The 139604-nt window shown below is 37.8% G+C and overlaps 8 protein-coding genes and 1 long non-coding RNA gene across 39 annotated transcripts; 4 read left to right on the top strand and 5 right to left on the bottom strand.

Moving 5' to 3' along the window:
- Positions 1–15772: 15772 nt before the first annotated feature.
- On the top strand, positions 15773–21823 carry LOC103711750 (probable serine/threonine-protein kinase At1g01540). Of its 5 annotated transcripts, none has more exons than XM_039132786.1 (10): positions 15774–16328; positions 16426–16475; positions 16559–16753; positions 16861–17057; positions 17168–17403; positions 18050–18176; positions 18254–18325; positions 18435–18618; positions 18884–19016; positions 21118–21823. In XM_039132786.1, the coding sequence occupies exons 4-10, from the start codon at positions 16904–16906 to the stop codon at positions 21367–21369; spliced, it is 1158 nt and encodes a 385-aa protein (XP_038988714.1). In that variant the 5' UTR covers positions 15774–16328; positions 16426–16475; positions 16559–16753; positions 16861–16903; the 3' UTR covers positions 21370–21823. The 5 variants fall into 5 exon arrangements, with proteins under 5 accessions (XP_017699436.1, XP_038988714.1, XP_038988715.1 ...); XM_039132787.1 differs by having other exon boundaries at positions 16426–16479; XM_039132785.1 differs by having other exon boundaries at positions 15774–16475.
- A 575-nt stretch (positions 21824–22398) lies between these two features.
- On the top strand, positions 22399–27155 carry LOC103711738. The gene is made up of 3 exons (XM_008798004.4): positions 22399–22549; positions 26389–26480; positions 26768–27155. Exons 2-3 carry the CDS (start codon positions 26413–26415, stop codon positions 26970–26972), a joined length of 273 nt encoding a protein of 90 aa, XP_008796226.1. The 5' UTR covers positions 22399–22549; positions 26389–26412; the 3' UTR covers positions 26973–27155.
- Positions 27156–27980: 825 nt separating this feature from the next.
- On the bottom strand, positions 27981–34930 carry LOC103711739 (xylose isomerase). 5 transcript variants are annotated; one of them, XM_008798005.4, is made up of 21 exons: positions 34789–34930; positions 34010–34092; positions 33813–33923; positions 33559–33633; positions 33346–33475; positions 33175–33266; positions 32729–32779; positions 32478–32557; positions 32345–32399; positions 32169–32270; positions 31966–32017; positions 31406–31451; positions 31267–31322; positions 29472–29523; positions 29296–29375; positions 29111–29181; positions 28968–29008; positions 28687–28786; positions 28546–28617; positions 28386–28463; positions 27981–28291 (listed from the first exon to the last, which is right to left on the bottom strand). In XM_008798005.4, exons 1-21 carry the CDS (start codon positions 34913–34915, stop codon positions 28256–28258), a joined length of 1590 nt encoding a protein of 529 aa, XP_008796227.1. In that variant the 5' UTR covers positions 34916–34930; the 3' UTR covers positions 27981–28255. The 5 variants fall into 5 exon arrangements, with proteins under 5 accessions (XP_008796227.1, XP_008796228.1, XP_008796229.1 ...); XM_008798006.4 differs by having other exon boundaries at positions 34716–34852; XM_008798007.4 differs by having other exon boundaries at positions 34713–34834.
- Positions 34931–43671: 8741 nt separating this feature from the next.
- On the bottom strand, positions 43672–45104 carry LOC103711751 (ethylene-responsive transcription factor FZP). Its single transcript, XM_008798021.2, has one exon. It carries the CDS (start codon positions 44978–44980, stop codon positions 43892–43894), a length of 1089 nt encoding a protein of 362 aa, XP_008796243.1. The 5' UTR covers positions 44981–45104; the 3' UTR covers positions 43672–43891.
- Positions 45105–54841: 9737 nt separating this feature from the next.
- On the top strand, positions 54842–65057 carry LOC103711740 (zinc finger CCCH domain-containing protein 6-like). Its single transcript, XM_008798009.3, has 7 exons — positions 54842–55217; positions 55402–55547; positions 55812–55877; positions 56027–56146; positions 56280–56567; positions 56675–56995; positions 64035–65057. Exons 1-7 carry the CDS (start codon positions 55151–55153, stop codon positions 64419–64421), a joined length of 1395 nt encoding a protein of 464 aa, XP_008796231.1. The 5' UTR covers positions 54842–55150; the 3' UTR covers positions 64422–65057.
- Positions 65058–68383: 3326 nt separating this feature from the next.
- On the top strand, positions 68384–79129 carry LOC103707300 (spermatogenesis-associated protein 20). The gene is made up of 15 exons (XM_008791736.4): positions 68384–68651; positions 69026–69098; positions 69286–69307; positions 69679–69757; positions 69991–70023; positions 70281–70429; positions 70518–70674; positions 70816–71056; positions 71583–71824; positions 74770–75033; positions 75135–75245; positions 77018–77242; positions 77349–77552; positions 78247–78423; positions 78641–79129. The coding sequence occupies exons 1-15, from the start codon at positions 68421–68423 to the stop codon at positions 78848–78850; spliced, it is 2418 nt and encodes an 805-aa protein (XP_008789958.1). The 5' UTR covers positions 68384–68420; the 3' UTR covers positions 78851–79129.
- An 877-nt stretch (positions 79130–80006) lies between these two features.
- On the bottom strand, positions 80007–85767 carry LOC103707299. 3 transcript variants are annotated; one of them, XM_008791735.3, is made up of 6 exons: positions 85590–85767; positions 83790–83950; positions 80792–80853; positions 80643–80720; positions 80504–80571; positions 80007–80443 (listed from the first exon to the last, which is right to left on the bottom strand). In XM_008791735.3, exons 1-6 carry the CDS (start codon positions 85724–85726, stop codon positions 80410–80412), a joined length of 540 nt encoding a protein of 179 aa, XP_008789957.1. In that variant the 5' UTR covers positions 85727–85767; the 3' UTR covers positions 80007–80409. The 3 variants fall into 3 exon arrangements, with proteins under 3 accessions (XP_008789957.1, XP_026660551.1, XP_038988709.1); XM_039132781.1 differs by having other exon boundaries at positions 80048–80443; positions 80643–80707; XM_026804750.2 differs by lacking the exon at positions 80643–80720.
- Positions 85768–88280: 2513 nt separating this feature from the next.
- Positions 88281–112503, bottom strand: LOC103707298. Of its 16 annotated transcripts, XR_003385767.2 has the most exons (6): positions 112007–112503; positions 111878–111919; positions 111677–111769; positions 98931–111598; positions 91453–98840; positions 88281–90698 (listed from the first exon to the last, which is right to left on the bottom strand). It is a non-coding gene; the product is annotated as an uncharacterized LOC103707298 (long non-coding RNA). The 16 variants fall into 16 exon arrangements; XR_003385758.2 differs by having other exon boundaries at positions 98931–111769; XR_003385760.2 differs by having other exon boundaries at positions 88281–89240; positions 89338–89383; positions 98931–112503.
- Positions 112504–115707: 3204 nt separating this feature from the next.
- On the bottom strand, positions 115708–138335 carry LOC103707296 (sucrose nonfermenting 4-like protein). 6 transcript variants are annotated; one of them, XM_039132780.1, is made up of 14 exons: positions 138197–138335; positions 137358–137996; positions 136658–136745; positions 135974–136159; positions 129722–129856; positions 129544–129603; positions 128667–128798; positions 125722–125856; positions 125360–125504; positions 125055–125225; positions 118188–118251; positions 118032–118101; positions 116694–116811; positions 115708–116615 (listed from the first exon to the last, which is right to left on the bottom strand). In XM_039132780.1, the coding sequence occupies exons 2-14, from the start codon at positions 137480–137482 to the stop codon at positions 116497–116499; spliced, it is 1548 nt and encodes a 515-aa protein (XP_038988708.1). In that variant the 5' UTR covers positions 137483–137996; positions 138197–138335; the 3' UTR covers positions 115708–116496. The 6 variants fall into 6 exon arrangements, 5 of the variants coding, with proteins under 5 accessions (XP_038988708.1, XP_008789954.1, XP_026660539.1 ...); XM_008791732.3 differs by having other exon boundaries at positions 128667–128756; XM_026804738.2 differs by having other exon boundaries at positions 138160–138332.
- Positions 138336–139604: the final 1269 nt, after the last annotated feature.

Below are 139604 nucleotides of genomic sequence, written 5' to 3'. Positions count from 1 at the left end.
ATCCTATTTTGACTAGGATTGGACTCATAAAATGAACCCAAACCATCTTGCCACTTAATTTGATTAAATGGCTAATAAAATGAGATATGAGGGAGGGGCCCACGCCCCTCCCCTTGGGAAGTGCGTGGAAGAAAAAGGAGGGGCGTAAGCCCCTCCTTGCTGCCGAATTGGGGAGATAAGGGTGAGCTCCTAAAAATAAGGAGCTCATCCTTATCTCATGGAGAAATAAAAGGAGGAGGGGTTCGGCCCCTCCTCTAATCCTTCTTTTGGTGTTCACGGCAGCAAATAGGACCCCCTTCCTCCTCCTTTCATCTGCAAGCAAGAGAAGAGGAAGAAGAATCCTTGGTGGCTCTCCTCCTTCTTCATTCTTGGTGCCAACAAAAGAAAAGGAAAAAAGGCTGAAAGTGTTTTGTTCTTGTTCCCTTTGATCCGTCTTTCTTCCTCCTCCTCCCTAAGCATTCAAGAGTTGATTGAAAGGGAGGACTTCAGCCATCAAAAGGCATCTCTGCAAGGGAGCTAGCACCCCGGGGAGATACGTAGGCTTCGATCGAATCATTACCTCGTGTGGATACCCGTAGAGGCCGGACACGTGTGCGGCTTCCATCGAACCTTCTACAAATCCACGTAAATCAGATTTGCGGAGACCATCTACCCGCACAAGGTGAAGATCTGATCTTCTTAATGATTTTAAAATGGTTTAAAATAATTTAATTATAATCTATCTACAAACGAATGGTTTTAAAATACGTTCATGCGATGAACGGATCCCGCATATTTTTTCCGCTGCAATCTGAAAATTATTTGAAATTTTCATGGCATATGTGGGATGCTAACAGTGGTATCAGAGCCATGGTTATGTAGATTAAGATTAGAATTAAATTTTTCAAGGCATTTTAGATCTGAAATTTAAGGGATTATGCTTGCTGAAAATTAAGTATGCAGAATTTTCAGCTTGCTGTTTTTTCTGCATACTAATTAATGGATGCTTAGATTAATGATTCTAATGCATTAATAATGTAATTACAAATGTTTAGAATCAAATCATGCATGATCAGCAAGTCATGAGATGATATAATCAGTTAAATTACAGATCTGAAAATAATTTTTTATGCATGTGATGCGTATGGTGATGATCATGGATAGACCCTTTGAATGTGCTGAAATGTTCTGCGATGTTCTGTGATGTTCTGTGATGCATGTAATTTTAATTTTCAGATGCCTGCGTGCATCTTAAATTCATGTATTAGAGACCTGCGTGTCTCAATGAAAAGGGTTGTAATTTTATTTTTATTTTTATTTAATTTTTAAAGCAATCTGGGATGTAAACTGTGATGTGTGTTGCACGTCGATGGTTGATCGATATGTACATCAACAAGCTCAACATGCGCGGATCAAGATCAAGGGTTGATTGAAGATGGATCAAGGAGTTGATCATAATTGGACCTAGAGGATCAAGATCGAGTCAAGAGTTGAAGACGATCAAACCAATTGACGTGCATGTGCTTGTAAAATGACCCCATCTTGGATCCATGATCATCACCATTTAATTTTATTTTTGATAAATGCCTGGATGTTTAATGCTTATGTCTATGCGGATAGACTTATATTTGCATGAGATGTGAATACGCGATCGAGTGAGACCTAAATCGAAACCTCCCTAATCAGTCAAGGGTGAACCAACATGAGTTAGTCATATTAGATTAATTGATCTAATTGGTGTCTAGGCAAGCCTATAAGGTGGTTACTTAATTAGGACCTTACTCTCTGAGTAAGGGGAGCCTCCCACCTGCTTACCTGGCCAATTGTTCGATTACCTCTTATGAAGAACTCAAGTTGCAAATACTAAGACTTGATTATGCAATATTAAGTCCATAGGTCTTCCACCGTAGTAGAGCTGCTAAGGTCTTTTCGGTGTTGATTTGTCTCGGCTGGACACAGTGGGCAAGTTGCATCGGGGGACTGGACCTCTCTATTAGACATGAGATGTTGTGGGGTAAAGGTGGGGTTGGGCACCAATAACTGTTAGGTGAGGACCCAATGACGACTTTATTTCTGCGGTTATATGGTGGGTCTGACTTAACTAAGTAATGGGGCCAATAACTGTTAGGTGAGGTCTTCATGACTTAGAGACCAAATACCACTGCAATTTGCTTGAGAAGCATTGTACAAGAGTTGTACACTCATCCATTTATATGTCACCAATAACTGTTAGGTGAGGCGGCATGTAAATCGGTGAGACCGCAGTACCCACTAGAAATCCTAGTCGCGTAGGGTTTTCGTTTCTCCATCAGGGGAGTATGAGGGATTCGAGAAAATAGTGGAAGCATATTTGTTTTAAAAGTCCCTAGAACAAATTAAGTTCAAGTACAAAGTCTAACTAGAATCTTTACTCTCTACAGATCACAATGTCAGCTTCAAACCCTTTGACCCGAATCCTTGAGACCAACAGACTGACCGGAACCAACTATAAAGACTGGCTTAGGAACCTGAAAATTGTTCTGAATTGTGAGAAAATAGGGTATGTGCTCGAGAATGATATCCCTAGGCTACCAGCATGTCCTACTGATGATCAGCGTGAGACGCATCAGAAGTGGACTGATGACGACATTAGGGTCAAGTGCTATATCATAGCATCCATGACTAACGAACTTCAATGCCAGCATGAGAACATAAAGACTGCTAGGGAAATACTGGCTCATCTGTAAGAGTTATATGGTGAGCAGAGCCGCACTGCACGCTTTGAAGTGTCCAAGAGGCTCTTCAAGGCAAAGATGCGTGAGGGGCAGTCTGTCCACGATCACTGTTTGACTATGATCAAGGACCTCGAGGAGCTTAAGAAGCTCGGTATGTCCATGCATAAGGAACTGCAGATAGATCTAATCCTGCAATCCCTTCCTAATTCATTTGGTCAGTTTATAGTAAACTACCATATGAATAAAATTGAATGCACAAAGACCGAATTGTTGAATATGTTGGTAACTGCTGAAGGGGCCTTGAAAGGTTCAAGGGGCTCTGTTCTGGCTGCTGAGCTGACTTCTGGTTCCAAGAGAAAGTCTACTTGGAAGAAAAAGAAGCCTGCAAAGAAGCACAAGAAAGACAAAAAGCCTAAGAAGGAAGTTCATAAGAAAAGGGCTGATGACAAAGGAAAATGTTTCCACTGCAACGTCAACGGCCACTGGAAAAGGAACTGCCCTTCATACCTCGAGAGCCTGAAGAACCAAAAAGACACACCTTCTGAAGGTATGTTAGACTTGCTCGTGATTGAAACTAACCTTACGGTTTCTTCTACTTCTAGTTGGGTTATAGATTCTGGTTCTAGTGCTCATTTGTGCACTACTATGCAGGGTCTAAAGGAAAGTAGGAGGCTGGCGGAAGGTGCAGTGACCCTTCGGGTTGGCAACGGGGCAAGAGTTGTTGCTGTAGCTGTGGGCACCTACCCTCTGCGATTACCGTCTGGATTTAGTTTATTGCTTAGAGACTGTTATTATGTCCCTGCTGCTAGCAGGAATTTGATTTCTATTTCGTGTTTAGCACAGGATGGTCATGTTTTAACTTTTGACAAAAACTGCTGTTCTATTTATTTCAGAAATAAATTAGTTGCACGTAGTTTCATGATTGACAGTCTCTATCACTTGCATATTGATGTGTCTGTAAATGTGTCTGAGCAAGTAGTGGATGCCATAGGATCTAAAAGATCGAGAGATGAGATAAACCAGAAGTATTTGTGGCACCTCAGGCTTGGCCATATTGGAGAGGACAGAATGAACAAATTGGAGAAAGATGGGCTTCTCGGCCCATTGACTTCTGAGTCATATCCAGTTTGTGAGTCCTGTCTTCAAGGAAAAATGGCTAGATTACCCTTTGTAGGACATGGAGAGAGGACCACTGAAATACTTACCCTGGTACACACTGATGTGTGTGGCACATTCGATGTGCTAGCCAAGGGTCGTTATTCATACTTCATTACCTTTACCGATGACTATTCACGATATGGGTATGTGTATCTTATGAGATACAAATCTGAGTCTTTTGAAAAGTTCAAAGAGTTCAGAAATGAAGTAGAAAAACAGACTGAAAAAATCCTTAAGGTTCTTCGATCAGATCGAGGAGGAGAATACCTTAGTGGGAAATTTCGGGATTATCTCAAGGAAAATGGCATAGTCTCACAATGGACACCTCCGGGTACACCTCAACTCAACGGGGTGTCAGAAAGGAGGAATCGGACTCTATTGGATATGGTCCGATCCATGATGAGCTTCACTGATCTACCTATGTTTCTTTGGGGAGATGCCTTATTATCCGCAATTTATTTATTGAATAGAGTTCCCTCTAAATCCGTTCCTACCACACCGTATGAGATATGGCATGGTAAGAAGCCGAGTCTTGGTCATCTCAAGATTTGGGGATGTCCGGCCCACGTCAAGCGACTACAGACGGACAAGTTAGAGCCTAGGACCATAAGTGCTCATTTCATTGGATATCCTAAAGAGTCATTAGGATACAATTTTTACATCTCAGAGGATCACAATGTGTTTGTGAGCCGACATGCCGTCTTTCTGAAAAAACAGTTTATCCTTGATAGAGGCAGTGGGAGAAAAATTGAGCTTGAAGAGAGAGTCTCTGAAAAGCAACGAGTCATGGATCCTATAGAACCTATTCATATAGAGCCAGTACACGTAGTACCTCCTCCACCTCGTAGATCTAGTAGGGTCTCCCATCCTCCCGATAGATACTTAGGTATACTAGTAGAGGATACCGAGGAAATGTTCCTCATGGGAGATAGGGAACATGTACAGGATCCCAATACCTACGACGAGGCGATATCTGATATCGATTCCGAGAAATGGCTGGAAGCCATGAAGTCAGAGATAGACTCCATGTATTCCAACCAAGTCTGGACCTTAGTAGATCCACCAGAAGGTATAGTACCTATTGGATGTAAATGGATCTATAAAAGGAAGATAGGTTCGGATGGAAAGGTAGAGACCTATAAGGCAAGGCTAGTAGCGAAAGGGTATAGTCAGCGCGAAGGCATTGACTATCAGGAGACCTTTTCATCTGTAGCCATGCTGAAATCCATTCGAACATTGCTTGCCATTGCAGCATTTAATGATTATGAAATATGGCAGATGGATGTGAAAACTGCTTTCCTGAATGGATATCTTGATGAAGATATCTATATGGAGCAGCCTTTGGGTTTCACTTCCAGTGATGGTGATCACAAGGTCTGCAAGCTGCAAAGGTCCATCTATGGACTAAAGCAAGCATCTCGGAGTTGGAACACTCGTTTTAATGATGTGATCAAATCGTTTGAGTTCATCAAGAACGAAGAGGAACCGTGTGTTTACAAGAAGGTTAGTGGGAGTGCTGTCGTGTTCCTCGTACTGTACGTGGATGATATCCTCCTGATAGGAAATGATATTCCTATGCTAACCTCGGTCAAGGTCTGGTTATCAAAAGAGTTCACCATGAAAGACCTTGGGGAAGCATCCTACATTTTGGGGATAAAGGTCTATAGGGATAGATCTAAAAGGATGCTTGGCCTATCACAGAAGATGTACATAGAGGAGGTACTGAAGAGGTTCAGTATGGAAAACTCCAAGAGGGGTCTATTACCCCTTAGGCATGGGATTCATCTCTCCAAAAAGATGTGCCCCAACACATCTGAAGAGATTCAACGCATGAGCAGGATTTCTTATGCTTCTACAATAGGGAGCCTCATGTATGCCATGCTATGTACACGACCTGATATAGCCCTTGCTGTGAGTGTCATTAGCAGATATCAGTCGAATCCAGGCGAAGAGCACTGGACAGCTGTGAAGAACATTCTTAAGTACTTAAGAAGAACTAAAGATTTGTTCTTAGTCTTTGGAGGAGCATCGGAGTTAAAGGTAGAAGGATACACAGATTCAGACTTTATGACTGATATTGATGATAGAAAGTCTACATCCGGATATGTGTTCTTGTGCAATGGTGGTACGGTAAATTGGAAGAGTTCCAAACAACCGATCATTGCTGATTCTACCATGGAAGCTGAGTATATCGCCGCCTCTGAAGCTGCAAAGGAAGCCTTCTGGTTCAAGAAATTCATTGCAGAGCTAGATGTAATGCCATCAGATGCCATCACACTCTATTACGATAATAATGGCGCCATAGCTCTCGCTAAGGAGCCAAGGTCTCATTAGAAGTCCAAGCACATAGAGCGGCGTTTCCACCTCATACGCGACTATCTCGAGAAAAAATATGTCGAGGTACAGAGAGTAGACTCCGCGGACAACGTGGCAGACCCACTCACTAAACAGCTAAGTCAGCAGAAGACTGAAGCCCATCTTGAGAAGATGGGACTTAGATATATGGCTGATTGGCTTTAGTGCAAGTGGGAGATTGTTAGATGTATGCCCTAGAAGCCAATCTGGCGGACACATTATTAATTCTAGGACATAAATTTGTACTTGACTTTATTATTATTGAATAATAAATGGGCATCTTTTTCATTCATATTGTTTATGTGTCTATGAATCGTCCAAGGAATTAATAAGATGATGATACATATTCTCAAGAGTTGAGAATTTGAGCCATGTATCATTGGTGATTAATTTCTAAATGCTCCTGATCAATGGATCATCACGAGGACGGTGATCGATCCGATCAGTGCACAGAGCACTTTTCTTCTGGATGGACGAGACTCGAGTCCACAGTGTAGGGACACTGAAGTGATAGTGCAGGTGCTTGTTAGAGAACAAGGGTACTAAGCGTGACCAAGACAAGAAGTCACTTGGATGTCTATCCACTCGTCAGTGACTTGCTTGATGTTGCAGTAGTATGACTGGTCCTTTGACCTGCGGTGCTTCGGCTACTCACAGTGAGGTTATTGTAGTTTGACTACACGTATACATGGTCTCTAGCCATATGGGTCCTTGTAGTGTAGATTGGCTGCAGTAAGTTCACTATAGGAGTAGGGTATGCACTTACATGGAATCTATCGACCTTGATAGAAGAGGAGTGATCCTATGTGATTTGTTAGACTGAGTTCTAAGACCTTGGCCAGGGCAGAAATATAAAGTGGAGAAAGAGTTTTTCACTATCGAACTCAAGTCAAATAAATCTAGACATATGACAGACGACGGGGTTTGACGAGTTCTCCATGACCTCCGATCTGTAGGGATCCATGATAGAAGGACTGTATCATACGATAACTGCACCTAGAGGTTCATCATTCTATTCTGCTGGGTGGCCACTACATACTGCTAGGTGTCACTGGTGGATGGTGAGACTCACAGGGATCATCTTGATGGTCGATAAATCCTAATGAGTTGAGTTGAAATTGTTTCAACCCATTGAAAGGAGTTTTCAATGATATTGTGATAGAGATCGCAATATATCTCACTACCAGTCAGAATAGAACCTATAGGGTCACACACATTAGAGGTATTGACCGATCCGATGGTTGAATGTGATTAGGAATCACAAATAATCAATTAGATTGATAAATGGATAACCCGCTAAGAGTTAGTGGTTGGAAGAAGGAACAATTGCAATCGAATTGCAATTTAGTTTAATTAATTAAATTTAATTAATTGGACTTGATCACGAGTCCTACTTGGAGTAGGATCCTTGGAGTCCTAATTGGATTAGGATTTCAAATTAAATTAGAATCCTATTTGGAATAGGATTTTTAAAGTCCTAATTGTCTTAGGGCTGAAATTTAATAAGTCCTAATTAGATTAGGATTATTTTAAGTCCTAATTAATTTTAAATTTAATTTAATTAATTTTATGACTCCTAATTAGATTAGAATTGAAGAGTTCAATAAAGTCATGGCTCAATTAAATTCTAATTGGATTAGGAATTGGAGGAAATTGAAATGGGTTCATAAAAATCCTATTTTGACTAGGATTGGACTCATAAAATGAATCCAAACCATCTTGCCACTTAATTTGATTAAATGGCTAATAAAATGAGATATGAGGGAGGGGCCCACGCCCCTCCCCTTGGGAAGTGCGTGGAAGAAAAAGGAGGGGCGTAAGCCCCTCCTTGCTGCCGAATTGGGGAGATAAGGGTGAGCTCCTAAAAATAAGGAGCTCATCCTTATCTCATGGAGAAATAAAAGGAGGAGGGGTTCGGCCCCTCCTCTAATCCTTCTTTTGGTGTTCACGGCAGCAAATAGGACCCCCTTCCTCCTCCTTTCATCTGCAAGCAAGAGAAGAGGAGGAAGAATCCTTGGTGGCTCTCCTCCTTCTTCATTCTTGGTGCCAACAAAAGAAAAGGGAAAAAGGCTGAAAGTGTTTTGTTCTTGTTCCCTTTGATCCGTCTTTCTTCCTCCTCCTCCCTAAGCATTCAAGAGTTGATTGAAAGGGAGGACTTCAGCCATCAAAAGCCATCTCTGCAAGGGAGCTAGCACCCCGGGGAGATACGTAGGCTTCGATCGAATCATTACCTCGTGTGGATACCCGTAGAGGCCGGACGCGTGTGCGGCTTCCATCGAACCTTCTACAAATCCACGTAAATCAGATTTGCGGAGACCATCTACCCGCACAAGGTGAAGATCTGATCTTCTTAATGATTTTAAAATGGTTTAAAATAATTTAATTATAATCTATCTACAAACAAATGGTTTTAAAATACGTTCATGCGATGAACGGATCCCGCATATTTTTTCCGCTGCAATCTAAAAATTATTCGAAATTTTCATGGCATATGTGGGATGCTAACAGAATACATAACCAATATCGAATTTGATGGACATGACCCAAATCTTGATCATGAACAACTTTTGTTTGAATATGAGTCAACCATCTTCACATTTATAAGACTTAGTTCTAATGCCTTGCTTTCCAATCTTTGTCTTATTTGTTATGCAATGGTAAGGGCAGAAGATTTGTCTAGATGCTGAAAGATCTTTTCTTTGCGGAAAGCCTCAATGATGGGGGTTTCTATTTTATAAAATAAAAGTGCCAGAAGAGACTAGTTAGAAAGGACTAGGGTAAAACTTGGTTTCCAAATCCCCATGTTTATAGGGTAAGATAATTATCGCAATTCCTAGAGAATAGAGGTTGAAGAAATAAAGTAAATCATAGTAATTTCTAAAAAAAAAGGATTTTGGAACATAAACAAGCCACTTGATTTGACACATCAGTCCCTTTTTTCTTATCCAATAATCCTAAAATAATCATCTTCTCTTCTAGATAAAGCATGTACCATGTAATCTTTGAAATTAATCCCTATTATTTAACCAACAGCTTTGTAAGGTTAATCACCATCCTTTAACAGTGATTATAGCCATTACTTTTCTATTACTAAAAAACAAACTCTTTAAAGTAGAAAAAGAGAGTGAAGAGTAAATTGTTGGTCTAAGTACTTTGTGTTATAATAATAGAAAAATCAAAATATGATTGTTGTTAAGCAGATGTGATTCAACAAATTAGTCATTACTTAAACAATAGCAGCTTCTATGCCCTAATTATCCAAAGTCATGTGCTACATGCTTTTCCAGAAGGGAAGACAATCATTTCAAGATTATATCAAAAAAAGAGGACTAACCTATCAAATTCTCTTTTTAATACCATATTTCTATAACAATCATCGAGTAAAGCATGCGATATTTGTATGACAACTAGCTACCATATATTGGTGTTATACATTGTGTCACAAATTTTCCATAATACCTGGAGGTGACGCAAGTAAATGTTGAAATGTTTGAAAGAAACACAAAGGAATTTGTTTGGCTTGCCACCATTTGCTTAAAAATACAAATATATTTAAGATCTCACTCAGAAAAGCTAGTCGGAAAATATTATTTAGATTCTTTGGTCCGATATAATTACCAAGGATCTATCTAGATGTGGGACTAGCCACACGCCCAAATGGATCCTCACGCATACACATAAAGATAGAAATATGCAAGAACTCTGAGTCTTAGAGGAAGATGTATTTTAAGTACTCACTTGAGAGACAAGTAATGATTGGATACTACATGTCTGTAAGAAAATATAAAATATATAAATAAATCTACCTTATCTTATCAGCTTAAGCTTTTGGAACAAGTGGTGATTTCAACCTGGCATCAGAAGAGTATAAGAAAATATAAAATATATAAATAATTCTACCTCATCCCATCAGCTTAAGCTTTTGGAACAAGTAGTGATTTTATGGCATCTTTGATCTTAGTAACACGCGTTTGGCCTATTTAGATGCTCGTGAACTTAAGATTTTTAGGACTTTTTTTGAAAATTAGCATTTTAGATGAGGTGTGGGGTACCTTCAAAACAATATATGGGATACGCTTGCCCTAATTCATGCCCATTTTTCTCTTCACATATCCTTTTTAATTAAAGGCCACCCAAAATTTATCATTAACACAACAAAGCAAATATCAATCCCACCCAACTGGATCTCTCTCTCTCTCCCCTCCTAGTTGGATGTCAATAATTCAAATCCGGCAGCAACATAGAAATTTATCGGCAAAATAGGAAATCTAGTAAAATAGCGCATCTAGTGCTCGATATGGTAATTAAGGATTGGTGCAAGGTGCAGGATGTAGGTAATGTAACATGAGGATTGATCCATTGACTACATACAGTACTTGAGTGGTTAATTATTTTGTTTCGAATCAAGCTATACCTTTCCTTCTTTTAGGGTAACACCTAGCTAATTCACCATTTGTATGAGCAATACTTGAATCGCTGTTTTACTTTAGTCATAGATAATAGATGCACAAATCTTACTATGTATGACAACATCTGGATAAAGATGAATACAAAGTCGGACCGCAGCATCTCATATTTAACTGACAAGCTGCTTAAAGATCTACACAAATGGATCGTATTCTTCTTTTTCTCCATGGCTTTTAAAGATACCCAAGAATGTCAACATTCAACAGGAAAACAGGCAGCAAAGAAAACAGTAGAGAGAAAAAGGGAAAGAGAGAGCAATATATATAGAACTAGGGTGCTTTCTCTTATTTGAGTTGGACAAGAGATATATGGAATGTGGCACACGTGTGAAAGGGTCGTGAAGGACGGCTTCTCCAACTTCTTTTCCTTTTCTATTGTTTTCTAGGTTGATTCTAGGATGATAAAATTGAAAATAATATAATCATATTCTTTGAGACTTGGGGGAATCTATGTTCTACCTGCCCCATTTTAGGGGATTCTCAAGCCTAAAATTCTCCAAATCGGAGGAGATTCCCAGTTGGAAACTTGAGGGATATAGTTTTTTATTATCGAATATTATATATGGAAAATTCTTTTGTTATCCTTTACTTGTGGATTCCCTGAGAGCAACAAGCGCATATATCTAGGTGTTTGCCTCATGTTAATTTCCCCCTTATTAATGTACCTTCACACAATCATCATATCATGAAAGATTATATATTTATATTATATCATGATTATTCATTGCCAGACTAGAGCTCCCATCTACTACTTTGTGGAGAATGAGAAAAGAGAGAATACCGCTGGAGCTAACAACATACAGTTTCAAGAGACACCATTTTCATGTAGTGGTACTTCTGATTTCCATATCCCTTTTTTGGAGGTTAACAGTGGGGCATGCGAATGAGATCGTCAATACAATAGCACTGGTTGGTGTACCCCATAGTGTCCTTGGAATGAGTGCCAAACTTGTTTCTATGCCATACATGGGGTAGGTGGTTTATGAAGGGCTTTATTATCAATTTTACATCTTACAATTTGTAAATAAAAGGAAACAGGATTGATCAAGGGTATGTTAAGGGGTACACAATGTAACAACTCAGGATCTCACCTAAAATATCTAGCCAAAAAGTATTATTTGGATTTTTTGATCCTGTATAAGTACCCAATATCTATCCAGCGAATAACCGATATGAGACTAAATACACACCCGCACGGATCCTCACATACTCCTTCCGTTTAAACCCTGACATCCTCGTTAGGCTAAGAGTTCAAATCTATTCAGATCTAATCACAAACACTGATCGGCCCGTGATCAGCCCCAATGAATCCGTGCTACAATGTCCTTTAGTCCACATAAGTTATGGGTTGGGTCTGCTCTAATACCATTTATAACAATCCAGGATCTTATCCAAAATGACTAGCTAGAAAGTATTATTTGGATTCTTTGATCCTGTATAAATACCCAATATTTACCTAGCGAATAATCGATATGGGACTAAATACATGCCCGCACGGATCCTCAAACACATAGCATTTCTTATATGTACCTGTGTGTTTACCCTGCGTAACCTCTTCATACGTATTTTTAGGCCATGCTGTAGATAATTGGCGGTCTAAAGCATTTTTCTATCAAAAAAACTGCCATTGCAAAGTAAGAATTCTAAGACATGTATAGTTTAGGTGCTTGATAGTGTTCTTCCTTTTGCAATAGTACAAATTAGGATGTAAATGAGATTGTCTAATAGTCTAATAGTTAATCAGAGCCCAACGATCCTTTTTGCTTGCTAGTCTATGTGTCGTCTCTTGTTTCGGGTTCTATCTCTCGGGCTCTATATGTAAGAGCGAGTACTGAGGAATAATAGTCCTACGTCAGATAGGTGAGGAACTCTTGTGGTGCTTGCATACTTTTGGGTCCATCCATTTAAAAGCTCGGGTTTTTAGATCAGATCTTAACGGGGTACATCATTAGCCATTTTGGGCAATTGATGCCATAGTTATCTGTGATGAAAAGATGGTCGAAAGGCTAAGCTATATGGCCAGAAACAAATGCTACTCTTGGAGATACACTAGTCAATATACTTTTTTTGAAATATGAGTTCTGCTAAACAAAACATAGACGAAGGAGAAAGTGTTCTGGAGGGAATTTCAAAGATGTCCGGCACTTGTGCTTGCAGTCGCCGGAGTTAAGGGAGGTCCAAAGTGTAGTCACTGGTCGAAGATATAGAAAGAATGTGCGAGCAATTTTTGTTATTAGATAACATTTTGGAGACAAGATCATTAGCACCCTGAATTAGTCACGCAATCTCTTTGAGCAGATTAACATCCTTGATTGTGCTGTGAAGGCTTTGAAGACCTTATTCGGCTGTGATTGGGAAAATATCGAAATTGGAGAGAGATGCAACATTTGACTGCTGTAACTCCTGTTTAATTTTGGTGTGCTCAATTGTGATGTCAGGATTGTTGCACTCTAGAATATATACCAATAGACTATTTGAGTTGAAAAACATAATTTGAACACCATATTTGACATGACAAAAAAAAAAAAAACTATTATCATGGATTCTTAAGTATCAAACTCCAACCATAACCATCAAGCCTTGCTCAGCCTATGTATCTGTTGTTGCCATTTTTCCAATACTATGCATTCATTGCATATGTTCAGATTCAAAATTCTCTGTATCACTACAGTCTTTTAGTCTGCAGTGCAGTCTATGAGCATCTAATAAAGGCGAGATTTTGCCCACTTATTGATCTGTTGGTCCCAGTAAGAATGCATGAACCTTGGTGTACTTTCCTGTATGATGTGGAAGAGCTAGCAACCATATTCAACATCACAGATATGCTAACATTGTAGTGGTACTAACTGGATCTTGGAAAGTGGTGTGAAGTGCTCTTCTCTTGCGTGCTTAGTCTCTACAAGAGGTAAGAGTCCAGAAGAAATTACCAGCTCTCCTCGCATATGTAGCAGAAGCAGGGTGCTATTCATGTTGCAAGCCTGAGTAGTTCTCATTTGTGAATTACTTTTCTAATGAGATATGTAATTCAGATATGCATTTGTTTGTCAGATAAATGTATCTTTCTAACAATATGTTGAGAAATATATTAAAAGAAACAGGTTTATTTGTTCAGGAAAAAATAGCATTTCCGAATCCAATGTTGCTCTCTCCCCAGATTGGAAGTTGATCTACAGGTTTTGCAGGGTTCGCAGAAACTGGAGCATCTATCCGAGATCTGATATCCCTCTAGGAGCAATCTAGAGGGCAGCAGGTGAAGGGAACATGACAATGGTCCACCATGTGGGGTGGCTCTGATTTAAACTGCAAACTTTCTTGGTAGCAGGCTCACTCCAGCTCATCCCACTTGTTTCTTCTGCCTGCTCAAATGGTGACTGCTTTGATGCAATTGGATATATTTATGCACCTGCCCTTTGGTTTCCATATAATAATCCTAGTCTGAGATTTGTAAGCTGGAGAACCATAGCAGTTTATTGCATCCCATAGTAGTATAGAGTAACAGATGGTTTTCAGCCTTGTTTTACATGGTTATAAAAGAGGATTCAAGGAGTAAGTTCTGAAGCTAATTGGTTAGGCTGGCAGTGGGCCTTTTCTTATGTTTGTGCTTGGAATGGCAGTCATTGGATTCTCTCCTGGCCATCCTTCATGTGTTCTCCCTGCTTGTTTTCAGACACTTGCGCATGGTCAATTCGACATGTCATTGGGCTGGTGTGGTCAACTCATCCCACGTGCTATTGGACTGCCAGCCAGCAAAAGCATCCTAGATTGATCACGGATTGCTGTTTTTTTTTTTTTGCTTCATGAAATAGAGTTATTCGCTATAGTTTGGTTGTGTCTCCAGCTTGGCTGTTCAATCATTAGGATGAATCTTTCAGGAGTTCAAGGTTGCTTCTTCTGAAGATTTGTCCCTCCATCAATAGATTTTCTTGGTTTCAGACTGGCTCTAAAGTTAAAACTGCAAATGAATCTGCTCCAATTCCGTACAAATGTGGAGCAATGCTTGAAGATCTTGGACTTGAATTGGAATGCCGGACCCAAAATAAAAGTGGATTGGACATAATGCGGGGCCTCGGTGTTTCTGATCCATCATATGGCGTTCTAGCTTTACAAATCCACAAAAGATATTCATTTGATTGACTTCTTTGATGTATCTACCCCTGTAATCTATGTACAGTAACAATTCTTTTTTTTTTTTTGTTAATTTAGTAACAGTTCTTTTAAATCTGAAATATATATGCGTCTAGTAGATCCTTGAATTGGAAAATTACTGGCAACCGGATACGTATAACATGCAAGTTTGAGAATAGAAATAAATACAAAATTCTAAGTTATATTTATATGAATTGTAAAGAAAATAATGGGATCTCTCTTCTATTTTTTTCTTGTGCTGTCATCCTTGAAAAGCTGATAGAATCTAATTATTCTTTTCCTTTCATTTTTAGAAGCTAAATTTTTATTAAATGATTAATTCTATTTAGATAGGAATTAGTTGTGTATTATAAGAGAGATAGAAAGGCATTTCAGAAGGAATAATAATAAAGAAAAAGAACAAATCGAATCAGAATAGAATATTTTTCAAATTCAAAACTGTTGTTTATACAGTATAGATATCGTAGTTTCTGCATTTTCCTTAATACATGGTTCAAGATCCTTTGTAATTCCAAATTTGAAATCTGTGACCTGATTAGTTTAATTATCCTAACAACAGCAAGTCACTTCTTCTGCCAAACTGAAACAAGAAGCAGCTTTTGGTGTTTTCTTGAAACAAATATTATCTTTGTAACGGCCCTCTGCACTCAGTTCACAATTCATGTTCCTTTACCGTTGAAAATATCCAGCAGCTCCTTATCTTTCCTGTTCAAAGTTTCTGCCTTGGCTTTTCCTCCAATGAATCAAATGACTCCGACACAAGTTTAGTACTGATTATTATTTCTCGACGACACAAAGAAGCCAACTTTGTCATGTAATGCTCCAAAAGAAAGCCCAGTTTCTTACTCTCTGTCATTGTCCATGGAAAGGACACCACATCCGCTATCAGAATTCAGAACATGGGGTGAGGGCACTAGCACTAGAAAAGGAGACCCCTCCTCCTTCTCCCCTCGATTCCAGGGGAGTTGTCTCGAGAGAAACCATTGAAAGATTTGGGCACCACCTTTCCCCAATCCCCCATCTATGCCACTGTTCCAATTAAAAACCACTGCTCTCATCCTGTCCACTTGCTGGTAAAACCTCCACATTTACAGTAGGTGACCACAGGCTCACGCACCCCATTTCTCCTCCAACACCAGCTTATATATATATATTACTCCTCACCATTACTCATTCTGGATGGAGACATTCTCCACCGGCTGGTATATCCTTTATATCAAGACTTGGGCTCACAACCTATACACACACAACAAATATTACCTTTGTTAAAAGATTGCAGGGGATCAGTTGGCCATGTGGGGCAGCAGGGCAAAGCTCCCCATCTGTGTATTTGAACTCACTTTTGAGTGATTCTTCTTGCTGTCTGCTTTAAGTCCCATCCCTGATAACACTACAGTGATCTTCAACTTTTACTATTCGATCGATTTAATAAAAGGCCTCAGTCATCGACTATGACCAGTTGTTGACAATGTAGGACGGTATCTGTCACCTCGAGATTTATTTCTTTTTGGTATGTGTTTATAGGTTTGAGATTCTCTTTTGGGGGTATGGTTTTGAGCTATGTAATATGTTGCTGAAGCAAATGATACTGAGGTTTTGCATGTTAGATGGGTTGCAGGTCACTGATCACAGCAGTAGGATGCCTGAGGCTGGCAATGTAGGTTGTCTCTGGCTTCCTTTCTGTTCAAGTTTGACAAACAATTGCGTATTAGATCTTTTCATAGCAGCAAGATTTTTCAGGTCATGACAAGCAGTATTCGCATTGCTGTTGAGCAAGTCATGAGCAAGTTTGGCAGTATATAAGGCTGCCCTCTCTACAGTTATTACTCAGGACAGAGTGACACTGGATTCACTGTCCTCATCTGAGGTTGGAGAAGTATCGGGTGATTTGTATGCTTGCAGTTCAATTGGCAGTTAATAGCAGCAGAACATAGTGTGAGTAGTGTGAGAATGTTATTAATGGACCATGCTTGGTAACTAGTATTTGTTACACCTGAGCTTTTGATGCTGTAGTATTGTATTTATTCCTATCATTGCTTCAGGTTCGATGTTTTGGTTTTCTGGAGCAAGGCAAGTTCATACCAAATGCCAACATTGCTTGCAGCCATAGTTGGAGGACTCATTGGAGCTATTGCATCATTGGTGATTGTTGTTTGGTTTCTTTGGTTTTGTATACTGCACCGTAGATTCCCCTCGAATAGAAATTCTGAGACTGGTTCGTCGGACCCTCCAACTATAGGTACAAGTTCTGCCAAGTTCTGTGGAGATTCAACAACTGTGAAAGTTTTTAGAATTTTGGTTTCGATCTTTTTTTCTTTTTGTTGATCTTTTTCTATTTTGGAATGACAGTAGAATGGAGTAGGAGAGGTCGGATCTCCTTTGCTGGTGGCGGCCATGCAACTGAACATCAGGGAGCTAGGCAATTTACGCTTGAAGAATTGAGCCAGGCTACAAAGAGTTTTGATGAGTGCAATCTTGTCGGCAGTGGCAGCTTTGGCTTGGTGTACAAGGGTTTGCTTCTTGATGGTACTATTGTAGCAATTAAAATGCGTCGAGGTTCTCCACAGCCAGAATTTGTGGAAGAGGTAATAACTGCCTTTTATCTGTGGCACCAAATCGACCTTCTTCTTGTTCCTTGACTCTCATTTTCTTCATCGTTCTTTATTTCATTTGAGAAAGATCATGGACCTCATGGTTACTTCCTAATTATTGAATAAGATCGATATCGACGTCCACTTTTATTGGTAATGCTCGCATAAAATGCAAGCAAAAGTTTTTAATACCATTCGATGCGATGTTAGGGTCTTGCAGTTATAACAGGCTACAGATAACTTTTTTTTCTCTTTTACAAAGATAAGTTAGCATGAAGTAAAAATGAAAACTTTTGTCGTAAATATATGAGCAAAACATGGTCACCTGTTGGAAACTGAAATTGTCTGACTTGCGGTACTTCAATTTATGGTAAACTGTAAAGTTGGCATGTCGTACATCAAATTCTTTATAGCGAAAAATTTGGCTCGTGCCCTTAAGCTTTTACAACAGTTTCTAGCTTACTGTTTTCTATGATAAGAGTTCCTCTGTTCATTGTTTTCTAATATTAATATAATCGAACAGTTCTTTTACAGTACTTTATCCTGATTTTTGCTTGAGCAAATTCAATTAATGAACATAATCTGCATCCCAGTCAATCGGCATCGAATGCAAAATAACATTTTTCCATTGGCTGAGCAGGTTAAAAAACTATCGGAGATCTGCCATCGTAATCTTGTTACTCTTATTGGTTATTGCCAGGAAGGTGGTCTCCAAATGCTAGTTTTCGAATATTTGCCTAATGGAAGCATCAGCCATCATCTATATGGTAATGGCTAATTCTGTTTGAACAAAACAACTTTTACAAGGGTTTCTTAGATATAACATATATTTGTTGTTTTGCAGATACTGGGCGAGATATAGCGATGAGACTAGAATTTAAACAGAGGCTCTCTGTAGCTATAGGAACTGCTAAAGGTAATCAAGTTATTTAATTCTTCCTGGCTACATTATTGGAAATGCTTTCCAATCTTCGAATGGCATTTGCCACTTACAAGGTAAAAATTGACACCTTAATAAACAACAGGCTTAAACCATCTGCATAGTCTTGTACCTCAAGTAGTACACAAAGACTTCAAATCGAGCAATGTCTTGGTTGATGAAAACTTCATTGCAAAGGTAGCAGATGCAGGTATAGCTAAATTACTTCAAAGACTCGACAATGCTGGCCCATCTCGGTCATCTGATGGCAATGTCTTCCAGGATCCAGAGTATGTTCATTTTCTACAATTTGCTTCAGAAATTTTATGAACCAAAATATCTTTAAATTTGTTATAGTGTCTGTTGTATTGCCAAATTACTGCTTATATGTAATAAGCCATGGATTCTGTTATAGCATCTAGAGTTATTCTTATGTGAGCTGGAGTGAAGCAAACTTACTAATGTTACTAACTTTGTTAATTTATTCTACTTTCTTACAAATGTGAGGAATATCATTTTAACTGGTGATTGTAAGACCATGTGTTATCTGCCTAGGGTTGAAGAATTTGGTGCTCTTTCTGAAGCCAGTGATGTGTACAGTTTCGGCGTGTTTCTTCTGGAACTCATAACTGGTCGAGAAGCTGCACATCTTCTCTCTCCAGAATCAGAAGAAAGCTTGGTCCAGTGGGTAATGTAGCATGCTTAAGCAATTGCTGTGACAGTTTCACACAACACCATTTTTCTTGTATTACAGTGTGAATTTAAAATTTTGCCTCTGAAAAGCATGGTATGGATGGTAGTTTTGGATGACAGATCATAAACCTAGATGACAACTGTACCTGAGGGGGGATTGAAAATGAATTTTTGATTAGTTTACATTACATCGGTTTAAAATTTAATTCGAAACCTAAAAATTTCTATGTAGTTTGTTATCTACACCATGATATGCTTGGGAATTACATTAGCACCAAATCTTATTATAACAACCTAAGACCTCACCTAAAAAGGTTGGCCAACAGGTGTTATTTAGGTTCTTTATCCTTGTATATATACCCAAGATCTACCTAGTGCATAGCATAGGTGCTCACAATAAATAATAACTAAAGCTTATTTGAAGGACAAAATTAACATTTTCGTTACATAGCTTTTAGTAGGCAGATCATGTAGAGAGACTAGAACCTACTCATTTTGGGCAATCTTCGGAGAATATTCTTTTAGTAGAAAAGGAGGGCTTTTATCTGTATTTCAGCCTTTTCCATTTCTCAATTCATGAGGACTGAAAGTTTCAGCAACCCTTATTTGGGATTGGCATACAAGATAGATGACAAAATTAGGGTCTCTGCTCTTGTCGGTGGTAAAGCAAGATGGCAAACTTTCTATCATTGCATACTTTGCAGTTGACTGGTGTTGTTGGGTTGGAGAGTACTCCAGTAAGTTTGAAAATGAAATTTAGTTCTTAGAATAGTTACAACTCACAAGTGATGCAAAAAATCTGTAAACTAATCAAGTTGTGGGGAGTTGAAAATGCTTAAATGGATGATATTGTGATTGATCAATTGATGATTGAAGAATTGTTTTCATTTGTTAGAACAAAATCTACTGCTAATTAAGTTAGCCTTGTCAACATTTTGCCTGACTTAGAAGTAATTAATATTAACATGGAATTGTAGATGTAAAGAACGGAATCGCCGTTCTTCCACAAAGGAAAGAAACTGAAAACAAGGAGAAAAACTAGAGGTTTTCTAGATATAGTGCAAGTTTTCTTTCATTGAACTAAATAATGCAGCGAAGGGCCCATTCTGAAAAGATTGTAAGCAGGCAATATGAACTATTCTGTTTTGTGTGGGATTGGGATCCCTAATGATGAAATGGACTGGATGTGAGATATTGTCTCAAAGGATCAATCGGGTGAACTGGACTCGACACCGATCACTTGGAGCACCTAAACTCTTCAGAACTAAAATACAGGACTCAAAAGTGGAGCAATGATCTTCCAATGGACGTATCTGAATTAAAGAGCCCTTAGGCAGATGTAAAAGTTCCCAACAGAATTTCGGAAAAAGGTTAAAGTGATAGATTGATAAACTTAGAAACTCTGAATAACACATACTCCAAAATCAGCACAGTCAAGATACATAGAGGATGCGCCTCTCTCCAATAAAAGCATCAATACAAATCCAGATTCAAAAGAATGAACTATCATATCCTTCCATGATCTAGGATGAAAGGCAACCTAGAGTACAGACACCCAAGTTGAATCAAGTCAGATCATGTGTTAGTAGAACAGCTAGTGAAAAACATAGTACTGAAATAGATCAGAATGATTACTTGTGAGGTCACATAGAAATAATGCGTAGGGTTAACAAGACATAAATGGGTGTTTTCTCAGTTGATACGAATAAGGCGAGTTTGGGCAATTAGGTCCTTAGCGTGCACGCGTGTTTGTGTGCATGTAAAAGATGAAGTTCCTTCATTCTTAATTGTGGTTTTCAATCTGTGAAAATTGCCTTAATGGTCTATACATGATTGAGTAGCCATATCCAGTTGGCCCTCATTTACATCTCAGGTACATTGGAAGATATCTTCCAATGTACACATGAAATGAGAAATTTTCTTTTGAAGGCAACTAAAAGGCCATAAATTTCAAGCTATGTCCAACATTTTTCCTACATGAAACTAATGACTGAGTTATACAAATTTCTTGTTAGATGTAAGTTCCTGTAATCTCCTTTCTTATGTAAGCTTTTGCTGTGAAATAATGATGCTGATAATTATGTATATATAACAAGGTGGAAGGTCATCTAGTTTCAAATGATCTCATCGATCGACGATTGGGTAGCAGTTTCACTTCTGAAGGGATGAAAGACTTAATTGGGCTAACTCTTCGATGCTTGAATCCATCCGGGAGGGGGCGACCGAAGATGAGTTCTGTTGCCACAGAGCTCGATCGGATTCTGGAGACGGAGATGACGCTGACGACGGTCATGGGTGATGGTACTGCCATAGTGACCCTTGGGAGCCAGCTGTTTAATTCTTCATGAAGAACAAAAGACCCATTAGGACTTGGACTGTGCAGTATGCCTGCTTTCCAGCCCTAAGTAGCAGTTTCTGGCTGCACATTATTATCAATTTTTTTTCTTATAATGTGCAGCCACAGCGTTCCATATTAAAGATTAATTGTTACAGCTGCATGGTGTTGAGCTCAGGTTTTCTATATGGTATACCTTGTTAAACTTCAAGCTCTGTGTGTTGGTTAACTCAAATCTGTTGCTGGGGTTCTGGTAGTCTGCAAGTCACTTGTAGTTTTGGAGAAGAGGAGTCCCAAGCAAGGTATTGGCGTTTGTAGTTGTTTGTGACCTGATGCTTCTTCCTTTGTTAACTTCTAACTTCAAGAATGTCATTATATATGCTTCCTTCTCCCAGAGGGAAGAAAAACAGAGCACTATCAAGTTCAGTTGTTTTTAAGCATCAAAGCTGCAGGGTAACAGATTGAAGCTAAATTGAAAGGCATTGATTCCATCCAGGAGGGTGCATTAACTTGTTCATAACTTTTGCATTATTATTACAGAATAATATTAGTTTAGATACTAATCTTATGTTTGGAATTCCAACTTTGGCCTTATTCCGACATTTGGTATGACAATAAAGAATGGAACTATAATTCCTTTGAAAGCATAATTTCTTCGTTCAAAGGAACGATGATTCTAGTCGTACCTAGGAGGAACGATCATTCCTAAAAAAATAAAAATGGCTAATATTTTAGATAATGAACTAATTAACAATATTTAAGATAGAGAGCAGTAATAAATGATATATATTCATATGAATCAATTATGAATAACAAAAAAAATATATTATTCAAAATTTCAAATATTATTTTACCAAAAAAGTTGAAAAATTAAGTAGCATGCATTATAATATTATCCTCAGAAATCAAAGCGTATGAAAATTTAGAACTTTTTTGTTTTTTTCAATAAAAAAATAAATAAATAAGGTGGCAGTGGCTTGGATCTGGAAATTGAAAGTAAGGTGGGTCATTTTGTAAAATCCCCAATAGGAAGAAAAGGTTTCTTCTGAAGGGCGAACGGAAATAAAAGTTTTAGACGGGAATCTGGACGCCGCCCTCCTCCGCCCCCTCCCCCCCGTTCTCCCTCTCGCGCGCGCGTCCCTAACCCCTCTCCCCTTCAACTCCAAACGAGGCTGAGGCGACTCAGACTTGAGGTAGAGCTATCTCTCTCTTCTCTCTCGCTCTCGTGTGTAAGAGTGCTCTGTTTAATCCCTAACAGCAACAGGAGACGACCTTTATTACTTTATGTGAATATGTTTTTTGGTCTATGAGAATTGAGCTGCTGCGAAAGAAATTTCGAGGCCTAGAGAAGATTCGAATAGGCATGTGATGTACCAAGCCTAATTTGAAAGTGATTGTCATATCTACTTCGTGATCAAGAGATAATGAGAGGATATCGAATTAGGAATCGTGGGTTAAGGGAATTTTTCCAATCCTCAATGCCATTTAATTTGGTGATCGTAATATGGCTTTGGGGTTATGAGTTTGCCATGGTTGCTCTTTCATTTTGGTTATGTCTGATTATTTGATAACTCTTTATTTGGATATAAGATTATTTAAACTTTTTTTGATAATATATGCTTTTTGCTCTCTTTTTTTTTGTAACCGAGGGCCGTAGACAGTTCTGGTGGTTGTACATTTGTCTGTGTATTTGTGTTGATACATGAACTTATCCTTTTCTATGCATAGACTATGGTGTAAAGTAGTAAATGATAGAAATGCTGATATGCTTGTTAAAGAAAAAAAAAAGGATAAGTCAACTAAGCTTAGATATTATATGTATTTAGTGATATCAAATATGAATAAAAAAAGTTTTTTTTTCCTTTTCAAAGTCTGTTAGTCATTTTAGAATTTAAATCATTAAATTATGAGAAAAATTAATATTCTGGGCACTGCAATAGATCTAAATAACAATGATCCCTCTCCTGTATAAAACTCCTGGCTCTTCCTGTCACTTGGGGCTCGTTTGGTTCGCGGGAAGCATTTTCCTTCCTAGGAATATGATTCCTGGGAAACAAATTCCTAGGAAGAGGATGCCTAGGAAAGTACTTTTGGCATGTTTGGTTGACCATGGGAAAGTGACAAATTTCCAAGGTGCTTATGTTTGGTTGGCCATCTACTTTCCTAGGAAAGTTATATATAATTCCTATTATGCCCTTAATAAAAATTAAGTTTTTAATGCCTCTTTAATGCTTCTTTAATGCTGAAGGGACTTTTTGGGAAAAAGTAAAAATGGAGTGATTCCCGCCTCATGGGAAAGTAACTTTCCCATGTTTCTCATGGGAAACACTTTCCCATGAAATGTGGGAATCACATTCCCATGGGAATACTACTTTCCCTTCTCTCTCCTTTGAAAACTCCAACCAAACAAGAGGCATCTCATTACTTTCCCGTTGACCACACTTTCCCCCCTTCTTTTCCCGCGAACCAAACGAGCCCTTGGTGAATGCGAGAAGGTAAGGCAGCCAAATTAGGAACCGGTATGGGGTAGACAAAATCTGAATATTCATCTTTGACTTCTATCTTCATTGTCCTGTTTCTTTGCTGGCATATTCTTAATGGTGAAAATCTAGCTGTTGGCAGATTTTATTACTAGCATTAGGATCAGCTTAGAAGTCTTGTTTAATGGCAAAAGTGAGATGTTGAATTGGCTATCATGGTTTTTGAAAATAAAGATTTAACTACTGAATATCGTTGTCATATGATTGTTACAATTCAGTAAACTTTTACTATTACACACATAAAATGTGATTTGAATAAATTAGGTAAAAAAGGGTAGAAAGATGGGTAAAGCCAGGATCATATCTATATTGAAACAAATGGCCTCAACAAGGATGTAGATGAGAGAGATTCAATTTCAAGTTTAACAATGAGTTTTTTGGCTTTGGTAGCTTAGGTTTAAATCAATTGCCTTTTTTTGGACTACTCAGCTGGACTAGGAATTCTTGAGTGTTGATAATGAACTTATAAAATGAAAGTTGATCCAAGTAAACTTTTGCTCATCCATACAGACAGAAAACAGTGAACTATGATGCTGGTTTGGATCTAAAGTATTTATATCATGCATCTTTGTGTATCAATGTTGCCTCTTGAACTCTTGAACCGGTTATATGAAATCACATGAGTGCCTTAGGTACAGATAGGTATATCATGTAAGTGCCATAGGTACACAAGGTAGCAATGAATATTATCTAAGTTGAACAAGACATGTTTCTTTGAAAGAACTAAGCTCATTTTCCATGGATTTAGCAAGTAAACACAATATGAACACATTAGGTGATGACTAAAACGTAATGCAAACAGATCCTTCAGGGACACAAACTTGGTGATTGGCATAGGTTGGTGCCATTAAAATTGAGATCGGACATTGTATCTCATTTCAGCACTTGTCAAGGTATGAAGTATGAATACATTAGAATCTGTGGCTAAAGTTATGCCGGAAGGCAAAGTCACAAGTTCAGCTATGGATTAATTTAGTCAGTGACAATATTTTTCCTTGCTTTATGTCATATGTTCATCTGTTTCTACGAACTGCCATGATTTTTTTAGCATTTTGATTTTAGTACTTCATTATATCTGTATATAAACATTATAAAATATTCTTTTTTGCATGTAGTTTTTAATATCATTTTAAGTTGTAGAATTTGTTTCCTTATATGTCTTCTTCTTGATTTGCAAGTTGATTGTAGAATCCTACACTTGTCAATATAAAGGCTTCTTGTCAATTATCAATAACACTTTAGCCATCTTTTCTACTTTGTACATGTACTTGCATAAGCTGTGATGATAGGAGGCTGACATATTTTAGTCATCTTGCAAACTTTGTTTGCAAACATTAATTATCCAGTCTCACTATATCATGTAATCTTCTAGTACTTGCTTTAGATCTCTGATCGGGAACACTTTAGAATGCATTTCAGATATGAAAAAGTAGGGAGAAAAAATATTGGGCTTGATGTGGCATCACCTTGTCAAAAGACTCCATGAGGACTTGGGTACCTTCAGCCATCCTAAGAACTTGTTTGGAAGAAGACTAAGGAAGAGATGATGATTAACAATTCACTTATTTTCTTATTTTCTTCTTAAAAGCCAAAAACTTCTGCGCTCTTAAAGTACGAAATTCGGGTTAATATTCAGTTCACATAATTAAGACTTAAGCTACAATAATTCTCCTTATCAGAAGATAAATACCTTGACTATATACTTTTTCCTTAATATTGTAGTGGAAGTGTATGAAAAATGATGATATGTTGGGCTGTCACTTAACTGACCTAATGGGAACTATTATTTTGTGATAGTTGGCGACAACGTGGACCCATGCAAAGACAGACTTCTGGAATAGAACCCACAAAATCTCAATCCTTTTTTTTTATGCTTTGAAATATTGAGCTTTGTAAACTATCACCTTTAATAAATCCTAACATATAAAATGAGTTAATACATGAAGAATAACTTATTTGTGGAAAAGTTTATCTTATTCAAGTAAATTACATGAGTCAGTCCTTGTGATTGTGTTTACAAACTGGAATGAGTAGGTTGTGTTTCGAATGAATATAGGCAGCTGGAGTGGAAAAGACCAGATTCATTTGGGTGAGCATTAAGTAATTTTTGTCTTAGCTCCATTATGGACCAGCTAGAATTTAACTAGGCGTATGTGATTATTGTCAAGGATTCTATTTCTATGTCACTGGATCAAGAAAATGATCATTGAGATGAAATAATGAACGACTGGTCATGTTAGGGAAAACACAACTGAGCTGCATATAAATGATAGTAATTCTGATTATGTTCCCAAATATGTATTCACCTTCCTATTTTGGTGAATGTAAAGAAACCTCCATTTATTTTCCTTCTCTGCTTGCAAGGATAAATTTCTAAGGTCCATGCTTTGCTTCAATTATTGCTGCTTCTGATGATAATCATCTTTTCCATATATATATATATATTTTAGTCGCTTTTTGCAGTATCTCATCTCCATCCTTTTCTCTACCAGGTTCTTTTCCACCAAGAATAAGGAATGAGGATACAGATGCCTTTTTCCTTTCTAAGGCTCCCCACCCGCATGCAGTTACCTCAGCTTCTCAGGTATGGGTTATTGAACAATCTTATCATTGTTATATAAATACACCATGTATGCTTTTTTCTCTTATTTATATTGGTCAGTACTCCAAGCAAATCGAGACCAGACTACTGCTATGAGATGGCATGTCATTACTCAGGCAGTTGTTCTGAAAAATTGACAAGCACTTTTTGCCGTGAAAGAAATGTGACTTGCTTCCCTGTTTCTTATCATGCTCGATATCATTTGGGTTTTAGAGGAAGCTTGACCTCCTTTATGGAGTTTATAATATTTGGTATGCTTGGATTTACAGAGAGCTGGAGCAAGACATGGAAACTGTAATCAATGTACTGAAACCTGGGCCATTAGGAATCATCGAACACAAGTTCTCTGCTGCTGAGGTACAGGAGGCAAAGGCCACGGTCAGGAGAGCAGTTGAGAACTGGCAAAGGAATTATGCCCTGGAAAGAGACGGCCGTTCTCTGAAGCATTCAGAAAATAAAATGACGCAGCCATGAGATATCCTCTTGTTTGCGAATGATCAAATAAATGGGTTAATTTTCACAAAATTCCATGACATCAATGTTACCAGTGTCTAGGAGTCCATCTTGCTCTCACTAGATGATGATGTAACCGGAATTGCTCTGATGAATAGCTCTTTTTTTCCATCATAAAAAGGATTTGGTGCTTTTAAAATGGCATTCGTAGCTCTTCACAGAATAATATATATACGCATCCTTGTAAAATTGGATCATTTACATGATGCGAAAACCACTGCGCCCCTGGTTCTTTTGTGTAGCGCCAGATTTAGTAATAGTTGCCTATGCACAGTAAGGGACACACATATAGCGTACGATGAAAATTCTTCAGTAATGCATGTAGATTTAGTTCTTGTATTCCACAAGCCTGGAACTTTTTGGGTGTAGTGGGTCTCATACTACAGGATGCAGCAGATGTTTCAATGAACATTTGGATTCAGAAGAGAATATTTATCTCTCATTCAAGAGCTGTCTCTATTACCATAACTATTCAAAGGAAGAGCCAAGTATCCTTAAAACCACAGCTTTTCAAACCAAGTGAGCAGATCACCTGAAGCAGTAGTCCCTGGTCAGAGAGCACTCCTAAAGGTAGAGACCACATTGTTCATATACCTTGTATCTAGCCGAGCTTTTTAAGCTCTCTGGGGCCGAGTTGCTTCGGCACTGGATACCGCCCTACACAAAAGGAATACCACCATTAGGGTTCTAGCCCTAGACATCTCGTAAGTGAAGAGGGATGCCAACCAGCTTAAGCCAATGCTAGTTAGCCTCCAGGTGCATTGCTGCTTAGCTCTATCCACCCCCAAGAACACAGCAGTGATGATAAGATTGGCTTGATCAATATATAATCCATCATAAAATGAAACTCCAGGTTGATGGCAAGCAAAGAGACCCACCCATCAGCTCCAAACTATTTAGCTACTCCCATGTAAATAAAGATCTGATAACAAACATCATACGTGCACATTAAGCCACAGCAACAGCATCAAAGGGAGGAAAATAAACTGATTATTTTCAGAGGAGTTGGTCATTTTGGTGGGGTCCAAATGCATTTTTCATTTACATGTTGATTTGTACAAAGGTCTTCCGTGGTAATGCAAAGTGATTCACTAAAAGCTGTCTATTTATCTCAATAACAAAAGCTAGCAGCTATCCGCCACCGTGGTGATCTACTCCTTCCTGAAACTGGCGATGAACCCTGCCTAAATCTAAATACCATGGAGTATGGACCACTTTATTTGCTGCTGGTTCCTTTTTCTCATCTACAGTGCTGACTGGAATATCATCTCAGCAAGTTCCTGCATTAAAAGAGTAATATTCCATTTTAGGTTCCTTCGAAGAAAAGCCACATCACTGATTATATAAAGGAATCTTGAAAATTTTTCAATTTACCTGCTTCCCAGAGGGAACAGATGGTTCTCCCCATTCCATGGCCTTCTTTTCAAGTGTCTCGAAATCAGCCTTCCCAGCCTGTTAAAAAGCCAAATTGATCACAAGATCATCCACTTTTCTCGTGGCAATCATTTCGTTGCTAGGAGATTTCTTTATTTACCTCAACAAGGGCCCCAATTTCTGTGTCAAAACTTGAGTAGCGCTTCCGCACAAGCTCATCCAGAGAACCATCCTGTCATCAAGAAGGAACCTGCCTCAAGAATCTGAGGGTAATATATAGGAGTAAATCTACTGAAATTACCTCAATCAGCTTCGCAACGTTATGGAGTCCACGAGCCAGTGTGTCCATTCCAGATATGTGAGCAATGAACATATCCTCAACATCAGTACTTTCTCTCCTCCTGCGCCCCACCATTCAAAATAAGTAATAGCAAGGTCAGGTTTCTAATATGTTGCAACAGAAACATTCCATAAGCCTTGAACCAACAGTGAAACATAATGGCCAATAAGAGAGACTATTCATTTAAGCAAAAGTTGGCTACAAAAAACCAAAACAAAAAGGCATGGAGTAAAAGCACGGACAATTTTGCATCAAAATTGAATCCACCAGGGGCAAGTCCTCCCTGTGAACAGAAAAACAACAATAGAACGATTAAATCAGTTACTCCAAGTAATAAATTTTAGTAAAATTGTAGCTTAACAGAAGAGTTCTAGGGTTAACATACATTTCTGACCACACTTAGCATAACTAAAGTTGCTTCTGCAATGTCTGTAAGGAACTGATCCGTGTCCCAACCTGTACCACAAAATTGCAGCATTGAACTCGTGCCACTACTGTATGTCTGACAATAAAAGAATGAAATATAGTTCTGTAGCTTCCTGTGCATTCTGGGGAGGATAAGACACATACCAATCTGGGGATCACCAGTGTTAGCATCAACATTTCCAAGTAATCCATTTATTCTTGCAGTTTCAAGCTCATGATGGCAGCTGCAAAATTCAGCTATTGTCATTTGCAAGAAAGAGCAGAATTCAGACATGCCCACACTAAATTAAGTCAACATTAATGCCCAAACAAGGACTTACCTGTGACCAGATAGCGTAGCATGGTTGCACTCGATATTCAGCTTGAATTCTCCTGGAAAATGGAGTAGACATGTTAAAGAACTATCAACAGTGAAACAAAGACGGACTAAGATTAAATAAATCTATTTTAACTCAACCTCAAAAAAATAACACCCTAGAAAACCAATACTGCTATAAGGCATATGAAAAGCTGGTAAAAATTATCTCATACATCAACAGATGATGATCCATGAATGTCTTCTCTACTGGAGGAAAGGGATAAAGTTGTGATTGAAGAAATGTAAAGGATATACTGACGAAAGTTGTAATTCTTCATAGTGAAGAATGGAAGAGGATTCCTGGAACTAGCCTCAAATAGATAACTTGAAGGGCTCGTTTGGTTCGCGGGAAGCATTTTCCTTCCTAGGAATATGATTCCTGGAAAACAAATTCCTAGGAAGAGGATGCCTAGAAAAGTACTTTTGGCATGTTTGGTTGACCATGGGAAAGTGACAAATTTCCAAGGTGCTTATGTTTGGTTGACCATCCACTTTCCTAGGAAAGTTATATATAATTCCTATTATGCCCTTAATAAAAATTAGGTTTTTAATGCCTCTTTAATGCTTCTTTAATGCTGAAGGGATTTTTTGGGAAAAAGTAAAAATGGAGTGATTCCCACCTCATGGGAAAGTAACTTTCCCATGTTTCTCATGGGAAAGACTTTCCCATGAAATGTGGGAATCACATTCCCATGGGAATACAACTTTCCCTTCTCTCTCCTTTGAAAACTCCAACCAAACAAGAGGCATCTCATTACTTTCCCGTTGACCACACTTTCCCCCCTTCTTTTCCCGCGAACCAAACGAGCCCGAAGCTTTTTTGCAATGGCTAGGTCTAATCCACATCATTGTGGGGGCACATACTGCAAATAATTTAAGATGTGACTACTCCATTAAAACACATTACTAGGATATTACTTATGGATCATAAAACAAAAGCCTGACAAAAAGGTCAAGGTTGGTGAGACATGTTTTGCAATATATTTCCTTAAACCAAGACAAATCTGTTGTTACACTTAGCCACCCCATGCCTACATGCTACAATATTTTTAGTTCTTCATTTCCTGGCACATCCTGTGATTTAAGTCACAAGATGAGACCTGAGACAACATATAATAAAAGACCACAAGTGACTTCACTTCCATTACTAAACTCAAGGCCATTGATGAAATCGGCCAACAATGAAACAAAACTAGCAAAATAGTGAATCAGTGAGAACAAGGTGGCATACAAGGCAAGGACTTGATATAACATTGGCCCAAGCTAGCTTAGCAGAACATTCAGGCCATCTATTGTGGCATAATCGTAATAATGTGTAGGTTACTGTCAGGTTCATCTGGTCTAATACCGCATCTAAGCTATATATTCAAGATCTTTGAGTTCTATAATAAAAATATTGTCCTACTGCTCTTTATAATGGCCCTAAGGCAACTAAAGGAAAAGGAAGCTACATGATAAACAGGGATTCAGTAATCTGGATTAAGCCCGTGGTTGCAATCAGAAAAAATCTTCTTGAAATATTATGTCTTTCATAGTTCTACTATACGTATTCATATCTTCAAGTTGTTTGATTATGTAGGTTACATTAAAGCAAGAAGGTCCCCAGCAAAATCTATTTTTGATGGAATAAGTAAATAACTTCAATTATTATGCAAAAAGATACATATAAAATCTGGTTAACAATATTTTTGTATATTATAAGTTGTATCACCAATCCAACTAAAAATACAAAATGAGGGCAAGCAGAAAAACATTACCTAAAAGGCCATACTTCTGTAGAAAAGCAAATGCAGTTGCAGCATCCCAATCGTACCTGATATAAATAAACTCAGAACCAAAGAAATACAAAAATGCAGGCAAATAACCATTTATTATAATTTTAGCTTTAGTACATACTGATGTTTTGTAGGTTCTTGAGGCTTAGGCTCTATTAGTAGAGTTCCTGGAAGGAAAAGATAATTTGTCATCTGACTACATCTTGAAAAGATAAAAGACATTCTAGCAAGAATGTTGATAATTGCATCGGATCAAAAACCACAGCGAAGGTATATCACAAACATCACTTACTCTAATAACCTAGAAATTTATCTCTTCTCTTCACTATAAAGGCAGGCGACGAAACTTGTAATTTTTTCATCCACTTATTAATGCTCACAACAAAAAAAAGACAGCCCAATGCACGAGGCTCTGCAGAGGGTCGGATGCATACGACCTTACCTCCATGTGCAAAAAGACTTTCCATGTTTTGAACTTTTGACCTCCAGGTCAAAATGGAGCAATCTTACCATTGTGCCAAGGCTCACCCTCTATTAATGCTTACAACAAGCAGATGAAAATAAAAATTGTACTGATGCAAAGAATCTCATGATTCCTTAAAAGATGATGCCTTCAATATACGATATGTGCATATAATGGAGATGCATATTGGCTAGTACAACTTAAAACATAAAGAGTACCATTGAACCCAATCTTCTTCTTGTAGTTGACTGCAGCTTGTAGAAATCTTGCCTGCAAAACAGAAGGATTCCCTATTTAATGGTATAAACCAAGTATGATGACCAATAAACATATAACATTTTTCAAATCAATACAAACTTTGTCAAAATCAGATAAACTACAAGAATTCGTGAAACTGGCTACGATAAATATTTTTTCACACCAGATGATCAAGCTCCCTTTGCATGTCAGTGTTCAGGAGAGTTTGGTATCCTTCTCGCCCACCCCAGAAAACATAATTTTCTCCTCCCAGATAGTGTGTGACCTATGAAAAAGTAAAGCATGGTATAAGCAAATAGGTGAGACAAAAGGCAACATTAAAAACTCAGAACACCTCACCTCCATGGCTTTCTTGACTTGAGCTGCAGCATACGCATATACTCCAACCTCTGAGCTGCAAGAACAGAAAAAGTTTCGCTAAGCGGATGGGACAGGTCTGGAAACTCTAAACTGTTAAACAAATAAGGAATACCTAGTAGCAGCTCCATGCATGTATCGTGAATGCAAGAACAGCTGAGCTGTACCCCACAATGGTTTAATTTTACTCCCCTCCTGTACAAGTATGATACTTATTTAACGAAGGGAGAGTAGGACTACAAGATTTCTCTACTTCTATACTTTAAGTTTGTGGTGAAAAAGAGTACATTTAATCTATTGCATGGATAAAATATTCAGTAATTAAATGGCATGATACTATGATTTAAAGTGATGCAATAGTCTTACCTGAAGATTCTTAGCAAGGGCAACAACTTCATCCAAGTTTGCATTGGCTTCCTGAGATAAACAGAATGCACTATGATATATAGATAAATATGTAAGAAAAATTCATAAATGTTTTGCATTTGATGCAAAGTACGTGATCTCCCTAATGATTTCTAATGTATATATCAAACTCTAGACATTCCACCAAACAGGCTGAAATAATAGAAAATATCAACATCTGATGTTCCAATCTGTTGGCAAATAAGAGGTGGAAGAAGTAAGCATTATTAGACTTTGGGTGAGGGAAGGTTTTGATTTTACAGATTAACTTTAAAGGCTGTCATACTTCAGATGAAAATGCAACTTTAGTCTTACTATAGATGTCCAATTGTTCGAAGCCACAGCAATAACATCTAGTCCTGAAGCAGATAAATAGAAAAGAATGACCTTAAACATCTCTGGCATACCGCTAGTGTTTTACCATCAGGGGCAATATCTCTGTCATGAAAGCACCACCATTCAACTCCTAGCTTGTTCATGAACTCAAAATGGGCCCTCACTGTTCCATTGACAAAAATTATAGACACATCAATGCATCATTCGAACCCACTAGTTAGAATCAGTGTTCATCATCTTACTTCTTCTTTTGGCCATAGCCAGTGAATTTGTGCCATCCTCCCATGGCCATGACTTTGTCGGGGCACCAAAAGGATCAGCTCCGGTACCACGAAATGTATGCCAGAAGGCAACACTAAATCTAAACCAGTCCTGCACCATCAAGTGAAAAACTATGAGTGTCAGAGTACTTCAAATGACAACAAATTGACATCCGTTGCATACAAGCAACAAACCTTCATTTTCTTTCCAAGAATCTCTTCCTCAGCATTATACCACTTGTAAGAAAGTGGGTTTTTACTGGTAGGACCCTGCAATATATAAGTAGACGACTAAAAGTTTCTAAAACCATTCAATTTTCAGCATTATGAGACAAGAAAAAGAGAAGGCCAAATATGTAAACATGGAATTTTCAATGTGAGTACAAAGTAATTGCGAAATAACTGTTTTCATTCGCAAAGATCAATCATATAGGTCACAGACTTCTTACCTCGTACTTGATCTTGGGAATGCCGGGAAAGAATTCACCTTCCCAATCATCTGAAGAAGCGTCATTACATTTCGCCTCGAGGTTCGCTGGGCATGTTTGTGGCGCCGCAATCTGCATGCACATCAATTTAACCATTTGAATAGAAACCACAAAATGAAAAAAAATTAAAGAGCATAAAGAGATACAAGATTACATACAACAGCTGATAAGGCTGAACCCAAGCATAGTAGCAAGAGCAAGACCCCGTTAACCTTCATCCTACCTTTCATGCAACAATCTTCTGCAACCAAAAAGATAAAACAATCAAAACATAAATAACAATTATGAATGAAATATTTCAAAAATTTATATAGTAGCTGAAGGCTCAAAATTTATAAGCGAACTATCAAAGGAGAATCTTCTTTGACCAAAAAAAAAACCCTCATAGTATCAAAGGGGAGCAAATGAAGAAAGGAGACAGCTTTCTTCCTCTTGGCAGTTATCTTCCTATAAACTCACGAACATGACCAGTTTCAGACCGTTTTTACAGCTGAAACCAGCAAGAGAAAAGGATTGCAAAGAATCAAAGCCAAAACATAGTTCAAAAAACATCTTTTTTTTTCCCACTGATCTTCTCCTCCCTCAACAGGAATTAGTTATTATAAGAGAAAGGAAAAAGTTGGCTTCTTCTTAGCAGTTTCAATCCCGTGTCAGGCCAAAATAGCTTCTTCCAACCATAAAAAAATCAAATCTTTTGGAGTGTTCTACTTTCCCTCGACTTGAGATCATGATTACAAGAAAACGCAATAGAAATCAAAGAAAAAGCCACCATCAAATCCAAGATAGACAAAGATCCAGTTGTAAAAATCGATGAAAAAACGGGAAAATCGAAACAGAGAACAGAGAAAAAGATGGATCGACCACCACTTGAATGGAGACGCGCAGTCACGAGTTCCCGAAGGGAGGGATGAGGGACGGAGAGAATCGGCGTCGTTACCGTAATTATAAAGAAGAGATCGAGAGAGATCTCTACCCCTAGGGGAACGGAGTCTCCGTCCCAATTCACGGGGATTCAGCAACCGAGCCGTCGCAGCTAAATCTGCAAGGCGACACGTGTCGCGCATCTAAGTAAGTGGTTCCTCGTGGCATCATCCTATGCCTGCGGCGATAGCTGAACAATGCGTTCCAATGCGCAGATGTTCGCGCCTGGGCCTTCCGGATTTGGTTCTGCTATCGAGACACATTAGTGCACACAGACGTTCCCCCACTTCCACGAGGCATAAAGTGATTGGCCTGAAGAAATTTGTGTGAAGGAGAGGGGCCCCGTAGTTTTGTTTGTTTCCACAATATATCTTTTTTAATGGAGGCGTATCGGTGCAAATCTCTTCCTAATAGTAGCAAAAAAGAAAATTGTCAAATGATTTGATAAGAATGCCACGTTGGCAAAATTCCTGTTGCCTGTTGTATAGGAAGTAGCTAATCCCCAAATTCATAAGTTTACGGGATGCACTTTAGAATGAAATTGATAACGTTGGATGAGTACTTCCATCTCAACAACGATTTGGCAGGGATTTGAGTGTATCGCTTCCATATGTTTATAGGTTATATTAAAATTACGCCATTATTGCACTAGGAAAAAGCTACGAGCTCACCAAAACGTGTACTTACAAGCTGGTTTCAGGTATATGATTCAGGCTCTTTTCCCATGTATTCACATAATGAGCTCGATCGGATTTGAGTCAAGCATATGTTTAACAGGTTCAAATTTAATTTTGAATTGATTTTTGTTGGCTCCGATCGAGTAGGTTTAATTTCATCAAATTCATACCAAATTTTGGTCTCGGTTCATGGTCGAAGCGGGAACCACCTCCTCGATCATCAATATTGATGAGTTATTTGTCTCTCGTTATAGGTCTTCTAGGAATCCAATGTAAAACTCACTGCGATCAGCCTATACAAATCAAAGTTTATAACTTTGTATGTGATCATATATTTTTCATATGTAATCCCTTATTACCCACTAGGTTGGTGCTGAGGCTGATCACCAATGATACTACCAATATAATTTTTATGAAAAGAAACTAGTTATTCTAAGCTGGGATAGCTTGGTGAGGGCAGGTGGCTCTTAGAGCTCGTTTGGTTCGCGGGAAACATCTTTCCTCCTAGGAATATGATTCCTGAGAAACAAATTCTTAGAAAGAGGATGCCCAGAAAAGTACTTTTGGCATGTTTGGTTGACCATGGGAAAGTGATAAATTTACAAAGTGCTTATGTTTGGTTGGCCATCCACTTTCTTGGAAAAGTTATGTATAATTTCTATTATGCCCTTAATAAAAATTAGGTGTTTAATGCCTCTTTAATGCTTCTTTAATGCTGAAGGGCCTTTTTGGGAAAAGATAAAAATAAAATGATTCCCACCTCATGGGAAAGTTACTTTTTCATGAAATGTGGGAATCATATTTCCATGAAAATATGATTTTTCCATCTCTCCCTTCCGAAAACATTTGAACTTTCTATTTAAAATAGTGGTGAGGACATCGGACTCTGAATCCGATAGCCCGAGTTCAAATCTCGGTGGAACCTTTTTTTTTTTTGTTTTTAAAAAAACAAAGTTTATAATAACCTTTTTTTTCCTCCTATTTTCCATACAATCCAAAGCAGACACTTGTCTACTCCCAGTTCCGCCTCTCCGATCAAATTATCCTAATCTTTCCCGATTCCCCTAACCTCTATCCAATCTTCCGCAAGTTAGGGCGCCTTTCAAAATCCAACAACTTGGTTTTGGCCACCAACAGCTCATCTCTTAGTGGAAACTTAGCTTATATAGCTTCGGTGATTTGGTTGGTTTTTTCCTTTTTCCTGGTAACTTTTTTTTTTTTTATTGAATTTTTCCTTGCAATTTATCAAGGATGAATCAGTACACTGCTAATTCCAGCTGACAGGTGGGTTTAAATATGGTGTTATTGTAAGAAACTATCTCAACCAATAATAATAATATGTAGCAATGATGTTTATGAGATGTACCTCCAACGATAATTGTTCAAGTATTTAATTAAAATTTATCCATAAGAGATTTGGAGTAGAAGGATTCTTCTAATTCACAAGAGACTTGAAGAAGAAGGAGTCTTCTAACCTATGTCTCTGTAAAAACTGATGGATATCACAGGCTTAAAATAGGCTAGGCTAGGGACCTTTATCAAACAACCAAAATCTTGTCAGCTTTCTTCCAACAAAAAAACTACCTTTGGCATAACTATATTTAGTGGATAGTTACCAACCATCCAAAGTCATCCAACAACAAACCATGTAAGCTACATAGAAACGTGCCTAATATTCTCCCACTTGGCCCACATGATGTAGTCAGATAATCCCCAAAAGTGACAGTTATTACAATAATATGGCCATAATCACTATTTGTCACTCACCAAAATATGTCACAACATGTAATTATGTATGGTATACATGTGAGAGAAAAAAATATTTAGTTTGTGTTGTTTGTATATTTTCCGGCTGGTCGGAGCCTTGGCGATACGTTTTTCTTTCGAAGCGTTTTGCCAATAGAGCGAGGGCGTCCTTCTAGGCTGGGGCAGAAAAAAGCATCCAGCATAAAAAAAAAAGAGAAGAAATTTAGTAAGTAGCAATAAAAAATTGTATATTTTATTATTCTTATGTATGAAAATCTTTTTGAGCGTATGCTATAGATAATTCAGAATAGGGTGGTGTGTGGGCAAATTTCCCTTAGGGGAGCCTACTATCCTTCATTACGATGGACCAAAACGAAGCATGACGATAGTTGTAGCCTTATAATTTGTTGGCATTTATTATTACTTGGCGCTAATATGCAACTATGTCCTCGTTGAATTTGGAATTGAACGTCGCGCTAGCAAATGACACATTGAATATAGAGACTGCCGATTGCCTATGTCTGCAAATGGGTAGGGTCGAGATTGGACTGCACCGAGCTTGCCTACCTTTTGGGTCATGATTTTGGACACGGGCTTAACTCGTTGGCTGACTGGATTGGGTGGGCTTTGGTCCGGCCAATGAAAACTATTTAAACCAAAAGCTCAGCCGATTGAGCTAGAATTAAACACGGTATTGACCCAAACCAAAATGTCCAGGTCCGACTTGAAACTATGCCGGATGAATCTTGCAACTTGATTAACAATTCTTTTATATATACAGATAGTCAGATATGAATTCATTAAATGTTTTTATCTTGTTCCTGGTGAAATAGTTATTCCACAAGTGAGTGCCATTTTTTTTGAAATTGTTTTAAATTTAATATATATTATCTTGCAGAGAAAATAGCAATAGAAGCATGCATGGAGGGTATATTTTATATATACCTGGCTATGATTTATGTCTTTCTTAATTAGACAAACCGCCTCATCGAATGGATATAATTTCTAATTCCATTTTCCTCGTGGGGCTTGGAAGTAAGGGTACGGAGAAAATTCCCAAGAAAAAAAAAAGTGGTCGTCCGCCATTGGGAGCGCCCGCGAGCCATAGAGGGTACATGGGGCGGCGGCCCGTTGTCCTTCCACCGTTGAGAGCGAGAGGTGTTCGCTGCTCTGTGAAACCAGCCTCACGCGGTTCCCTCCGCCTCAAGAGATGCGCGACCCAAGCTTTCGCTCAAGGCGCACATCCCGCTACCCCACTTGGAACGGGCGAGCCAACCTTACGCTCCATTTGCACCCAGACTCACGAGCGTGACCCAGCGTCCTATAAACCACTTTAATACCCCCAATTGGCTCGAGTAATAAGCTCCCGCTACGAAGCTCGGTGATCGGGTGCGCGAGACTTGCGTCACCTAAACCAACATATTATTTTGTAGGCAGGCGATGTGGGACTAAATTGACCGGCTTCCTCATGGCAGCCGTCGCATTCCCTCCATGTCGTAGGCCAGGGCAGCCTCCTGGGCAATGTCGAAGGTCCCAAGCCCATGCCTCTCTTTGGTCGGGGGGTCCCTTATCTCAGCAGCATAGCTCCCCCAAGGCCGCCGCCTCACATCAAGGAACCTCCCTGGCTCTGCGGGCTTCCTCCTCCCTCTCCTCTCAGGACGGGAGCTGGCTGTGGGGTTGCTGGCGATGATGATGACGATGAGGATGGCTTAGCCTGACAGAATCCCACTGAGGGTGGGTTGTGGCCTTGAGCTTTTGGTGCTGCGGTGTCTAAGGTTTTTGAGGAGGACATTGATTGGAAACGTGAGTAGAAGAAGAGATAGGGAGCTGGAGAAAGGCAGAGGTGGCTACGAGTGAGGTCGTTTGGGTTTGGAGGGGGGTGGGGAGGTGAAAAGAGGTCCAGGGGATTTAAATTGGGTGCTGCTGGATGTGGTAGGAGGGAAGAGGACATTGTAGATGGGATAGAAGATGCAATGGATTCATGACCAGCTTCGCCAATTAATAATACTTTTACATTGTGAACAAGCTCCTGTTTCATTGACGCATGATCTTTTTCTAACTCAGTCAGCCTCATCCTTGTTCTTGCGACCTCAAGCTTCAGTTCCTTGTTCTCTCTCTTCACTGATGCAAAACTGTCCATTGGGGAGATGGTACCACTCCCCACCCCACTGCCCGTTCTTTGACGGTGTCGACCATTTACCGAACCAAAGAACTGATCATGGCTTCTGTTCATGGCATCTCGAAGCCTGATCTCCTCCTTTTGCGCAGGGAAGCTTTCATTTTGAGCTTGCATAGGCCGTGGTGTTTTGATTCCTTCATGTTGGGATGAACCTGAAAGTTGGGTCATAATCAAATAAATTCGTCAATGTGGTCAGCTGGTTATTAGAGCATAACGACCAGCCTTTTTTCATTTCTTTGGGCAAGATCTTATCCTGAGTTGCATCCTTCGCTAATGCAAATTAGTTTTTTTTCTTTCTAATGGTTAATCTGGATGGAAGTTTCCAACCTGCAAGCCTTATCCCACCGATACTGCATCGAAACTTTTCATGAAATTTAAGTGGTAAAAGGTTTGCATGAAAGCACATGGAATATTTGCAACAAGTCATTAAGAATTCTAGCTGTCGGAATAGAGGAGATTAGCCCTATTATCAAATCAAGGATTTCTAGGAAGCTCAAAACTTTGTGAGGTTTGTGGTTTGTAGAATTAGAACATCAGAGATTAGGAACATAAGTTTTGTTGTGTCCACCTGTAGATAGATCCAGTTCTGATATATTCTGATGAAATTTAGTAACAGCTGAACAAAACAATAAAAACACTGAAACTAAGCTCATATTCTTGTGGGTAACAAGAAGACCTCGAGTGTGATTAAGCTCGTTCTGAAGGACTTTCAGAACTGTTATCATAGGAATAAGATGTCTGATTGGCAGACTATGATTGTGGTGCCCTAGAATTAGTTCTGATATGGAGCAGGAATTGTACAATTAGACCCTTAAGCTACACTGGTTAAATAGCATCAATCAATGCTATGTAGCTAACATAACATGATGGAAGACATCCGATGGTTAATCAGAGGACTGTGATGGGTTGGTGGGAGGTAGTGGCTTTGGTCTTTGACAGGTGAGACAGGAGCAGGAAATGGTCACCATTGTTGCAATTGGTGTGACCAACTGAAGTTGATGTTGCAGGAGGGAGCGGGCACAGAGTGCAGAATAGGGGGGTGGGTGGGTGGGTGTGCTGATTTCCCTCGGGACAAGGTGCGAAGGAGGTGCTCGGAATCACTGGGATAGGAAAGCCTGCTATCCTTCATCATGGTGGACCAAAAAGAAGCATCACGATGGTTGTAGCCTCATAATTTGTTGACATTTATGTATTACTTGATGACGATAATATGCAACTATGTTTTTGTTGAATTGGAAATTGGACGTCATGCTAGCAAATGACACATTAAATATACAGACTGTTGATTGCCCACGTCTGCAAATAAGTAGGGCTGAAACTAGGCCGGACCCAGACGGCTTATCTTTTGGGTCATGATTTTGGACCCACGCTTAACTCATTGGCTGACTAGATTGGGCGAGCTTTGGTCCGGCCAATGAAAACTGTTTAATCCAAAGGCTCATCCGACCGTGCCAGAATTAAGCACGGCATTGACCCAAACCAAAATGTCTTAAGTCTGGCTTGAAACTATCCTAAATGAATCTTGCAACTCGGTAAGCAAATTTTTTATACCTAAGGATATAATAATTGATAGTCAAATATGAAATTCACTAAATGTTAGAATAGAAAATTTTTTTGTTTTTGGTGAAATAGTTATCCCACGAGTGGCTGCCATTTTTTGCTTGGCTATATTTTTTGAAATTATTTTAAATTTAATATATATTATCTTGCAGAGAAAATAGAAATAGCAGCATGAAGGGTATATTTTATATATACCTGACCATGATTTATATCTTCTTTAATTAAACAGACCGTCTCGTCAAATGCATATTATTTTTGAGGTATATGAAGCCTAATTATTTTTTTTTCTCCTTTCCGAGGGCTTAGAAGTAAAAGGCACGTAAAAAGCAAAAAGAAAAAAAAAATCAAAAAAAAGTGGTTGTTCGCTATTGGTGCGGGCCGTAGAGGGTACGTGGGGCGGTGGCCCGTTGTCCTTCCACCGTTAAGAGCGGGAGGTGTTCGCTGCTCTGTGAAACCAGCCTCACGCGGTTTCCTCCGCTTCAAGAGATGCGCGACCCAAGCTTTCGCTCAAGGCGCACCATCCCGCTACCCCACTTGGAACGGGCGAGCCAACCAAACGCTCTACTTGCACCCAGACTCACAAGCGTGACCCAGCGTTCCTAAACCACTTTAATACCCCCGACTGGCTCGAGTCACAAGCTCCCGCAACGAAGCTCGGTGGCCAGGTGGGCGAGACTTCCGTCTCTTAAAGCAACATATTATTTTGTAGGCAGGCGATGTGGGACTAAATTGACCAGCTTCCCTGTTTACATTCCTAACCGAGGCTATGGAGTTAGAGAGGCTGTTGGCATGGGTACACTGCTTCATGTTGAAGCGCCGAGTTGGTTTAATTCTCAGCGAAAGCACTAATCCTAATCTAGATTAGATATGATAAATCCTCATTTCTGATAGTAAAATTAATAAATATAGAATCACAACTTGGAAATACCAAGACTATGTGAAACACCTGGTAGCTTACAATTACAACATAAATTTAGATACTATTATGGAATCTATTTTACTGTAAGAAAAATTGTTGCTAGTAACATCTACATTGAAGATGACCCCCTTGCATTGTTTACAGCCTCTTTTTCTTCTATATTAAAAGAAAAAAGAGAGTAATTGAACAAAATCAAATCAAACAAGATTACAAAAATATGCATCCACTACTGTTAGCTTTGCATTGATCTCGTAGTTTCTCTAGAAATTTATGAGACTAAAATTGCGTAGCAACTAGCAACCTTATGACATTTTCCCTCCTTATATGAAGGACAAGAATATTTGTACCCTAATAATATTCGTCCCTAATATGTGTTCCATTGTTTATAATATATTCCTTAAAATTAGCAAAAAAGTTTTCCCTTCATGGAGCTGAGTGCATTCATTCTTTCTTCCTTGCTCTCCTTCTTTCCATTTCTTTTGTTTTTAGTTAACAGCATTGACATGCTACCTGTAGGAATGATTTTATATTTTTTAACTAGCACTCAACCAAGGCCGATACAAAATTTTGAGGATGCTCAAGTTAAACCTCATCCTTTTCCTCCCCTAATTCTTAGAATTCAGGATTCATGTATAGGCACGTGTTTCCTCCTTTTGCTGCCCATATTTGTTCCACATTATCGATCACCTCATCACAGGCTCTAAAAGCCAACTACAAGAAAATTAAGAGGCAACCATGGAAAGCAAGAGAAAAATTGAGAGCACTAGCAATTTATATATCAAGAGCATTGTCTAAGAAGAATAATTCTTTGTTTTTTTAATATTATTTCTTCATTCTCTTTCGACTCGTTGCATGAGACTCAACTTATATATCATTTAATTAGAGATACAATCACAATGAAAAGAGCATGGCAGGTATAGAGGAATGGTAGATCTGCACATTTATGCAGAAACACTTCGCACTTGATGCAATTGCCGCATGTCAACTGCACCTAATGGGTCATGTAACTTGCTTGTCATTGGTGTAAGCATAACCAAAGATTTGGGATATCCTTATTACTTACATTCTAGCCGTGGGAGCACATAAATATATAATGTTGCTCCTAGAGGTTAAGTCTCATTAATCCCAGAAAAATAACTGATCAGCAGAACCATGCATGCAATGCAAGGCATCTAGAGAAACTATGCAGAACAGCAGGATATTATGCTCTAGCTTTGGAGAGAGATAGAGAGAGAGAAGAATGCTACAGTTCTAATTGTTATGCCTGCACCAAGTGCTAGCTTGTCATGCGTCTAATCGTACTATATAGAGCTCCTCAACAAAGTATACATGTTTCTCGCACGTACCATGTAGATATTTTAAATTAAATGATCATGTACAGGCACTCGACATTTTACCAGTTTAATCACTTCCATCAACTCCAATATGTTTCCACATGAACTATAGTTGAAGATATTTCCTCAAAAAACAAGAACGAAGAAAGGAAAAAAGATAGTTAAAAGATTAGAATATTGAATTCCAAACCTCAGTACTGTTTAGTTTTGGTAGCGAGGTAAACTGCTACCTATACCAGGAAAAAATCGATCTTAAAAGTATTATTCAAACTAGAGGAACTTTAATTTCAAGCTGTGTTTAAGAAAGAATGAAAATCTCATGCATCTCAAATGTGCAAGCTAGATATTAATTGTATGATATGATCGTTTTTTTTTTTTGTAGATTATGATGGGCGATCCTTTGTTTCCTCGTAATGAAGCCTTTCGTTCATAACCAAGAACGAAATATATCAAGATACCAAGGTACTCATAGTCTTTACAAGGCCACTCAGTTCAAAGGGAAAAGAAGTTACTAAAGGCAAAACAGGCGACACATACTAGGATCCTGAACAGATAAGCCTTTCTCAGGGCTCATGATTTGCATGGAAGCAGAAAGGATCAAAATAAAAGGAGAACAAAACACGGCCCAGAGATGTCCAATGCTGGTAGAGCCCTGAGGTTTTTAAGCCACAAAGCAAGCATCTCCCAAGGCATTGACTACCTAATTAGTGCTCGAAAGAGTAACCTAAGTCAAAAACATCAGTTAGTGAGGAAGTTGATGGAGAGTACGAGTCTGAAACCTGAGGCAATGACCCACAAGCTGGACCTTGCATCGAAGAAGTGCCAAGATCCCCCATGCTGGTGGCGGTGCTGGTAGGGAACTCACATGCATTAAGTTCCCACAATGGCTCATCCACCCAGAAACCACTGTTCATTTCAGTGAAGCAAGGGAAGTCCTCTGAGCTCATTGCACCCACTCCACCACTATGGGCATCAAAAAGAGCCCCATTTGTTGCAGAATAAGAAGAGGAGGCACTAGTGGATCCATGACTCTGAACTTGGTTACGAGGGGAAAGGATTGGAGCATTCAACTCACACGAGATGATGTTATCCTGGCCTGGGGGAGAGTGTTTTGGAGAGGACCTGAGGCAGCTCTCAGGGATTATACTGCTCAAGTAACCAGACCTGCTGTCGTCGGAGAATAGGAAGTTGTTGCCGATGCCGGTCTCCACCGATGAACCAAAGGCAGGGGAGGTGCTATTGTCGCCACTCGATTGGAAGGCGAAGTGGCTCATTTGGCTCTGGCTTGGAATATTCTGATTGGTGGTTTGCATGGATGCAGTGCCAATGAGGTGGTGTGGTTGGGTTGGAGGTGGTGGCATTGGTGGTGGAGTGAAGTTCTGTGAGTGGTAAGGAGTGAGGAGGGAATGAAAAGTGGAGATGGGGGTGTCGGTATAGATGAAGTTGGTCCTGGCTTGGGTACCTTTCATGGAGAGGGCAGCCCTGTCGTAGGCCAGGGCAGCCTCCTGGGCAGTGTCGAAGGTCCCAAGCCAATGCCTCTCCTTGGTCGTGGGGTCCCTTATCTCAGCAGCATACCTCCCCCATGGCCGCCTTCTCACACCAAGGAACCTCCCTGGCTCTGCGGGCTTTCTCCTCCCTCTCCTCTCAGGAGGGGAGCTGGCTGTGGTTGGTGGCGATGACGATGACGATGAGGATGGCGAGTGTGATGGCTTAGCCTGACAGAAGCCCACCGAGGGTGGGTTGTGGCCTTGAGCTTTCGGTGCTGCGGTGTCTAAGGATTTTGAGGAGGACATTGGTTGGAAAGGTGAGGAGAAGAAGAGAGAGGGAGCTGGAGAAAGGCAGAGGTGGTTATGAGTGAGGTCGTTTGGGTTTGGAGAGGGGTGGGCAGGTGAAGAGAGGTGCAGGGGATTTAAATTGGGTGCTGCTGGATGTGGTAGGAGGGAAAAGGACATTGCAGATGGGATAGAAGATGCAATGGATTCATGACCAGCTTCACCAATTAAAATAATACTTTTACATTGTGTTCTTCTTGGTTTTTATTTTCTCTTTCATCTCTCTTTCTTCTTCTAGTCGTCAGGAATTCATAATTAAAGGGAAAAAATAGTCTTATGATCTCCAAATTTGCTGGATTTTGTCAGCTAATACTCTTCAGTTCCTCTCTTCGGAGTTCTTAAATTAATCAATCTACTGCACACGGGCATATTATGCTTTGTGAGTGGAAAAGATAACATAGGATTTTCGTGGGTTCTATATATCATTGGATACCCTTGCAGTACCTCATTTTCTTGTGCAGCAATCAGATTGAGGTTAGATTGACCTGGGATTATCTTTCTCTGAGAGGCTTAATCTATAACTAAGATTTCTATGCATATAATTGCTTCCTTATAATGTATGATCAATGTGATGAGAATAAAATTGTCATCAAGCCAAGTAGAGAAGGTGGAGATTGATGTGTTAATAACAAGATTTTCAGCCTTATGGCCATGTGGCAACTCTCAACATTTGAATTTAAAATGTGGTCAGACCAAGTCTTCTTTTCCGACGTGAGATTTGGCATAAGCTTCCGCATTTTAAGCAAGATAAAAATGGTTCGAATTGCTGAGGAGCATCTTCTCTGCTCCAAAATTTTGAATTGGAGCAGTTAGGGTGGTCTAAAAACTAATATGGAAAATTTTCAACCAATCAAGACATTCTTTGAAGTAGTACTGTCTTGCTAAGTGGGGGCAATCCATAGCTTAAGTGAGTGTCACATGAGGGGGATCCTTAAGTCGGCCCCATGGGTCTCCTCCCTTTGACTCACCTTCTTTTTGTCTGCTTCATGTGCTTGTAAAATTATCATTGTCCCTCCAAGCCTATAAGATTATGAACTTAGATTTTAAGCAAATGGTTGTAGATTAGAGCAGTAGTCGCATGCTCGTTTGAGTCCTAACTATAACAGTTCAAGAGACAATCATATCAAAATTAGCTAAAGAAAGAGAACTATAGATTTCATGTCTCTTTCAAAAGTAATTTGGAAAGGCAATGAGAACATTGAGGGGTCAAAAAGAAAGAAAAGGATCAGCACATATTTGCTTAATCCAACAACAGAGACTATTTAGTGGGTCCCATATGAATTTGATTAGTAGAATAATAACAAGTGGAAACAGGGGAGCTGCCATTGCATCCTTTCTGCTTGGCCTCATCAAACCTTAGCCAAATTTAATCCAACGGCCGTACTGCATCTTTTTCTTGTTTTTGGCAATCCATAGCCAAAGCAACCTAATGCCCCACCAGTCACTACCATAGTCCAAGTCTCATTACAGAAGCACACCATACTAATATATTACGTTAGAAAAGGAAGAAGAAACATGAAGAGGGTGACTGCGCTAAGAATTATAAGTTCATTAGATTTTAAATCATCTGTGACACGACATGGTCGGTCTTGGAATCTCTGACCCTTGACTTCTCCACTCAAGTGTTTTATTTACTTTGATGCATATGATGAGCTCCTTTTTATCCTCTTCAGTGTTGGAAAAAAGGAGCAGGCTCCACTATAGCAGATGTTTATGAGAAGTTACCCTTCTTCTGTGCCTAGTTTACTAAAGCAGCATTTCAAGCACTGCTCCAACCTTAGCCTTGTCTGCCTACTCCTTAGTAATAGAACAAAAGGGTCCTCCACAAGCCATCAGGCTCTAACAATGCATGCATAACGAACTGCAAGAAGGTTAATCTTTTCCTTGGGTGCATATAAGCTTGCATAAAAGTTAGATCATATTCACTTCTATGAGATTGGTAATATAAATGGGTAAATGTAGAAAATAATAGCTGTAGCAGGAGAATCATGCCCATCTAAAAAGATGTGAGGAAAGGTGGTCAATGTGGGGATATAACGTGATTAAATAAGAGAAGAAAATAATGAGGGTGGAGGGACTCATTGAAGGGGTGTGAGATAATAAAATTTAAGTGGGGAGTGAGTTTTCCTTTACCAAATTGTAGTAGAAATGGAACTGGCACAACACCCAAAACCATGCTTTTGTCCACACCATAGGTCGCCCGGGATTTGGGGGATGTCTTTATCCTACTTTGACTTTAGGTTATAATAGTGGGGAAGAAGTGCGGAGAGAGAGAGAGAGATACATGGTTGGTGATTGCCCACCTTAATCTCCGTAATTAATTAACACGATGAAACAAATACTATAAATTACAATGGGAGAAAGAAGTGAGAAGAGAGAGATGGTTGGTGACTTGCCCACCTTAATCTACTTAATCCATTAACATGATGATGCAAATACTATAGAAACAAAAGGTAACGAGGGATATTATTGTTGCATGTTCATGGCTTCACGCATCTCAAAGTCTCAAAGGGCATGGGTTGCCTTCTCTTGAAAACAGAGTGGTTGTGTGAAAGAAAAGCTTAAGACAAGCTAACAGTTGAATATGAGCTGGCCAGGTTGAGCTGTATACCTGGCCTAACTTGAATCTAGGTTATGCTTAATAAGCAATGACTCTCTCTCTCTCTCACACACACACATACACAAAATTAAACTTGGCCATGTAAGAAAATATAAAATATATAAATAAATCTACCTCATTCTATTAGCTTAAGTTTTTGGAACAAGTAGTGATTTAACCTAGTATCAGAGCAGAAGTCCTGAGTTTGAATCATGTCTCCGCACTCTTTAACCCCATTATTAAAAATTTCATATGCTGGGCTCACTCATTAAAGAAAATCTATCTTATCCTATCAGTTTAAGCTTATAGGACAAGTGGTAGATTTATTTATATATTTTATATTTTTTTACAAGCCAGGCCAAATTGATTCAGGCCAAGCTATGCTTTCAGGATCAGACCAGTTGAGCTGAAGGAGGAAAGAATTATCTAGGACTTAGGGTGAACTATGTCAAGCCTAGCATTATTGTACTGATAGGTTCAGGAAACACTCATGGCTCAGTCAAAATGTAGTACATGATAAAAGGAACACAAAAGTTGTTTGGATTTCAGTATTTGTCAGATATCATGTGTTACAAAGTAACTGACCTTCAACACTTCAGTGATTTTGCCGTTGAATAACTGGCCTTGGGAATGGTAGATTTATTTATACATGCATATATTATCGTATTACCTAGATTTATTTTGAGCAAAAGGTCTTATCAATATGTGAGAATGGCATGAGTAAAATTAAATTATTTTCAACTAAGAAGTTTAAAATCTTGGGAAATTTATGGATACGGAGAATTTGTTTGATCCATTAAGATTTTTTTTTTTTATGTGAATTTTAAAAACTGTAGAACTGGCTTCGAAGAAAAAAATTCTCTAACTCATACAGCCGTTATTTTAATGTGTATTAAGTGTCGAATTATTCACAATGCTATTAAGGGGTGGTTTCTGTTGTACCTTCTGTTAATTGAGAGCTTTCAGACAGGAAATATGATCAAAATAAAGATAGGTAAACGTGTACTTAGAAGTCATAATATCAACATCTTGATTAGCATTTGGCTGTCGATGCCATTTTAAGAATTCATATAACCGATGCATGAAACATGTCCATCTTGTGAGATGGCAACCAGCTGATGCATTAACTATCATTAAAAAAAAAAAGAGAAAAGGAAAAATAATTTATAAGCCTAATAAATGATGCTTAAAATAAGCTTAAGTTTAATAAAGTTTCTATCCTATATGGTGCTAATCCTGCAGTTTCTTCGAAGTTGTTGAAACAACTCAGGACCTCACCCAAAATAGCTAGCTAAAAGGTATTATTTGGGTTTCTTGATCCTATATAAGTACCCAAGGTTTACCCGACAAATAACCGATATGGAACTAAACACACGCCCACACGGATCCTCATAGTTGTTTCTTAATGTTCTAGTTGCATAACATTTGTCACAAATTAACCACATGCCATGCATATGGTGCATAGATAGTTCAAATGATGCATGATGTTGGATTAACAACATGAAACTACTAACATTGTCATGCTGCAAACTCTCTTTATAACAACAGCTAAGATTCATGATATGAACGTTCATGAAACGACTGCTCAGTAACCATCCTCAATTATTTCCACAAACTCCTCATTGTTCTCATTACAACTGCAACTCTCCCTCTGTCTCACACGCACGCACGCACACAGGCGTTGGCTTACTGGAAGACGTGCGAGGCCATCATCCAAAGGAAGTGCATGCTGATGAGATTGAAAGAATGAAACAATGGAGGAATGGAAACAGTGTAGAGGAGGAGATGAGAGATGACTACAGTGCCCTACTAGATCGTACATAGGTACGTGGAATGTGCGATCCGGCCAGCGTACGTTTCATTTCGATCTCCATGCACCGAGGTAGGGGAGGATTTTCGATAGCCTGTGCTACAGGGAGAAACGGCGACCGAGCTCTGATATTATATATAGAGTAGAGATAGCTCACAGAGAGGAGTATGCGTGTGTTTCTGTCTGTGTTTGAGAGAGAGAGAGAGAGAGAGAAAGAGACCAGGAGATCTTTGTGATCGGGTCTCCAGGATTTGGCGTACGTGTCCCGTTGATGGCAGGAGGAATGGTTGCAGTCTGAGTAGAATATGTTCTCTTCTCTACCCGTATGAATTTGAATGAAAGAAAGGTGTCACTGTTCCGGTTCTACTCCCCAGTTTTCCAAGACTGGGGGTTGGACCGCAGGACTTGTGTTACTTTGTACCATGGGCTTTGCATGAAGAATATATAGAATTTGACCCTTCTCTCTCTCTCTCTCTCTCTGTGTTATCTTTCAAATATCACTTAGTTAATGTACCTTATATATCTAGCCCACTTTTTGAATTAGCTAGGTTAATTGTTCCTCGCTCGATTAAACATGGTCCTTCACCTTCATCATGGATGAGGTATTGGAATGATATATGTCAAATATGTTTAGAGATTTTCGCCATTGGTCAAGATTTCTAATATTTCTCATATTTATTGTCAATGCAGTAATTAATCTTGCTCCTGCGACTTCAACTGATATTTTTATATCTTGATCACTGCATCATATTTGATTGAAATATGGGAGTATCTTGATTCTAGTCCTCCAGCTCAACCAAGACAAATAAATATCTTGTTCTTCAAGTTAGCTGTGATGTTGGCCTTTGAAAACCTTGGGCAAGCACAATCTACGTAATGTTCTCTAACTTGCACTTAGGCTAGCTTTAGCCCGATTTAGATAATTGACTGACAAGCATGGCCTCATTAATAAAGAGAAAGAAAACACTTAAATGTACCAAACATTAGATGATGTTGCCCTTGTAGTTATGGATTATCTGTTAGATGAAAGCAAGGGATAAAAGATCATGTCGATGATCAGATGAATTAATTCATGACCATATAAATGGTTGTGACAATGTGCGAGGGTGCATTGATGGCTCTATGAGTGTTATCTTAGATTTGATAATTGCACTCTTGATTTAGCCGTCGAACTCTTGTCTCTCTCCTATAAGCGGATCTTGAACCGAATACACCGTCGTTAAAGAAGGCACGTGTGGAGTGCCTCAAGGACTGCTAGTGGAAGATGGAAACTCTCAAGGACCATACCGGTACGGATGGCGTACCAATACTCAGTATGTCAAAAAATCTCTATACCGTACTATACCGGTACTGTGCTAGTGTGACACTGGTACAGAGTCCGATATCAAGATGGCAAACCTTGGGCAGAATGACCTTGCTTTTGCTAGAGAAAAGTTAAGAAGTCTCTAGTCTAGATTAGTTATTATATTAACATCATGCCTACTTTGTGCAACTCCGCCTACTGCATTTTGAGCATAACTTTTTTTAATATTTTTCTTAAATTTTGCACTAGATTAGTTATTATATTACCACCTACTCCATCTCTGGACTAAAGGTCAGTTCATGTTAAGCTCTTTGATGCACTCAAGTCATTGATCATTTGATTATAGGATGGTAACTAAAAGTCTTGTCTACAAAGTGAACCTTATCACTTCCAACCGGTGCTACTACTTCACCGAGTGATGCACAAATGATGGGCTGCATAACTCGTTTCATTGGGCTTGTAGTTAGATGCACTAGCATTAATTCCCTTATGAGCTTCAGATGCCACATATCTGGTAGATATTTCACTCTTTCAAGTTTATTAGTCTATGTTTCAAAGTTTAAAAGCTAATATGTTTGGATCATATTATTTGCAATATCCATTCCGTGCTGCACCTGTAGATTTTAAAATTAAACAAGTCTGTTCAACAGCGTAATGCATATTTTTTCAAAACAGAGAATCCAATAGGACTGGCAATATATCATATCTATTAGGTCAGGAGAGCACCTGTTGCATCAAATGGACAGGCATGAATAGAAATTTTTCATATTTTTCTAATCTAATCATGATTACAGTGATTAAAGTAGCTATATATTTGGTAAGCACCACTTGCATTTTTAGCTCCAATGGTACTTTGCAGTATAAGTTGCCATGAAAGATCAAGAATTTAGGAGCAAGGAGGAATATATATATATATATATATATATATATATATATATATGTAATCACAACAAATTGTGTTATAAATACTTCTACTTTTATATGCAACCTCCATACAAATTAGCACCTATCTTGATGAACTTGTAGTGGCAATAATGATAAAAATGCAAACATGGCCACTAGTGTGAAACACGATGGGCAAAGCCTTGATCTTAATAGCGCACTTTGAATATGATCCAATTGGACCATGTTTATCTTCAGCTGTTTAGTTGCTTTGCCGAATTTTTTTAATTATATTCTACTAGCAAAGTAGGTTAAGTATGCTCAAATCTATATTTTATACTCATATCTATAGTTAAAAACAGTAAACTATTTTTAATAGTTTGCAATACTTAGCCCTAGTTGGACCGAACTTACACAACTAAATATTAGGTAAAACATTGCATGCTTGCAAGGACGAGTCCAGCACTTGAATTTAGTAGACTGACCCAGGTTTTAGCAAAGTCCAATATCCTTGGATTATTTATTTCATAAGAAACTACTAATTCCCATTATTTACTTCATAGGTCACAGTTGCCGAAATGAACATTTTATACTCCTTATACGTAGCGCCCGGCGTTCTATCATTGATGTTAGACCAAGGATTTACAGATGCCTTGGCCATCTTTACAAGACAACGATGCCCATTGCCGAGCTTTGTGAAAGCATGGGCTGGTATCTCCCATGCTGAGCTCACGTTGCATAACTCTTGGACATGGCTAACAAAAGATAATTCCACTACTTCAATGGTGGATATACAAGTTCCCTAGAAGCTTCTCACACCTGCAGGCTGCAGAAGGGAATGCGGCTGCTGATTAGGTTGCCAACTTTGTTGCACCATGATATCGATACCATGAGAATGGATTATTTTCTCTCGGTATTACAATCTTATGCTTTGCTAATACCATTGGACGTATTTGTACTAAAATCATAATTAAGTAGCGGTAAATCATTTGATTAATCTAGCAAAACGGGAAAAAACTTATCCTCAATTTTTATTAACCCAAGGCTCTTTATTCTTTGTTATTTATTTTTTAATATTTTATTTATATTTTATGTGAGTGTTGATTATATTTGTATTAATGCTTTGTCATCCTGTCTTTTATGACGTGATTCATAGATCATGCATATTGGAATTGAACTTGCATCGTTAACTTGGAAGGCTAGGGGTTATAGTCGATGCTGGTTGATCATTTTTAAGGTCTCTAGAATATGAAATTAGATCCATAACATCTATATTATCTATTTTTGTATGAATACATCTAAAGCTTAAATAGTTTTGTCTTCTCCATATTACCATATCTTTAGAGTTAATAATTTTCTATGAGAAACTGCTAAACTCAGTCACTTGCTGCCATTTAAATCTCTTTCTTTGATAAGAATTGATATGATCTCTACATGGTTCTCTTTCTTAATGAAATACAATAGAGTCCATAGAGACCATATTCCAATATTAATCAAATCAAACCTTTCAAATATGTGTGTTGCCCAATGTTATTTGAGTTGAGTCAAATTTATATACACTTTTCACAAGAAAGTTGCCTCTCTGTCTTCAAGTCTTTAGAAAAACTTATGTATCCATCATCTCATTGGGTAACCAAGTTCAAGAAGAATGAAAATTTTAACTCAACTGAGTTAAAAGGAACTAAGGCTTTCTAAGGTCTCGATATAGTATAAAAATTTATAAAAATTTAGAAACTCGAGTGTATCATATGGTATATTTATATTTTATTAATAAGTATTTTGGTATATTGAAGAGACACTAGAGACTAAAATCTACTATGTAAAATATATTGACGATGATATCTATGCAAATCAAGTTGTGGACAAAGATCCCAAACCTCACAAAAATCATGCTCATTTTTGTGTTCGTTTTTGGAGCAATTGGGCATAACAATTGTGCAATGTGCCCAAAGTAGATTTCTTCCATCTATAGACAATCAAGCAACTATCATGTTATATATGCTCCCATTAGGGTTGCATCTTTTTGTGCGAAAGAAAAAAATCACCTTCCTTTGCAAATATATTATTGGATCACCCACTAATTGCTTTGAGAGAGATTTCACAGAGTTTGAGGAAGAATGCCGGCGTTAGATCCTTTTGACATTTGTTTGGTCGGTGATTCAACGGTGGATTCGCCCCGAAGGAAGGTGAGCCCCTCTTTTCGCGCGGAAGATACAACCGTGTCTCTCCCAGAATCCACTGATCCTGCGATCCAGAAACCAGCCAGCTACCGCAACCGATCACTCACCACTGCTTCATGGTCACAGCAAAGTCTAACGTCATTCTGAATATCCAATCAGCTCCTAACACGTAAAACTCTATGGTGGGTCCCACGTGCGCCGTTCCCGCTGCCACCCATCGATCTTTGTCAGAGGCCGAGGCCGGATGGGAACCCGTGGCTTCCCCGGTCCAAGTCAAAAACCAAGTCTTCCGTCGCTCACCGGCTGCTCCCGGTAAAGAGGGCCCCACTTTTATCCCTCCTCAACCCCCTTCCCCGTCCACCGGTGTTTCCCGGTTGCACTCTTGACTCCCGGCGACCCCGGTCCCGTACCCACCTACTCGTCACCTCCAAGCCATCAATGCCCAGCGAGACTCGATCCCAACCGTCCATGATCTCCTTCTGAGCCGGCCGGTCCATCTCCAGACCGGTCTATCGGGCCCCATCTCGCCCTCAGATGTCCACGCCTCATATGGTCAATAGCCCATACCCGGGCCCGTATCCGTCCGGCCTCCCCGTCTCTCTCCGACACACCAAATGATCAAAATATCCCTCCACCACCGCTCCCCATTACTTCGCCACCGAAGCTGCAAATTACTAAAATACCCCTACCGCCGACAGTCTCCTTTCTCCGAGGACGCGGCGGATCCGCTGAGCCCCATAGAGGAGGAGGACGATCTCCAACAACGTTTCATCGTCGGCGGCCACGTGCACTTCTGGCCCATCCATCGCGACACGGGCGTCTCCGATCCGTGATCTACGAGGAAAATCATTCCCGACAGCGGCCACCGGCTCAAAGATACACGCCGCGTCAGCACCGGGAGGTAATTCCGTCCTATTGGAAATCGAATACTCAGGGTATTTTAGTAATTGTAGGTAGAGTAAGCCTAGTTTTTTATTTTTTGTGAAATTACCATTCGAGAGGGGCAATAAACCAATGCGAACTTTCCCCTTTCCTTGGCGGGTATGAAAACCACGAGACGAAAAGGACCGAGCGAGAGAGCGAGAAAGATCAGAGCGCTTTGAAAACGGGGAGGAAAGAAAGCAGCTGAGTGTGTGTAGAGAGAGAGAGAGAACAAAAACCAGAAAAAAGAGAGAAAAGGAAGAAAAAAAAGAGAAAAAAGGGGAAAAATCGGTGAACACGATCCGAAGACGAGGGAAATCGATCCTTTTGAAGGCGTTAATCTCTCTCCATTCGGCCAATCGCGCTCGATCGGGGCCCTCCAGAACATTTGGGAGCCGTCTAGAAAGCCGGCACGCACGTCCATCCGCGTCCCGGGATGGAGCTGTACAGACGGAGCCCTGCAGCGGAGGGCGCCCACCCGGATCCCGACACCGGCTTGGAAGGTAGTTGATACTTCTTTTCTTAGATATTTTCCCTGATTTTCCTTATTCTTTTTGTTTTTTTTTGGGGGGTGGGGGGGTGGGGGTGGAAAGGTGGGGGAGTAGTTAGGGTTTAGAGTGGGGGGATTGGGAGTGGAATTGGCTGATGAGAGTTGATTGATTTTTCTTGTGTTGATCTATGTGGTAGCATCCATGTGGAGGTTGGGATTGGGCGGCGGCGACTCGCCGTACCCGGAGCGGCCCGGGGAGCCCGACTGCGCCTACTACATCCGTACCGGGTCATGTGGTTATGGCGAGAGGTGCCGCTACAATCATCCCCGCGATCATGGAGCGGTAGGGATCCTTGGACCTTCCCTTTTCAATTGATTCAACTAGGTCTCACTGTAGTTTTTTCAATATTATCAGTTATGTTGCTTGCAATGTGGGTGGTTTTATCGCTTTTGAGTTAATTTGGTAGTAGGTTTAGTTCTTTGATTACACTTTTTATTTTTGAGGTATTGAATCCAGCAAGATGTGAAATTTCCATGCTTGGTAGCTTTTTCCGACAATTGGGTTATCTTTTGATGAATTTATGGTATGTATGGATGCCTTATCTAGCTAGCTGGAGCTGGAAGGACTGGAGTAGTGGAGTATCCACAACATGTGGGACAACCTGTATGTGAGGTAGGTATTATATCTTTTTCAATTGTGGAACTTGGCATGCTGGCTTGATCTCAAACACCATAATTCAGTAAAGCAAATTGAAACCGAGCTATTATGATGGTTAAATTGGTGGTTCAATGGACGCCCACCTTTTACATGATGTTTTGCAGTACTACATGAAGACTGGAACTTGCAAATTTGGTTCTACGTGCAAGTACCACCACCCAAGACAAGGTGGTGGATCTGAGCAGCCAGTGTTGTTAAATTATTATGGATACCCACTACGGCCGGTTGGTGATTTTTCTTTTTTGTTATACATTTGTATTGATTGCTTTGTTCTTTCATTAGCGGGTGTTATTTCATTATTTTAATGCAGTTTAGTTTGAGATTGCTGATCATAGTAGTGGGCTTACAAAAATGCAGGGTGAGAAAGAGTGCTCCTACTATATGAAGACAGGACAATGCAAGTTTGGTTTGACTTGCAAATTCCATCATCCACAACCTGATGGTGCCTCAATGCCTTTACCTGCACCTATATTTTATCCGACGGTGCAGCCTCCTTCAGTTCCTTCACCTCATCAGTATCCACCTTTGGCCAGTTGGCAAGTTGGAAGGCCTTCAGTGTTGCCTGGATCATACATGCCAGGATCTTATGGTCCCATGTTGCTTTCTCCTGGAGTTGTTCCAGTTCAGGGTTGGGGTCCTTATCCGGTTTGTAAAATTCTCTTGGCGCATAAGTTTGTCTTCTGCTTATTACCGTGTAAAGTGACAAGAGAGCGAAGTTGAGATATCTTATATGTACTCTTCTATATGAGCAGGCGCCTATAAGCCCGGTAGTCTCTCCTGGTGGGCAGCAAACTGTTCAAACAGGACCTTTGTATGGGTTGTCTGACCAGGTAACTACTTCAGTCCCTGCCTACCAAGTACCATATACATCGGCATCTTCCTTAGCTCGGCCTTCAAGCAGTAGTGAGAGAGAACAAATGTTTCCAGAGCGACCTGGCCAACCTGAGTGCCAGTTCTACATGAGGACAGGGGACTGTAAATTTGGAGCAACATGTAAATACCATCATCCACGAGACTGGAGCATACCAAAAACAAACTGTGTCCTTAGCCCTCTAGGCCTCCCTCTTCGTCCGGTATGCATCTCCACCTATTGTTAGTCTCTTTTATAACATAAAATATTGGGCTGGTTCCCTAATATATAGAAATGAAAATAGTATCTATTATACTAAAATATACTGACTGGGATGTGCAGTCTGATTTGATATTTGCATTTGTAGGACCGCCTAAGCTGAAAGTTGTAGTACAACCTGTAACTTTTATTAAACCTTGAGCAGGCTGAGAATTCGTTATTTTCCTAGTACTCTGCATAAAAGTTTCTGGGGCATTATACATAAATCAATTTCCTTGTGGAACTTAGTTACTTTAGAACATCTAAAACTTATCATGATCTAGGGGTACCCTATCAGGTAATACGTATAATATACCTAGTAAGAGGAAATGCTTCAGGTACATATGTGCATCCAGGCATTTAAATTCTCATTTCAGTTTGACTTTATTTCCCTCCATTATTGCTTCACTCTGAAAATTAAATTAGGTCCATTTGTAGGGGGAATCTTGCATTTCTATAATTGATAACTTTCTTGTTTTCAAGAATTATGAATTGCATTATCCTTTGGTTATACAAACTGTTCTTCCTCAGCCACCTCTAACTAATGAGTTGAAATTTGTGAAAATGATACCTATAAATTGGAAAAGGTAAGCAAAATTTTGTGATAAGAGACATAATTTGACAATAATTGTCTTTTTATGGCTAGAGCATTTGTTTATTGTTTTGTGCCCTTTGAGAGATTCACGGGTTTGACTTAAAAGTGGTGATTGGGAATTTAGATGAGAGTGACAGTATATATGAGAGTTCTAAATCATATTATCTTGGATGATTTAAATGAGAGGTCTTCACTGGGAGATGACCCTGTGAATGATTTGGCTTTGAAAATGGATAGGCAGGCATTACCCAATCACTTGTGCGAGATGGCCAGTGGGAAAAGAAACCCTGTTTTTGTTCAGAAGTTTGAGATAAAATGCATAGGACTATGTAGAAGAAGAGGTGTGTAGAAGAATTGTTGTTTTCTCTGGGATCTTAACTAATAATGGCGAACTTGCTGGCATGAGATGCTGGACTTAGATTAATTAATCGGTAATAGGGTGGAAGAGAGGTGTTTTATCTATGTGAAGGTACAGGGAGTTCAGTGATGTGAAAAGGGAGATATTTAAAATGAAGTGGAGAAAGTCTGAATTAAAGGGATTTAATTTACAGTTTAGTTAATCACTTGGCATGTTATCAAGAATTATGCAACCAAAAATTTATGTATTTCTTTGTGACTGAACATCCTTAAAAGGAGCAAATCAGCAAACCATTCTTGTTGCTCTCATTTGTAAAACAGGCAAATAAATTTCGAGATTTAACACCCTTTAGCATTGTAAATGTATTTCTAGAAATCATGGCGTTTTTATTCAGTGAATGTTTATCAACACTATCATGCTTATTTCTTTTGACTATCAATACTCCAACAAGAAAGGATGAGTTTGTTTAACAAGGTGATTTGAAAATTTTGTATGACATTGTGAACTAGAAGCACCTTTAGTTTATTATGACTTGGATGAGTTTGAGGAAGTTGAGCTGGTTGAATAAAATATTTGTTGTCAGTACCAATTCTATGCTTAATCTTTATAGACATGCAACAACATGCAAAACCATCTTTTTCTTACACATCAGTCTTAATGTTATTTACTTGCTAAATCATGGTTGACAATATAGAATATATTGTCAACCATGTCCTTGTGAATTTGGTGCATACTTTCTCTTTGATTGAAGGGCATGGAACACCATTCCCAACCTTGGTGTTGCCACAAAAGAAAAAGAAGAAGAAAAAGGGAACTCATGAAAAAAATCAATAAATTCTAAAGTAAATGACTAAGTTATGTGGGGTTCTTAGTGATATAATGAGGAAAATTCATTTGAACTTGAAGGATATCCGGTAGTTGAATCTCGTTATTGAGAAAGAATAATGTTAATTGAAGATTGCTTTGACGTGCCACACTGGAAGCAAATATGTGAAATGCCAAAACTTAAGCTAGTCATTTTTCTTGTCATAAGGCAACTCCTAACTACATAGAAGGAGGAGAGAAATATAATGTGCTCACGCATTTCCAAGAAAGTTGAATTCTTATGGCATGCCACATTAGATGCTTATAAATAATTTTCATTATTTTATCCCAATACTTGTGCACAAAAAGTTAAAAAGAATTCCATGTCACATTAAGTTGTTTGAGTTAACGGTACTTCCATATTGATAAAACATGGAGATGTTAATCTTAAAAATCAAGTCTTTCAAATGAGTGATTTGTCTATGAGCATCTTATGCCTTGCTTAAGTTTGAAATAGGAATAAATTATATTATATATTAATTTAATTATTTTTATAGTGATTTTATAGTTATAGTTAATTAAAAATTGATATGAATTATATAAGAGTGCATTTTAACCACTATTAAAATATAATAATAGAAATTAGCTCAATATACATATGTTCATGTTTATATGTATGTGCATATGCATGTATATGTTTATGTATTTCATAGTCATGAGGGATGCCATGCTCTCATTAGATCTCTTAAATGAGCTGTTTGTGAGCTGCTCAAGTGTGGCTTGGAACTAAATGAGATGGCTCGTGCTCGACTTTACAAAATGAGCTGAGCTTGAGCTAAGCCCAGCTTGCTCAAGCTTGGCTTGTTTACAGTGCTATTAGAAGCTCTTTTGTTTGTAAAGCTTGTAAATTAATAATGTATATGTGATTGTTTTAATGAATAATAGTGCCATACATTGTATGATATAGCAAAATATATATTCAAGAATTACATATTCCTGGAGAAGAGGAGAAAGCAAATTTTACAACAAATAAAGAAGATGACCCTATCAATGAAGAATGGGCCATATAATTCCTTAAGGACTTTTGACATAAGCCGTGTGAGTTGGAATAGTAGAAAATGGTCACAACCAAGGTTTAAGTACTGGAATACCCATTACCAGCAACCCACCAGTATAGGCTGTACCGAGTCACAGTACATTACATCCCTTAGTAACTCGGTACAGGGCACATACTGCATACCAATTTCCTACAAGTCCTATATGGTAATTCTGGTAAGGAATGGTACTCAAAAACTTAGTCTTTATCAATCCCAATGGAATGTGTGGATCCAAAGAGCAGCAATAATTAATGGAACAAATTATGATTTTCTGCTAGCTGATATTAAACAAGCATGAGCAAATTATGGAGCATATAATATTCTTAAAAAAAATCATGGAGCAGACACAACATGTGCACTTAAAATCAGCCCATTTTCAAAAGACTAATAAGATATTTTTTAAAAACATAAGCGGTTCTGCAAACTCTGCTAGAAGTTATTGTTTAAGCCTCCAAGGTTCTGTACCTGCTTTATAATCACTTCAGTATCCTGCTACCATACATGCTTCCTATGTGGGCTTTTTAATTTAATATTTTCTTTGAGAGCTTGCTTTGTCAACTCCCACACCAACATATGCTTTTGCAACCACTTCTGGTTTAGGTAATAAAGCTTTATCAAATGCAACTTGATGAAGCTTCATCTTCCAAGTTGCTATTTCTAGTGGATTAAATAAGATGCTATTGTATCTTATCTGCATTCTCCACTATCCCTAATCATTTGCTTCTGTCATATCTGACATTTCTTCTCCTGCTTCCTGATAATTGATGGTACTATTATGCATTCTTATGTCCCGAAACCTATGAATTCTTATTACCTTGCTTAAGAAATCTGGATCTGTGACATGCTTATCGACCAAATCCTTTCATTATGTTAATAATTTGTTCAATATCCTACTTGATAATGCAATCTTTATTGGTGAAATCGTGATGCAAGGTTCGGCATTTTGGTATCGGACCCTATGCCAGTACCATACTGGTGCAGTGTCAGTACACCTGATATGGATTGGTTCGGCATACCAAGACTCTGCATGCCTTATGTATCGAGTCTCGGTTTGGTATTAATACGGTGTGGTATGCCTAGTATAGGATGTTATGCAGTGGTATGGTGAACCTTGTTCAGAAGTATAATGGACTTTATATTGTTGATTAAGTATGATAAGACATGCTTTTTAAGCCCGAAAGGATAATTTTTCTTGAAAATTAGATAATAGCATTTTAGTTAGATCCAGATATTCTTAGTAAGATGCATCTGCTTATTGTAAGTAAAGAAGAAAATTTGGTTAAAATTCGGTTATGTTGTGTTGCATGCCCAAAATATCTTATGTTGCTCCACTAGTAGTTCAACTTCTTGCCACATCAGTCATTTCAGGGTAATGCTGACCAGTTACTCTTGCATTGCATCACAGGGTACAGTTCCAGCTTCATTGACTGAGTAGCTATTTCATTATGACATCATCTGTACCTGGTTCAATCTTTTTTTTTTTTAGCCATCTCTGTTGTCGAGAAGTTTTTTTCGAACCTTGATTTTAGAATTAAATTGTTTATGCTTTGCATTCCAAGGCGAGCTCTAAGGATGTGACTAGATTTGTCAGGTCAAACAATTGATGCCTTTCTTAACTGTATTAACTAATTGATGTGGTCAAAGCATTGTACAACTGAAAATTTCATGTCAGTTTGAAAATTTGTTTTCTTTTATTCTGATTGACGAGTGTAAAATACACTCTCTAAGAGAGAGGTTTTTTATATGGCAAGACCACTTTTCTTGCCAAAAAAGTATGGCTCCACATAGGTCAGCAAGTGGAACCAGGATGTCTAGTTGGTTCGTGACACTGAAGTAGGGGCATCGGTCTCCTGGGTTTTGCTCAACTTGACCGTTGGATCCTAGGCTTCAACATGAACTTTTGCCTGTTGGATCCTAGCAATTCATGCTAAAATTGGATGCAGCTAGATTGCAGTATAAAGGGCTTTATCTAATCCCCCACCATCTCTTTGACGAAAACCTTTAATCCTCTCCTAAGTTTCTGTCTTGTCAGCCTGTGCCCTAGGTTGCTCTCCTCTCTCACTATGTTTTATCTCAAGGCTATAGTGGCTAGGGAGCAGGCTAGTCGACAGTGAAGTGTTGAAGTCTCTCCCACTCTGTACCTTAAATTGCAATAATGACTGAAGGTACACTGTTACTTATCTTTTACGCATGAATATTGCATGGCAAAGAAATCTATAAATCCTAATTTGTCTTTAGAATTTTAGCCCATCGCTAAAATTTCACTGTAAGTTTTTCGGGCTTTTGTGGAAATTTCAGATTATTAAGCATATATGATCAGGATCTTCAGGATGGTATGTTTGTGATTTTTGGAGAGCTCTCTCCCCCTTCTCTCCCTGTCTCTCTCCTCCCCTTTTCTCCATATATTCTTGTTCTGGATGGTAACAACATTTACATGCATGGGCTAGCCAGCTTGAGTCTGGTTTCAGGTCAGCTCTGGGCCATTGGGAGCCTAAGATTTGAAGACCATGATTGTAGGACCCAGTTTGAATGTTAAGACTTCAGGACAAATGGGGGTAGAATCGGGCTCACATCGATGCATATAGTTCTGAGTTTGGCATGGTCAAACCTTGGCTTAAGCCTGGCTTGATCAGTTGGCACCTGTTCAATAGAGACATCCTTTATGCAGGTTGCAATACTATTATCTTTGTGAATTGTAGATGAATGTCATACTTTATCAGTTCATGTCATGTTATGATTTTTTTGAAAAATTTGAGGTGATCAGGAAGACATTATTTCTCTACAAACTATATGCCTGCAGTATTTAATGTGAAAGAAGATACCCTTTTCCATGTTGTAGAAAGTAAATTGCCGAACAATTTTAGCAAACTCACGAAATATCCAGAGCTTTTATTGAAATAACAATGGCGAACACATTATATATTATACTAAAACTTTTCACGGTGTACTTCCACAGCCTTTTATTTGCTACTGCAGAATAGGTAATCCCAGCTACTATTTTTTGATTCATTATATCTATACCAACATAGATTAGGTAATTTTTCAGTTTCTGGGACAGAAAAATAATGCACTTCAATAACCTTCTACTTACTGTGTTCTATTGAAAGTTTTATCCTTGTTTGGGCATGATGGAAGACGAAATGATCCCAAATAATTGGCAGGATGAGAAACTTGAGATTATGAATCAGATCTCTTTTTTATTTTCTTCTTGTGTGAAATAGAACAACTATTTAGTTCATGTAATTTTTCCAATTTGTTTTATATTGTTTCCTATTTTTTAATTTTATGTAGTTTCCTTCAAGTTTTGAAGTTTTTGTCCAAAAGCATAAATTTTCCATTTCATTTAGTTTTAGGTGATCTTGGGCTGCTACAGGTGGCCATTGCTAAAAAATGAACTGAAAAATTATAGATAGACACTACATATAATTATACAGAAACATGATATTTAGAATGAAATATGCTAGAAATTTTTCAGCATAAGCTGTATCAGTTGTGTAGGTTAAGAAAAGTTAGCATGATATAATTTTATATACCAGCATTTCATATAGTAGTGAATGTAAGCAATTTAAACAATTAATGGTACATTTATAGCAAGCTCTATCTTACCAAAGAAAAGAAATCAACAACATATAGCAAGCTTCTATTATACTGCCTCTAAATGCAGGTAACACTCAACTTTTTCACTTGACCATTTGTTTCGCATGAAACCTGTAACTTGAAATTGTATGTTGGGCAACATTATAATCGATAAGCTGTTATTTCCTCTATTCTAAATTCATTGCAATGTATTTCCCATATCCTTGCATGCCAGCATTCATCAAGTTTGTTTGAGTAAAGCGAGTGGTGGAAGTTCTGTAGATCCCTTTACAATATCTATTCCTTGATATAAGAGCAAAGAGAGCTTGGAGAGGAGCTTAAAAGATAAGTGCAGTGATTGGACTTTCAAACTTCTAATGTCATGCTTAGAATTCTCTAAGGCAAATAACATTTTCTGTAATTCTTGCATCCATCAATCTTGTCTGTTTAGATGCTTAATTTGCCCTCTGACAATTGCACTATTATTTTGCATTGGCACTATTTTTTCTGGTCATTAGTAGCTGAGGGCTGCAATAGTTTTATAGTTGTAATGAATATCTTATTGTTATGGCAGGGGGCTCAGATTTGTTCATACTATGCCCAACATGGAGTATGCAAGTTTGGGCCGACATGCAAATTTGATCATCCGGTGGGAACTTTGAGCTACAGTCCTTCTGCATCTTCTCTTTCTGATATGCCTGTTGCTCCCTACCCAATTGGATTCTCCATAGTGAATTTGGCTCCATCCTCGTCATCTTCAGATCTACGGCCTGAATTCATTTCAAGCAAGGAGTCTTTCTCCAGCCGGATGCCATTATTTGAGAACACATCTAGTGGTTCTGTTGGTTCAATTTTTTCAAGGGGCGGTTTCCTACCCCACACCCTCTTGCAGCCACAGACTTACACATCAAGTAACGGCAGCAACACAGGTCATGGTGGTGAGATCTCTAGTTCAAGCTGAGAAGATTTGAAGCATATTCTTTTCAGATTTTTCTTCAAGATAAGTTTTGAACTCCAACACGTTTTACATTGTTCTTGACACAAGTGGAGATGTCTCCATTTCATTTCTTCCTTGTTTCTATCATCCCTTCCAGGTCTATACCATGTTCTGATAGCCCTTGTTCATACAATCTTTATCAGCCCAACTTTTCCCACTCAAATAAGCTATTGCCAACATAAAAGTGGCAAAGCAGAAACTAGGGTCTTCCGCCTTTCCTTCCAATAACTGCAACAGGAAGCCCTTTGATAAATTAAATGCCAACTCTGCCTGTCTGCTGTTGTCATTCATGCTTTGATCTTTTTGAAATGAGAAAGGATCATGCATGTCATGGCTTCTTCCCCCACCCTACTTCAGTCAACAGTTTTAGCTTCATCTCCTTCTGGTTATATAATTCTACACTCAGCAGGCTACCAGTTTCTGGCTTTCAGCAGGCTCCCGGTTGACCAGGTTCTTTCTATCTTTTTCATATTTATTTTGAGCAGAACTTTATAGACTCGAATGTAATATATGATTGCTGCCCAGATGAGGGACAGTGTTGTCATGAGCAATTCTGAATGCTTAATTTAATCAGCCAAGGAAAATCCTATCCATTTCCATGTTGTGCTTGGATGTGTACATCAATTAGATTTATCTTGATCGGATTTCAGACATGGTCGGATCTGAATTTGGATTTGTGTTGTTTCTTTTTTATCAGAATTTTTTGGATTTGGGCATGTTATTTAATAATAAATAGCTTCATAATATAATTTATTTTTAAAATATTTTTTAGAATGTGTAAATAAAGGATTTTTTTAACTACATATCCTCCTAAATATTAAACTTTACGTGAATATCTTCTTAAAATTGATATTTATATGTATACTCTTATCAAATGCTTGTTTTCTATGTATGTATGTGTGTGTATATATATATATATATGTGTGTGTGGGGGGGGGGGGGGGGGGGGGGGGGTGGTGTATGTATATATGTGTGTGTGTGTTTATATATATATTTTGCATATGTGCCCATGCTATCTAACGACATCAAGAAGTTAACAGTTTAAAATTAAAATAATAAAAATATTTTTAACGGGTAAATATGCAAAAAGAAATGTTTATAAAGGTGTAATGCAAATAGCAATTTTGGGGGGTGATCATGCAATTTCATATGTTAAGAAGGGTATACATGTAATTTTTTTTTTTGAATTTTTGCATAAATATTTTTCTAAATATTGGAATTTGCACGAATGCCCTCTAAATTAATATTTATGTGCATGCCTTTACAAAATTTTATTTTTGTATGAATACTTTTGATATAGCAATTCGATTATCATAATCTGCCAAAATTATATTTATTTTAATTAAAAATTAATTAAAATTATGAAAGTATCTTATTATTCCTAAAGTGGGTAATAGGTTAACAGATCTCACTGAAAACTAATATCTCTTTTTGTTATTTCAATTGTTGAGATAATTTTTTTCTTAAGCAATATTTGTTTGAAAAATATTAAGAAGCAGGCATTAGATAAATCCAAATGTTAAAATAGATTGCAATAGAAAAAAATAAAAATAAAATTTGTTGCTTATAAATTTTTTTAAATATATGAAATTGCATGAATACGCTCGTAAAGTATTATTTGCATATATATTCTTATAAATATTTTTTATCCATATCTATCTATTAAAGGTAGTTTAGTCATTTTTAATTTAAAACTGGTAATTTTTTTACGGCGTTAGATTGTATGGGCACATATGCAAGAAAAAAATGAAGGGTATACACGCAAAATAAGTATTTTATAATATGTAAATATCAATTTTGGAAGAGTATTTATATAAATTTTAATATTTAAGATGATATATACGTCAAAAACTCAATAAAGAAATTTTTGCATACATATCTTTTTAAATATTAGATTTTTATATAGTGATTTTTTCAATTTCATGATTAAATTGTTTACTTTTTTTTCCAACCGGATCTTGGGGCTAATTTTTAGTTGCAATCACTCACTCTGGCACTTTTCTTTTCTTTTCTTTTTATAGAAAATTGTGGGTGCAAGGTTGGGTAGCTTTAAGTTGTAGCCCAATTGTATGTGACCCAACTAGTGGGTTCATGATTATTTTTTTTTTTGATAAAGCGAGTATTTTATACATTACAAGTATAGATACCTCCAATAGAATCAGCAAACAAGTCATGAAGTTCCTGGGCAACTCTCCTTCTTCAGCCCACAAAGTGCGTCCTGAGTGGCTAGCCACATATGCTGCCTACTCAGTCTGCCGTCCTGTTGGCCTTTCGGTATATATGTTTAGCTTGAAAGGCCACTTCATCTCTCACCATCGTCCAAATATCTCGAATCAAGGGTTGTACCCCTCAACCGCTGCACGAGCCTCATTAGACCTAGCTGATCACGGTAATCGTGTCACTCTCCAGTATAATCGAGCTAGCTCGAAGTATTTGCCGCGCATGATATAGGTTGGTCCAGGCCGCCCATAGCTCCGCTCTAGGAACTAAGATGTCAAAGATCTGGTAGCCATCAGCAACTACCATCCTGGAGCTCGGGCTCCTGATGACAAAACTAGCAGCTCCCCTCTTGCCTCCTTCCAAAACTGAACCATCAAAATTGATTTTGAGAAACTTGGGGGTAGGGTCTCAAAGTTTTCTCTCCCAAAAAAATTCTTGTGACCCAGCTGTACTCTTTGACTAGAAGAAACGTCGGATCAATTGAATCAATTTCAGTGGTAAATAAATAGAGAAATGGGCCAATTGAGTCAAAATATTTAATGTTAGTCTATTTTGGATCAATTTGACATGGTAGTCTATTTTGGATCATAAGGAGAGAAGGATTGGGAGATCATAGAGGCGACTCGATCCAATCATCTTCTAAGTTAAATTATGTCGGCCAGGTCAAGACTCTAAACTACAAACACACAACAGCAGAGTAGTGGGTTGGCCTGTTTATGCCAAAGCGACGTCTTCTAATTTGTGTAAAGTTTGTGTCACGTTGGCAGCTCAGGTCGATGATTGCCTCCCTTAATTGAAGCTGCTTATAAAAATAATCCCTGTGACACAGTCTAGTTAATACAAGTTACATTTTTTTTTTTAGAAAAACAAGTCACACTATTTTGAATATCAAATTTCGAGCACTCGATGTAATTTAAATTATGACCTATAACATGTGACGAGGGCATATTTTTTAATGAATTATATACCAGATTATTTATGGAAGCACTGGCTATATGAATGGCTAACATTTCAAGTTAGAATACTTTTAGATGTATATGAAATGATCGGTACGCTCATCCTCGTTTCCCTTGCACCTACAGTACACCAAATATATTGCAATCCTACTGACTCTAGAACTGTTTGAGCTTCCGTTGTATTAAAAAAAAAAAAAAAAAAAAGCAATCAAAAGCAAGTCAAATGTACAATTGCACATGTCAAGCAACAATTTCTTCCGTACACAACCAAAATATACAGAAAATAAAAGAAAAACATCATATATTAAATTATAAAAACAAAATTTGGATAAAAATTATAAGTAAAACTTAAACTATTGATATATAAGAGATATTATTAAGAAATATAACAGCAGCGTGCTGATCGATCTAGTAAAAAAAACTGACTTGGTTAATAAATCAAAAGCACATTATTTTTTTAAAGTCATTATTATATTACAAATTGAGATATAAGAAAAATACGAGACAATTAATCAGTAGCAGCAGATACAAAAAAGCAACCAGAAAATTCTCAGCGCAATCGATCAAGCTTCTTCATAAAAACCACGTGCAGCGCATATACGAATCTCGAGGATGGACAAGTTGACAGAAAAATCACTTGCATGGCACGTGAGAAATGCTGGTATGGATAAGGCCCTCAGTTGGCACGTGCGTCCGGCACGACTCCGGACAGTTGGGAAATGGGCCGGCGCTGATGACTCACCTACCCCACCTTTCTCCGCTAATAACTCCGAACTCCAAAGTCCAGATGGCGCTCGCCCGGGCCACCGCCTCCGTCCTCCCTCCCCCCTCTTGGCTCCGCCTCCGCCTCCTCTCGATCCCTCGACGACTCCCGCTCTCCTCCTCTTCTCCTCCTCGCTCCCTCCTCGCTGCCAGGGTCGTGGCCATGGCCGGATCGAGTACCGCCGCTGCGCACCGCCACACCAACCGCCTCGCCTCCGAGCACAGCCCCTACCTCCTCCAGCACGCCCACAACCCGGTATCTAATCCGACCTGGTCTCGATCTTGTGTCTTGAACTCGTTTCTTTTGAGCATTTCATCGAGCCGGTAATTGGCGAAACTGGGGGATGAGTCTGGATTTTGAGTTTTGTTTGGGGTTGCAAGTCTGTATGCGATGAGAAGTAGTTGTTTTATTTGAAAGTATCGATGATATACTCTTCTTCCTTGACATTATTTTCGATCTGTAAGGCAGCCTTTGTGTAATCCCTGTTTCAATTGATCAGTTGGAACTTGGTAACTAAGTTGAAGCCGTGTTTCGATTAGTTCATTTGTCTTTTTCTGGAAGAAGGTGTTTGTTTTCCTTTTCATTTAGTATTGCTAATTTGTTTCCCCTCTTCTCCGTTGGCGCTGAAGGTTGATTGGTATCCGTGGGGAGACGAAGCTTTCGAGCAAGCTCGCAAAAGAGATGTTCCAATCTTTCTATCAAGTGCGTCTGCTCTTCATTTCTTTAGCTTTATGAATTTTATTGGTGATTTTATTGCTTGTTACTGATGCTGTGCTAACTGGAAACATTCTTTCGCCCGTTCTGATCTTGCTGTGACATTTTTTGTTCCTGCCGGATGCTTCTTGACGTATCGGTCTACTTGATCTGGATGTGTCTTGGTGTTATGTAGTTGGATACAGCACATGCCATTGGTGAGTGTATTGTCTTTACGTTTATTTTCCTTTTTCGAGTAATTTCATGCATCTGTGAGTATCAGTGTTAAGCAAGTAAATATGTTGACAAAAACACATATTTATCTGGTAGAAAATCAGTGTTTGCTTATGTGCTTTCTCCATCCCCTGAAACATTGATGGAAAATCTCTCTCATATGCTTCTGCCATGATGGTTTAATTGATACTAAAACTAGAATATACTGCTTCCCTGAAGACCTGACCATATTGTAAATTTTATATTTTTCTTTTTGTTTGATTTTAAATTAGCTAGGAACTTTAGGTATTCAGAGTATAGCTGTTATTAGGCTGGTGGAGTTAGATCGTTTTCTTTTATTGATTGCTTATTATAGGTGCCATGTCATGGAGGTGGAGTCATTTGAGAATGAAGAGATTGCGAAAATGTTAAATGAGTGGTTTGTTAGCATCAAGGTGATCTTCTGATCTTCTGTTACTACTGTTATGAGCATTATCTGTCTTTGATGTTACCTTTTATGGTCAAATAAAATTGGTTCTGTTCCTTTCAACTCATTTTTGGTCGCTTATATATCCAGTTTAGGATATGCCATGACAGAAGTGCATTGCACCTCCACATAATAGTTAAAAAAAAAACTCCACTAAATCTATTACGTTCTCTCCTTGTTTCTGATTATCAGTCTTAACAGGTGGATCGTGAGGAGCGACCTGATGTCGATAAGGTAAGATAGTGGTACCTGGTGAAGTTTCTTTCTTTTTTTCTATGGTGCACACAGTTATAATTGACTTTTCAAAATCTTCTAAGAAAGTAAGTGTTTTCCTTATAAATGCTCTTGCCTTAGTCTACGCAGTTAGCTTAATTGATTTCTTTAGTTTGCGGACATATGCAGCTTAAGTGATATGAGGTTTCGTGTATTTTGCTGGTAATGCTTTCATAAGTTCCCATTTCTATTCCTGAGAACAACAATTGCTTCTGCAGGTATATATGACATATGTACAGGCACTTTATGGTGGTGGTGGTTGGCCACTGAGCGTCTTTCTCTCGCCCAATCTCAAGCCCTTGATGGGTGGAACATACTTCCCCCCCGATGACAAGTATGGTAGACCAGGTTTCAAAACAGTCCTCAGGTGCAGAACATATATCTTTGGTATTAATAGTTGCATTGATCTCAAAGTTCATCTTACTTATATGTTTTCTGTGTTAAACATTTCTCAGAAGGGTGAAGGAAGCATGGGATAGCAAACGAGAGATGCTTGAGAAGGGTGGGAATTTTGCAATCGAACAACTTTCTGAAGCGCTGTCTGCAACTGCTTCTTGTCATAGATTATCCGATGAGCTTGCACAAAATTCATTAAAATTATGTGCTAAACAGGTAACTGTCTAAATCAGGTTCCATCTATTTACCAATGAGAAACGATAGGGTTTTAAGTTATTTATTCCTTCTATAACCTTTTGTACATTTTTTGTAGTTATTGAATGTTGACCTTAAATTTGCAATTTGTGATTTTCATAGCTGGAGAACAGTTATGACCCAAAGTTCGGTGGATTTGGTTCTGCTCCAAAGTTTCCTAGACCAGTTGAAGTCTACCTTATGCTTTATGCATCAAAGAAGCTGATGGAAAATGGGAGGGAAAGTGAAGCCAACCATACCATGCAGATGGTTTGTCATACCTTGCAGTGCATGGCCAGAGGCGGAATCCATGATCATGTTGGAGGCGGTTTTCATAGATATAGTGTGGATGAGTGTTGGCATGGTGAGTTTTGACACTGTGCGAGGCTGTTTTTTTACCAGTTCTTTGGCTCACTGCTTCTACAGTATAGGAAAGACTGGTTTGTAATTAATTAATTTCATTAATATTACTGGTAGAGAGTAAATCTTGTCATGGAAGAGGACTAATAGATAATCAGTCGTATTGTTCTGTGATGGCATGGTGGTCTTGTTGTTATTTGCAATAATAAGCAAGGGAATTTAACAATATAGAGTAAGTATAAATAATTGTATAAAACTATAAACTGTTGAAAGCCAGAAATGCTTGATGTAAAAAATATGCAATAAGAACTTCAAGGTGTACATCTTGGTTGTGTAGCCGGAGGTTTGTTTGTGCCATTTTAGCTTAATGAATATTAGGATGTATTGTAGGTGCTGCAATGCAAATATATTACTTTGCTAGTAGGATTGTTTTCTGCTTTGTCAACTTATGCTAAGTGTAGTTATGTGCATGTTATAAGTTTATAATGTTCTTCTGCTATTGTTGATGATATGGTTGTCTTCTATTGCAGTTCCACATTTTGAAAAAATGTTGTATGATCAGGGGCAGCTTGCTAATGTATATTTGGACACATTTGCAATTAAAAGAGACACCTTCTATTCATCTGTTGCTCGTGATATTCTTGACTATTTGAAGAGAGACATGATTGGAGAATCAGGTGAAATATATTCAGCTGAAGATGCGGATAGTGCTGAATATGAAGGTGCTCCAAGAAAAAAAGAAGGAGCATTCTATGTCTGGACAAGCAAAGAGGTTTATGCACATCCAATCTTTAATCATTTGAAAGTGTTGTAAGATTTATAATTTTTTCTAATTCCATGGTAACCATCTGAATTTTTCTGTGAGTTTACTTATATAGTTAGTATTGGGACCAAGAATTTCCTAGTATACATAAATCAAGCATGCTTTACCCCAAAATGTGTTGCACTGTTCCAGAAAAGCTGGATGCTCGGATTTTTTGTAGTATCTTGTTTATCGACAATGATCATATAACATAGAAAGTATTCGCCCTTGCCCTAAAAAGAGTTGTCATTACTAGCTTTTCTGAACTATTACACATTGATGTGATTCTAATTCTTCCTCAATCTTCCTAATACCTCATACACAATTCTAAAGTCCTTTTCCCCATCAGCGCCTCCTCAGTCCCATATTCATGTGGAATGGCTTATTCAGGATTTTGAATGGAAGCAGGATCAACAGAATCCTAGCTGAGCTGAAAATGGATCACCAAGTAGCACCTTAGCTGGCATAATAACTCAGGAAGCTTCTTTAAGCTAACTCAATCTGCAATCTGGATGTTGGTGTATTCGGTTGTTTTAGTTGAAAGTGTTGCAAGTTATTCTCTTGAGTTTGAAGTCCCCTAGGAGTTTCAATGCAATAGTCAAACTTTATTTGCCAGCTTTAGTCTAGGAAATTTCACTTCTCTTTTTGAACTTGAGTAGGAAACAGATGACCCAAAGGCTATAAAAGGGTCTTGAGAGCTGTACCACGGAGTCTGTGAACTAGAGCTAGGCTACACAACCAAGAGTAGCCCTCTGCAAATAGGCCCACCAGGCCACCATGTACACGCACCAGCAAATCCTGTGAACCCATCATGCTACTTTAGTGACATGATCATGCTACAGAGAAACTGTGTCATACTCCATGTCATATTGAACTTGCATTCCAGTATGATAATCAAAACGAGATATATAATTTGTGGATATCAGACAACATTGATAAGAAAAACATATATCAAAGCAACTTCTGAGGTTGAGCGCACAAAATAATGTAAGGAACAATGAGCCAATCATATATGAGGATAGCCTAGGGCTTCCACTGTACTTAATGAGCAAATCACCGAAAACTCCCATTTGTAAGCCAAAGTGAAGAGCCAGGGCTCCGGCCTTTAAAAGCAAATTGAACAACAAACCTCTAACTGATTAAAATAGTATGCTGAAACACCTACAACTTCCAATTTTTTCCAGATGGCCACCAGGTAGCAATCAGATACAAAATCTATTTTTTCCTATCTGAGGTCAAATTTCTTGAATTTGAACTGATGGCTATGGTTGTTAACCTCCCTCAAGATTATCATGTGGTAGTATGAAGTTTGGGTGAAGATTGCTGATCGCAATTTGACATATGAAACAGCATGGCACAGACTTCAATTTGTTAACATTATGGTGAACATTATTATTGATTAGCTAATTTTGAGAACCTTTCATGAATGTGCTTCATAATGAGATGCTTGTGATTGAGAAGACAACCACGGAATCTCAACATTCAAGTGGATATGACTTTATTTGTTTTAGGATAAGTTCATTGATGTCCTTATTAAGTGAAGCTTATTCAAGTTCAAAGATGTGACAGATAATGGCTATTCGAAATTCATGGTCAAGATGAATGTGCAGGCATCTGCTTGGCATGAGTAGATGTAGGAAAGCAGGGGAAGGTTCAAATTTTATGAAATGTAGAAGATGAAGAAAATTTTTGAAATAGCTGTTTTACCCACAACATGTACGTAATGCACTATGACTTTATAGACTCAAGAACGACAATCTACTGATGTATATGCAAAGGAGTTCGACCAAGTTGTCAGAAAGATTTGTCAAATATAAGCATATATATAAACTTCCTGAGTTGTATGGTTGTATATATCATATGACTGCTTATCAATGTTTCCATCAAGTACTAAAGATATGCTGAATTGCAAATGTAATTTTGGAAGTATTTAGAAAAAAACAAAGCAACTAGTGGTGAAGCTTGGGAATCATGAGTGGTAATGCTTTTTATTTATATCTAGAAAAAATATCTGAATTTGCTGTAAATAGCTTTTTATTTCTTTATTTTTATTTTATTTCGTTGGGATTTTTTCTTTTTATGCCGGGGGTAGAAAGAGGACCCACTGGCAATAGGCTACACAATGGAGCTGGTGCTCCTGTAGGTACCCTTGCTGAACCCTGGTAAAGGTGGGATTTGAAGCCAGATCTTTGATACAACCACCAAATCAGTTTAGCAGCAAGATAAGCTTTCTTCTTGTTCTGAACAGCTTGAAAGGGGCCAGAACTATGATAACCATCTAACTTCCTATGTCAATTAGGTATATCAAAGTATTCTGAATGTTTTTCTTCCCGATGAAAGTTCAAATTACAACCTTGAGGTATCATGCATTACTCGAGAATTTGCTCCTACATCTGCATCTTGTTCCATGATTTTCTAGGCCCCTCTTCCATTAAGCATAACCCATTGTTCCCAAGATACATGAAAACCATTTATGTTATTTTATAATTTAAATTTTAAGGTTTGCTATTTGTTCAATCTTCATTTTTAAATAGACAGTTTGTGTTGCGTTACAATATTTGATATCATGTGGATTCTCTAATTGTATTAGTTAAACCATTGTTTTGAAGTGATAGCTTAGCACCTTAAACCAAATCATAGGTTCCTAAGTGCATGCCTGAAAAAGATCCTTGTACTTATGCTGCTTCATATCTTAAGGAGATCAGGCACTTTTTCCATGGGAACTTGCAGATATAGATCTTTCAGGGAGCGTTAATTTATAATGTTGCTCTCACCTGTTATAAGATCAGACTGTTCTTTTTTAAAAATTTCAAATGTAAGATGTCTTTGTCTTCGTTCTTTTGCAATTTATGTTGTCATATTCCTATAATTTTGGCTTGATGTGGCACTAATTTTTGGCTTGACTTCTGCTGAAGATTGAAGAGATACTTGGAGATTATGCAACTCTGTTCAAGGACCATTATTATGTCAAATCTTCTGGGAATTGTGACCTTTCTTCGATGAGTGATCCTCATAATGAATTTAAAGGAAAAAATGTGCTCATAGTGAGAAAAGATATTTCTTCCATGACATCGAAGTTGGGCATGTCTGTGGATGAATATTCTCAAATTTTAGGTTTATGTCGACAAAGGCTGTTCAATATGCGGTCAAGACGGCCAAGGCCTCATTTGGATGACAAGGTTTCTACCTTTTATATGCTTTTTCAAGCATTTTTCTAAATTATCTAGGTATAATCGTTTATCTTAGGACAAACTTTTTAATAGACCAGGTGCTGCCATAGGTAATTGTTTCATGGAATGGACTTGCGATATCCTCTTTTGCCAGAGCTTCTAAAATTCTCAAGGCAGAAGTGGAAGAAACGAAATTCTATTTTCCTGTGGTTGGATACAATGTAAGATACCTCACCTTCACTCTATCTACCTCAGCGTTCTGAGTTTTCAGTTCTGTTATTTATGTAAATAATATTATGTTAAAATTAGTTTGCAGTATTTGTCTATTCTTTGCTTGGAGATCAAAAAGTCACTGCATTGCATTAAAATATTTGGTTCCTGTGGTTCTATTAGTGACCCAAAGTAGTTGTCATACTACTGCTATCGCTGCAATTGGAAGTCCAATCATTTGGTGCTTGGTGTCATCTAGGAAATCTTTACATGGTGGCTAAAAATTTAAAACCTTAACTTTTGCATCTTATGTGAAATTCAATCTGTTTCTTGGCATCTAATTGCATCTGAAATTACTAAAAAAATGACGTAATTGCTTCTGAAGTTACTAAAGATATTAAGTTTTGATAGTTATGGACTTCCATTTGAATACCATACTTTTCCTATAGTTAGTGGAATTATATTCAAGCTAAATGGAGAAATGAAAAGCTCGATGCAAGATGCTTAAAGGGGATAAGTCCTGGTTTCAGTTTTTCATTTGATGGAACTGTTTATAGGTTAAAGTTAAATCCCTGGCACAAGGATAAATGGTATTCAATATGTTTGACTCTTATCTCTTGGTAAGCATGGTAGTTTCAAAATTTAGTGCAAGAGATTTCTCCTGGGATAAGTGTATGCTAATTCATGTAGAAACAGTTTCTACCATGTTGCCATAGTTTTCCCTTTTTGTGCATATCATTCGTGCATCACACATAATTTTCATGGATTTTATCTAAACTTCCTCTCCCATTTATACTAACTTGCCACAACACTTGAAATAAAGACTGAGGGGAAGGCCTGGCTTCTATCATAAACAATTGAAGTATTATTTCGTACATTATTATACCTAGTATGAGTCATACTTGGTGATGAATCTGCACGGATATGGGGAGGTGTGCAAAATTGGATACTGAACTGACAAATGCATTTAGGCGCAAGTGTAATTTGCACTTGGCTATTGATTTTACAAGTCATGCAATTACTCTCTTAAATTGTATACTACTATTACAGAGTTTTTATAAGATTTCATATAATATTCACAGTAAAGTTTGTGTTGCTTTTTCGTTTTTTAAACTATAGAATTGTGGATAATTCTAATGTATGTTAAGGATCATTAACTAATGTACGTTGCCTGTTCAGAACCCATTTGCAGCAATCATCATGTATTTCAAGTATTTCTTGTAACGATAGATCCATATAGATTGGTGAAAAAACATGGATGAATTTTTAAGAACTTGTCAGTTCCCAATAAAATGTAATTCCAAGTAACTTAGTTGCAAAAATGAAAAAGTGCTCTCTTGAAATGTCTAAGCGTGTCATACATCCAGTGGTGTCACTCCTTCCCCCCCTGTCAGTGTGTGTCAAGTGCTGACAGATAATGATAAAGAACGGATAACAACTGGCTCTCAACCGGCATAGGCAAAATAACAGCAATTTAATCGCTGATTAGATTTGAAGGCCGTGATCCTCTAGTTCAATCACCAGATATGAGGTTAGAACCTGATCATTTGGTTAAAATAAGCATCATAGGAGTCCACAATGCAAAATGTACACTTACATTTTAAATTTTTAAGAATGACTAGATGTGTCTCAAATTCTGACTTGAAAATTTCACAGTCCTTTTCACCAGAATTAGTAATATCAAAAGGATAAGCTTGTTCGATGTGAAATTATCTGGCTTATCAATAAAATCTGTGTTCTGTTTGTATTTTTTTGCTAATAAAAATGTCTCCAACATTTGCAGCCAAGTACATACCTGGAAGTTGCTGAAAAGGCAGCATTTTTTATTAAGAGCAGACTCTATGATGAGCAAGCACATAGGCTGCAACATAGCTTCCGAAATGGTCCATCAAAAGCACCTGGTTTTCTAGATGACTATGCCTTTTTAATCTCAGGATTGCTAGACCTTTATGAATGTGGTGGTAGAACTGATTGGCTATCATGGGCAATTGAACTGCAAGCTACTCAGGCAAGGAAACTAGTATTGTCTTGTTAATTCTTTTTTTCTTAAGGAGCATTATTGTTAAACTTTTTTTCCCCACATAAGCATGCATAATGGAAAGTATCTTTCACAGGATGAGTTGTTTCTTGATAGAGAGGGGGGAGGCTATTTCAATACGCCTGGAGAAGACCCTTCAGTCCTACTCCGTGTAAAGGAGGATCATGATGGAGCAGAGCCATCTGGGAACTCAGTGTCAGCTATCAATCTGATTAGATTGTCGTCTATGGTTGCTGGTGCAAGGTCTGAAAATTACAGACATACTGCAGAGCATCTTCTGGTACGTTCTTTCTTCTGAAATTAATAGTAATGGTTCTAGAATTGTTGGCTTTTCCCTTCAGGGTAAGATGAGGATATTAGATTTCCCTAAGTATCTTATATGTAATCTAGCCATGAAACTTAGCAATTCTTGTAGCAAAATGATCTATTTTTGTCTGCTTGCAAGGCATAACCTGAAGATCGAGTTTCCAAAGGATGGCCATTGTTCTGTATTTAATGAGGAAAGAGAGAAGAGTGTAGGTTTTAGCTGTTTGCTCTTCTTATCAATACCATAGAGTTCGTTCTGATAAAGTAAGTCAAGTCCATGTTGGGTAAAACTGGATATGGACAAATATTGATGGCTTAGACATTTCACAAATCCGAAGATATTTTTATCTACTTGATAAAGTTGTGACTGGAAAGACTAGTGCCTACTACAGAACCTCTGAATTTAGAAATCAGAACATAATTGAAACGGCATGTGTGTGTAAATGTATCCTCATGCATGTGCTTGAGCAGGTGCATGCCCATTCAAAGAGACATGCTGCAAAACTAGGTCAACTTTCTCACGTATTTCCCAATCTCCCTGCAAGAGGACTGAATTTTGATTTGGTTGTTTTTGTTGAATCAAATTCACTAGATTTTTGAGAAGACCCCGAACTTCATGTGGTTTCTGTCAACAGTTAACGTTTTCTCTATACAATCTCTCTCTACAGGCAGTATTTGAGTCAAGGTTGAAAGATCAAAGCATGGCTGTTCCACTGATGTGCAATGCAGCAAACATGCTCTCTATCCCATCCAGGAAGCAAGTGGTGTTGGTTGGAGAGAAAACATCGGCAGAGTTTGATGACATGGTCGCCGCAGTTTTTGCATCATACGATCCTAACAGAACTGTGAGTGTCGGGTGTTTTATCCTACTGCTTTCTTTCCTCCATTATTTTTGATTCAAGGTTTTCATATTCTGAAATACATTTTATTATACTCATGTTGGTACAAGGTACTTATTTTATACCATACTGCAATACTATTAGTGTTACAGAAAAGTTTATGAGCAATATTTCTCTTATGTATTTTCATATCCTCTGTGCTGTTTCTGGTGTATGATTATAGGTGATCCAAATAGACCCTAGCAACAGAGAAGATATGGATTTCTGGGAAAATCTTAACCAAAATATATTCCAAATGGCAAAGAGTAGCCCAGCGGACAAGTTGGCTGTAGCTCATGTGTGCCAAAATTTTGTGTGCAGCCCACCTGTCAGCAGTCCGGATGCTCTAAGCACCTTGTTAGATAAAACAGCCTTCGCCGTGTCATCTGCTTAAGACCTGTTTCTTGTGAGGATGAATGCATGTGAATGCCCGAGGGTAATGCTAGACTGACAAGCATGATAAACGAATCATAGAGCCCTTTGTAACTTGGGTTATGTTTGTTTACTTTTTCATTCTGTAATGCTTGGTATAAGTGGTTTATAGTGAGTTATTCTGGCTGATGGTTATTGGAAATAAGTGGAAGGTGCTGTCACCTGCATTGTAGACACTAAGACACTTCATAAGAGTAGGCGTGCCTAAAGATTCGAAGATGAAGCAGGTGGGTTATCTTAAGATCATCTTGGTGAGGAATGTAAAGCAAAGCTCTTCAGGTGATAATGATCATTGATGATAAAGAGTTTCTATGCTAAATCTAGAGAGTAGCAAGCAAGGTTCTGTCCCACCCATTGCAGAGATTCTTACTCTTATGGTTCACGAGAACAATATCATGATAATGTTTCGATCATCCCCCTTGGATCTTCCATCTTACAAAAGATATATAGCTCTCGTTGTTGTATCAGACTGTTTTAGCGTTACCTGTTTTGGATTAGATAGCACCATGTTTCTCTTTTTTATGCAAGATAGGTCGCCGTTGTATCAAAAAAAAAAAAAAAGGATAATGGCATTTTGGCCCAGATTAAGACACCAAAACCCACATATCCCACAAAAAAGGCCAGATGGACACTTTCCTCGGAGACGTTTTGTGCAAGCATAACAGATCTTCCTTTGTTGTAGCAACAGTAAACTTCAGGACCATGTAGGATCACTCCTAGACCAAAAACCAGGTAACGCCATTCGGAAACCTCATCCATTTTCAGAGAGTTCCCAGACGCTACAATCTCTCATGAAAAATACTTGTTCTTAGTTTAAATTGTAAAACCAATAATAGATGACTTTTTACGTAGACCAATTAACTGAACCATAATACTAATATACTGAATATTTTTCCATAACAAAGTTGCCTAGATCCCGATGGTTCCCACCTTCCCATGTTCGAAGTTTGGATCTCTGAGTCGGGCATTGTTCTTCCATCATGGCGGTCAGAGTGTCCGTGGATCCTACAGATCCAGCCTAATGGACCTGAATGATCCCAAATTCCACTTTTGCAAGGATTAGTTCAAAACCAGGTTTTAACTATTTAAATTTAGATCAATCAAGAACCCCCAAAAAAAAACAAAAACCATAGCCCAATTAAATTTACCAAGTGAAGGATTGGATCATAAATGTCTTTTCTATGAGAGAATCAAAAGCTCATATAGCCATATTGTGTTCTTGTCCAACTGTGCAAGTTATCAATTAAAACTGGTTATCGAAAGTTTGAAGACACTGAATGCATCGAAATGAGCCAAAACCAAAAGATAGTGCATTTCGGGTTGACCATGAAAGTGGCCAGTCGATACTTTCAACAGCTGCTATCACTCCAACCAAGGTCCAACAAGAACTAAACATCAGCCACCAAAATGTTGAACCAATGCTTGTTTCACTTCTAGTGTTGAAGGTTATGGACTCATCATTCCTTTTTTAAAGCTACATTTTTTGAGGAACAAATAATCATCATTTAATCCTTCTCTGTTTTACAGCTTTGTGATTTTTGGGGCTCTGCACCACCTGCAATTAAAAAGGCATTAGCAGAAACCAAAAGAGGAAACTAAAAGAAGATTGCACTACCTTCTTTTTCTTCTTTTCCTTTTCTTTTGCTTTGCCTTTACTTCTTTAGCTAGATCATCTCCAGAAACCTGGAAGACCCTATAATGTCAATAACAATGCCTTGACAACTTTCAAAAAGAAAAATGCTCAACTGTATTACCTCAGAGGAGTCCAATTTCTTCTTTTTCTTTTTCTTTTGCTTTGGCTTTTCTTCTTTATCTTGATCTTCTCCAGAATCCTGCAAGAGTTAATATTGTCTACAATGGTACCTTGCCAACTCTTTGAAAGAAATTTGCTCAACTGTATTACCTCAGAGGAGTTCCCAAAGGAAGAAACATGTCGTATCATTCTTCCAGAGGCTGAAGGCCCTTCTGTGATGGAGAAAAAGTTAGGAGTTATTTATTTTCATTCTAGGTACGAGATCATATTCTGTGGAAGCACAAGTGGAGGGAGAAAACAGCCTCAGTTATTTGCTGTCTCTGACATCTTAAACATCTTGTTGGCAGTGTATTAACTAGAAAACATATTGATCTTTCAGTTCAACAGGTAGTAACAAGAACATATATGGGTGGTAAAACTCATTAGCATTTAGACAAGAAAAAACCCACAAAGCACAAGAACACCCTTAAATAAACTTTAGGCGCACAAGAATAGAAACATGTGAGATAAGGGGCCAAATTTGATGATCCCTTTACAAAAAGTCAAGTGGTTGGAGCATGTAAGAAATTTCATGGAAAATACATAAATTGCATGCACATAAATATATACTAGACAATAAATTAAATCATATATCAGATAGTCCATAAGTGGGTTTAATCACACAAATACTCATGGCTTTCAAAATATTGTATGTTATGCTTGCAGCTGAAGTTCTTATTTGTTTGATCCTAAGCAAATAAAAAATAAATGAAAATAAGTAATTTTATCTTATGAAACATTACATTACAGCAACATGCAAGGTCGGAGGAACCGATACCGGGCACCGTACTGGTTCTCCGGCGAGACCACTCGGTATGGGCCGTGCCGAGCCTGTACCGAGAGAAGGCATGCTGCTGAAGAAGGAGAAGAGAGAGAGAGTGAGTGGGGGGAGGGAGGGAGAAGGAGGGGTGGCCTCGGCTGCCGCGGCCTTCGCCAGCCCCCCCGCGGCCCTCCGCCGGCATCTGCCGCCTCTTCTTCTCCCTCCCTCCCCCGCTCGCTCTCTCTTTCTCTTCTCCTTCTCTGGCTCTAACAACGTGCAGTTTTTACAGGCCGAAATGTACCGATGACCACCGGTATAGCTCGAAAAGGGCGGAACTGCCCGGTTCGGGATGGTTCTACCGACCATGGCGACATGGCATAAATAGCGTATGTGAACCTGCACTTAAAGAAACACATACAAGATGCATCTCCATATTTTAAGAGTAGCATATCCAAGTTAGAAACATGTTTGCTTCTGGAATGTGTTGCTGAAATATTTTTTCCTAGAAAACGGATACCCCCGAAGGAAGTGCAGCAGGGAATCTCTAAGCTACCTACAACTATTTCAACAGAAGTCCGTAACTAAATGGCAGGACATGATAATTGAACAGTTGGATTCTTACAGCAAACCACTAATTCATCTTCAATATGACAACCAAAAGTGCAGATCAATATCGCAACATTTTGATGGCAGCCAATGGCCATATTACTCTTTGCAGATAATAAACTAATGGAATTCATTAGCAAAGGAAATGCAATTTCCTCCCACTGCATTAGATCAAACTAACAACATAATTCTTGTGCAGGTGGCACAACAGTTCTAAGCTCAACTGTAACTTGAAGAGCAAATTTGGAGAGCGTGTAGAATAGTTATTGAGGACTGAAGCTTAAATATGGACTTAAAAAAAAAAATCTTTCATCCCAACAAGCAAGGAAGCACACTGGGAATGCAAATATCTACAAATTCATTACCTAAATTCCAGTTTGGATTCATAAGAATAAAAGATCACATTGGAAGGCAGTATAGTAAGTGTGCAAAAGCAATAGTCCCTACACAATGAAACCATATCAAATTTCTTGATCTTGGCTGGCTGAAGATGTGTTTGTTTTGCAAACAAATACAAAGGGCCAACACTCTACCTGGATGGGATGTGCTAGGTCCATAACAGGGCCAAGCAGCAGATTAATAGCCCACCTTTCTCCATGTACATACGTATGTATAGAATAAAAATATAGCAAAGGATGAAATAAATCCAAGAGCAGATAGAAAAACTCTAAAAATAATGGGAGGGCAAATATAAGTTGTGTAAAGAAGTCAAAGCCTTCATGTCTTCATGATTCTGCAATTTGTGTCGACTATTATATCCCAACGATTACCAACAGAAATGAGGCATATTATTCTTAACATGCATTAATCTAACTATGGTTATCCTGAGACTAGATGAATCTCTTATAAAAATAATACATGTATTTCTGTACTACGTCCACATAAAGCCCCGGCAGCAGGTCAAGAGCCTGATGTTATATCAGTATTCAAATTTATGCATGGGCACGCATGTGTGCATGCGCATATACATAATTAGTTGAACTCCAAGTTAATAGAGAAAGAAACTCATAAGATAGGACAATGTGGAAAGAAAAGATTTATGTATAAAGACTAGGCATGGAAAGAATCTCAACTTAAGCCGCCGAGCCTACATGATTATGGAATCTTGGATATCTATGTTCCAACAAGTAGTAAAAATAACCAAGAAGAATATCCTAATGCCTAATTATGTGAACTATAATCATCTTGAGCTGCTTCTCAATCATAATCTTAGTTTCCTATAAAAGAAATTTTAAAAACTAGAGTTTCCTTGAGACAAGATATGAATGTCTAAATTTAAATAGTAAAAGTATCTACATATTCCTCTCTCACATCTAGGCTAATCCATTGTTAAAAATTCAAAAGAAACTTGAATGTTTCCCATCATTATATCTGTTAACAAATTCTGCTGACAGAAAAACAAAGTGAATAATGAGAAAAAATACAAAACCTAAGACCCGAAAAAAAGAAATGATTGAAAGAGTTTATTATTGGCTCTGACAATTTTTAACTCTTAACTAATGGGACCAAGAGATTTTTTGCAGATTAATAAGTACTATGAATGATTAATCTATCTAAATACATTTGCAGCAATCAAAATGTACAAACAGTCATAATGGCAAACGGATTTTGCAATGATTGTTATACCATTAGTAGCACGCACAGTTGCCTTGGAATTTTTCACGGCCAGTTACAGAAGATTCAGAGCCAGCAAAATGTACAAACAGTCATAATGGCAAAAGGATTTTGCAATGATCGTTATACCATTACTAGCATGCACAGTTGCCTTTGCATTTCTCACGGCCAATTCCAGAAGATTCGGATCTACGGACTTCAATCCATCTGGTTGTTGAAGCTTTCGTTCAAGAAACCTTGCTAAAGCTGCAGCTTTGTTTGTTGTCACTGGTCCACCTGGGTGAGGCACCCTTTTTCATAGAGGAGAAAAATGTCAGGATTAATATGCAGTGATACTTACTGAGCCATAATAGAGCCTAATAGGTATTAAAATAGAATTTTTTATGACCCAAAAGGAATTATCATCTATATTGCATTATCCATATGAACTATTATCATAGCTAGCCTTATTCTATTTATCAAATTAAACTTTATGGTAATGGTCTATTACTCATTCTTATAAAGGCTATCAACATACTCCTCCTCAATTTCTCTATATACATCCACTTTAGTTTTCATACTTCACTTTGTTTTCTTTTCAAAATCTTTAAACGCAATTGAGCCCCTCTTTACCAAAACATCATAGAATGGGAGAACAATGCCTTAATATGCATTCTCTGTCACTATATATACTAAATAATACCATAAATACAATTTTATGAGTTCATACCATAGAGTTACAAAAAAGCGTAACTTCAAAATCATGCTTAAGAACATAAAAATACGAAAGAATGGGGACCAAGATTTCGCTGTATTGGTGCATATCGCTCCATACCGAGCATATCAAATATACCAATACCAAACCGAGACTCAGTATTGGGGGCTTACCAAGTCTCAATATGCTAAACTGATCCCCATGCAGGGATTGCCGATATTGCAACAACATTGAACCGATATAGGATTCGATACAGAGATAGCAAACCGATACTTCAACAACATGGTACCGATATAGAGTTCGATATTGAGATGGCAAACCTTCACTGCTACATATTTTATTGTTGAAATTATGAAAAATATGAAAGGAGCGGAAGTAAAACCAGACCTTCTATAGGATTAGATCATTTCTAGACGATTTGATGAACCCCCTAATTTTAAGCCATGTCAGAAATTAGTTAATGACACCACATAAGGCCCTTTGGCCATCAATATAGTGGACTAGGCTCGGCGCCTATAGTTATGGTTTCTACCATGTTGATTGATATTTTACATACAAAGAACAGAATAAATTCCATAATCAGCGCTTGGCAAGGACATGCCACTGTGCCGTATTAAGCAATGTATTCTCAAACAAACAACATGTGAATCTTCTTTCAAGATCAATCCAGTTTACCTTATTCTTTCATTGGCAAACAGCTCACTGTGCTACAATATATGAGCAACCCAGAAAGATTTCAAATCGGCACGAAGAACTGTTCTAAGACTTAAAAATGCTGCCCCCAAGTGGACAGGATGCCTTAGGTTATCCGCCTTTCTTCATATTTTTACAAGAAACTACTTTGCAAACACATGTCCCATGATCTGTCTATCTTACATCAAGATTGCTCCTTTTTCAACTGAAATATTAGATTCACTCATAAAGTTCAAATTTTGCACTGTCTTTCCTATTACATTCTTCATGTCTTCTCACTTGCAAACCTTTTTCCTATTAGTTTCTCAAACTCGTTTGATCAGTGAAATAACTACCCGAAAAAGCAGAACAGAACAAAAATAATTCCAATTAACCTATTCGCTGCTATAGATTATAACCCTAACAGCGAAATAGATTGACCTGAGACCAATTCCTCATTCCATTCGAATCCATATCAAGAAGTAGGGGAGAAAGGACGAACAAAACCCTAGAGAAGGATCAACGAGGACGACAAAAAAAAAAGGAGAGGGGAGAGAAGAAACCTGGTCTGGGCTCGAGAAGGCGCGGGGAGCGGGGCAAATTTGCTTCCGCGGAGCGCCCGCCGTTCGTCTTCTGTTAAAGCTTGGGAGGGCTCCTCTTTCACCATCTCACAAATCGCCCCCTCCCCCTCACGGTCCATATAATAAAAAGCAGAGGTTGCTATCTCGGGGATATCGTTCATATGATATATTTAAATTTTATAATCATCATTATTTCGGTTAATATAAATTCATGCAAATATTTTTTTCCCTATTAATTATCTTCTTAAACAACGCTTTTTTAATTAATAAAATTCAAAATCAAACCCCTACAGTGATTAAGATTTTCGTATCGAGATCATGAAAAAATTTAATTATTTTTGAATATTTACTATTTTTAATAATATAAATTAAAATCCTTGTATTAGCCGCCTATCAATGTGGGCACCATATTAAAATATCCTGAACTTTGAAACTATTATTAGACACCTATCACTATCATACCTCTAAGAGTTGGTTTGCAATATTTTATTTTTTTAAAAACAGATGATTCAAACAGTTCTAGTACATACACATCTGAAAAAGTCGAAAAACAGTAAATGATGGGGCACTCTAGGCAGCTCCCTCTCTCCGACCCACAAGGCACCTCTGAAGTGATTAACCACATACGAGACCACCCAATTCACGGCCTCGTTGGCCTCTCGATAAACATGCTTAGCATGGAACGCCACACCGCCACTAACCATGATCCAAATGTCTCGAAGCAAGGGGTGGCACATACCCACACCGGCAGTGCCTTCCTAGATCCAATCGATAATCGTAGCCGAATTCTTTCAAGTATAACTGCTCTAGCCTGCAACACGTGTTGAGCATGGCTTAGACCAACCTATGCCGCCCTCAACTCAGCTTCCGGGACCGAAGTCTCGAAGATCTAGCAACCACCAGCAACAACCACCTTGGAGTCTGGGCCTTTGATGACAAACTCAACACCTCCTCTCTTGTCGCCATCTAGCACGGATCCATTGAAGTTGATCTTGAGAAAAATCGAAGGTGGAGGCTCCCAAATGAAAAACACCGTTCGAGGAGCTACACGAGCAGAAATAAAGCTCCAAGTGTTCTGAGCTATCAAAGGCCCATCCGACGGATCTGCATGGACAATCTTTGTTGCTTGTACCCACGCCTGCTCAACAATAAATTTCGATGAAGGGCTACCCTCACCAAACGTCCAAGCATTTTTGGCTAGCTAAATCTGATAAGCAGTATATGTCACCTCAACGGCGACCAGCTGAGTTTGAGAGGCGACGGCCCACCGTCTGAACGCCTGTAAGAAAGAGTCCGAGTGGCGCCAATCGTCCAGCGGGATCTCGACAAGCCTCCAAACCCTCCTAACCTGCTCGCACTGAAAAGAGAACGTGATCCATAGTCTCATCCACCTGGCACTTAGAGCACTAGGGATAGATACCTAGTCCCCCCCCCCCCACACAACACCAATCTCGTCAGCAATCTACCCTAGGTCGCCTTCCAAAGAAACAGGGCCACCCTCGGTATACAATTTAAGTATGACCAGATCAGAGAAGATTAAAATGCCACCGCATATTCCACATCATAGAGACTAGATCTTAGCAACTCCATGTTTCAAGATATCGTAGTAAATAAAGCTTGTAAATGCAATTAAATTGTTATTCCTCAAATTTAGTTCTAATAAACTTAATAATAATATGAAGCCTTTGGTTTGAATTATTATTTTAATTTATTCTAAGTATTTAATAATGTAATGTAAGATATCAATTCTAAGTGAAAAAATATAAGAGCCAACTACTTTAGTTGCTAAAATCACAAGGGTTGGAGCTTAGTCTTCCTTGCACTACTTTAAATTTATTATTTCAATAAATTGGGTGGGGTCGATAATCTTTTCTCTTTTTATCAAATAAACAAGAAAGGAAAAATAACATAGTTCGATGCAACAAGCGGACCAGATACACATCACCCCTCTGACCACAAGGGTCCAAGTAAAAGCAATGGAAGCAAGGACCCAAGAGAAATAGCATTGCTTGCAATAGAACCGGACCGTAATCCTCTAACCATGCGGACTGATGTTGCAGGGAATTTTCATTATGTTCCATACAGCAGCAAGAAAGGGCGTTGTAGTATAAGGTGGTAAACAATGGCAACAGAATACATATACCCAAACCTTTCCCCCATGCGAATATGCTTGTGAGGCCAGTTATGTGAAAAAAAAAAAAAACGAATCCGAATGTACTTGAGCCAAGTCAAGGTTGAGGAATTTGCAAAAATAGTCGTTGACAAGGAGTTACGCCTCCAAATTAGCGTCTTTTATGATCCAGATGACCTTCCATATGAGAGAAGATTTGCCAATTCTTTAAATTCTTTCAAGCAAGAGGTGAGACGATGAGACTTATAGGATTGACCAGTTCCTCCAGTCCACGTCATCTTTATGGGAAAAGTTCTTAGAAATTAGAGACCATGTCAACTTCTGAGTTCTCATCACCTTTATGAGAAGAGTTCTCAAATAATCGGACCGAATCTCCGGACTGAAAACCGGGTTACAGGATTTCTTAAAATATTGCATTCATGCTGAAGCTAGGATTTGAATTGCTGAACCCTGGTACAGCGTAAAGTCTCTCAACCACTAGTTACTTAATTGTGCTTATGTCAACTTGCTTTAAATAGGTACTGATATTTAACAGCCAATTATTTCCATAAACATATAATCAATTCTTTTACTTTTGTAGAAATTAATATAGATATACTTATGTAGAACACGATAGCATCCCATGGCTCCGAATTGCATATCAAGACCCTGGCATAAAATAACTCCTATGAAGATAATAAAGCATAACACCAGACTGCTGTCAGTTAATAGCAGACCCAGCATGGTAGGTGACTGACGTTGAACCTGTCCTTCATCTGCCATATTATACGATTACATTTGAATCAGGCTGAGTACCACATGCGGACAGAGCAACCATTCATCAAATAGCCTTTTGCCTGCAAGTCTAAATAGATTAAGACATTTATTTCTTCTGCCTTAGATTGTTTGCTAAACAATCCATGTTGATCATCCCCCAAAACAATCCACGTCCATCAATATAATATGCCATACCAGCCTAAACCAAATGGTAAAGAACATACCATACCAAATGGTACGGATACTATGCTAATATAGCACCGGTACGAGATCCAATACCAAAATAGCGAACCCACTGCCTAAATAACGCATCAAATCAGCAAGGTGGACTGGATAAAGTCCAGTCTACAACCCGACGCCATTGCCATCCAAGTTTTGCTAAAAAATCAGCTAATGCATTCGGCTCCGATAAGCATGCTGAAACTTTGAAATTTCTGAAAAAGAACTAAAGGCCTAATTGTCCCAGGGTATGCTCCGGCTAGGTCAGAATGTCCACAAGGCTAAGAATCACTTGGAACAATTAGGCATTGAAGCCCCAGCAGAATGCCACTGAGCGCTTCACAGAGGGCCCAAGCCTCAGCCAGCAAGGGACGGATGGCAGGCAATGCACGACCGCCAGCATACAAAATCGTCAGCTCCTCTAAATACGAAGTTAGCACCGGCCTTGTCATCATCCGGGCAGTATGACCCATCACTATTACATCCAATTGATGGGTGGGTGATTCAATATAACGAGCATGCTGAACCTGCACAATGTCAAAACGATATTGAGAACCTATGATATTATTAATGGATATAGTCGTATTTTGAAATACCAAAGCATTGTGGTTCTTCCATCTATACCAGACAGCAAAAAACATACGGCAATCAGTTCATTTGAGTGAGATACCTGCAAATTCACACAGGATTTTGCCTCTCTTGGTTAAAAATTGAAAAAAAAAAAACCATTATGAAACAAAATAAATTTTGATTGAAAGACCATAGATACTCCAGAAAGCTTACCGTCATCCCATCCTTCGTAATAAATAACCAAAAAAAATATTTAGAACACTCAAGGTGCTTCATTCTTTTGTTTTTAGATCTAGTGACATAGCACCACAGCGGTAGCAGATAATGGTGATTGAAGCACCAAAGTGCACCGCAATAGTGTGGTCATAGTATGGACGATAACAAAGCAACGACTCCAACAAAGATGGCAGAAGTCAAAGCAGCATATTAGCAGTAGTGATAATGATTATAAAAGAGATGACAGTAGCAATGACCAATAGCAATTAAGGTAACATCAACAATGATGATGGTAAAAGACAGATTTCTTGCTTCATTTTTCTAAAAATAATGAAAACAACTCAGCAGCATTAAATTAGCAAACATCCTCCACAGTCCGAATTAGCATCATACCAAGACAAGTAATATATATATAGGATCCCTTTCAAATGGATAAAATGGAAAAGTCAAATCACATCTTCGACATTTTGAAGTTGTGTGTAATGGATAGCTCTCCTTCAAGTGACTATTATTGCAACTAAGACATATTCTATATAAAATGAAGATATCTTTTAAGACGGCACACAGATCAAAAGAGAGTTGAATTTGCATTGCAACATACAGAGCACCAAAAATGCAACAAAAGAAGCATGCAACAAACAAGTGGAAAATGGTAGATTTGACATCATCTCTCTGGATAATTTTGGCTCCGATTTGTCTGCTGCGCGGACCATCCTATAAAAAAAACTGTACTTTTAAACTTGCATCGAGTTCCTTCTTTAGGGTCAATTTATTTTTCAATCCACTAACCTCTCTTCAGCTCTCTACTTTTTCTATTTTCATTATTTAATTCATACATCTCTCCAATCACAAACCAATTGAAACTTTCTCGGATTCATCAGCATTTAAATCTAATTTCTTTTATCATTGAGAGGGAAAAAAACCCTCATCAACCAGCTAAATGAATAAATACTCAGAAAAAAATGGAGGTTGGAGGGCAACCCTTTAGGCGGTGGTCAGCTGCTTGAAATGGGACGCACCCCGCCCCATCCTGGTGTCCTACAGGACATCCCGTCAGCCCGTCAGGATTTGATCAAGTCCTTGGCTAACTGAATTAGACGGGCTGCTCAAATTTGCTCAGTGAAAGAAACTACATTTAACAATAACAGCTCCCTCCACTTTTCTCATCCGGGCTTGGGACCGGCATTGGCAGTGTTAAACTGCAACCAACAAACAACAATAACAAAAAATCAAGCCATGGTATGCAAGTAAAACATCCCATTGAGAGAAAAGCATCAACACTCCATGACAACACGATAAGCAACATTGTTATTGAAATGAAATCCTCCAACCAACAATGGCCACCATTTCAGTTTCCGGTGTGAAAAACCAACTCAAGCAGTACCATAATCAGCAATTGTCTACATGACAAAAATCAATACCATTAGGCCACAAATTATATTCCAATCATACGAAGACTTAAAACACTCCAAGCAAGATGCAAGACCTTTCAACAGAAGAATAATAGCAGGGACGTACAGTAGATAACATGACCTAACAGACTATGAGCATAGGCCACAAATTATATTCAGATCATACGAAGGCTTAAAACACTCCAAGCAAGACGCAAGACCTTTCAACAAAAGAATTTTCACAGGGAAGCACAATAGACAATATGACCTAACAGACTGGCCTCCCATCCATGTGCCCGAACATAAACTAGGAAGAATGCATAACAAGGAACATTCTCACAGACATCTAGTCAACTCCAGTCTTCGCCTCAAAAACAAATTCATTAATAATGATTATGAGCATAAACCCTCAAGAAAACAAATATATGTCTTATTACTTCTTTCCTTTGAAAAAAACAAAATTTATTAAGAATAAACAACAACATCCACAAAATCAAACCAGTGAAGTGGACAACAACATCCATAAAATCAATATAATTTATTAAGAATAAACATGTAATACCATTGGATATAAACAGTTCCCGTCAATGCAAAACCTTGCAAAATTGCAACAGCATCAGCAACTCAAGTCTCCCGAAACCTGGCATCCCAAATAATTTTCAATTTAACCACATATTTGGACACTAAAAGTCAGATCACTGATTCAAGAAAGATCGAGAATACAAAGATCAGCAATGATGACAATACTTAAAAAGAAATGCAAGTTAAAAAGAACCAAGAAAGAAAGAATCAAAAACCCCCTAAACAAGAAGTGTATTCAACGAAACTTCTTGCATGACATGCAAGAGTAACAGCACTAAATCAACACCATGTTCCTAATAGAATGTCTACCAGGGAAAAAAGATATGCAAGTTGGCAAAATCTAAATCCCTAATTGGAGCTCGATACCTCCTCGATAGATATCATGTCCTCCAACCACCATCAGTCTGAGAGAACGTCGGCAAAACCGACCCAAACCGGCCAGTTCTGCCCATTTCAAACCGTACCGGTGGTTCACGGGTACAGTTCCGGCTCCGAAAATGGGATGTGTTCCCTCCCTCCCCACTCTCTCTCTTTTCCTCTCTCGTTCTTCCTCCCCCGTCTATTCCCTTGTGTCAAGCACGTACCGAGCCATCCCGCAGGAAAACCGGTACAGGGTCAAGACCGATTCCTCCAACCTTGGTCTGAGATGCCAAATCTTGTCACCAATTAACCCATAGATCATATGAAAAGAACAGTCTCAAAATGACAAACATGCACAAAATCAGTAAGTTACTTTTAAAAAAAAAAACAATCAAGAACACCATCAAACAAAACCGCAATGGTAATAGAAAGTGATAATTGACATCCTAGTAAAACTTAGAGAACCCCTCTTCAACACAACTCCTAAAATTCAGCAACTTATAACCTTCTCCAATCACATATTCGGTCTTCGAACCCACAAGACTGCAATAATGATTTATAATCAACACTTGCTTTGAATAGAATGTCACCAAGAAAAAGAGCTCATAAACACAATCTAAATCACGATCAAACTCACAATTACACCCGTTATAAAGAGCATGCCATCTAAACTTTCATCAATGTAGAATAATAGGTCGACTCATTGATTAACAAAATGCATACATGTCTAAGATTCATAAATATCATGTCCACCAAACTCCAAACCCCAGAACATATCACTGATTAACAGACTAATATGAGAATACAAAATTTACAATGAAGGGGGGGCAGTGCAGGAATGATGATTAACATCCATTCTGACTAGCAAGGCTAAAGGGGAAAAAGATTATCAATACGATCAATAATACCACCAAAGGTGAGCGACCGCCTCTCTACAAATCATCCCTCCCAAACAATGGCAATCTATCACCTTAATTCTGATGACATTTTAGTTTTAAATCTGATCCTAAATGACACAATTGAGACGATAAAAGTCAGCAAATGGAGAAAACCAAACATATGGAAAAGAAGAGATAAAAATAACCTCAGATCCCCAACGAAGAAGTGCCTCCAAGAACCTCCAAGAAACTTGGCTGCAACAGTGCAATAATAATACAGAAAGCAACAAACATCCATCCTAAACAAAATGTTCAGACAAAAAAATGCCGATTAATACAATTAGAATCGCTATCAAATGCAGAAAAACCATAACTCAAAGAATAAGGCCTTTACAGAAATCATGGTACCATGCCTTAACGATTATCCCAGCCAATGTAGCCCTTGAGTAACTGCAACAAGAAGTAATAATTGACATCTACCTCATCAAGAGTACGAATACAATGGCGCTTAATATATCAGAATCACTATCAAAGGCTTTACAAACCCCCTCTATACAAATCATCTCTTTCAAACAACGATAATCCATGGTCTTTAATTCCGATCACTGATTAACAACCGGGCCAAAGCTATATGGAGACAACAGGCATTATTTAGAAGTGTTGAGTTAAAACAGAACCAAGTTAGAACCTTGAATTAAAGATCATACCCTCCAAATGTCACCAACACATCGTGTAAGACCTGACTGACACAAAAACCAGCTGACAGGAAAGGATCACCAAAACAATGACAGCATTCCTCCAACCAAATCTACCAAAAGTTTTTTCTCTAAAAAATAAAAAAGCTAGACCACCATTCAACACAACACACAACTAATGCAAACATCTGAAAAACAACAACAGCAATAGAAATGACAATTAGCATCTACCACGACAAGTGAAAACTACGAAGAAAAAAAGAAATCAAGAAAGCAAGAATCAGCAAACGGTGACAGAGACCACCAAGGCCACATTTGGATTCTAAATAAATCCCATTAAGGGAAGTTTTATAGTTAACAAGAAAATAGATGAAAATGGAAAAATTCCAATATGAAAATAGACAAAATATCAATTTTTAAAATTCAATTTGACTAGAACTTTTTTGAAATTTCATCACACAATCAAGCACCCCAGACAAAAGTCATGAAAATATTTCAAACAACGTGAAATAACAAGATTTTTAGTACACCCAAACACATTTTATGTTAATATGAATTCACAAAACTCCAATGAATGAAAAGTAAACCCATGGCAACACGAGTAACCACATTAACATAAAGTCACATCTAATGGAAAAATAGGTGATAGTTGAGGCACTATCAAGTGCTCACACCCCCTTCACAAGATATTCTATCCATCTAAGAACATCAGCCCATAATAACAGGTCTGATCACTGGTCATGATTAACAGCAGATAATCTGACAGAACAAGGATCCATGAAGTTAGCAAGTTATTATAAATAAAAGAAAACAAAACCCTCATCACAGCCCACCAATGCAAGTCCTAGCAGAACTGTAAGGACAACCATAATTATTACCATCATGTATCCTCATTATCAAGACTCTGAGCAGGGAATGGGAACCAACAAAGTATAAGTTAATCACTATCAATGGTGAGAAACCACCAATATACAAATAATCTTTCCGGAACATTGACACGTCCTTAATCTGATCACATCTTGGTACTTAGGTCTGATGTTCTGGTCAACAAACAAACAATTAGAAAGACCAGCAAAAGGAAGCAACAGTATTTAAAAATAACGAGTTTAGAAGAACCAAATTGAAAAGAACATTCTTAAACCCCCACGAGCAAAAAATTTATCCAACAAAAATCTCATCAAAGCTGCAACGGTAACAAGGTGTTAATCAACATTTATCCGTGAGAGCAAGGTCTGTTGAACCGGCTCGAACCGGTTCAGCGCGTACCGTACCGATACCGGCTCCAACCGGTATGGTTCGGCGGTGAAAAACGTTTCCGGCCCTATAGAGGCCGGAACCGGCCATTTTCCACTGTGTACCGGTGTTCCCCGCGCGGGGCAACGCACCCACGTGGGCTGGCAGCCTGCGTGGGCCATTTAACGCCACAGAGTGGCATTTATGGCATTTAACGCATCCGTGTTTCTTTTTTCGCGTCCGCGCCAGCAAAGAATCGCGCGCCCAGCTTGCGCCTACGCGCGATTCCCCGCGCGGGGCAGCCCGCAGAGGCCATTTAATACCCACTCTGTGGCATTTAATGTGTCCGTGCGTGGACGCGTTGTTTTTTTTTTTCGTGTCCGCGAGCGGAAGCGTAGTTTTTTTCCGCGTCCATGCGGACCTTGCATGAGAGAACCTCCAAGTGAGAAATCACAATCAAGTGAAATACTCCCTGTTCAAAAAAGATTAAGCCATCCAGATGGGGGATGATAAACAAATATCCAGATCAATAAGAATAGAAAAAAAAACAACTATTAATATGATCAATAATAGTATATACAAAACATTTCTCCCAAAATATTGACAACTTACCACCACAAGTCCAATGACAACATAGGTTTCAAGTACGATCACAAACAGGCGGAAAACTGAGAAGACAAATAGTCAGCAAAAGGTGACAATAGGACATAAAAAAACACACAGTTGAAACCTCTTCTATGCAAATACTGTCCCAAGCAAATGGTAATGACCATACATATACGAGATAAAAAGAATACTAGATCCCCCTTGAAAAAGGGCCTCCAAGTAACCCTGTTGCTGTACTAAAATAATCATACGGGTGGTGACAAACATATATCCTAAACAAGATATTCATAAAAAAGTGCTCATTGACACAACGACAAGAGAAGAAGAAAAAAAACCATCAATTGTCTACTCAACTGATGGTACCCCAGGTTTATCAATTGTCTCAAACAATATAGCCCTTGAGCAACTGCAAGAACAATGAGTAACAATTGACATCTACCTCATTAAGAGTATGAATAAAATGGCACATCAGTATCACTATCAAAGGCGTAAAACCCCCATTACACAAATGATCACCTTTGAACATCAATAATCCATGGCCTTTAATTCCGAACACCAATTAACAAACAGGCGTGGGAAGACAAAGGTATATGAAGACAGCACGCGTTATTCAAAAGTTATGAGTTAAAAGAGAACTAAGATAGAACAGCAGAAAGGGGGGAAAATGATGCTATAATTGACAAAAAACAAAGCACAAGCCCTCCCACCCCCACCCCACATAAAGATCATATCCTCCAAATATCGTCAACCACTACGTGAGAACTGACTGACACATAAACCAGTTGACAGGAAAAGGATCACCAACATGATGATAGCCATTCAACCAAAGTTACTAAATTTTTTTTTCCTAAAAAGAAGCTAGAAACCATTCAATGCCACTCAAGATGAAGTGTCTCCAATAATGCAGGCCTTCCAAAAACTGCAACAGCAATAAAAATGACAATCAGCATCTACCACAACCAGTGAAAACTAGGAAGAAAAAAGAAATTGAGAAAAATGCAAGAAACACCCTCTATACATCTGCCAACAATGGTCTTAAGCCTCCCCGCATATTTCATGTTCCAAGTCTGACCCCATTGAGACAGCAAGAACCAGCAAATGGTGAAAGAGAACATCAAGCCCACATTTAGAGATTTTCTATTTCAACTCTAGTTTTTCATCAATTTGAAATTTTGTATTCTAAAAGCTAAAAGCCTATTAACAGATGTTTTGTAGTTAACAAGAAAAAGCTGAAAATGGATGAGCTTGAAGATGAGAATAAAAAACATCAATTTTTAATATTCTATTTCAAATAAAAATTTACAATTCAAGATTTTAGAACCTTTTTGAAATTTCATCACAACCAAGCACCCCATATTAAAAAGTCAGGAATATGAATTCGAAGAAGATGAAATAACTTCATTTCATACACCCAAACACATTTTAGGTTAAAATAATGAGAAGTAAACCCCATGAAAGACACCAATGGTAACATGAGTAACAATAAACGCTCTTCGCTCATACAAAATCTTGTCTAATGGAAAAATAGGTGATAGTTGATACACCATCAAGAGCTACTGCATGAGATATTCCATCCACCTAAGATTATCAACCCATGATGGCTGATATAATTGCTGGTCATGATTCACAGCACAGATTCACAAAATTAACAAGTTATTTTGAATAAAAAGAAAAGAAAAAATCTGATCACGTTCCACCAATGCAAGTACTAGCAGAAGTCTAAAACTATGAGAGGGGGGTGGGGGGAAATCAACAAATACAAGTGCAAATGACTACCAAAAGGTGAGAAACCACCAGTATACAGCTAATCTTTCCGGAACACCCACACGTCCTAAATCTGATCACAGCTTGGTCAGTAAGTCTGTATTCTAGTTAACAAACAATCAATTGGAAGGACAAAGGTCAACAAAAAGTAACAACAGCACTTAAAAAGAGTTAAAAGCCCTCTTGAGCAAAAACTTCATCCAACAAAAACCATGTCCAAAGCTGCAACAATAACAAGGTGTTAACCAACATTTATCCGTAAAAGAGCATCCACAAGAGAAAAAGGCATGCTTGTCGATGCAATCTAACCCACTATTTGGTCCAAAGCATGCCCTCTCCAAAAAGATAACGCCAAGGATCAGAAAAAAAGCTGATTAATACAATCGAACATGCCACATGTAGAATGCCTCACCCAAATACCGACCACGGAGTCCATAAGTCCAAGGACTACTTAGATTCAAGACCAATCACAAACAGGCAGACAATTGAGAAGACAAAAGTTAGCAGAAGGCGGCAACAGATAAGCACCTATGGCCTTAAGCCCAAACAAGATAAGCAAATGAAAAAACACCACCGAGACGCTGGCTGATTAAAAAAGGCATCCTCGTCGCAGCAAAGCCCGTGTTTCTTAGTTTAGTCAAAAACGAGACTTTCACAGGTCCGATGGGTCTTTCTACTATACGTACGTAGGGCGGTTACCTTCAAATGCGTAAAATTTTATCATATAAAGTTGTATACAGATATGGTTTTATATAGATATAGATCAATTTACAATATGTACATGTATTAGATGTAACACACAGGCCACTACGTGGTGAAACACTACTACCAAAAAAATGACTCCGGGCTGGAAGACTGGAATATAACAAAACCGACACCAATCACCAAACATCTTGCAAGACTGGAATATAACAAAACCGACACCAATCACCAAACAGAATATACACAAGAAAAAGAAGCTTAAATGGTTAGACATAACTAGGGCTGGAAGTGAGCCGGGCCGGGCCTAGGCCCGAACAGTATTATAGAAACTCGGCCCGATCCCGGCCCGAGCCCGATTGGCCCAGCCCGATCACAAGCCCGGCCCGAGCCCATTTTGTCTCATTTAGTGAGATATGCTTAGTTTGTTGCTACCTTTGCTTAGATATGCCCTTGAGCAAGATCACCTGATGTTGTACAAACTAATATATGGGGAAAATAAATTAACTAATCTGCAGCACAGGCTAATCTGCAGCAGCACAAATAATAAATTAATTTTCATGGTTCCACATGAACAGCTACTGCATAAAAAAGCTAGCATAATGAACTCCACGAACACGGATTAGAAATTCTATTCATTAAAAAAAAATCATAGCATTACAGGAAATCCCATATGAGATCCAAGTAACAACCAAATAAGCAGCAGGAAGAGTAGATTCTAAGAAGCCTCGGTAGAAATATCATGTTGCCACAATGCTTGACATGTGATGTGACGACATGCAAAAGAAATGAAATTTATCATTCTATCAAACCAGTATATGATAGCTCCGATTAGGACCATCAGGTAAAAGGATCAGTGCAATTTGACACTTCAATGATACAACTGCAACCAAACAAAAGGATTCCATCAAAAACAGGAGGTTAAAAAAAATCATCGCTTTGATCACATCTTGCTTCTCAGAATCGAACCAATTATTCAAATCACAATATACGACAAACGATAATACTTGAAAGAAAAAGGTACCCCTCGAAAAGAAGCAATCAGAACCCCTCGAAAAGAAGCAAACAGAACCCCTCGAAAAAAGAACTGTCGTCATCTACATTCAACGTTACAGAACTTGAGCAATTTGCAACTATTAACACACAAATCAATCATAAATGTTTAAATTATAAGTACGATAAGCAAATAAAAAATATTAGATAAATTTAAAAGATTTATATACCTTCATCATATTGTTTACGAAGCCAATCTTGGGTACAAACTAAGGCTTCTACGGTAGATGGGCTCAAAGAGCTCCGATACTGATCCACAACTCTACCACCAGTGCTGAATGCCGACTCAAATAAAACAGTGGAGACTGGAATAGCTAGAACATCTCGAGCTATTCTTGATAGTATAGGATAGACTGCTGCATTACTCTTCCACCAAGCCAAGATGTCAAACTCCTTATTCTCCAAATCAGGAAGCACATCATCATCCAAATAACTATCTAGCTCGGATCTCTTTGGGCATTTTGAAGAACTCTGACTTCTAAATTGAGCAAAATCCATACCAAATTTCATTTTGGAAGAAACGAAACTTGTCCATCAAAATTAGATGTTCGCTCACTTGAACTCATAGAGGGCTGCGCACCCTTGTTGCATCTACATACTCATTATACAATTTAAAAAGACAAACACGAATATCATCAATCTTTTTCTTGCACTCCTCTAACTCAAATACCTTTTGATAACAAAACTCTACAAATATCAACTTTGATCTGGGATCCAAAATAGAAGCAATTACCAATAAATTATTGCACTGAGACCAATATTTGTTAAACTTCTTTAGCATCTCATTTGTTAATTGCTTCACTGTTTCATCAGTATTGATACTTTCATCCATCAATAAAGCCCTAATTCCTCAAACTTCTTTTAGGTATAAATTGGATGAGGGATACTTACAACAAGAAAATACTTTAGTGGCATCAAGAAAGGCTTCTAAGAATTCAAGAATAAAAGGAGCCTTTTTCCATTCAACATTGGTGGGGCATACACATAAATGCTCAGTTGCATATCTAATAAGAGCATCTTTATAACCAAGTGCATCATGCAACATTTCATAAGTAGAATTTTACCTTGTAGGAACATCCAAAGTGCGTCCTTTTCTAGCAGGAAGTCTTATATGTTGTACAATTTCATTAAATGCTTGCATTCGAGATGGGGATGCAGATACATATCTAACAATTTCTCTTATACATTCAATAGCTTCATGAATGATTTTCATTCCATCCTGAACCATAATATTTTATATATGTGCACACTGTACTCCCCACTAAATAATATTGCATAACAAAAGTGATCTCGGAGCCTTTCTCATTACAGCATCATTTGTGCTGCAATTATCTAAAGTAATACAACAAATTTTACAATCCAATTCCCATTCAACAAGACATTTTCTTATAGCATCTTCAATTGCAAAGCTGGTGTGAGGGTATGGGAGTTTCTTGAAACTAATAATCTTCTTATGTAGAATAAAATCAAAATCAATATAATGTGCTGTGAAAGAAATGTAACCGATTTTCTGATTTGATGTCTAAATATCAGTAGTGAAACTAACCCGAGAACTTAGGTTCTTGAATACATCATGCAATTTTTTCCTCTCTTCTTGATACAAAGCCATACAATCATGTTTTACAGTCTTACGACCCATAATTTTGAATAATGGCTGAAGAGATCTCATAAAATTCAGAAAAATAATGTGCTCAACAATACGAAATGGAAGCTCAGCACATATGATAAATTTTGCAAGAATTTTTCTACTCTCTTCTTGATTGAATTTGAAAGACTTTATCGGATCTTTTGAACTTGGTAGTAAGAGCAACTGACTAGTCGGATTCTTTTGATACTTCTTGCAAACATTTTCAAGATGGCATTTTAGATGACTCGTTCCTCCTTTAATGCTCCCACTTAAAACTTTTTTATAATATTTGCACTTAGTTATTGACCCTTCAGAATTTTTTTCCTCGACCACTACATAGGAGCGATAGCGAAGCCAAGCCGTATAAAGGCGAGCAGCCCTTATAGCAATAGCAAACGGCCTACTTATAGCCCTATACAAACCTTAGAAAAGCGCCCACGGGTAGTGAGACTTTCTATCTATTTTCACCGGAGTACCCATACATGATGCAAAGGTGTTGAGAACATCGTCATTCTAAGACAGAAGATGTAATTCGGGGAACCGGATCCAAGTCAAATCGAGAGTGGCCAACGACGGCTTGCAATCTGGATCCCATCGACGAACTGTGAGAGAATTCCATGATCGAAGGAACCTCAGACATGATCATATCAAGCTCCTAGGGTTCACCAAGAACATGACCATAGGCAGTAGAATATTTTTTATATTGACTGCATGACGAACCAACCTTTTTGGCATGGAGCGGCTCAATTCCTCTCTATTAGCGCAAAGGTTAATGAGTGCCCTATCCCTTTTCTTTTTCATGTACTTACTCTATATGGCCTTGGTCTCGTTTGTCTCACTCTTTCACACTAGTCGAGGCAAGCAATTCTGACTCCGAAAAAAGAAGACTGTAAAAACGCTTACCCAAAATCTTTTTCTAGAAGAATTGTCACAATCATTTTCAACAGTAACTTCATTTCTATCATCCTCATCCCTTAAATCTTCAACGATCTCATTTTCACCCATTTTAGAATGAGACATTAGTAAAAATAACCTGCCCAAATAACAAAATAAATATCACAAATTTAACCTATAACAAAATAAATAACATGTGTTTATGTACCTGCACATGTGAGAGAGGAAAGAGGAAAAGCTCTCTTCATGAAAAAGGGACCCAGTTGGTGGATAAGTTCAAATATCTTTATGAAAAGGGCTTGTATAGTTTAATTATGTTGCACACAATTTCCTGTTACTTTGCCTACAGATAATGAGATCATGAGAAGAATTGCTAGACTAACACAACACCACCATCCGACTCCATACTTATCCATTGGAGACAGAGAACTAAACAGACAGAGAGATCAGAGCAATCAGAGATCAGAACCAAACAGAGGAAACTCGCATACTTATCCATTGCAAAAATTTAAACTTTTTTATGAAAACATACAGCAGTTCACAATGAAAAGAGGTGAAGAAGAAGAAGAAGAAATTGTACATGCTCGCAACATAAATTGAGAGCAAGAATATGATTTTAACTTTGACAAAATATTTCAGTTTCCCATACCGAAAAGTTACAGTTTTGGGGAAACAAAGGAAAAGATCCCTGATTACAAGAGAAGAACTCAAATAAAAGAAGACACACAGGAAGTTTGAAGAGAAGGATAAATAATCAACAAGAAATCAGATCTCCCAGCAAATTATAATATTTTGCAGAAACTTTACAAGTTCCTCAGAAGATCTCTGCTTACATTCTACTAGAGAACTTAAATCGGATAAAAGCCAAAAGAAGTTTATGCCATGGTTGAACGAAAACTACTCTGTTCTTCTAGCAAAAGGATAGCAGTTTTCCCACTAAAATGAAAAAAAAAGAATCCCTGCTTGCGATCTACCACACAACCCAACTGAAACAAAAACGAAATAAGTTCTCAAAAAACAAACGGACAGCAGCAAACGTAATCCATTCTCAATAAACTCGAAATTTTTTTACCAGATTTTGGAAAAAAAACAGTGTGTTTGGCCGTGATCGAACCAAAGTGTGTTTGGCTGTGAAAGCCCTCAGATCGTGATAGGGGTGAGGACGGTCGAGGACGGTCGACGAGCTTGGACGGTCGACAAGCCCTCGGATCTAGGGTTTCACCACATCGCCGAGCTTGGACAGTGACCGGCAACAAGCCGACAAGGAGAAGCGGAGAAACCCTAGCTCCACGCCTCCACCGCTCGTCTGCTCTGCGCCTCTGCAAATCCCAACCAAAATCCAAAAGGAAGAAGATCATTCGTAATCGTACCTCAAAACCTAGCTTTGCCGACGATAGGGTGGTCGAGACTTCTCTTCACCACTTCGACGAGCTTGGACAGTCGACGACGACGACTGGCGACCGGCGAAGTGGCGACCGGCGAAACCCTAGCACCACGCCTCGTCGCCTCCACCGCTCGTCCGCTTTGCCTCTGGCCCACTGCACCTCTGCAAATCCCTCGAGCAGCTGGGTTTAGCCGCGATTCGGGCCATTCGGCAATCGGTAGACAGCCAGACACATTCGGTTCGGGCTGGACGTGGGCTCGGGCTGGGACAGGCCCGGACCGGGACAATGAAATACCCGAGCCCGGCCCGAAATAGAAATGGGCCTAATCATTCAGCCCGAGCCGGGCCCAAAATGCATTGGGCCTAGCCCATAGCCCGGCCCGCGGGCGGCCCGACCCGATGGGCTTCGGGCCGGCCCGAGCCCACTTCCAGCCCTAGACATAACCCCTTTGTTAATATCATATCGTCCAAACTCCAAAGATCATCAACCAATTAAGCCAGGACAAATCGCGGATTAACAAAAACCCTCGAAAGAAGAACAAATGATTCCAAATCCAAAAAGCACAGGACAAATTCATCAAGAAATGGAACCAACCTCACAGCCGAAGATCAAATGGAACCCTCGAAGAAGAACCAATAACTCCAGATTCTGTAAAACGCAGGATGGATTCATCAAGAAACAATAATCAGCGCAAATCAACAGCTCCAGCCTAGGATGAAAGAAATCCAACGAATCAGCCACCAAAGGCCGGAACGGAAGCCCCCGAAGAATAACGAATAACTCCAGATTCTGTAAAACGCAGGATGGATTCATGAAGAAACCTAATCATTCAAAATCAACTGCAACGGGCAAAGATGAACAAAATCCAATGAATCAACTACAATAGGTCCAACGGTGACCCTTGAAGAAGCGCAAATAATTGACGAACTCGTCAAGAACTCGAGATCACTCCCCATCAAGTGCATTGACCGACGAAAATTCAAAATCTGACGAATTAACCACGAAACAGCAAGAAACCCTTAAGCTTCACCACCAGTGACAGCAGGAGTGATGATTAACATCCATTCTAACAAGCGCGCCGGGGGGGGTTTGGGATAATACAATCAATAATACCGCCAAAGGTGAGTGACCGCCTCTATACAAATCATCTCACCCAAACATTGACAATCTTGACATTTTAGTTTCAAATCTGATCATAAATGACATACAATTGAGAAGATAAAAGTCAGCAAATGGAAACAACCATCTATATGGAAAACAAGAGATAACATAACCTCAGATCCCCCACGAAATAGTGACTCCAAGAACCTCCAAGAAACTTGCCTGCAACAGAGCAATAATAATACAGAAAGCAACGAACATCCATCCTCAACAAAATGTTCATAAAGAAAATGATGATTTACACGATTAGAATCGCTATCAAATGCAGAAAAACCATAACTCAAAGAACAAATCCTTTACAAAATTGATGGTACCTTGCCCTACGGCTTATCCCAACTGATGTCGCCCCTGAGTAACTGCAGCAACAAGTAATAATTGACGTCTACCTAATCAAGAGTACGAATAAAATGACACTTCATCTATCAGAATCACTATCAAAGGCTTACAAACCCCATCTATACATATCATCTCTTTCGAACAATGATAATCCATGGTCTTTAATTCCGATCACTGATTAACAACCGGGCCAAAAGTATATGGAGACAGCAGGCATTATTTAGAAGTGTTGAGTTAAAATAGAACTAAGTTGGAAAGAACCCCTTGAATTAAAGATCATACCCTACAAATGTCATCAACACATTGTGCGAGACCTGACTGACACAAAAAACAGGCGACAAGAAAGGATCACCAAAACAATGACAGCATTCCTCCAACCAAATCTACCAAAAGTTCTTCCCCATTTCCCTAAAAAATAAAAAAGTTAGACCACCATTCAACACAACACACAACTAATGCAACCATCTGAAAAACTGCAACAGCAGTAGAAATGACAATTGGCATCTACCATTTCAATTGAAAACAAACAAGAAAAACGAAATCGAGAAAGCAAGAATCAGCAAATGGTGACAGAGACCACCAAGGCCACATTTGGAGGGTTTTTTTTCAACTTTAGTTTTCATCAATGTGACATTTTGAATTCTAAAAGCTAAATCCCCTCAAGGAAAGTTTTTTAGTTGACAAAAAAAAGATGAAAATGAAAAGTTTCTAATATGAAAATAGAAACAATATCAATTTTTAAAATTCAATTTGATTAGAATTTTCAATTTTATGATTTTAAAACCATTTTGAAATTTCATCACACAACCAAGAACCCATATAAAGAGTCATGAAAATATTTTCAAACAACATGAAATAACAACATTTTTGGTACACCCAAACACATTTTTATGTCAAAATGAATTCGCAAAAACCCCATGAACGGAAAGTAAAGTCCATGAAAGATGCCAATGGCAGCACGAGTAACCACATTAATGCAAAGTCGCATCTAATGGAAAACTAGGTGATAGTTGATGCACTATGAAGTGCTCACACCCCCTTCACAAGATACTCTATCCGCCTAAGAAGATCAACCCATAATAATAAGTCTGATCAGTGGTCATGATTAACCGCAGATAATCTGACAGAACAAAGATCCATGGAGTTAGCAAGTTATTATAAATAAAAGAAAACAAAACCCTCATCACAGCCCACCAATGCAAGTCCTAGCAGAACTGTAAGGATAACTATAATTATTACCATCATGTATCCTCATTAACAAGACTCTGAGCAGGGAATGGAACCAACAAAATATAAGTCAATCACTATCAATGGTGAGAAACCACCAATGTACAAATAATCTTTCCGAAACATTGACACTTCCTTAAGCTGATCACGTCCTGGTACTTACGTCTGATGTTCTGGTCAACAAACAAACAATTAGAAAGCCAGCAAAAGGATGCAACAGTATTTAAAAATAACGAGTTTAAAAGAACCAAATTGAAAGGAACATTCCAGAGCCCCCACAAGCAAAAACTTTATCCAACAAAAACCTCGTCAAAGCTGCAACAGTAACAAGGTGTTAATCAACATTTATCCATGAGAGAACCTCCAAAAGAGAAATCACAATCAAGTGAAATACTCCCCGTTCAAAAAGATTAAGCCATCTGGATGGCTGATGATAAACATATATCCTGATCAATAAGAATCAGAAGAAAAAAACGACAATTAAAATGATCGATAATACTATATACCAAACATTTCTCCCAAACTATTTGACAACTTACCACCATAAGTCCCATGACAACTTAGATTTCAAGTACGATCACAAACAAGCGGACAATTGAGAAGACAATAGTCAGCAAAAGGTGACAACAGGACATATAAAAAACGAGTTACAAGAAAAGCATAGTTGAAACCTCCTCTATGCAAATACTGTCCCAAGCATCGACACTTCTGGCCTTGAGTGCAGACTCGTTTGGATTCAACACTAACCACTGAATAAAAGATATACCATCAAGAATTCAGAGGTCAACAACTGGTAAAACCGTACTTCAAAAAAATGAATTAAAACAGAACAAAGTTAAAAAGGATGGTTCAAACCCTTTAACAAAAGGCATCTCCACCAATACATCTTGCAAGACTGAAATAGTCAAAGAACTGACACTGGACACTAAACAGAATATAAACAAGAAAAAGACTTAACTATTATAACCTAAAAATGTTAGCAGGTTAGACATACTCCCTTAATAAATATAATATCCACCATGGACAGACTAACAAACTATATGACAAGACAACATTTATAAGACCAGCAAGTCGCTACTTCAAAAGGAGGAAAAGAGAAAAAAAAAAAATCAAACCTCCTCCATGCAAATACGATCTTGACAACCTATGGCCTTGAGTACAGACTCATTTGGCCTTCAACACTAACCACTGAATAAAAAATAGACCATGAAGAATAGAGAGCTCAACAGCTGGTAAAACTGTACTTCAAAAAAAGTGACCTAAAACAGAACAAAGTTAAAATGGATGGTTCAAACCCCTTAACAAAAGGCATCTCCACCAATACATCTTACAAGACTGAAATAGTCAAAGAACTGATACTCGTCACTAAACAGAATATATAGAAGAAAAAGACTTAACTTTGATAACCTAAAAATGTTACCAGGTTAGACATACTCCCTTAATAAAGATAATATCAAGTATCAACCATGATCCGAAAATCAACAACCTACATGCCAGGACAGATTAACAAACTATATGACAAGACAACATCTATAAGAGCAGCAAGTTGCTAATTTAAAAGGAGGAAAAGAAAAAAAAAATCAAGACCTCCACCAGAAGATCCTCCACCAGTTCCAAGCCCATGAAAAGCTGTAACAGCAGGAGCGATGACTAACATCTATCCTGAAACTTCATTCATCAAAATCACTATTGACCATGTAAAACCACCTCTACATAAATTCGCTTTCGAAGATCAATAATCCGTGGTCTTCAGTTCAATCACAGACTTACAAAAAACCACGGGAACAAGAATTATTTAGAAGTGTGAGTTAAAACAGTATTAACATAGAACCTGAATTAAAAGTGCCTCAAATGAAACATCTTGCAAGACTGCAAAAATAACAAGAGAACCATCAACAAAATCCTCAATAAAACAACAAATAGGTAAAAATAATGCTAATTGAAAAAGCCAAATCACTCGCAAAGGTGAAAAACCCCTTCATTAAAATCGTATCCGCCAAAAATCATCAGCCCATTGCGCGAGACCAGACTACAACACAAACAAGGTGACAGGAAAAGGATCACCAAGATGATGACATAATTCATTCAAACACAGTTACTAGAAGTTTTTTTTTTAGAAGAAAAAAGCTAGAACACCATTCAACACGCTACTCGCGATGAAGTGTCTCCAATAATGCAGGCCTTTTCAAAACTGCAACAGCAATAGAAATTACAATTAGTACGAACCATCAACCATCACTAGTGAAAACAAGGAAGAAAAAAAGGAATTGAGAAAAATGTGAGAAACACCCTCCAAACAACTCATATATGTAATATTCTTTCCAGAATGACAGCACATCCTAAATCTGATCACAGCTTGGTATTTAAGTCTGATTTCTGGTTAAGAACAAGCAATTAGAATGACAAAGCATTTTAAAAGAAAAGAGTTTAAGAGCCAAATTAAAAAGAAACATTTCAGAACCCCCTTGAGCAAAAACTTTATCCAATAAAAACTTCATCAAAGCTGCAACACTAACAAGGTATTGATCAACATTTATCCATGGTAGAACATCCATGAGAGAAAGGAAAGTTAGTCAATGCAAACCTAAATCATTATCGCGTGCATTTGCACCCTTCAAAAAGATTACACCATCCAGAAATGTGATGATATACATATATCCTGATTAACAAGGATCAAAAAAAATACCTGCTAATATAATCATTAATACTATATACAAAACATCTCTCCCAAATATTGACAACCTAGTGCCGTATGTCCCCTGACAAGTTAGATTTCAAGTCTAGGACAATTGAGAAGACAAAAATCAGCAAGAAGTTAACAACAGTGAATATAAAAGACGAGTTGAAGAGAGAAAGTTGAAACCTCCTCTATGCAAGTACTCTCCCAAGCATTGAAACCTATGGCCTTAACTCCTGTCATCTTCAATCCCATCCACTGAATAGAAAACAGGCCATCAAGAATGCAATGCCCAACAAGGGTGAAACATACTTCCAAGAAAAAATGACTTAAAACAAAACGAAGGTAAAAAAGAATGGTTCAAACCTCGTGACAGAGTCATCTCAACCAAAACATCTTCCAAGACTAAAATGGTAGTAGAATAGACACTGGTTACCAAACAGAATATCTTCGAGAAAACAGACCAACAGGTTTAACCTAAGATGCTACCAAGTTAGACATATCCCCTTCGCAAGTATCATATCCTCCGACTCCAAACATTATCAACCTATTAAAAGATTACATGACAAGACAACCTTTATAAAAAGAGCAAGTTGTTAATTATAAAGGAGAGAAAAAATATCTAAACCCCCTTCACCAAAAGATCCCTCTACCACTACAAGTCCACAAGAAACTATAACAGCAAGAGTGATGATTAACATCTATCCTGACTAGCAAGGGTCGAGGGAATAAGATTATCAATACAATCAATAATAAAGCCAAAGGTGAGAAGCCCCTTCTAGCAACAATTGACATCTACCTCATCAAGAGCATGAACGAAATGACACTTCATACATCAGGATCACTATCAAAGGCGTAAAACCACCTCTGTACAAAATCATCTCTTTCGAGCATCGATAATTCATGGTCTTTAATTCCAATCCCTGAATAACGGGCAAGGAAGACAGATATATATGCAGGTATTATTTAAAACCGTTGAGTTAAAATAGAATAAAGTTAGATAAAACTCCTTGAATTAAAACTGCCTCAAACAGAACCTCCCACAATACTGCAAAAATAAAAAGAAACTGATCAATGCAATCCTCAATATAACGTCTACAAGGAACGACTAATTCTAATTGACAAAATCTAAATCGCTATCGAGTATGAAAAACCCCCCATCCATCATCATGTCCTACCAAACGTCAGCAACCCATGATAACAAGTTTGATCAGTAATGAACAAGCAGGCCAGGGAAAATATCAGTAGATCAGAAATCAACATTACCAAAACCTACAAACTACACAAAAAAGGTGAAGAAGAAATATGTCCAGTAATACAATCTCTTGGAAACAGAGCAACAGGACAAGTAACAATTAAAAATAAAAAAATTAATTAGCAATAAGTATAATCTAACCACTATCAATGGCACAATCCTCCATATCATTGATTTGGCAAATAATAACCCCTTGGTGAATCAACCATTAAAAGAACCATTCTAAACAAGATGAAAGTGAAACATATGAGCCAACCGCCAAAGAATGAAACCTAAATGCAAAAAAGAATGAAAGAATAAAGCAATACAAATATGAACCAAGTCTTGCAAAGTACTTTATACAGGGGCATCACTAAATTTCTAAACAAGATGGAAGTGAAACATATGAACCAATTGCTAAATAATGAAACCCACAATTAACTAAGCATGACAGAATAAAGCAATTCAAACACGAACCACCTTGCAAAGTACTCGATACAGGGGCATCACTAAACAAGAAGAATCTCTCATAACCTGACTGAACAACCTTAAACTAAATAATATATATGTATATATAACAACAATAAATAGGTACACAATATATAAATGAATAAATGAAAAAATATCCAAGAGGTATAAAAAAGGGTTGTATTCAAACTCTAATAGATTGCTTGAGGTGCAGCAGAAGATGAAGACACACACTAAACTGGGGAATGCTTCAAGAAGTGATTGGAAACAATATATATCAACCAACAACCTAGCAAAAGTGCAGCCACTTATGCCAAAGTACACAATCTTCAGCAGCAGACCACCATATAATAGAAGCAACTGCCGAAAAATAAAGCAAATGTTACCGGTAAACAAGTTCTGAAAACTCCAGACAGCAAAGAATAGAAGGAAATACAATACGATACTCAACACCCATACCGCAAAAGCCTATGGTAAAATTAAGGATAACTCCTCATAAACACATATAATAGAAGCAACTGCCGAAAAATAAAGCAAATGTTACCGGGAAACAAGTTCTGAAAACTCCAGACAGCAAAGAATCGAAGGAAATACAATACGATACTCAACACCCATACCACAAAAGCCTAAATAATGAAACGTAAATGCAAAAAAGAATGACAGAATAAAGCAATACGGATATGAACCATGTCTCGCAAAGTACTTTCTACAGGGGCATCACCAAATTTCTAAACAAGATGGAAGTCAAACATATGAGCCAATTGCTAAATAATGCAACCTACAATTAAATAGGCATGACAGAATAAAGCAATTCAAATACGAACCACCTTGCAAAGTATTCTATACAAGGGCATCACTAAACAAGAAGAATCTCTCATAACCTGATTGAACAACCTTAAACTAAATAAAATATATATAAATAACAAAAATAAATAGGTACACAAATATATAAATGAATAAATGAAACAACATCCAAGAGGTGTAAAAAAGGGTTGTATTCAAACTTTAATAGCTTGCTTGAGGTGCAGCAGAAGATGAAGACATACACATTAAACTGGGGAATGCTTCAAGAAGTGATTGAAAACAGTATATAGCAACCAACAACCTAGCAAAAGTGCAGCCACTTATGCCAAAGTACACAATCTTCAGCAGCAGACCACCATATAATAGAAGCAACTGCCGAAAAAGGATGCAAATGTCACCGGTAAACAAGTTCTGAAAACTCTAGGCAGCGAAGAATAGAAGGAAATACAATACGATACTCATCACGAATATCGCAAAAGCCTATGGTAAAATTAATGTTAACTCCCCAAGTCAACTGCTCCAGCCTAGGATGAAAGAAATCCAACGAAACAGCCGAAGAAGAACCAATAATTCCACATTCTGTAAAACGCAGGATGGATTCATGAAGAAACCTAATCATAACAAATCAACTGCAACAGGCAAAGATGAACAAAATTCAATGAATCAACAACAAGAGCTCCAACGGAAACCCTTGAAGAAGAGCAAATAATTGACGAATTCATCAAGGATTCGGTATCACTCCCCATCAAGTGCATCGACCGACGAAAATTCAAAATCCGACGAATTAACCACGAAACAGCAAGAAACCCTTAAGTTTCACCACCAGTGCAAGACCAGTAAAAGCTGTAACAGCAGGAATGATGATTAACATCCATTCTGACAAGCAAGGCTAGGGAGGAAAAAGATTATCAATACGATCAATAATACCACCAAAGGTGAGCGACCGCTTCTACACAAATCATATCTCCCCAACAATGGCAATCTACCACCTTAATTCCGATGACATTTTAGTTTCAAATCTGATCCTAAATGACACAATTGAGACAATAAACGTCAGCAAATGGAGAAAACCAAACATATGGAAAACAAGAGATAAAAATAACCCCAGATCCCCAACGAAAAAGTGGGTCCAAGAACCTCCAAGAAACTTGGCTGCAACAGTGCAATAATAATACAGAAATCAACGAACATCCATCCTAAATAAAATGTTCATAAGAAAAATGCTGATTTACACAATTAGAATCGCTATCAAATGCAGAAAAACCATAACTCAAAGAACAAGTCTTTTACAAAATTGATGGTACCTTGCCTTAACGATTATCCCAACCCATGTAGCCCCCGAGTAACTGCAACAAGTAATAATTAACATCTACCTCATCAAGAGTACGTATAAAATGGAACTTGATATATCAGAATCACTATCAAAGGCTTACCAAACCCCTCTATACAAATCATCTCAAAATCCAGCGAATTAAGAACCAAAGATCGAACGGTAACCCTAAATCAAGCAATAAATCAAGTGCATCGACCGACGATAACTCAAAATTCCCAGCGAATTAAGAACCAAAGAACGAAGGGTAACCCTAAATCTATCACCAAAACTTCTCACCCAAGCAAGAACAAATATAGATTTAAAAAAAGGGCAAAAGGGAATAAAATAACCAACGAGAAACCCGCCGGGCAACCTACACCATCCCGGACGATTGTTGGAAAATCAAGTGCATCGACCGACGATAACTCAAAATTCCCAGCGAATTAAGAACCAAATATCGAAGCGTAACCCCAAATCAAGCACCAAAACTTCTCACCCAAACAAGAAAAAATATAGAGTTCCCCCATCCCGGACAATTGTTGGAAGATCAGAGGTCCCCCGCTATTTATAGACGAAACGGTGAAGGGGTAAGGGAGAAGCAACGATTTATGGATTGGTTTCTAGAGGCGGTGGGACGGGCTTTATTCTCTGGTTCCATTCTCTCTTGGTCGGCGTTGGATAAGGACGCGGTCCACCGCACGCTCAGGAGTCAGTTTTTCTGAGATGGACACGTGGCGTGTTTCTGTACGGTGGTACAAGATTCCAGACTCGTCTAGACTCACGTAGCCAAGGTAACCAAAACTATGGGCTGCCTTGCAGTTTGGTGCATGGATTTTTCTTTAAAAATAATAATAATAGAAAAAAGTTGGATCAAAAGTGGCAACTTGTAATATTATTAAAAAGATATAAAAAAAACACAACGCCAGAGAGGTGACGAGCGGAAGTGTTAGTCTGATAGGTTGATCCTTGCCGTTTACATTTCTGTTCCTTGATGCCCATCGTAGACCTAACATCTGCAGTAAAGCCTCAGAATTTTTTTTAGTTTTAAAAAGACATCATAGGAAGAGATTCCAAAAAGATACAATGTTAGTGAATGTTGCAAAATAGCATTTAGGATTTTGTGGACATACTCAGGAGCTGGAAGTAAGCTGACTCATGGAACAAAATTACAAAACATCATTCTACCGGCACTTATTTTTATTGTAAAGTTTTTTGTATTTTTTTCCAAATGTATGTAGGCATATTATTCTTTTAATGATTTATCGAGCCATCACTTAAACTATGAGACCATTCATGACTAAAAGCAGCATACTTCAAATCAAAAAACAGTTTTGGCTGAGGTTTTCCTGAGCTTTTAGGCAAAATACTTGCATATGATTTTAAGAGATATTTGGTTGGAAAAAGTTGAGCACTGAAATAAGAATAGGAATAAGTAACTCCCATTCCGGTTATTTGATCGGAGAGAGTCTCGTTCCTATTCCGATCCTAAAGAAAAATAGAAATTGTGCCCCAATCCCTCAAAATTTAATCTCCTAATATTTGAATTCCATTCCAAATCCAGTCATGAATAAAACACATCAAACAATATGGCCATTCCAATTTTCATTCCAATCCATTTTGATTTTGATATTGATAGCGAACCAAACACACCCTTACATTTATTAACAATAACCAAGGGGATCCCGTGACAAATAAAAACTACATTAGCATATGATTTCTAGTTGCCATACTAAAACAATGTGCAGCATGTATCTATTATGAAGATTGATATGCTCTACCCCAAGTAATGCAGTGCAGTGAAATTGAAAGTAGGCCTTTCATAGTATTCCCTATTTTTCTAATTATGATGAACGGTTTCCCCCAATGAACCAAAATTACCTATCTTTTTTTGTAGCATCTTTGCCAACATCTACTAGCCATAGCCTTCCCTGACCCAGCACTCTGGATTTACCCTTCAACTACACAAGATGGCAGTTTGCCATTAGAGTCATCAAATATTTTTCCACAGAAGAGGCTAGTTCCAATTCATCCCATCATATATTCTTCCAGCTCTCTCAAAAAAAGTCTCGACGTCGACTGCCTCACCACCACCACTTATTCCCTTTTGTTCTCTTTATGTTCTCCAATTTAGGATCACCTATATCATGCGGTACCAAATTCCAAATAGGTCAAAATTTCAAACTTTGAACTGAATTCTAAGACCTCGTTCAAAATCTAAACTATTTTTCAGACGACAGGTGGGAAAACATCATTACAGTTATTGTTCATGACTTCCTAAAGAGATGAGCTCTTTTAGCTTCCAATCATAGCTTCAAACACGAGCATATATAAATTGATGATCGATTTTAGTAATATTATACAATTTCAATTTTCTAAACTATTTTTAGTGACCAAGGAATAATATTTTTTTCTTATAAACAGTTGCATGGATTTGTATGCTATTTTTCTAAAAAAATTATATATCATATGGAACAAATGGACAAGCCATTGAAATGTTATGTGCATTCATATGTTTCCACCAGGATAGCTCATGTATCAATATGTGTATTCTATTATAATTTTATATTTAAAAGAAAAAAATGCTTATTCATAAGCATCTAGTTGCCGGTGCAGTGTATGTTTCCCGAGATCGTAACCCTGACTATTCATATGCAGGCACTGGCAGGCGAATCAAATTGAGTTTGGCTAGCAAATTTTGCACGACGTCATCAAGCTAATTATTGTTTCCTTTTTCATACAATCTAGTTGATGTATATGGATGCTATGGCGATGTCTATTAAACACCATAATATTGGGTATAATAATCGGCATACAATAAAAAAAAAGGCAAAACAAAAACCAGTATGAAAATAAAAAATAAAAAGACAACCCAGTAAATTAAGACATGTGTTATCATCTTCAAAATTTTTCTTCAGCAAAAGAAAGAAAGAAGGGGTGAAAAGGACTAATATGTAGGAATAAAATGGAACGGGCATAATTCAACATGATTTGTTTCCGCATTTAAACCTATATGGATACAGGTACAATAATAGCATTTAATAATATCCATATTTCATTTGCTTTCATCAAAGAAAAAAAAAAAGCGACAAACATAGGAGCACTAATATTTGATATATACCTAACTATTCAATTTTAGAGGATGAGCATTGATGTAATGATAAAGTTGTTTTATTATGACCATAGACTCAAAATATCGATATAGCTTCTCTACATATGCGGATAAAACTGCATACATCTCGTAACGATAAAAATCTCATGCACCTAGTCACCATTTATTATATAAATATCAAATTTTATTTAAAATTTTATCTAATTTATAGCTCTCAAAAACTCCAATAAAAAATAAGTAACAATAAATGGCAGCATCTACTTGCTTTTTATTTATTCTTCTTCTCATACATTGATATTTTTATTTGATGGATTACATCCTAAATAGTCCTTTAATAGTCATTTTTTCCGAAGTATGCAATTTAGCAAAATTATTAGTGTCAACTTAAAAAAACCAAATGATTAATGTAAAACAATCATATCTTCACTTTTAACTACCAATTATATCCATGTTTGTCCATATCTAATTCAAATCCAAGTCCACTTAAAACAAGAACGAATACAAAATTTACCATCCAATTAATACCCATATATATTATATTCATTAAAAAAAGATTTTGGAGACGGATGCCCGGCCCTAACCAAGTCAGATTTGCTACCATGACCAAGACAATGCTCATTATTTTGCATTTACCATGGTGAACGCCGAATCCGCAATCGTAGAAGTGCACATTTAGGTCCTCAGAAATAATAGCTGCTACCCGCGAAAGAGAATCAGAAACCGACAATTAAATGAGAACATAATAGATGCAGTTTTTTTTATGGCAGAACCCCCAGCCAAATCTATGTATACAACAGGAGGCAAGTTTCAGAATGCTCGGACAACAAGTGAAACTAGGTAATGGTAGAAGACCGAGAGAGAGAAAAAGAGATGACGCACCCATCAATGACCATAAATGTACTTTGCGGAGGCTGGTGAGTGGTGATGCACGAACGCTGTCTCCGTTACAAAAAGACTTGATCCAGCCTGATGCAAACTGAGAGTCTCAGACCCAGCTTGGCAAATAGGCCAAGTCCTGTTGCCACAGGGAAATTACTCGAGCTAGATTACGAGGGCTGCTCCCTTCTCTTGGCCCCAGACTCCGCGATGTATATGGAAGACGGTAGCTGCTGATCCCCTGAAGGGCATGACCTCGCCTGCCACTTTCACTTGCAGCACCTGAGTGACATCAAATTTGGCTCATCTCCCACTTTCTTATCTTCCCCACCTTTTTCCTCTTAATGGCATTCCTTTATTAGCACACATATCTTTGGATCTGTGGTCTAGTTAACCATCCAAGCCAGCAAAAGCACATACAGAAACAACAATTATGGAAAACCGGGTTGAAAGAAAATTCCTCATTTACAGACCATTTGTGGTCTTCTCAACAAACACCAGGCTCTAAACCAATGACGCCTATTAAATTAAAAGGAGGAAAAAAGAAAAAAGAAGAAGAAGAAATGATTCCATTTGCCCGATAGAGACGGTAGGCGAAGAATAACGTGCTCACAAGCCAGTATAAACTAGAAGTTACTTGTTGATACTTGAGGCCAACCAAGCAAGAATCTGAATACATCACTCAGAGAAATAATGCCTTCTACACGCTTGCTTCCAGCTTCCACAATGATAACACGCCGGATCCCTAAAATCAAGCAGCAGGAGGATACCAAGAATGAGATTGCAACTGAGAAACTTGAACTTTCTATAGACAAAATATTACCAGGATTTGCCAATCGCTCCATCACTTTCTGCAGAGTATCAGAACGAAGACACATCTGGCATCGCTGCCCGTTAAAGAATCCAAATGGAGCACTCACATCTTGTCCAAGTTGCAGTGCCTGAATTTACCAGAGACAAACGGAAATAGTTAAAATTTTCATTCATTTCAGGCATGGTTGGCAAGATGCCACCGTAGATTCAGAAGATAAAGAAAAGAAAGTCCTCTTTGGTGTTTTTGTTAAATTATTTTCTTCATACAACATGTTCTCTGGCATTTGTTGTGCAGAAGTTGAGAGCCACAAACAATGAGGTAAGGAAACCCAACACAGGAGGGTGGATGCAAAGGTTTACAAAGTACAGAAATTGGAAAACAGACCTAAATAAAATCCTAATCAAATTAAAACTAACATAATGTAATATGGGCTTAGATCTGGATCATTTAAAGAAAAGAAGACCTCTAAACTTTACACAAACTCAAGTATTTTTAATTGCTCACTTCAGTATTCAAATGACTGGTTAAAAACCAAATGACAAAATTTCATATGACATATTAGCAAGTCGACCGACCATCCAAAACAAGGGAACTTCACACCTGGAACTTAGTCTAACTGCCATTTGATGACTAGTCCTAAGCCATTTTATGTCCAGTCCCTCATGTCGATCGAACAGTTAGGCCTCTTTCTATATACCTGATTTATACACTAATTCACAGGCCAGGGACTAAACAAAAAATGGAATAACTTTTCCATCAACGAGGACCAAACATAAGATAACAGTCAATCTAGGTGCAGTTTTGCCCTATCGAAATGAACATAGATGGCTAATAACTTAGTAAAGTCACATGATTGGCCCTTTCTTCAGATGACATTTACAAAAAATATTAAACAAACAGAATAAAATGCCTAAAGAAACCCTTAGACCCCTATAGTTTCAGAAATGTCATGAGAGCTCCTCAGTTGTAGCCATACCCCTCTAAAACTACAAAGGGTATATGATCTAATTATTCTTGCACGAAAAATTTTCACCAGTCCATATATAGGTGGTACACCAGGACATGCAGTGTCGATTATAACAGTACAAGAACACCACCTACTTCAGTGAATTAACCAAGTGTAGAGAACTTGAAGGTGGCTGTCAAATAATTGTACCTTTCACTAGTGACACTTAACGCTACTACCACAAAATATCTATATGCTACGGAGCCTTAATATTGATGGCCTGGTAAAGAAAATACATTATAAAACCTGTTAAAAATTAACCACTTTATGGATAAGAAGTTAGAACCATCAACCAAATGCACTTCTCCCCAAGGTTAGACAAAAAGAATATCAGTCTTTACCTGGTGAATACTCATTTCATCAAGGTGAATATGTGAATAAGCTCTGTCTTTAGCCAAAGCTGTAATATCACTGTGCACAGCATAATAAAGGTTTTTTTTGGTTAAAAAAAGGAACTGAAGCATTCCATCCATACAATAAATTGAAGCATAAGATACCTTCTAGAATATGTATCCAGCAGAGAGTCATTGTCATCAACTATTGGTATTGAACTAACTCGAGCTGTGAAGGCAATCAATACAGTAGCATAAGTGCAAGATGCACAGCGGTGAGAACAAAACCATGAAACTTGCACAGAAATAAAGATGATCATGAATTTGGAAAACAGCAAAAACAAAAAAAAACAGTATCCTCGTGGCATATTAAAAAAAAATACTACATATTGCCTAATGACTTGTCACAAATTTGTATTTGCTTCCAAGTGATATACAATGGCTCATATTTCAGCCAAAAACATACATCCCTAAACATCAAGTTGACCTGCCAAGGAACTCAAAAGGATGCATTTATACAACAAACCAAATGAATTTTATGCAAATATGTTTCCAACTTCACAGGCATCTTTTTGAGTGATAATAGTCATGTTAAAATCTTCTCTAGGAAAAGGTGAGGATAATGATTTTGTAGTATCGTTTAAAGTATCAACTATCACACTTACAATGACCAGAGATTTGCTTGGTCTGAGATAGTGGCATGAGAAGATGAACAAAGTAGTTGAAGGATACATAAAAAGCTAAGCTAGATAAATTTTCTTAGTCTGAACAATTTATATATGCTCGTAGTGATGAACACATTTTTTAAATATTCAGTTACAATCGCATAAATGAAGTCATCTTCTTAAATTGGATTAAACATGAATCTCTTTGATGATAGACACAACCCAGAAAACATTATCGTTCAAGAAATTGCATTATAGTTTTACATAAATAAGGAAAAAGACTCTAAAGGTAGATTTTTTTAGGAAAAAAAAAAAGCAATAAGTTATCATACCAAGTAATCTAGACATATATGGTCATCTACCATGTAAAAGTTCTCCTGATGGCAGATCAGCAAATCAATTATCCACAGTAAAGCAAAAATGTAGAACATTTCCTTAAACAGCTGATCAATAACCTAAGATATAAAAATTGCAGAATAGGGACATGCTTATCACACCTTGCAGTAATTTGTTGATAAATAGAAACAGCCTCAAAACACAAGGAACATGCCCTTCCTCCATCTTTGCCTAGATTGCATTGTGTAATGCCTCCTTGTTGACATCTTCCATGTCATCGGAAGGAAATAGCACACAACACCTTTGCATTCTGTGACTAATCAGATGTTCCATGTACTTAGATTAGTTTAGCTGACTCCCTAAACTGGCACATGCAAATATCCCCTAAATCAGAAACCGTGGTGAAGTAGCATTCATGGAGGTGTCTTAGTTATATTAAGTCCGATGACTTTCTTATATTCATTATTAAATAAAAATCATAAAGTCTCTTTATCAACTCCATGCTTGTGAAATTAAATTTCTAATTGAATATATATAACATAACGGAAATACTATAAATGATATTGTCTTCAAAAAAACATAAGATGATTGCAAACGGTTTTAGCATATCATGTGCTTTAACATGTAAGATGTATCTTTCAAAAAGATACCCTATTGCTTGGAAAAACAGTTGCATGGTTACCAATGTATGTTTGTTAGCCAAATGGATCAACCCAACAGTTTCATAGAACCAACAAGGTTTTACAAAAAGTTAGGTCCTAGATGCAAGCTCAGAGGACAGGTCCAGCACAATGGTTATTTGGAACTAGACCTGGATTTATGCTAGCCAAGGATGGGCTTTAACATTACTGCAATTCAAAGCTTTATAGACACAACTTAGTACCATTTCAGGCCCATTTTTCACCAGGAGTATAGGATGATATGATTTAAGACCGCATTAGATGAATTGTGCAAAAAATGATAACCCACCAAGCTGACAACCACCAGAACCCAAATCATTCTTGGCTGATGCATCAACCAAGTCTCTTCCTCTTGCATTCACCTCCAACCCCTCGATTTCCATGTCCACCTTTATAAAAGAGATATAAACCAAAAATTCTTGAGATGGGGCCACCTATTCCCTTTATCATAGTGTCATATATCCAGCAAATTGTCACATATCGTGACTTCTTTGGAAAATACTTAAGGCCCTGTTTGGGAGAGCTGTTGGCAGTAGAGCTGTTGGAAATAGAGCTGTCTGAAGTAGAGCTTTAATAAAAAACTGTTTGCTGTTTGGTAACTACATTTCTAAAGTGCTGTGGTACTTTAACATGTGTTTGGTAAATAAACTGAGAAAGTACTTTTGTATGACAAAATTACCATAAAGGACATTGCATAGTATTATACAACAAATCATAATAAAACATAACATATATTAATACATAATATACGATATAGTATAATATTACTGTAATGTAAAATAATATTATTATAATATAGTAATATGATATCGCATAGCATAGCATAATAGCAATATAATTATTAGAGTAAATTAATTTTCCATAATATAACATAATATTAAATTATTTAATATAACATATTAATGTATTATAATATAATGTAATATATATTATATTTATAGTATAATACAATAATAAAGATATACAATATTATAATTATTAGTATAAATTAATTTTCCATAATATAACATAATATTAAATTATTTAATATAACATATTAATGTATTATGATATAATATATTATAATATTATATTTATAGTATAATACAATAATAAAGGTATAAAATATTATAATTATTAGTGTAAAAAATTTAAATGTAGATTTATTTATTTATTTATTCATTAAAATATATTTATTTATTATCTTATTTATTTAGTCATTCATTCATTCATTTATATAAATATTTATTTATGCATTTATTTATTTATTTTTTTCTTTTCTTTTCTTTTTTTTCTTTTCTTTCCTTTTCTTTTCTTCTCTTTTTTTTCTTTGCTTTTCTTCTTTTTTTCCTTTTCTTTTTCTTTTCTTTTTTTCTTCTCTTCTTCTCCCTTCCTCTCCCCCATTCTCCTTTCTTCTCTTCCCACGCGGCCAACGGCGCCGGAAGCGGGCCAGACCACGGCGGCTGTGGGAGGGGGCCGAGCCGTGGCCGGCGGCGCCTGCGGCAGTCTTGGCGGCCGCGGCTGCCCCGTGGGAAGTGCTCTCCTCCTGCGAGGCCGACGGCGCCGGAAAGGTGCCGGGCCATGGCGGATGCGGGAGGGAGGCGGGTCGTGACCGCTGGCGGCCGCAGAAGGGGGAGTGCACCTCCTTCTTCTTCCTCTTCTTCGGCACCGCCCCACCGTGGGGACCTCCTTCTTCTTCGGCACCTCCCCTTCCGTGACGGGGACATCATGGCCGGTGGCGGCCGCGGGAAGAGGAAGACCACCCTTCTTCCTCTTCTTCGGCACCTCCCCACCGTGGGGGTGGGGGAGAGGGAGGGGATGCGGCGGCGAGGGAGGAGGGGGTGCGGCGGCGAGGGAGAGGGAGGGGGATTGGGTGGGAGAGGAACAGACGGTGAGAGGTTTTTGGGAGGGATTTTTTTTTAATTGGGGGTATTTTGGTTAAAAATACAGCTTTCCGACAAAGCTGAAAACAGCGTTTTCGGAAAGCTCCAAATTGGAGCTTCTCCCCAAAAGCTATTTTCAGCTTCCCGCAAAAGCTGAAACAGCTTTTCAAAAATTTTACCAAACACTATTTTTTATCGAAAAGTACTTTTGGAGGACCAGAAAATATTTTTTGGCCCTCCAAAAGCTCCCCCAAACAGGGCCTAAATCTTCTTTCAGACAGTCCCTTTGATGCTCAATTTTATTTATCCCAGATCAAGCTCAAATCAGCTCATCTCAAAAGCATACCAATCAATTAGCAAAAACTTTATCTTATACATCTCAAAGTAGTTTAAGCCCATGTCAGGCAGATGTAAGGGAGTCTACAAACAACCCTGCCTTTTGACATACCAATGCAACATTAGAAGTAATAGCATGTACATATTGCCTATTAGTTCAGGGGACATGTCCATTTCATCCATGTGAACTAATTACATTAAAAAAACAAATTATCCTCAACCTATGCATAGCAGAACTAAAATATCAAAGCTTTTTTTTTAGTTGGATAAAACTGATTGCTTTAAAGTATCTATAGGTTCTCAATATAAATAAATGGCTCATATTATTGTATGCTTCCAGCAATACTACATACAATTTATTATATAGCTAATAAAGTTCAATAACATGTCATTATTTACAATCTATCACCAATGTAAAATCTCAAGCAGCCCACTAAAACTAGAAATTTCATCAGCAATGTTAAGAGTTTTGCCAAAACTGATTTGAGTTTTAGCAAGTCCAGGAAGCTTCAGCTAAAATTGATTCCATTCAGTCTAGCTCAGCTGAAACTAACACTGACACACATATACGCACAGGTGCATGCACACACGCACACACAGGAGAAAAACAATTAACTTTGCATTTCATATTTTTTCAGTGAAAACTTGCTCATGGACTATCGGTTGAGAGTTCACAGCCAGCCAGAAAGCAAGCACTGCCCTTTAACTTTTAGTATTTCTTATTTTTCGGTTAAATTTGCTCATGCACTAAAAGTTGAGCCTGCAAAGTATATTTTGCAAGGTAAATCTCAAAATTAAAGTTCCAGATAGATTTGAAAGCAATCCCTCATAAACATTTTGTTGGATTGGTAAATCAGTACAACGCAAGACTGTCAAAAGACTCAAAACCAAGGACAGCAGAATAGTCTCGAACCAGGCAATTCCGAGCAAGCGAAATTCGGACCGATACTGAGACGATTCGGCCGGTTAATCTGGTTCCAAACCAAAGTGTATTTTTATAGACACGCCTCTAGGTCCTTTCCCTCTCTCTCGATTCTTTACTCCCTCACTCCCACTCCCAATCTCTCAATCCTCCTCTCCCTCTCTCCCTCTCTTGATTCTCTTCTCTCGATCCTCATCTCCCCTCTCCCTTCTCTAGCGATGCTCAATGCTCCACAACGATGATGGCTTCATAACAATGATATTGGGTAGGGTTCATGTTCCGCAATAATGACAACTCCATGACTAGGGTTAGCATTTCATCGCCACTGCCGACGAGATATACCACTATCTCTCTCGATCTTCCTCCCCCCTCTCCCCACTCTAAATTCTCCATAATGACAAAGCTCTACGACGATTATGCTGACAAGGGTTAGGGTTCCACGATGACAATAACTCTGCAACTAGGGTTGGGGTTCCGTCGTCACTGTCACTATCGACGAGGTGCGCCTCTCCCGCCTCCCCCCCCCCCTCTTCTCTCCCTCCCTCTCCCCCTTGGTCCTCCGATATTGGTTCCACGAAACTTGGTTGAAACCTTCCTCATCTTCACAAAGTATCACATGACATTTCAAATTCATGAATTATGACATCTCTACAAAAAAAAATTAAAAAATTGTTCTTCCAACAGGAATGCATAAATTTGGAGTATAAATTCTCATAAATAACATGTCAAAATTTCAAACTAGTGTTTAACATGTTTCTCTAACGGTCTAACCAGTACTAACATTCTAAATTTACTCAAGAGTTTTGTGTGTATTTTTGTAATGATCTTTAACAGCGTTAATAAACTTTCACATCACATGATATAGCCCAAGGCTCCAAAGAATACAATAAACTATAGATACATAGGAAACATTTGCAACTTATTTTAATTTTTTTATTTTCTTTTTAATTACTTTCATTTTCTGGGTAAGACTCTAAAACTTGGATCCAAACCACCAAATATTTTGAAACTGAAATTCATTAGGCTGCAAAAAAAAGTTAAACCTTTTCATGGCATCTTCCTTTCAAGGCAGTCATCCGACCTAATCATTGCTCCATCACGCATGCTTCTAATGTTTTCGACAAATCAAATAGGATAGTTTTCATTCTTGGACCACCAAACTGTCTCTATTTAAATTCTTTCATGAGTTTCATTTTAATCAACCAAACTGTCTCATCAATTTTCTAAAAAAAATTGTTAATAATCTAAAAGTACAGTCACAATAATTGACCTTCAACACATAACACAATTTTGTTTGCTGAGAACTCTGTTCATTGTAAATTCTTATTTTCTTATGATTGAGTTATATATTGTTTTACATACAAAAATGAAAGTATCTATCAGTTTCCATTCCTTAGTATAGTATAGTTGGAATCCTCTACCTAGGATAATGCACCTACTTCAGAGTCTTTCCGGAATCTCGAACCTACACCCACTTCTTAAGCACTTTCTTACTGAAAATGCTTCTAAAATATCCTTGCACCTACACCCACTCTTGATTATAATGGTGAATATGAAAGCAACAATATTGGGGTAATGCGGTCCCTTTGACAATTGATGAAATTGTTCCTAATAATCTTGCTTTAGGATAAGAGTCATTTTTAGTGTAAATAATGCGCTCTGTTTGGCTCCGCTATAATTGTCATTTCCAATTATGCTAGTTTATTGAGATCTTCCTAATTTACAAGTCATAGTTACAGTTACAAGTTCTGTCACTCATAGAAGATGCATAAGCCTGTAATAAAGGAAATATCTAAAACCGAAAAAAGAATGTCCAAGCCAGGATTGAGAGTTACACTGCTGGTGATTTTTGTGTAATAATTCTGAGAGGTTCTTAACATCAAAATAGCAATATCAGCCTGGTTATCATCTTTTCTGTTTGTCAACAATGTTGAACCACCCAACACATAGCATACAGGGAGTAAGAAAATAAAGAAACAAGAAGAAACAAAGAACAGAAATAATAGACAGAACACTTTACATACATTTATTTGCACAAGTGTATGGTGAATTTCAACTTTCACTTTTGGCCCAAGTAATGATGATGCATAAATATAAATAATTATATTTAATACTTATATTAAGCATCAAAATCCACCATAAAACAAATGGTAACTACAATGTATTTGTCAAGATTTAATTGCAATTAGTATTTAGTTCATTCAGTTACTAAGAATTAAAGAGAATTCCACCTTGCACTAACAGAGATAGAGCAGCACTAAGTGTTGCGTTTGGTCTCAACATTGCCAATGGTCTCCCATTTGGTTCCCCAATTTTGGGGACCCATGTGCCCAAAGGAATAGTACATATAGGTTGTTGCAAAACGGGCAAAGTAGAACAATGTTTAAAGTGCCTGCAAATACCTGAAATTAAGATCAAAGCTCTCATGATTACATCAATAATATGGGCTAAATGAAGCTTGAATATAAGTACCACAAAAGAAATTCCAACTATAAGTTCAAATGATCATGGGTAAGCAGGCTTGTATAAAGCTTACATTTTAATATTCCTGAGAGGGATGCAACATGCAGCAACTGAGAAAATGACCCATCCGATGATGATGAATGAATGATTGGAACAGTTGCAACCTCATTTTGCAAAATCTTCAAAGCTACATCTTTCAATGAATCATAGGGACCAGCCTACAGACACCAAGTACATTCAATATATAGATCTCAAGGTGACATTTAAAGATATGTATGAAAATATGGCAAAAAAAAAACATGCTAGATGTATTTAAAAAAAGTCATATTCAAAAGGCATTAGTGACTGCCACTGAATTGCAGCCAAACCATATCAAAGTTTGGGTAAGAAAGAAAGAGATCGACAGAAACAGAAAGAAATCTCATGGGAAGTTACATGGATTAGCTGCCTCCGAAATGTTCTTCCATGTGTATCCATTTGCCTATGGAATTGTTGTTTTGCCTCCTTCCAAGCAGATATTGTATGTGTTTCAAGCTCCTCTTCTGTTAGATTTGATCCATGATTACTGAGCTGCAATGAATAAAAGGTTACAGTAGTATTATACTTAAGAAAACATCTTCTGTCAGATTTGATCCATGATTACTGAGCTGCAATGAATAAAAGGTTACAGTAGTATTATACTTAAGAAAACATAAAAAAGATTGTTTACAAAAATAATGGGTCAAGAAAAAGAAAAAGAAGAGGAAGAAAAAGTCAATGAAACATAAAAGAGAAGAAAAGAATGTCCACAAAACTACACATCCAATCACAACGAATTAATATAGTAGCATGGTAGCTCATACTAGATGGGCAACATACATCAGAACAAAATACAACTGAAATAATCGAAACATGCATGCCAAACAGGAAGAAGCATAATATGGCCAGGTTGAAGAACACAATGCAAAACAAGAACAGGAAATAAAGATAGTTGTTGGCAACTTAGCAGATCAAAATTTTCACACTATAATCATTTCTTAGTATTTAAGTTTCTATTTCTGATTATATACATAATAATCATTGAAACGAACTTTTTTATATGATGGATTATTTATGACCAAATAATTTCAGTTTACTATGTCGCTGAAATGGCGCCTCGCACCAAAAGGTTAAATCGTGAGAAGATCTTATCAATCAAAAAAAATATATCTCAACTATACCGTTCAAATAAATTTATAAATACCACATGCAGTCCAAAATTACGACAATTACAATATCTTTAAGAATCTACATAACAAAACAAACTTCCACATATAATCTTTCGCATATTTTCAATTTGAGTAAAAATAAATGTTTGGTAACTTGGTTAAATTAGATTAACAACTTTAACAAGATCAAAATGGTTTAACAAATCTTTTCATATGAATTTATTCTAACCAAGTTAATTTATTTTCCCCATTTTATGGGAACAGGCCAAAATTTTGAGGATCAATTGGCACAATAACAGAGTAGAAGCAGCAGTTGCAGGCTCAGGTGCTGCTGTATCTATATTCCCATCTAGGGTTGGTGGCGCTGGTGGAAAGCATGGTTGACAATAATCGAAGCAATAAGATGTCTCACTTGGGCCTCTATGGCACGACCAATCGATAGAAATTCTCCAAAATTTCACCTTCGTCACATATTCCATATATCACACTATTGGTAATAGAAAGACTAAACAGAAAGAGAACTAAGAAACGATTTGAAGCAAAAAAGAAAAAGATCAAATCCTAGCACATTTTTTTGAGATAGCTACCCCATTTTTTTAATATGGTACTTTAACAACGGTACCAATTGGCAAGCCATTTGTGAACAACTTATATTTGACTCAGTAAAACATCAGTTAACTAGCAACCAAGCCAAGCTTGAGCCAAGAATCTAAGCTCGAAAAAGCTTTTAAGGTGAGCTTGAGCAATGGCCACCTCAGCAATATAAAGTTCTCTTCTCTATATTAGCATCATGTTGGACAATATATATTTCAATTGTCTGCCAATCTATTTCTTTATGATTTAGAAACATTTCAGGCACTAACTTGAGGTTTACAACCAATTAACAACAAGAAATGGAAGGGGAGTACCTTGGAACTATGTGTGCAGATCTATTAGTCTACTAGCTGAGATCTTCCTCCAAAGATCCATATGAAATATGGAACTACAAAGTGAATGGTGGAGTCTTCACCCCAAAATATCCTACCTACAGTTCTGCAGCTGCTTTTAGATCTCTCCAAAATCTCACTCTAGCACCTGCTTTCAAGGTGCTGTGAACCTTGAACCAAGGTTCGCCATCTTGATATCAGACCCTATACCAATACCATGCTGCTAAGTGTTGGTATGCCCGGTACATGGTTGGTTCAGTATACCGAGAATCGGTATACCACCCCTACCGAATCTTGGTCCAGTACGGTATGCGGGTACGAGGTGGTACACACCAGTACAACGAACCTTGCTTTGAACTGTTTTGACAGCTCCATATAATCCACTCCAATACCCTAATCCGCTCCCACATCCACTCTCGATCATGTAACTCGAAATGGAGTATTTGATGTGCCATTTCTGAGAAGCACATTCATGGCATGAAACTAATCAAGCCAAGCTCAAGCTTGGAAATTGGGGACACTCTAGCACCATTTTTTTCCCAGACAAAAGTTGAACCAAGTTGAAAGAACTGAACATGAATGGGGACAGCTATGAATGATGTATGAGCTTTATTACAATAGCATTAATGAACATCTAATTGTTTTACATTAATAGAATTATTTTACAGCATCAATCAGTCCATTCAAAAAGAGTTTAACTAATCTGATTAAAAAAAAAAGCGCAAGAATATATATCATGTAAAATGAAAGTCAAGATTGCAGTCTGATCCGATCGGTCTTGACACAGCTTATAAAGTCAACCTGACCCTTATTCCTAAAAATAGGCTTCATTAACCTTTTATTTACTCACTTTTTGGGAATGCAAAAACTAGCTGTATTATCTTCCACATCACTTTCTTAACTTCAAGGATACAATCCATTGAAAGATTATGCTGCACATTTTATAATTTAAGTGCCAATGCAGGAGAATCATGCAGTAGACAAGCCACCACCAATTTTAGAACAATGAAGAAGGTAAAGAATAGCCAGCCATATCATCCAAGCAACAAGGAACAGACACAAAGGAATCCTTTCTAAGTGAGCACATTCCATAAATTGGAACAGCTCTATACAGAAAGAATTACTTTATTTAAGCAAATCAAGCCAATGCATGATTCAAACAGTCAGTATGACTGAAGAAGCAACTATGACTAACAATTTTCCTGAAATGAAGAATGATATGATCTTGGGCAAGAATAAAACCACCAAGAAATAATTCCATACACACCTCTTGCAGAATTAATATGAAGTCCAGCGCACTGAGTACTCCAACAAATTGCCCCCGGTATGAGTTCCATAAAGGAGCAACAGGAATTCCCTGTAGACAATTTGATTTCAGATAGCAAGAATAGATGACTACCTGACAAAAGCCATTGATCAATAAATAAGTAGAAGGTATACATCAAATTTATAGTTTGTCAACTGTGGAAAAAATAACTATATCCAGTGTTAATGGATTCAGATTGCCAACGTGTCTTGTAAATGTGTTGCCAAGATGTCAAATGAACTTCAATCATGGGCTCCCTGAATCTAAGTCACTAATTGATTGGACAGGCACTGAGAGGACTCAACAATCCCCAAGAAAGCTCTATATCAGTCTCTCCAGAGTTTCTTAAAGATCATGTTGCAAGCTCATGTGTCAATCTGCAGTTAGGAGTTAAAATTTTCTCCCTAGAAACTTGACAAGATTATTTTTTTATATCCACTAACCAAGATAATGCACATTTTTTTTCATAACATTGTGGTAAATTATTATTTCAGAATTATGTTATGATTATTATGAACTAAAGATATCAAACATATGTTCAACAGAACATGAGTGTATTAGATCATTGCATTTTGCAAATTTAAGTGCCTCACAACCTATAAAAAAATGAATGCGCAAAAACAACGCTTCTTTTGTCAATGAGAAAAATATCAAAGAGTGAAAACATCCCATCAGTTTTTACTATCGAACAGTTTTGCAGGACATAGAAATAAATACAATAAGGCATAATGATTGGATAAAGAAAGAAGGAACACAGAGTAACCTTTTCGAGGTATGATAATATGATATATTCCAAAGGTAACTCTTAATCAATTCCATCCTTTAAGACTATAGGTACCTGCTCATAGAGGATATGAAAAGCTTGCTTGACAGGCAAATTAACATCAAGAGCAATGACCTGAAATCACATGTGCACTTTCATCAGAAGACTGAAGAATGTCAGCAACATTACAGTAAAAAATAATGAGAGAATTTATTGAGACAATGTTAATGGCTAATCATGAAACCAATTATACCTTTCCTGACTCCGGAAGCAATTCATAAGCAGTAAACATGGACAAGAATGAAGAAATACGATGGCGAGAGACCTCTATATCAGCCTCTGAAATCCTCAAAGTTGCCTCCTGCAGGGCAGCACCTGATGATGTGGCCTATTTGGCATAACAGAATTGGCAACAGAGAAAAGATTAGGACAGTGAAACCAATTATATATCAAGCCACTAATATCAAATTCTGCTGACTCAGCTCCATCTACTTATTTTTGCTGGTTATATAATGATATCTAAAATATATAAATGGAAAAAAAAAAGAATATTAAAGATTTCCCTTCTAGTTTCAACCTGAGAGTATCAAGACCGCTGGTTGGGCATCTTTCTTCTTTCACCGGTGACAATAACTAATAAGAATTCAAGAATGCAAGAAACCCCTCATAGTCCCCAAAGAAAACGAAGGGCTAGAAAAACTAGAATCAATTTAAGGCTAAACTATTTATTTTCAATTATTTTTACTACAATATTTAGTGTTTAAGGTTCCATGAAAGTACAAATATTACTTTTGTTAGTATATCTCTGTTTTTTTTAGTTAGGTGGGTAATCTCAAGGGGGTAGAGTTTTAGGTCATTTAAGAGTCCTATTACGAGTCAAATTATGTCGTCCAAAATTCATTATAGAAAAGTTAAGAGTCCTTTTAGGATTACAAAAAAGAAAAAAATGGAGCTGTTTAGAAATTTATAACTAGGGGCCCATGGGAAGTGACAATTTTCTATCACTAATAAAGTATTTTTTGAATTAAATTAGTGCTCCTGTGGAGAGTTTCCCTCGACTTGTCTCTCCTCTTTTCTCTCAACTTCCTCCCTTCTCTGATTTCCCTTCCTCCTAAGTCCTAATATTTTTCTCTTTCAAATTGATCTTTTCTGCAGCAATTTTTTACTATTTGTATAAGAAAAATAAACAAGAAATGTCAAACAGCTTCTTCTCAAGCAGGGGATTCAATAAGAGTGGATTCTGGGCATCTGGCATTTGTTTGAAGCACAAAAAAAAAAAAGCAAAATTTTTAACAGCCCTAATTTTTAAAGGAGTGGCAATGATAACTTAAGTAGCCATACTAAAAGAAGCCACCAGCCAAAATACCTAGGGGACCAGACAGTAAGATCCCTTGACCATGTTGGTGGGCAAGGTAGTGAATGATATAAAGAATGAAGACAGCAAAAGAAAGAGAGCAGGGGAGAAAAAGGGGAAAAAACAAAAGCAAGAATAAGAATAAGATAAGGGGGGAAAAGAAGGAAAAAGAGAGAAAGGGGAGGGAAAAAGCATAAAGAGTTGGAAAATGATGATGAGTAAAGGAAGAGAGTTACAGGTCATGATTTGTATTAGCTTAAAGTACCTTAGAGCTCACATCAAAATGTACTGTCTCAAAAATTAGTTGGGCAGCCATCTAGGCATTTTAGAGACTGGCTGCTTCTGCTTGGACCATGCATGACCTACCACACAACTTCTCCTCATGAAAGCACCCAGGTAGATTAGAACATTCTTCAAGCATAAAAGGTCAGTCAGCTTAAGGCATGGATAGCACAGATCAAGCAATGTATGCTAAAGGCCGGGGAATTTATTTTCCAGGTTAAGATTATTATTTGGATTAATCAGATGATTTCCTTAAATGAAGTATGGAGAAGAAAAGGGATAAGGAGAGGGAGGTTGCAATTCACAATGGCAAAGAGAGAAAGAGAGAGGAGCTGAGAAGAGGATAACCAGCAGCTCTCACCAACCAATAAATAGACAAAAGACAGGACAACCAGTGCATCCTGCCCATAATTTTTCCCCTTTTTTTTCTCTCCCCCCCCCCTTCTCTCTCTCTCTCTCTCTCTAAACTACTACTTTTTTCCCTCCTTTATTCTTCTTCTTCTTGCAGCTCTTCATTGGACATCTTCCCACAAACACAAACACCTGGCCACTTCGAGAAATCCACCTTTTGTTTTTTGGACAATGTTAACTTGGAAGCTGAAGAAGTCAAATTTGCTAATATTAACTTACACATACCCATGGTTATGACAGGCAGTCCCTATTCCATAATTCCATCAAATTGTAGCCAACTCCATCACCTAAGCATATATTAAGCACACATATTATCTAAATAAAATCATTTTATCCTTAAAATTAAACATACATTTTCAGATACTTAAGATACACACTCTAGAGTATTTACTTAAGCATATCTGTTTATTTTAGAGTTTGGACAGCCTTTTCCAGGGAGAAAGTATGTGGCAACCCCTAGAATAGACTTCGTTGTGATAGGAGATGAATAAAATACACGAATAAGGATGAGCATAAGGTTATCATGCACCCAAAGGTTCATTAGTACTCTCCCAAGGGAATTTTATTTTTTATTACATATTCACAAGAATCACAACTAAACATTCATGTTACTCAACAATCATTCGCTATGGATATGTATATATACCACATGCAAATTAAGTATGTTATGAGTTTGCTCGGTAATATCCATGTACTCTGTATTCACATGGAAGGGCTAAATTCATGAAAAAGTATCCTTTTTTTACTAGATACGACTAGCAATTCCTATTTATTTGTTATATAGAGTTGACCATGGATCAATTCCCTTTCATTTGGAAGATTGAATATAACAATAATTTAGAGTGTCATGCAAACTTACCCAAAACACATACAGAGCCCGGGGCATCCCATTCAATCGGATTGGAATGATAGTTTCTCATTCTCAATATGTAAAATGAAAAGTTTGATCAAGTCAGCAAATTGTGGTACACTAGGCCTTCTAATTAAGAGTTTTATCTAAAAGATTCACAAAATAACTAGGACATTTCAAATACCACACGAGTCATTGGACATGCTAGTTTGGTGTACCCAATTTGATTCTTTGTATCATAGAATCAACAAATTCCATTCCGCATTGTTCACAAAATTCACGGTCTTCTTTTTCAACTCCGATCACTAGATAATTTCCACATGCACAAATTCTACCTTTATGGGTCCAAATATCACAAAACAATCCATCTTTTTCTGGTCTATTGGTTTTATAACAAAACGTACAAACCTCTCAGGTCTCCATTAGGTAGGATTTTGTTGGTTGAGGACCTTATTTGTTGAGGAGAAACTGGCCCAATTCAAAGTTGTTGATGTTTATATTGGTTGTTCATCAATTAGAAATTCTGAATCATTCATATCAAGCTTCCTTCATATTAATCTAAAAGTTCACAAATACAAGGAAATGATTCAGTTCTAGAGTCAAATTCGTAGTTCTCAAATAAGCAATCGAAAAGATTCTGGAGCAGCCCTCAAGTACAATTCCTTCAACGATCGTAGCACCAAGTACTTCTTCACAAGCATTACTATGATTAGATTCATAATTAGGTATCTCTTGTAAAATACAAGCAACACCAAATTCCTCTAGAGCCCAAACTTCCATATCTCCTCCTCGTAGTCCACCTCGGCTGGCCCTTCCTTCAAGAAGGAGAATATCCTGAGTATGAAGTTCGACAAATAAATGCACATCGAGGTGCGGTTGAGGAACAAGGGGACCTTCTCTAGCATAGGATGTCAGATAGTAAGGGGCTTGCGCTAGCATTGAAGTGGCACCTTTTGTTTAGCTCTCATTGGGAAAGGGATTAGCAGCATTCCATGCCTAAAGACATACTTAACTTGCAAATGCACATGTACACAAGCATGCATAGGGCTACTAGTAATTGGGTTGGAACGGGTTGAGTCAGATACGGATCCAGTCAAATGTTTGTCAACCTGAACCCAACTTGTTCATTAAATGTGTCAAAAATCCACAATCAACTCAACCTTTTTACTAAATAGATAACCTAACCTGACCCACATAGCCTATTTCATAAACAGGTCAAATTGGGTTAAACAGGTTAAATGGGTTTTAAATGAATTAAATGGATCTTTAAATGCTTTAAGCATGTCGTGTAGGTCTTAAACAGCATGGGTCATGATCTGACCCAGCTATTAAATAAGTCAAAACAGGTTAAACAGTCTATAGCTCCAAACTTAAACCCAACCCATTTAATGAATGAGTTAAGTTAGGCCAACCTGTTTTTGACCTTGACTTGTTTATATCAAACCTGAATTTGCTTAAGCCGAGTCAGTTGCGATCGAGTTGATGGGTCGGGTCATAAAGTATCAATCTACACAAACATACAGGCATGCATCTATAGGAATTACATATAAAGTTACTAAAATATGTGTTACTTATTATTAATTATGTACTAATATGTTGCTAAAGTTGACATCTGAGTGCATATATTATGTCCCTATGTCTATAAACTACAAAATCTAACAACTACATCAAAGTTTTTTAAACCTATCCAGCCATCTAAGATGACTCCTTAAACAACAACACTGGATCCTAGCACAAATTCATAAAGCTTAACCATCCAAAAACCAATTGACTATTCAAGTTTTGCCCCATATCTTTCACTGAAATATTTAACCATTTTTTCCCGCACAATCATTAACTGTGACATTTTTGCAAGCCTCATCACACATTTCCTAAACCATTATTCTTTAAAAAGACTATCTATGGTTCACAAATTAGAAAAGAAACATTATTTTCTGAAGGACAAAGTATTCAAACAATCTTTTCAATTTGAAAATCACCAAGATAAAGAAAAGCATCTAAAGAAATACTTTTCACAAGTTTTCAAGACCCGGTCTTGATATTGACTGGAGACCAAGTTCATATGATACCAACACACCCTCATGTTGACACAAGATATACTTCAACATCCTAATACCATCCATGGGCCTTTTCCCCCCTTGCTTTATGATTTTTTACAGTTGTTATGCCTTGTCCAGGGATTGTTTAGGTCATATATTAGGGCTAGGTGAGTGTTAAGGTGCATGATTGGGTTTTACGTTATATATTTAGTCAGGGTTTGTTTACATTCTCTTTCTCCCCACTTGTTCCCTGCTTTCTCCATTCAAACACCAGCAATGGAGAAAAAGAAAAAAAAGAGAAGAAGAAAAAGGAACGGTGCCTTTTTGACTGTGTCCGGGTTTGTATAAAATAAGATTAGCTAGTATCTATCATGTACAACTTGGTGCCTATTGTTGCCAACTAGGTCAACCCCCTTCTAATAGGATTGAGGTCTCAAGTGCATCCCAAGATCGGTTACTCACCACTCAGATCCAAGACAGCAAATACGAACTGAGACCAACTAGGTCCTCAATCCATAACCTTTCATATTTACTTGAGAATAGAGGCATTGACATCTTTAACCATATAACCAAATCTCCATAGGTGCCATCGAGTATGAACAACATTCGATCATAAAGCATCTAATTAGGTGTCAGAGAAAACAGAACCTTCTAGTAGGTGCACATTGTACACCATACCCCATGCCTAATGCACAATAACGAAGGTATTGTTTCACATGTGCATAAATTAGTAAAGCCTCTCTAATTGATAACTTAATCAATATCGGCATATGACAAAATTAAGAGAGTCATTCCAAGTTTTTAAAATTTTGACCACCAAAACTGCTCAAGTTCTGACAGTTTCAGCTACTTTTAATGACTTTTAGCCAAACTATACCAGTTTTCACTGAAATTAACATATGCAAGACTAAACCCTGTTGTTAGCTTAGGTCTCCATTTTTCTCCTTGTGTGCTTCCTAATAGCTGTTGAATCAAGCCTTTTTGAAGCCTATTCACAACTCTAATTGCTAAGTCTATGTTTGATTTGGGAACAAGAAAATTGGAATAGGATAGTTGTGCCTCATGGAATCGGTTATTCCACTCTTTTTTATTTCTTTTTCACAACAATTTCTAGATAAACTCAAACCTGAGGATGTTTTTGTGCATAAAAACAAAGGAAGCAGGTACAGATGAGGGCTTCATGCTAGGCATAGCTTCTGACCACTTTTATCCTCGGAATAATTATGCCTGGCATCAGCAGCTTTCACTAGAATACATTCCAGACCTCCTGCCTGCTTCCTTCCCAAACAAAATGCAACCAAGTGTTATTAAATGGAAGGAAATTTTTTAGGATTGCGGTGTCAGGTTGTCAAGGATACAATATTTAGAAAAAAAAACATATTAATGTTTTAAATTCATACGTGCATATAAAAGTGTTTATCTACAACAATATGAATAAAGTTATACAAGTTGACAGCATCTGTAAATTTTTATGCCAGATGTACATACTTATGCACATCTATGTACATGACTGACATAAATGTATGCCATCTAAAGAGCATTAGTCACAAAAGCTGATTGTCAACTTACTGCACATTGGAAGGTTTCGTAGTCTACATCCATGTTCATTCTGCTGCCGGGTGTCTCAGGGCTCAAGACTGCAGGCATAAGATCAGGTCCCTGAGTAAGAAGCAACGTGTTCACTATCCCATAATTCCCCACCACATAAGGTTGCCGTTCATCATGCCGCCATTCCCCATCAACATAGAACTTATACTGCATATGAAGGGGCATGAAGAAAATAAGCCAAAGGCCCAAAAGAAACAGATGGAATATTAACACATTCAGAGGCATGACATAATTACACATTGTTCTTTAAATGGATGTGGACATATACCAATGTGATGTGATGCTCTGGGTGTCCACATATCTGCATAAATATCCGCATGTGGTGCTTTTTTTCATGGACAGGTGTTTTACTGTTTTCATGTAATAATTCAGACCTTAGTACTTGTGCAGTGTAAAGCAAATATTTTGACCTTGGATCTTAGATCTTAGACATTTTCAATTGTGATTGTGAAGAAGGTAGCCATGTTTTGAGTATTCTATGAATCATCTTTAAAAAAATAAAAAATCATATCCAACCAGTAACTCAATTAGAAAGAGAATAAATAGTTTGTACATGTTATATAATTAAAAAAATGACATGGATGATGCTAACAAAATCAAGAATCAGAAACCTAGCATTCATAAGTATAAGAACCAGAATCTGACCTGGTGAATGCCGGGTGCCAAGTTCCATATAGTTTGAAATACAGAAGGACAACCTTCTACAGGGGACATTGGTATAAGGTCAGTCCACCTGAGACAGATAATTCAACAATAGGCAGATCAGTTAAAAAATAAGGATGCCAGAGTTAAATAGAGGCTGATACATCTACCCAACTCTAAAATGTAGAAAGTCACCATATGATGAAAACATAACTTTAATCTTGTAAACGAGTATCAACGAAACAGCAGGTTTAATCTATAGCTAGTCAGAAGCAACACATACATGAGCATGTGCCTAAACTTCCATACAAACACACACATGCATGAGTGCATCCCTTATATGATGAATAGTTTGGTATCAATTTACAAGATTATGGTCGTGCTACTTTCGCACTAACTTCTATCAGTGGCCTACACCAGGTATTTGATGAGGACCCTCCCTGAAATTCCTATTCCACTAGATTATAAACTCCTAGCACTCTATATCCTTAGATTAACCTTCAACAGTTCTAGCATTGATAAGTACCATTGTAACATTTAAAGGATACTAAATCTAATGTAACATGTCATTGGAAAAAAAGTAGCAAAAAGAAAAAACCTTTCTTCAACAAATATTAGAAAATTAGCTTTAATAACAAATATAAACATACCAAAGAACACATTATGCACAAGAGGGAATGGGTGGGAAATGATTGAATCTGACCTTGTGAACGTTCCGGTCAGGAGGACCCTTCTCCCCCCATATGGCCACACAAACCGCGTTGGAACTGCCACCCCGCCTGAGACTCCAGTTGCATCTTTTGAAGGATTTGTCCCGGGTGAAAACATTTCTCAGAATCTTCCAACAAGAACTACCCAGTAAACAGTGCCCGAAAATATTCTTCTGTTGCGTCTGGTTTCTTCCGGAAAACAAAAGTATTAGCCCTCTCGAACAACCATCTCCTACCCCAATACTTCTCCTCAACACAAAACCTCATGGAAACTAAGGATCGAATGGAGCATGTTCCGTTGCACCAAAAATCCCCCAAGGAAATAAAACCCCCCAGCCCTGATTTGAGCTTCTTCCTGCAACGGGATCCTCCACAGCATCGCAGAGGACCCCTCAGTGATCACGCATTCCAAGCCAGAAGATTACCAGAACCCAAAAGATGCAAAGAATCACCTATTAATCCCCGCAATAATGCCACCTTTCGCACCCAAATGCCGCTCCTTTCGACTGATGAATTGAAAAAAAGCCAAACTCTACAATTCCCCCAGAGCAACTACCTTGGGATCCAAAACATCGAACCCTAAGATCTTCTCGATCCTAATCGGAAACCCTCATCAACAGTGTCTGCAATCTCTAGAATCAAGAATTAAAGGTCAGAAATAATATTAAAAATTCGACGGTAACTGTGCCCGCGAAGATTAATTAGACAAAGAAACGCAAGCCTATTTTTCAGGAAAAATTAAGAAAAAATAAATTGAGAAAGCAAAATGACCAGAGATCAAATTGAAACCCTAACCCTTGTGGAGACTGGTAAAGGAACCCAGAAATCTTACGGGCATTGTTTTGAAATTTCGGAAGGAAAAGGAGTAGAGAAAAGGGGAGAAGAAGAGAGGAAGAGAGCGAGCGAACGCCGGGCGAACGAGCGAACGACGGGCGAGAGAGGGGGAGGAAATAGGAAACTAAGAAAATGATAATATTCAGAATTTTTCTCGTTTATTTATTTCGAGGTATGAAGAGAAATTAGGGCTAAAACGGGTCGAATCCGATTCGAACAAAGATCATGGTAGCTAACCAAATGTGAAATGTGAATCCAGAACCGGATTCAAATTTTAAATATTTTGCAAATATAATACTTAATTACCCGACTGCATTCAGTTCTGTCTTACGATGATAATTGGCGCCTGTTTAAGCAACAGTCGTGCTATTAAATAGAGTTATCTAGTATATATTAGAATATTTTATATTTTAATAATTAAAAGGTTAATTTTTTATGAAAAAATAAAATTAATTAGTATAAGATTTTTCAATTTTCCATTATTTAATTATTTTAATAATAATTTATTTCTACATATTTCTATATTCATATATAATGTATTATCAAGCTCTCTAATAAATACATTATTTATGATTATTTTTATGTATATTGCAACTAAAACATAATGATGGTATTTAATATAAAAATTTTGTTAAATTTGTAATTTTTTATCTTATATATTATAAATAGTTTTTAATCTTAAATAATTTATAAAATTATTCTTGTACATTTTATTTTTTCATTATTTCAAAATATGTTTTGATTACTCAAGTGATGTTATGTTTAATTTAGTTTTAATGATCACATGCTTTTTTAATCATTAGATGATTATACGTAACAACAAATATACTTGGACCTTTGAAAATGACATTGTAGATTATAATTGACTTGTTTTTTTTCTTGATGATGGGCTAGTACTTGACTTTTAACCATAATACGAGTAGAAATGTAAGTATTTAATAGAAGCACTGAGTTAATGCCCCATTATATGCGTACATGAACAAAGTTGAGGGAAGATTTAAAGAATTTGTTTCGAAATAATATTACCGTTAAAAATGTAGCTATTGCTAATAGTTGGAAAACAAAGACTTAGTTTTTACGATCCGAAAAATCTCTAGGCCCATATGCCTTGTTAGTCAAGAGTCATTAACATAACTACCTAGTGATAAATTATACACATTTTTCAGTTTTATGCACGATAGATAATTCATCTATCATTCATCTTGCATTAACTTTAACCAAATACATCCAATGGGCTCACCAATTAAGATTTAGGTGCTATAATTTTCATAATAATTTAGTAATTTTATAAAGTTGATACTTTTATCTGTAAAGTTTTTGACAATTTTATGCAATCGTTAAATATCCGATACATAAATAATACATTTGATATATTTTCATCAAATCTAAAAGACATGGAATAATGC

This window comes from Phoenix dactylifera, chromosome 13 (genome assembly GCF_009389715.1).
Source record: "Phoenix dactylifera cultivar Barhee BC4 chromosome 13, palm_55x_up_171113_PBpolish2nd_filt_p, whole genome shotgun sequence".
NCBI lineage: Eukaryota > Viridiplantae > Streptophyta > Magnoliopsida > Arecales > Arecaceae > Phoenix > Phoenix dactylifera.
The sequence above is the reverse complement of the archived record's forward strand: the minus strand, read 5'-3'. Positions and strand labels throughout refer to the sequence as shown.

Excerpts from the sequence above, each read along its gene's own strand:
- LOC103711750 (XM_017843947.3), top strand. The coding sequence starts at position 16,904 with ATGCCAACATTGCTTGCAGCCATAGTTGGAGGACTCATTGGAGCTATT. Across the intron at positions 17,404-18,049 it reads AGCCAGAATTTGTGGAAGAG|GTTAAAAAACTATCGGAGAT; the intron begins GTAATAACTGCC and ends TTGGCTGAGCAG. Across the intron at positions 18,177-18,253 it reads CATCAGCCATCATCTATATG|ATACTGGGCGAGATATAGCG; the intron begins GTAATGGCTAAT and ends GTTGTTTTGCAG.
- LOC103711738 (XM_008798004.4), top strand. The coding sequence starts at position 26,413 with ATGAGGATACAGATGCCTTTTTCCTTTCTAAGGCTCCCCACCCGCATG. Across the intron at positions 26,481-26,767 it reads CAGTTACCTCAGCTTCTCAG|AGAGCTGGAGCAAGACATGG; the intron begins GTATGGGTTATT and ends TTGGATTTACAG.
- LOC103711739 (XM_008798005.4), bottom strand. The coding sequence starts at position 34,915 with ATGCGCGACACGTGTCGCCTTGCAGATTTAGCTGCGACGGCTCGGTTG. Across the intron at positions 34,093-34,788 it reads ATCTCTTCTTTATAATTACG|AAGATTGTTGCATGAAAGGT; the intron begins GTAACGACGCCG and ends TTTTGGTTGCAG. Across the intron at positions 33,476-33,558 it reads TTCTTGGAAAGAAAATGAAG|GACTGGTTTAGATTTAGTGT; the intron begins GTTTGTTGCTTG and ends TTGATGGTGCAG.
- LOC103711751 (XM_008798021.2), bottom strand. The coding sequence starts at position 44,980 with ATGTCCTCCTCAAAATCCTTAGACACCGCAGCACCGAAAGCTCAAGGC.
- LOC103711740 (XM_008798009.3), top strand. The coding sequence starts at position 55,151 with ATGGAGCTGTACAGACGGAGCCCTGCAGCGGAGGGCGCCCACCCGGAT. Across the intron at positions 55,218-55,401 it reads TCCCGACACCGGCTTGGAAG|CATCCATGTGGAGGTTGGGA; the intron begins GTAGTTGATACT and ends TCTATGTGGTAG. Across the intron at positions 55,878-56,026 it reads TGGGACAACCTGTATGTGAG|TACTACATGAAGACTGGAAC; the intron begins GTAGGTATTATA and ends GATGTTTTGCAG.
- LOC103707300 (XM_008791736.4), top strand. The coding sequence starts at position 68,421 with ATGGCGCTCGCCCGGGCCACCGCCTCCGTCCTCCCTCCCCCCTCTTGG. Across the intron at positions 69,099-69,285 it reads TGTTCCAATCTTTCTATCAA|TTGGATACAGCACATGCCAT; the intron begins GTGCGTCTGCTC and ends GGTGTTATGTAG. Across the intron at positions 70,430-70,517 it reads GGTTTCAAAACAGTCCTCAG|AAGGGTGAAGGAAGCATGGG; the intron begins GTGCAGAACATA and ends AACATTTCTCAG.
- LOC103707299 (XM_008791735.3), bottom strand. The coding sequence starts at position 85,726 with ATGGACCGTGAGGGGGAGGGGGCGATTTGTGAGATGGTGAAAGAGGAG. Across the intron at positions 83,951-85,589 it reads CCTTCTCGAGCCCAGACCAG|GGTGCCTCACCCAGGTGGAC; the intron begins GTTTCTTCTCTC and ends TCTATGAAAAAG. Across the intron at positions 80,721-80,791 it reads CCTTTGGGAACTCCTCTGAG|GATTCTGGAGAAGATCAAGA; the intron begins GTAATACAGTTG and ends TAACTCTTGCAG.
- LOC103707296 (XM_039132780.1), bottom strand. The coding sequence starts at position 137,482 with ATGTTTTCACCCGGGACAAATCCTTCAAAAGATGCAACTGGAGTCTCA. Across the intron at positions 125,857-128,666 it reads TCATATTAATTCTGCAAGAG|CTCAGTAATCATGGATCAAA; the intron begins GTGTGTATGGAA and ends TATTCATTGCAG. Across the intron at positions 116,812-118,031 it reads ATGAAATGAGTATTCACCAG|GCACTGCAACTTGGACAAGA; the intron begins GTAAAGACTGAT and ends TGGTAAATTCAG.